The 119259-nt window shown below is 46.8% G+C and overlaps 2 protein-coding genes across 12 annotated transcripts; one reads left to right on the forward strand and one right to left on the reverse strand.

Moving 5' to 3' along the window:
* The first annotated feature begins 3638 nt into the window (after positions 1 to 3638).
* Positions 3639 to 63149, forward strand: LOC115078221 (von Willebrand factor A domain-containing protein 5A-like). 5 transcript variants are annotated; one of them, XM_029580991.1, is made up of 19 exons: positions 3639 to 4214; positions 36354 to 36409; positions 36675 to 36877; positions 37700 to 37922; positions 38353 to 38525; positions 38748 to 38862; positions 40771 to 40955; positions 41168 to 41256; positions 54648 to 54792; positions 55379 to 55458; positions 55583 to 55697; positions 55953 to 56111; positions 57023 to 57126; positions 57320 to 57528; positions 58800 to 58940; positions 59025 to 59195; positions 59481 to 59629; positions 60719 to 60845; positions 60980 to 63149. In XM_029580991.1, the coding sequence occupies exons 1-19, from the start codon at positions 4030 to 4032 to the stop codon at positions 61057 to 61059; spliced, it is 2709 nt and encodes a 902-aa protein (XP_029436851.1). In that variant the 5' UTR covers positions 3639 to 4029; the 3' UTR covers positions 61060 to 63149. The 5 variants fall into 5 exon arrangements, with proteins under 5 accessions (XP_029436851.1, XP_029436854.1, XP_029436853.1 ...); XM_029580990.1 differs by lacking the exon at positions 3639 to 4214 and adding an exon at positions 34171 to 34396; XM_029580994.1 differs by lacking the exons at positions 36354 to 36409; positions 36675 to 36877; positions 37700 to 37922; ... (13 more) ...; positions 60719 to 60845; positions 60980 to 63149 and adding exons at positions 5899 to 5954; positions 6219 to 6421; positions 7383 to 7605; ... (12 more) ...; positions 21565 to 21691; positions 21816 to 23042 and having other exon boundaries at positions 3927 to 4214.
* A 4218-nt stretch (positions 63150 to 67367) lies between these two features.
* Positions 67368 to 102479, reverse strand: NDRG2 (NDRG family member 2). Of its 7 annotated transcripts, XM_029581729.1 has the most exons (18): positions 102261 to 102479; positions 100522 to 100598; positions 82631 to 82712; positions 82000 to 82041; positions 78769 to 78874; positions 78358 to 78478; positions 78020 to 78082; positions 77586 to 77646; positions 77321 to 77407; positions 76872 to 76928; positions 76476 to 76579; positions 75506 to 75550; positions 74665 to 74716; positions 74342 to 74389; positions 73732 to 73767; positions 73481 to 73532; positions 72587 to 72625; positions 67368 to 71235 (listed from the first exon to the last, which is right to left on the reverse strand). In XM_029581729.1, the coding sequence occupies exons 3-18, from the start codon at positions 82691 to 82693 to the stop codon at positions 71072 to 71074; spliced, it is 1140 nt and encodes a 379-aa protein (XP_029437589.1). In that variant the 5' UTR covers positions 82694 to 82712; positions 100522 to 100598; positions 102261 to 102479; the 3' UTR covers positions 67368 to 71071. The 7 variants fall into 7 exon arrangements, with proteins under 7 accessions (XP_029437589.1, XP_029437586.1, XP_029437588.1 ...); XM_029581726.1 differs by lacking the exon at positions 100522 to 100598; XM_029581728.1 differs by lacking the exons at positions 100522 to 100598; positions 102261 to 102479 and adding an exon at positions 101876 to 101996.
* Between the last annotated feature and the right edge of the window lie 16780 nt (positions 102480 to 119259).

The following is a 119259-nucleotide window of genomic DNA, read 5'->3' on the forward strand; positions in this document are numbered from 1 at the left end:
CGGCTCCCCAACCGGAGGGCCCGATGGAATAAGCCATGCGTTAAAAGTGTGCGCCGAGATTTAGCACGCGGTTTCTTGGCCCGCTCGCTGCAATTGTTTTTAACTCCCAACGCAGTAAGCTAAACGGTGAAGCATCGAGAGTTAAAAAGGTGCACTGATAAGGGGTGGGATTTCTATTTCACAAAACACTAAATGTCTCCCTATTGGATACACAAAAGTGTCCGGAGGGGAGATTTTTATTTCTTAACGCTAAAATAGATGGTTCCATGGTAACCTTAGCTACGATCTATGCCCCGAACCAAGCGCAGGGTAAATTCTTTGATAGCGTCTCTGAGTCCTTGGTGGGATTTGCTAAAGGACCTATTATTTTGGGAGGAGATTTCAGTCCACAGTGGGATACTTCTAAATCTTCCTTGAGTTTACGGAGAGCCCACAGAAAGAGTTTGGTGCAGATGTTAGAGACAGCGGGGCTTGGTAGGCTGTTGGAGAACTCTGAATGCGGGGGTAAAAGATTTCACTTTCTGTTCCAACCCTATTGATACTCTTGAATAGACATGACATATTGTGGTCTTCCGGTTTAGTGGGACACTTGAAAGGCGCAGGTATTGATCCCCGAATTTGGACAGATCATGCTTCCATATGGGGGGAATTATTGAGTTTTTCATCGTTTCAGTCTAAGTGCTTATGGAGGTCAAATGATTCTCTTTTACGAGATGAGAATATCTGTGCTAAGACTGAGCAAGAGATTCAAGATTACTTATCCATGAATGATAATGGCGCAGTCAGGGAGGCCATTCTTTGGGATGGGCTTAAATCTGTCCGGAGGGGTAAACTTATCATGAGTGTCGACAATTCCTGGCCTGATTGCAACAGATGCACACAAAGTTAAAAATCTTTAAATTTGGATGAGGTCGTTCATCAGATGAACTTTGAGTATGGAAATAAAGCTTCCTGGTTACTGGCAATGACGTTAAAGAGGAAAGTGGCAGGGTCTCGAGTTCTGGGGATAAAAGCAAAGGAAGGGCAAATGATTAGCGGCCCTTGCAAGAGAGTTAGAGCATTACTGGAAGGAAGCTGGTTTGAAAGTAAATAGGACCAAATCTGAAATTTTGGACTTCAACCTTGACACCTGCCTTGGCAGATAGATTTAAGAGATGGTTTTCCCTTCAAATGGACTACTCGGTACATTAACTATCTAGGGGTGAAAATAAGAAGAGGTGTTTCCAAACTTGCAAGGCCGAACCATTCAACAGCAGTAGATAATTTTTAATATCGGACATGCGAAGGTGGGGCAGGACAAGTCCATCCTGGTTAGCTCGGATCGCAGGTTTTGAAACTATTTGTTTACTATCGCATTAGTCACTAGGGAGTTAAAGAGGATTCAGGGGAAATCCTGTGATTTTGGTGTGGCAGCAGGAGCATCCTCGCCTTTCTAGGTTAATACTGTACATAAAAGGGATGGGAGTCCCAAAATGTGGATAGGTACCACAAAGTGGCACAACGCAGGGCAAGTCCAGAGTGGTTTAAAAGGGAGAAACTGGGGGAGAACTGTTGGAGGAGAGGCACGCTTTTTTTGAAATCGGCGTGTTGGGAGCCGCACGGCCAAGAAAGGACCGAGAGAAGGAGGACTGGTGACTCGATCCCGCACACCTCTGACGTCATCGAGGCGCCGGCTGCACCTATTTAAACCTAAGTGCAGCGGTGTGATTTTGTTACAGCAAAGGTCTCACTACAGGAGAGTGACATTTAATGGGAAAAAAGAGAAATACAAGAATGGTGGTTTCTACACCAATCAGGAAAGAAGTTACCAGACCAATGGACCAACACCTCATCAGGAGAGTGAGTCAAACCTCCAGGGAGGTAATCCCGGATATTTCATTCTCTTCAGGAGCCTCAGTTAGTCCTGCCACAAACCAGTCTCCCAATATTTCCTCTGGAAACAACGGGGCCAGTAGAGTAACTGTCCCTGAAGTAGAGGTTTTAACATCACCTGATTCCAGAGGAAATCTGCCAGTGGTTCAGGATGGGATTTGTCTCTTAAACGTGATGGGAAATATGATGTCTGATTGTTTATTGGAAGTGAATGTTGAGACAACTAATCCTGAAAATATTACACTGGTAGACGTATGGAGGGCAGTTACTAAGATGGAAAAGATGTTATCTTTGGCCATGGCCCAATCTACCCCTTTGGCTGCGGAAACAAGGATAAATCTGGAAAATCACAGTACACGAATTACGCAATTAGAGACAATGAGCGAGACAACTACTTCTCAGAATACAACACTGCAATCCACTGGTGCTGCCTTTATAAAAGACTCATTAATTGTGTATAAAAAATTGGAGGGTCTTGAAAATACAATGAGGAGAAAGAATTTAAGATTTTTGAACTTCCCGAATACAAGATTACAATCGGCCCAAGAATTGTTTAATAAATATATTAAGGAAGTCTTTCTTGGGTATTACAAAGGAGTTAACTATCTCTAAATTGTACTATATACCAACTAAGAGGAAAGATGTCCTGGCCCCTGAAGGGGAAATAGATGTTTTATCTACCGATAGCCCTAATTTAACAGCTTTCTTAGAGGCCTCAGTGGATGATATCCAAACTAGAGCCACCTTATTAGTGGTATTCAGTTTGGAACAAGAGAAAAACCTGTTCTTCTAAAGTATTTTAGAAATAAAGAGTTCAGTTTCTGTGGCCAGAGAATTCAAGTTTTCCCAGATGTCTCTAAAGACACACAATCAAGGTGGAAACAGTTCTTACTATTGAGACAGAGAGTTTTGGCCCTAGGGGCCACCTTCTATCTCAAATTTCCCTGTAAATGTTTGGTTACCTTCCAAAAAAACAAATTTTGTTTTCTTAGAACCTTCCCAGCTTGAAGTTTTTCTCCTTGATAAGGGTGGATAAGGCATAGTAACAACCCTCCAATATGGGAATAAAAAACTTCTAGTTAAATGAAGGCTTTTCTCCTGGTAAGTTCATGCTGGTATGAATCATTTTTCTTTTATGTTTTTTTCCTTGGATGGTTCCCCTATAAAGTGGGCTGAAGTGTTTGAATTTACATTATATTAAGTTGTGAAAGTATTACCTCTGTTAGAAATATTGATGATGGAAATCAACATATTCTTATTTCTTTTTTGCATTGTATAAATGTTTAAGAAATTTAATAAAGTATAAATTTAAAAAAATAAATAAAAAAAATAAAAGGGAGAAACTGAAACAATGGTGTTCACATGAGGAAACGTAGACAAAACCCATTCACAAGAAGAACGTTGGAGGTGCGGAATTAAAAAAAAAAAAATTAGGTGCAGAAATAAATGTCCACTGGTGATGTGGGCCTCCCAGTTGCTTTAAGAATGGTTAACCCGCCAAGATGGCCACCAATGAAGGTGCTTGCAGCGACGCCAGAGTCTTTCGGAGTGTCTATGGCACTAACCTATAATATAAACTGTTGCTCTGTGGATCTTTATTTGCTGGTAGGGTTAACAGGTTGATCCAGTCCTGGGTTTTCTCCCCTGCACGCAGGTACTTATAGTCTTGATTTTTCTTAGGGAATGCAATAAGTTAAGTCCCAGCATGCAATGGGATAAAACCAGAACTGGATCAACCTGTCCTGAAAATCTGAAGCTAGTAGTCAACCATATTTGCCAGGGTTGGTAGTTTTCAGATTCTCCCTGCTGCAGGGCTATAATTGGGGAGTGTTGCTCTGTGGCTCTCTATTTCCTGGGGTTGGTAATTTTCAGACGATCCCTGCTGCAGGATTGCGGTTGGGTAGTGTTGCTTTGTGGCTATTTGCTCGAGTTGGTAATTTGCAGATGCTCCCTGCTGCAGGACTGGGGTTGGGGAGTGTTGCTCTGTAGCTTTCTATTTGCTGGAGTTGGTAATTTTCAGACGATCCCTGCTGCAGGATTGGGGTTGGGAAGTGTTGCTCTGTAGCTTTCTATTTGCTGGGGTTGGTAATTTGCAGATGCTCCCTGCGGCAGGACTGGGTTTGGGGAGCGTTGTTATGTATCTCTCTTCTTGGTGGAATGGTAGTTAGCAGACGGTCCCTGCCTGGCTGGGGATTATTTGCAGGAAGTAGTTGGCTCCGCCCCCGATTGGGTACAGACTGCAGAGAGCAGACACTGAAACAGGGAGGGTGTGACCTGGTACCAGCAGAACCCAGCTCTGTCCAGCATCGAGCCCAGCCGAACCGGGTCCTCCGTGACACCAGGTACCTTTCTGAAACTGCACTTTGTAAACCTTGGTTCTCCCAAACACTTTTATTTGTCTTGGCTCAGTCCTCTCCTAGGTGAATCTGTATAGTGCTGCCTGCCGCTTGTAGCGCTACATGAATTACTTGGTGACGGATTTAGGACTTTTCTGCACTTGGGAGGTGCTGTCTCTCCCCAGTGTAATGTCCGACCACCGAGTGTGGAAGGTCTAAGGCACAGAGCCACAGTTTCCTAAATGTTTGGAAACCTCTGACTACACAAACAAACATTTCCATCTTTTATTTTATATTAGAAAAATTAAGTAGTTTTGTGGTTTTTTTTTTAACCTTGGGTCTGTGTAACCTGTTTTCTTTTTACTGGGGTGAGGAAAGGGGATCTCAAGTATGGGGGATGGAGGGTGGGGTGACCAGGAATGGTGAGAAGAGCAGAACTGGGGCGGATTCCCCCCTTTTGATTGTCTGCCCCAGGTTTACTGTATCCTATCTGGGAAGGACGGGGGAGGGGAACCTGAGAGCTGGCCTCTGCTGCCTCCAGATGTTTTTAGGGCTCTGGGCACAGGGTCCTGGCCACCGACTCTGGAATGGAGGGAAATGGGCTGCAGGCTGACAAATCGGTGGGGTTTGTGCAGCATCTTCTGTTTGTCCTGGGTCTCATGGAGACCTCCAGGTTTTAAGGCTTCAGCCTCCCCTTCTGGGGCGCGTCTCCTGGAAGGCTGATCATGTCCGGTTGCAGGTGGGCAAAGCAGGGGATTGGAAGTGAGGCCCAGGCAGAGAATGGGACTCGCGCTAGACTCGCTGACAGTCAGAGGTTCCTGTTCCAGGACCCGCCGAGCAGGTAAAGTGATCGGGGAACCTGTGCTGCTGTATCTGTCCAAGAATTTATTTAGATTCTTTTTTTATATTCCGCTTTTCGGCCCTTCACAGTGTACATCAAAGCGGATTACAGTCAGGTACGATATAGGTGTTTCCCTGACCCTACAGGGCTTATAAATCTAATGCTGTAGTGGTTAGGGCAGCAGGTCCATCAAGCCCAAAACTTGTCCAAACCTTTCTTAAATGCAACTGCACCAGTAGCTTTCAAAATTTAGCCATAGAGCAGGGGAGAAAATGTCAAATCTCCAGAGCTTCTCCAGTTAACTCCAATAGTTTACTGGACAAGCCCTTTGCATCCGGACCTCTCAGTGACCGAGGCCAGGGATTAGAACCCAGAGTCTGAGGTCTGTAAAAGCCGGAAAGGTGTCATAGGCGAGGGCTGCGCCGGGCTTAGTTCTCGGTCCCTCGGGCGCCCCGAATGCATGGTCCGTATCGAGGGCTGCACTACCCTGAGGGGGGGTAGTGGGTGGTGGTGGTGTGGAGCGCTGCTCCCATTCGGGCGTCACCAGCGTCGTTTCGGGGTCCTGGCGCGGAGTCCTGCAGTGCCGCAGAGGACACAGCTTGCAGGATATCGGGCTAGGTTTGTCGTGAGCCGGGTGTGGGGAGAGGTGACTCTGAGAAGAGGGAGGAGCGGGGCTGCTGACGTAAGGGAGGAGGACGTGATGTAGAATTTATCCCTTTCTCTCTTTGAAACCTTGGAGGGCACTCGGCGGGTGTTCTCTGTCTGCGAGTCACCCTAATCTCCTCGCCGCCTGTCCACGTAAGACGTTTTAATACAATTGTTTATCTGCTCTCTTTCTCAAACTTTCAGACTCTTTTCAGCCATGAATCCCTCCTGTGGACTCCTCACTCGTTCCAAGCATCCAGGTGAGACTTTTTCCCCTCTGTCTTTTGCATGTAAGGAGGGCGCTTTCCTGCTCCCTGACCACACCATTTCTGGGTCTGTGATGCCATAATTGGACTCTCACTGGAGACGTCATTCCCTGTGGAAGAGAGATCTCTTCAGGCTCCCAGCTCCAGAACTGCTCGATATTACCTGGCACGTTACCTTTTCTGACTGTCTCGGTTGATGTACAGGTGACAGGCTGCATTACTGATCTGTGCTGGGATTGGGTGCTTGTCTCCCTGCAGTTCCTCTCAAAGGTATCTCGGTGGATGTGCAAGTGAGAGGCTTTGTTGCCGATGTCTCGGCCACTCTTAAATACAAGAATGAGGAGCAGAACCCCCTGGAAGCCGTTTTCGTCTTCCCTATGGACAGTGACTCGGCCGTCTACAGCTTCGAGGCCCTGGTGGACGGGAAGAGGATCGTAGCTGAGATTCAGGAGAAGAAGAAGGTGAGCAGGCACGGTTTCTCGGTGTCCACTCTGCTCCCCCCCTCTCTCTTTGGTGCCTCACATCTATGTCAAAGGACAAAGTGAGGTATAGGCAAGATGGCCGCCAACCTTGTTGTCCAACCATTGCTTTGATCTTGGTCTTCCCATTGCTGGGAAGATGTTTCTTCCAGGGAGTTACAGTGGGCAAGCAGTGTAGAGTCCTGGTAGTCATGCAAGAAGAAATGAATTCCTTTAGCTCTGATACCTGTTACTAGATCTAAATAAGAAATAGCCAGAGATGATATTGAGTGTTTCTGAGACCTTGTTGCTCCATTCTTTAGATGAGACTATCACTCTCTCTTCATCCCTCTCTTCAAACATCTACTAAAGGGATTTTGCAGTCTCAGAAGCTCATGGGAACCCTGTTTTTGAAAGATTGTTTGAGTGAAGATCAGGCATTTTAGGGGACCTGGGCCTCAGAATAAATGTCTGGTGGGAAGCGTCCGTGTCATGAGGTGCATGGCATCTGGGCTTCCGTATCCCAGTGCAGACGTCGGTGAGATTCTAGGATGAGGAGGTTGAGTTGGGTGTTCGCACAGCTCCAGGTCCTCAGGGACGGGCTGACACAATCCTGGTTTTTGCCCACACTGAATCAGTGGACTTGTTCCTGTTTTTTTCTTACACCGGACCTACGACCACGACCATTGCTGGGCTGAACCCCGAGTGGTAAGGGGTCCCCTCTGATATCGTAGCTGATGATAGTCACACAGGAGCAGCCACTGGGGCTTAATTCCACGTCTGTCTGCCAAAAGCCAAGACGACAACTCCCAGCCTGTGATGGGTCGCAGCCCAGATCCTTAGATCGGCCTCAGCCGGTCCCCACTTTGAACATTTTTATAGAAATGTAATTCTGTGGGGGAGGGGATTAGGAGAGGAGAGCTCCCATCGGGTGACACTCTTGTGTTTTCTTCCCACCCCCTAGGCCCATCAGACCTACGAGGACGCCCTCGCCCAGGGGCAGGAGGCCTTCCTGCTGGAGGAGGACCAGAGCTCCGGCGACATCTTCAGCTGCAGCGTGGGGAACCTGCCCCCGGGCCAGGAGGCCGCGGTCACGCTGGCCTTCGTGCGGGAGCTGCCCGTGGAGGCTGACGGGGCGGTGCGCTTCGTGCTGCCGGCGGTGCTGAACCCCAGGTACACCCCCCAAGGTAAGAGAGAGGATTGCACGTGCACAGCTGCCCCCGCGCGGTCACACTCTCTGTGCCTTCCTTACGCCTGCCCCGCACGCTGTGACTCGGGAGCCGTGGGCTGACCGTGGTCAGCTGGTTCAGGAAGACATTTCCTGTGCTGTGAGTCACGGATAGGAGAGGGTGCGTGCGTGTGTGTGTGCGTGTGTGTGCACTCGGGAGCATACGCAGGCTTGTCACGAGTTACCCTGGCTCTCATATATTTTTCGATGCTAAAGCTGATAATAAAGTTCAAGGTCCCCTCTGTCGCTGCTCATCTCCTGAGCGTTTAACCCCTAGGCTGCTGGGCGATTTCTCTTGACCATGACTGGAGGTGTGCCGGGGCTCAGCACGGCTGGGATATCCCTTTCCTGTATTTCTTTTTTTGTTTTGCAGACGTGGGAACAGCAAACGTGACCGCAGGCATCCCTCGGGCCCCTAAGGAGACCCTCCCGTACACGCTGCAGCTGTCGGCGAGCCTCCAGTCTCCGTATGGCGTCTCCCGGGTGCAGTGTAACTGCAGCCTCACCCCCCTGCAGTACACGAAGGATGACAAGACCACAGCCCAGGTGAAGGGGGGCCAAAGGTGTCCCTCTCCCACCCACCCCCAACTCAGCCTCCATAGATTCTGCCTCCCCTCCTTCCTCCTCATACATCTGTGTTGTAACTGCCTCCATAAGCTCTCCCCTCCCACCCCTTCCCGGGGAAGTCCTATTCCTCTGTCATTCGTCACCAGTAGTTTTCTTCAGTCTCTCTGCCCCCTTTTCACCTCCCTCCCCTCCGTCTCTCTCAGGTCTCCCTGGACCCCGGGCACCAGTTTGATCGCGACGTGGAGCTGCTGATTTACTACGAGGAGGCGAACAAACCCAGCGTCTGTGTGGAGGCGGGGCTTCCCAGCGCCGAGGCAGGTCAGCCAATCCGCAGCCGGCTCTCTGCGTGTCTCCCGCCCCCAGAGCCCAGACTAGGGCTCCGCCTCCATCCTGCATCACCAGCCCCCCCCCCTCTCCCGCAGAGGCAGCTGTGTGGCCTCTGGGGAGGGGGTTTCTGTGCTTTCTTACCTCGTCTCCCTTTTTTTTAAATCAATAACTGATCCCCGTGCCATATGGAAATCAAGGTGATGCTATCCCAGTAAAGCGAGGGGAGACCCTCCTGCCCCCCGACTCTGCCATGATAATTCCTGAAACCAGCAGGGGCTGAAACAGAAAATACATAATTATGGTGGTTAAAATTGCCCCTTCCCAAGCTGTGCAGGTGCAGGCTACAGGCTTGGGTGCTGCATTTAAACCAGATTTCTGTACAGGGCATCCTCAAGTCCTTCGACACCGGAAGCCGAAAATCAGAATCCAAGTGAATCGAAATTATTGTTAGTGATGACGTTGAATCTATAAAAAAAAAACCCCAAACCTCAAGTTGGAAACTTGCGAGCTTGGTGTTTCCCTTCTCTTGCAAATCTGGAGGCGGCCCCTGTTCACCCGGTGCATCTTTCAGGGAGGGAAGGGTGGGGTGCGCTCCATGGACAGATTTGAATGAAATTGGGTAGGAAAACCGGAACCTCCATGAGCCTCTCTCCCATGCAGTTCATGAGGAGCGCGCCCTGTGCCGCTGGGCAGTCAGACGAGTGAAATCGGAGGGACTGGGGATACAGAGCCACAGGCATAATAACCTTTAAACACATTGAGCCTGCACATTGTCTCCTCCGGTGCTGTCCACACTGCTGGATCTGTCTGAACAGAATCACGGCGGCTGAGGACACCCATACGGCCCCCCCCCTCACTGCCTCCCCAGCCACAGAACTGCTGAGCTCTGCACGCCCCAGCTGCAGTTATACATTTCTACTCTCTCTCTCTGCTTCCATGACACTCTCTGTCTCTGTGCCTCTCGCTGCTCCTTCCGGAAGGTTCCCTGATGTCGGAGACGGCCGCCATGCTGAGTTTCTACCCAGGTTTCCCCGAGGCCGAGGAGCAGTCTCAGTGCGGGGAGTTCATCTTCCTCATGGATCGTTCCGGAAGCATGGAGAGCCGGATGGACAGAGGCGACTGGGACGGCCAAAAATCCTCACCCATGCGCATCGACAGCGCCAAGGTAGCCACGCGGTCTCGCCCCGCTCTCCTGGGGGTCACTGTGACGTCTCCGTTCTACTTCTCTGTCTCTGGGCTGCAGGTCTGTCGTCTTTCCAGCAGACTGTCTCCCTCCCGTCTCTGCTGGAAAGAGCTTATCTTTACGCACTGTCTCCTGGAGGCTTTCTCTCCACGCCCAGGCTGTCTCACGTCTGCCTCTCTTTCAGGAGACGCTCCTGCTGCTGCTGAAGAGTTTACCTCTCGGGTGTTACTTCAACATTTTTGGTTTCGGATCTCGCTTTGACTCCTTCTTCCCGTGAGTGTCCTGGGGGGGGGGGGGGATGGGGCAGAGAGAGGGAGGTGGACGGGGTGGGAGTCGGAGAGACGGAGGACTGCCGGGTGGTGTGGGTCCTGGGCCTCTGGGAGTCATTCGTTACCTTCCTGTCAGTTTGCCCCCGTGCCCAAGCCAGAGATGGCAGATAAGACGCTGCTGTACCGGGGGGGGGGGGGATTCGTTCTCCCCACACCCCCCACCTTAGGAGGCAGCATTCCCTACACAAAGAAACATTTTCCCGGAGGTTAGAGCAAGATAAATTTCTCTCTAAATACGCTCAGAACAGAACACATAGGAGCAGATGCACCAAGCGTTTATCCCATAGACACAAACTGGGGAAACCCTATATTTATTTTATTTATTTAACATTTTTAAACACAGACGTTTGTTAGGAACATCCCATCGGTTTCCATAGAACGAGAAATGCAGCGTAACAGAGCTTTGCAATGAACAAGTTTGAAACAGGGGGGGTGGGGAGAGGTATTTAAAACTATGACCTGGGAATTATAACAGACGAACAACAAGTTATTGAAACTATAAGGGAGGGGACAATGGAAGGCAGAAGCAAATTGGGAATGATATAAAAGGCGATTCGGGATAGTCACATCAATCAATCACAGGGAGATAATGGGATAAGCAAGTCGTAATAATTATAAAGATCATAAAGGTTGCATCCAGCCCATAATAACTTAGAATCGCAGAATAAGGCGCTTCCAGTCTCCCCCAGTTTCATTCCTGGTGCAGTGCCATAGACACCGGTTGAGCTCTGGTTTTGTCTTCACGTCCCCACTGCTAAGGATCTTCTGTGCTTCTCCCAAGCTTTCTTGAAGGCTGTTGCTGCTCTTTATATAAAAACCGAGAATCGGACAGCAGGTCAGGACCCTAAGGCCCATTCACTCTCTGCCCACTCTCATTCTTGGTACAACGCTGAATGTAATGTAATAGACTTTTAGCTGGATTACGACATTTATTGTACGAATCTGACTTTTTGTTGGTCGTACGGGCCATCATTTTTCCACACATTGATTACTGCAATAGTCTTTATATTGGTTTACCTAAAAATTCAATTCGTTCTCTTCAACTTCTGATGAATTCAGCAGCTAGGTTAGTGTCATCTTCCAAGCGTTTTGATCGAATTACTCCAATTCTATGTAGACTTCATTGGCTCCCCATGTCGGAACGTATAATATTCAAGATAGGAATGACAGTTTTTAAATTACGCGCGTCTTCTTCTGATTTTTGGTTTAATGCTTTACTTCGGATCCATAAGCCAGCCAGAGCACTTAGGTCTTCACAACTAAATTTACTTGAGGTTCCTTCAGTGAGATTAGCCCATTTATATTGTACAAGAGAAACATCCTTCTCCATAGCGGCACCTAATTGCTGGAACATGATTCCATTTGATCTTCGATCCATTGAAGATGTCAAAAAATTTAAAACTGCTTTCAAGGAATATTTGCTGAATCGTGTGTATAATTGTTAAAGGTAATACCCGAACAAGTTAATGCATATGGTAATGAATATCAGATATTTTATCAGTTAGTTTCTATGAAACTATTTTGTTCGTATATGTATTCGTTTGTGTTGCTTTTAATATGTGTGTGTATTGTGTATATCGCCTAGGCCTAACAGTGTTAGGCGATTAATAAATTTTATAAATGAAATGAAATGAAAAATAATGTGAGAGGAACAAGAAGGTACTTCTGCATTTTAGAGGCGGTTCAGTCTAGTCTAGGTGTCACGGCTGTGTGATTTGGTAGGTGTGCTGCTTGGGCGTGTGTGTGTGTGTGTGTGTGGGGGGGGGGGGAAGAGACCCCCTTATGACAGAGAGAGAGAGTTAGTGAGCGGGAGTGAACTGTTGAAAGTTGGGTGCACTTGAGCGAAGAGCAGCCATTTTGTTCAGCTTTCAGCTCTGCAAAGGACAATGGAGAATCCTCCATTGACTTCCTTGACAGCGCACCATGACTCCACGGAGTGAATCGCACTGGAGGAATACGGTGCTCGTTCACAGCTCATTCACAGTTATGTGCGTCGCCTTTTCTGATGTCTTTACTGGTGGCTCTGGCGGAAGCCATCTTGATTTCTGGGCTGACCGAAAGGGTCTTTGAATAAACGAACTGGATGATGAGGAATTAATGGAACACAGTTCAGATTATCTACTTCAGCTTCTGCGGCTTCCTTTCTGTGTATCACTTTTAAATAAAAGCAGGAGTAGTTGGAATTAACTAACAGCATGGAAGTTCCTTCTGTGTATGAAGAGAACAAGTGCGTTGATTTTCATCCCAGAGATTCGATAAGTAAAAGAAATTCTATCGATGCACTGGCTTCTAGGAAGGTTAATGTGCGCAGAGGAATGGTCAGTGTCACCATGAACTCTGCTACAATTGCATGGGGCTGCAAGAAAGCTGGGATCCACTGCATGGCGGGACCGTGGAAGTTGGATATTTTTGGACAATGGCTTTGCGGATTGTTAGAAAGCTCTGTGCCCGCATATGGATGAGAATCTGGATTTTGTTATGGTCTTGTAAGAAAAAGCGAGATGACCAGGCTTAAACTGGCCTACCAGCAGAGGTGGCAGGGGCTAGTACTTTAACAGATTCTTGGGACCAAGATGGAGGACAGTGGTAGGAATTGGTTTGAAGGATCAGAATAAAGGCATGGGACGGTAGGAAGCTGGTATTGGGTTGCATATGGGTATTGTATACTCATTTGCCCAGAGTGGAACTGGGCAGACTACATGGTCCAATTTAATCATTTTCTACCATCGTTTACGAAGCACATTCCCACTCACGTCCTGTCGCTTCCTGGTTCCCCCACCTCTTTCCGTGAAAAAATATTTTCTAATCTTGCTCCTGAGTCTGTCCTTTTGGAGCTTCGTACTGTGGCCTCTTGTTCTAGAGCCTTCTTTGCTCTGGAGATGGTTTTGGTTGTTGTGCATTACCTATGCCACCACCTCTGGGAAGGCCGTTCCATAAATCCATCGTCCTTTTCGTTAAGAAATATTTCCTAATGTTTTTCCTGTGTCTACCTCCTTGGAGCCTCCCAGGAAACAAATGCTTTTTTTTTTTTTTTAATTTTAATGGAAAGGAAGTTCTAGAGCAAAAGGTCATGGTATGAGGCTCAAAGAAAGCAGGCGCAGGAGAATCATCAGGAGACAGTTCATCATGGAGAGAGAGAGTTGGATGGGTGAAACGGCCTCCCAGCGGAGGTAGGGAAGGTGAAAGTAGCGTGCGAATTCCAGAGAGCCTGGGATAAGCACGGACGATGTCGCAGAGATGTGAAGGGAGAGCCAGAGATCCGCTGGGAACTCTGGCACTGTAGCAGGAAGTAAACTGGGCAGATGAGGTGAGCCTTAAGGTCCCTTTCTGCCGTCATATTGCGTTTTGTTTTGTTTTTTTATTAGGAGGGAGAAAACAAACATTGTTTGTTTTAAAATCTAATAGACCACAAATTACAAATAAAATTGAACTAAGCGGTGTATATAAAACATTAAATAGAGCATAAAAACTGATGACATCATTAACCCAACAGTTTTTCCTCGATTTCTGTGCCTATGTCAACAAATGGGAATAAGCCTCTGTAAATAAATGCGCCTTCAGTTGCTTTAGAAAAGTTTTTATATTTGTTATTGTCCTCGTTTGACGAGGTAATTCCATTCCACAGTTGTGGTCCCGCTATAGAGAACGCCCTTTAATGAGTCTCCACGTAATGAGTTGGTATGGATGTCACATATTAACTCTTCCTCTTGTGAACACAATGAGCGATTTGCTCTGCATAAATTCAAGCCTTGCTTTAAATAATGGGGACTCCCTTCATTAATATCTCTAGAAATTAGGGTTAAAACTTTTGAACATGACTCTTTGTCCCGCTGGGAGCCAGTGAAGCTTCGCCAGAATAGGCCCGTCATGATCTCTTGAGGTTTCCCGTAGGCGCTGCTGCGTTTTTGCAGCATTTGCAGTGCCTTTGGCCAAGATTTTGGTAAAACCTATAAAACGAGGGTTGCAGTAATCGGTTGTTGACAGCAAGAAAGCTAAAATCTGGAGCGTCTAGGATAAAACAGAGATGCCTTAGAGATCTTAATTTAAAAAACTCCTGTTTTTAATATCTTATTCAAATGAGTGGGATGATGTAAGGTTGGATTCATAAAAAAACACAACCCCCCTCCCCAAAAAAAAAGAAACAACCAACAGATTAAAAGTTGTGGTCCCGAAGGATATTACAGTGCCTTCAAACATTATAACTTCTGGTGCATCTAAAATTTCCTTTTGTGCCTGCAGCATTGCTTCTGATTTTCTATTTATTTATTTTTTGTTTACATTAAGCACAAGTTGATTTTTTTTTTTTTTTTTGCCATCCAATTCTTAATATCATTTTAAAGAAGATGCCCCCAGACGGCATGGCTAATGCTGCCTCAGGGTTTTGATTCTCCTCCTGTTCAATGTGTCGCTTCTGGCCCTCTCTGCTGCCGTTTCTGACCGGTGGTTGTTGATCCGGCAGGGAGAGCGTGGAGTACACCCAAGAAACCATGGACTCTGCCCTGGAGAAAGTGAAGACCATGTCGGCCGACCTGGGAGGCACCGAAATCTTACAACCTCTGAAACACATTTACAAGAAAGCTGGTAAACCCGGGCACCCCCGACAGGTAAGAGTTTGAGGGGAGACGGGACAGCAGTGTTGTCATCACTGGACCCAGTGGAGATTTGTGTGTAAGCCAAAGGCGTAGAGTTTGGAGGTCCCTGATTCTGATCATGACAAGGACACTTTTCATCATGTTGATGCTGGAAGGGAGTAAACCCGTGGCCTTCTCATGCAGTGGGAGGATGTTCTTATGGGCAGAGAGATGGACCCTCCTTGGGGGTGACTTTCTGGGCAGAATTTCTACTCTTGAGGCCCGCACGTGTAGCGATGTCACTTCAGACAAAATATTTCAAGAAATTTTATCCAGCAGTCTTTTTATTCTTAAATTGCTGCTGCCCACAGGATGAAATAGTACACGGTCCCCCGACACGTAACCGCGTTTCGCTATAGTGCTGCATCGAGGAGGACTTGCATTTACATTAACGTGCCGAGCAGGATTAAGAATAACAGACTTGGATAAAATTCCTTGAAATATTTTGTCTGGATTCTGTTTGTTTGGAGTATCGCGTATTGCTGTATCTCCGCGCTCCCTGCATTTCTTCGCTGCGCTGGTGATGTCACTTCCCATCTTTCCCTTTCAGCTCTTCGTTTTCACTGATGGAGAAGTCGGAAACACCAAGCAAGTGATTTCGGAGGTCAGCCGGAACGCAGACAACCATCGGTAAATGCAGCCCGCACTCTGCGCCACCCTCCGAGCTCCTGTCTGCCTGTCCTCTTGGCTTCCTTGCCTCTCCGTTCCCTTCCTCTTGTTCCTCCCTGATCCCCCCATTTCCTCTTCCCCTGCAGCTGCTTCGCCTTCGGCATCGGGGAGGGAGCCTCCACCGCTCTCATCAAGGGCATCTCTCAGGCGGCCGGCGGCACTGCAGAGTTCATCACGGGGAAGGAGCGAATGCAGCCCAAGGTGGGAGCCTTGCACGTCTGCTCTCTGCCTGTCCCACCCCTCTGACAGTGCACACCATGCATTACCGTCCATCACAGTCTCCATCATCCCATAAGCTCACTGACTGGCCTCCTCTATCTGATATCACCTAGTGGAACTGGTTATACATTTTTCTGGTGGTAACTAGAAACGTTTCCTGATTGATGCTGATAGCTGGGCCTGGTAATGCTGGTTAAGGACATTAGCTAATGTTGGGGGTCACGGCGTGACCCTTCTTGTCTCGTTCTCTTCCTCCACAGGCCCTGCGGTCTCTGAAGGCCGCGCTGCAGCCGGTGGTAAAAGACGTCTCCCTGCAGTGGTCACTCCCTCCCGGCTTGGAGGCTGCCCTGGTCTCTCGACTTCCCAATGCCATCTTCAGGGGTCAGAGGTCAATTGTCTATGTCCAGTTAAAGGGAAAGGTGCGTGGGTTGTGTGCATCTCGTTCTCCACCTATCTGTACTCGTCTGTCTCGTATGCAGATAAACTTTCTTGGCTTGTCCAGTCTGTCCTTGTGCTGCCAAAGCGACGCTTGAAGTAATAAAATGAAAGAATTACAAAGAACGGACGAGGAATACCACAGAGAATTGCAGTAATTGAGAGGAGTAGCAGAGGGAGCTGGGCATCTAAATGGCAGATGCTGTGGACAGGTGCAAAGTGATGCACACTGTGCAGAATAATCGCAGCTATGGACGAGCAGTGCTTTCCCGTGTCGGGAGTCGCCGCCCAGGAAGATCCCTTTGTAGTCGTTGTAGACGATGCCTTGAAATCCTCTGCTCAGTGCGCGGCGGTCAAAAAAAAGCAAATAGATTAGGAATGGAGAATAAAACGGAAAATATCACCGTGCCTCTGTATCTTTGCGCCTTGAGTACTGTGTGCAGATCTGGTCGCCCCCAATGCTCGGGCCACCCGGACAGCTCTGTCACACACAATGTTTTTGGACTTCTTTTTTTTTTTTTATTAATTGAAATTAAAAAAAAAAGAAAGTGGTTGAAAATGTATTTGTGATCTAAGCCCAGCAGCGGCGTTTGCCCGGGTACTCTCCGAGCGACTTGGATTGGCGACTGTCGGGGACGGCTTGCTGGGCTCCATCGACTCTTGGTCCGATCGGCACAATGTTCTTCATTCCCAGGTTCTGGTGCTGGTCCGTGTCGTCTCTGCTCAGATTAAGTCTCTGGCCCGGGGAGGGGATCCCACAGACTTTGCTGCTCTCGCTGCCGTTTCTTCCAGGTTTCCTCCTGGCTCCTCCTTTTGTGGGGAGTCTGATAATCTTCCTCAGCTTAACGCAGGAGGAAACGCATTCCTGTTCTTTCATTGCTGCTCGCTCAGTGTGCTGCGGTCTCATGCTTTGTCCCTTCTCCTCTGTTTCTCCCTCTATTTTAGACGGATGAGACCACACAGGGGTTGGTTTCTCTGCAATACACGTTCAAGGACGAAACCTTCAAAAACGAGCTGCAGTTCCCTCTCCAGTCAGAGAGAAGCTCCAGGTCTGTCTGTCTGTCTGCCTGGGGCTGTGTTAGTATGAGTGAGTGTGCTGGTGTCAGGGTGTCCCTCTGTCTGTCTCTTTATCTGCATATATCCATCCATGGGAGAAGCCTCCCCACCCCTATCTCTCCCCGTTCCCCTTCCCTGCTGACCGCTCACCTCCCTGACCTCTTGCCCAGGGCCACCATCCACCGCCTCGCTGCAAAGTCCCTGATTGCGGACCTGGAGTGCGGCCATGACACTGACTCTGAGGAGGTGAAGAAGAGGATCCTGGAGACCAGCCTTCAGTCTGGGGTCATTTCCTCCCTCACCGCCTTCGTGGCCGTGAACAAGGACTTAAACCAACCCATCCAGGGGCCGCTGACCCGCAGGGATATCCCATTACCAGGTGAGTCGTGTGCTGAACGGTGCCACTCCCAGCCCTGGTGCACTGGGGGTTGTATGTTTCACCTTACTCAGGGGGAGGGATTGTCCCTTCATGGTAATACTGGGGATACCACTCCCAGCCCTGGTTTGCTGGGTTTGCTGGTCCTGTTGCTTGCCTTCCGTTGAGTGTCAGCAATTTGCAGATTTTATTGTGTAATATTCTAATAACTGTAAATTTTATCTCCAGAATACATTGTGGCTAGGTGATTTCCGCTTCCTCCTGAAGTAATGATTAATGGATAGTGTCTGTAACTGTTTATTGATGAATTTTTAAGGTAACAGCGACCTCTTTCATGAATATGATCATTTTGTTAACAGAATCAGTTGATAGTTATTGAGCAAATTGCTTCACATGTGCCAAAGATTGAGCAAAACTTCACTAAACTTAATATAATTTACTAGTTTTTGCCCTAGAAAATAAAAGGGAAGTATAACATTGAAAATGAACTGAAACCACAGTTCTGTTATTCTTGGAGCATTGTCGCCACCATGTGGCCATTGGTAGGAATCACGCTGACATTTCTTTTTCTGCGCTGCATTTTATTCTATTGAGGAGGTGCATGGAATTGCAATTTTATTTTCAGAGGAATAACAATTTTTTAAAATCTTTCTACCATCTGATTTTTGCTATCCCTAGCGGTCTCTGTCTTCCCATTTCTTCCCAGGCGGGTTGCAGAAGGCGGTGCAGGCGACCCTCGCTGACCCACCCCAGGACGGACCCAAAAAGCACAAAGGAAGGCGATCTATAATAGCCGTCAGGATGAAAGAAAAGAAATAGATGCCTGTAGTCTTAAAACAATCCTTTATTGCAGTGGAGCCCGACTCTGGCCGAGTTTCGCCGTTGCAAAACGGCTGCCTCAGGGGCTTACAATAATCTTCTTGAATTCATTAGTTATATATCAACTAAGAATATAATGTGATCATATAAAGAGCTGTATGATCTCTTATGTTGCGTCTTGAAGCATTCGCGATAGCAGAACTCCACTAGCAAAGGCTAGCTCTTTATATGATCACATTATATTCTTAGTTGATATATAACTAATGAATTCAAGAAGATTATTGTAAGCCCCTGAGGCAGCCGTTTTGCAACGGCGAAACTCGGCCAGAGTCGGGCTCCACTGCAATAAAGGATTGTTTTAAGACTACAGGCATCTATTTCTTTTCTTCCACCCCAGGACGGGACAGGCGAACCCTCGGTTCTGCTGATTTTGGCCAGCAGGAGCCACCACCGTCATAGGAGCTGTCTTCCCCCCCCCCCCCCCCGTCTCGGGCTGTGCACGCCATCCTCGCCGCGTAACCCAGACTTAGCCGGTTCCCATCGGACTAGATATTCACGGAAATAACCTTTGCCCTGGAAGATTATCTTAAAAACTTTTTTTTTTTAAATTTTAAAGTGTCTGAATATATGGTGTAAAGAGAGAAAAACAAATCCCCTAAACTAAAGGCGGCCTGCGGATTTCAAATCTCAGCTCCACTCTTTAACATATACGTGTTGCCATTATGCCACCTGCTGGCTGGTCTGGGCATCACACACTATATATACGCTGACAATATTCAATTATTACTACCCATCGACGACACAACTGAAAAAACATTAAACATAGCTAACATGTATCTCGATATCATCAAACAGCTACTAAACCAAATGGAATTAGTTATTAATATAGAGAAAACAGAATTCCTACATTTAGAACGTAAAAGTATAGAGGTCATTCAAAGCCCAATCACACTCAAAAACAACCAAAAAATTACGGAACCTCGCAGTGATAATCGATAGAGAACTAAGCTTGAAACAGCACTTATCTTTAAAAGTAAAGGAAGGATACGCCAAACTCACGATTCTCAGAAGACCTAAACCACTACTAATTACTACTGGCTTTCGATCAGTGTTACAAGCTTTAATTTTTGCAAGCACTGATTATTGTAACGCCCTACGACTAGGTTTACCATACACCACGCTAAGACCACTCCAAATACTACAAAACACTGCTGCAAGAATTCTGACCGGTAAAAGAGACCCCATCACCGAAACCCTAGCTGAATTACACTGGTTGCCCATCGAGCAAAGAATACAGTACAGAACCCTATGCACCATACACAAATTAATACATAACGAAAAAGCAGAATGGCTGAACACAGCCCTCCGCGTGCATGTCCCTCGCAGAAACCTGAGATCAGCCAACAAAGCCCTCCTAACCATTCCTTCAGCCAAAACAGCAAGACTAACCCAAGTGAGACAGAGGGCGCTATCCTTAGCAGGGCCCATACTCTGGAACGCCAGGGCTCTAGAGATCAGATTACAGAGACAGCAAAGCCTTCAGAAGTCTAAAAACCTGGCTCTTTGAACAGGCTTATCACAAAGAGACTGGAGGAAAGTGTAGGGAGCAGACAGTGCGACATCCACACACATCACCGTATTCAGTATGTGCGTATTCTATTTTTATTTTTCATTCACCACTAAAAGGGTAAGTTACAATTATAAAGCTGTTCTTGTATGTAAAACTGATACAGATAGAATTGGACAGGATTTATCACATTTACCAAATAATATTTACTATAAAACTGTGTTACCGAACCATTATGGCACCTGTTTAATTGATATAATGTAAGACATTTAGCAACATTTTGTGCCTCACTGTAAAGCGCTGTGACGGTATCGATCTTAACGCCGGCACAAATAAATAAATGAATGAATGAATGACGGAGGCCAGGGAACGCGTGGCAAAGGTCTTCTCCACTCCCCCCCCCCCACCCACGTCCTCTAGGTCTCCGTCTTCCCGGGGCCAGTTTTCCAAACCACAAAAGGTGCAGCGTCAGGACCGACCTCTCGCCTCTCAACCCTCTCTTTTTTTAATTTTTTCCCTGTCCCTCCCCTTCCCCTCGCAGCGCACAAAGGAATGGCCTGCAGAAGATTGTGCCGGGTGTCGCTACCCGCACCCCCAGGAGCCGGGGCGCTGAAGCAATGCTTGCTGGTGCAGGGACCCCCTGGCCCGTTTGCAGGGGCTGCACGGGGCTCCCTCACGCCAGGGGGCGCAGGTAATTTCTCCGCTTCTCTTTTTTTAGTTTGTAAATTTTGTGGTTTTTTTTACCCCCCCCCCCCCCCCCCCCCGCCTCTTTCCCGTTTCCAGGTTTTCGTAAAAAGTGCAAAATGGCGTCTCATGCGAGCGCGAGGACGGCCCCGTCCGGGAGCTGCTTTCCCGGAGGGCGATTTGTGGCCAGGCCGTGCGCCTTTATGGTCACTGAATCTGCATCGGTGGACCGGCCGGCGATGGATGCCGGTGCGTTTATCCCCTGCATGCGTGACGCGGGAAACGTTTGAATGGGCTGTTTAAAAGGAGGAGGGTGTAGCTCCCCCCCCCCCCCCCCCCCGAATTTCTGTAGGCCCTCCCTTGTTCTCATTATAAAAAATAAATAAAGGCATTGAACCTGCGCTGGCAGCAGAGAGCTCGCTCGCCAAGCTTCCCCCCTCTAACGCGTCTCCCTGCTCTGCCGCCTCTCTTGCTGCCTCTCATGCCCTCCCTCTCTCTCTCTCTCTCTCTGTTTTTATTTCTTGCTGTAGCACAAGAAGCCTCCCCTGGGAGCCCGGACCCTCCCCTGCTCAGGCTCATCTCCCTGCAGAACGCAGACGGCTCCTGGACCCCCAGCCCCTCCCTGGCTTCCGTTTTTGGCATTTCGGAGGCCGAGCTCAAAGCCAAGATCCCCGAGCCGGTATGAGACCCGACTGCGGAGGCGGGGGGTGAGGGGAGGGATAGTGAATGCAGGGATAACAGGTGACCTCAGTCTCCAAACCTGGAGCACCAAAAAAAAAAAAAAAATGCTCCGACCTCATCGCCATTAGTTTGTAACAATCCATGTGTGCGAGAAGGGATTCGCCTCCCTGCAAGGGTCCAACTTCTCATCCAGGTGCTCTGAGCCTCGCTGCTTGCCGCGGTCGGGGACAGGACACTGGGGAAGAGGGACCCTGGGGTGTGATCCCTCTTCCGGTCGCAGGGTGTGGGCCCTGCACTCTCTGCACTGCCCCCTGCTGCTGGATTCTGTAATGCGGCTGTAATGGTCTCTTCCTCTCTCTCTCTCTCTGAGTGCAGGGTCTGGATCCCACGCTGTGGGCCACGGTTCTGGCTGTGATCTGGCTGCACGCCGCCGGCGCGGGGCAGCGGGAGGAGTGGGAGCTGCTGGAGGCGAAGGCTGTGGCCTGGGTGAAGAAGAGAGCAGGTGAGGCGTGGGGGAGGGGAGGGGAGCCTCGCGCCAGGTGAGCGCAGAGAAGCAAAGCCTCCATCGAGAACCTCTGGCCAGGGGCTGTTAACAATGGGTGACGCTCTCCTTTTCTTCTCGTCAGGGCCCGCACTGGGCGACCTCGTCGGGGCCGGCAATGCTCTTCTTAAGGCCTCTGTGGATGCCGCCGTGTTCGGCCCGTGAGGAGGATGGAGGCAGCGCTCGGCTGACAGCGGGTCGTGTCCGGGCCTTCCCTCTATACCGAGGCCGTGGCTGCTCTCTCATCCTTTCCCTGCGACCTGCTGCTCCAATCCTGTCGGCCGTACCGCGCTGAAGTGGGGGCTGAACCCCTGGACTGCTTCCCGTCCCCTCTGTGTACAGCCCTGCAATCAGCTGCTGCCAACCTCATGCGGCCCCGCCGAGGGGGAGGTGGTGCTCAGCACTGGCCCCCTGTGGCCCCCTGTGGGATACAGATTCCTCTTCTCTCTCACATTTTATATATTTATATATCCCACTCTTTCAATCCCGAAGGCTTCCCCAGAATGCCTTAGAGCAGCTGCAGACACGAGGCACAGGGAGTTCATATTATGTACGACTGCCCGTCCCCTGATGGGGCTGCCCCCTGTCCCGTCCCCCCCCCCCCCCGCACTCCATCCACCTGCTCTCTCCATTCCTGGGGGTGGGGGAGGGGGGTGCAGGGCCACCAGCAGCTTGCATGGCTCCTCGGGGCGAGGAGCAGGGAGAGGGTCCTCCCGCCTGTGGCAGTGACGGGTGATCCTCTGACCTTCTGAGTGTTTTTATGCTGGGGGGGGGGGGGTGCAGGCAGGGATGGCAGGGGCTGTGATGCTCTTGGCTAGGTTGGGGGGGGGGGGGGCCACTGTCGAAAGCCCAGCGTAGGACAAAGTCTAGCCCTCGGGGTTGGGCGGGGTCAGTGCTTGCTGAAAATAACACCTCCCCTCCCCCCCCACCCCCCACCCCGCGAACGGGGTTTGGGGTTTTGTGAGAACTGTTGGGATCATCCTCCCCCTGGGACTGGCTCTGCTTCACCTGCCACTTTGAGGATGGGGGACTGGGGTCTTAGGCTGTTTCCCCCCCCCCCCCCCCCTCTGCATTTTGAATGTAAATACAATGAAAAGTGGATTCTGTGTCCGCGGGCGACCTTCCCTCTCAGGTTGTGGTTAAGCGCCGTCTCGCTTTCCTGCGCCCGCACAATTGTCACCGAGTTTATGAGGTGGGACCGACCCCTCTCCCTGCCCTGCACATAACCTGCTTTGTCTGTTTATATAATGCAGATGTGACATGGGCGTTGCCCCATTACTAATTTAGCAATAAACTTTCGTGCATTTATTGACGCTTCTGTGCTGCTTCTACAATATCTGAAAGTGATTTCCATTATCAGTAGAAAGCAGAATCCAGTCCTGGCCGAATGTAAGAAACAAAGTGCAATGAAATGCAACAAAAATCCCCTTCCATCCATCCATCCACTCCTCCGTTTTACTTAAATACCAGATCTGCAGGCTCTGGCATCGGCGTTCCTCGTCGCGTGTTACGCGGCTTTTACTTCCGTTACAATTATATTTAATCTCGATTGCCCGCTTTCACGAGCAAACCTTACGGGAATCCAGGATAATCTGTTTGCGCCCCGGAGCGTCTGAGGCAAAGAGGTCCAGCGCCGTTCCTAGTCTGCTGAAAATGAGCGCGCCCCCCCCCCCCCCCACTTCACAGCTGAAACAGAGACTCGACCCGGGGGGGCGCCAGTGTCTGCGCGGAACACGAGAACGCAAAACCCGCAGGGAAAGGTTCCGGCCGTGGCCCCGAGCAGCCTTAAAATGTTATCAGAGTTTGTAATTTTACGGCGACCGGCGCAGCCTTTTCCCGATTTATTGGAGAGGCAGGGGTCTCACTCGCTGAAGGGCCGTGTGCGCCCCCCGTCCCACCGTCCTGCCCACGAGGATTCTGATTGCGCCGACGTTCAGGCTTCTGATGGAAAAGCCGCAGCTCGGTTTTGTATCTGGTGCGTTCCTCTTTCAGCGGTGGCCGCAGGACCCGATAACCCTGCTGCAGAGATCTTACCACCTGACGAGGTAGTTTGCGGAGCAGTCGCGCGTGTAAACGTAACACGCTATCCTGGCAATTTTGAAAAGCCATTTAGGGGCGTAAAGCGCGCTTACGCATGGATACCCTATGGGCAATGCAATGGCTTATGTTGTGGCAATTTTCAAAAGCCCGCTTAACGTGCATAAAGTGCGTTTTTACAGGCGTAAAACCCCAATTTTAAGTGTGCAAACGCTTTTTAAAATCAGGCCCGATTATGTGCACCTGATGCAACGGAGGGTGACGTTCACTCGCCAAAGGCCGCAAGGAGTGCGAGTGCATTTTGAACCCCCAGGCTGCCCTCGAGGGAGGGTGTGGGGAGGGAATGACCTGACCTGCTGTCCGGGGCGTGAGGTGCAATCTCCCCTCTTGACGGTTAATCTCTCTGTATGACCCCCCAGGTGAATGGATTTATCTCCCCCCAGCTCTGTCACCGACTCCCTTCCTGTGACCCTGGGCCTCAGTTCTAATCCCCGCCTCTGCCATTGGGTAACAGTAACAACACTCTCTTCTCTTCTGGAAGTGTCTCATAGCTCAGGCCCGCGACATAATAAATGGATTAAAAGCCGGTTTGGATTTGGTTTGACTGCGGACCGTTGTACAAATCCTGTGCCTCGTGCAGGCCCCTCTCGACTCCTGAAGACCTTCCCTCCCCTGCTTTTCACAGTTAAGCCCTTCACCTCCCTGGCGTGCACGCGGAACGATGTTTGGAGCTGCCGCCTCTGGAGGTGGAAAACCCGTTCTCTGCGGGCGGGGAGGTGCCTGGCGCTGGTGGAGCTGCGTCCTCGTGTGGCCCCTGCACTTCTTTTCTTTCCAAGGAGAGAGGGGGATATTTTTCAGCCCTAATGTGGAGAGGCTTAAAATGCCACCCGTGCACCACCAACCCATTCATAAAATCTCGATTATTATTATAAGCTGAAATGTTTACTAGGAGCACACAAGGAAAACAAGGCGGCCACAGGTTACAATTCTCGTATTCTGAATTAATGAAAAGTTAATTTCAGTGCAGGGTACAATAAATGCTATCACCAGTGGGGGTTACTAGTGCCCCCCCCCCCCTTTATAAGATCCGGGCGGGGGAGGGAGGTGGCTGCCCAGATTTTGAGTGTGGCACTTGCTATTTGAGGTTTTGGCCTCCTGACTGTCCCCGTTTTTAGGGACCTGGTATCCAAATATGTCCGTCCTGGAGGCTGTAATTTCACTGGAGGAGGGGAACAAGACAGCGACGGCCTGATTGACTGCTAGGTCACGGCAGCTGATGCAGCGGGAGCTGAGAAGTTTGCTGGCTCGTACGAGGAACGCAGAGATCCAAGTTAAAATGTGCCCTCGTCCTTTTGCGTAGGCTGCAGGCCCATCAACTCCGGACTCCCTACAACGCGCACAGGTTTAAAATAAAAACAGCACAAGTCGTGTTTTTCTGCACATAAAAATCTTTGGCGCATTAAAAACATGGTTTGTGCTTGTTTAGTGCACACAAAATATTATTTAAACAAGCACAAATGCTTTCGACCTAGAAAACAATTTTATTTTTTTTTGCACGTCTTTCATATTTTTATGCACAGAAACCTCCACCACAGGCCCCGGAAGTCTGACCAGTTGAATCAGCCAAAAGACTCTCATCAATCCCTTTCCCCTTCACCCAAGACCCTTCAAGCAGTCTTCCCTCAAGCACCACAACCTCCCTTAGAGACCACAAGAAGCCCTTTCCCCTCGAACCAAAATCCCATCAAAAGCTGTGTCCCCTCCTTCCTGGCTCTAAGACCCCACAAACCCTCTTCTCTCCCTAACCCTCCCAGGCACCTGGTTGGCACCACCCCTTCGCTCCCAGGCTGCCTCCTGCCGATGTTCAGCAGACACTGCTTCAGGATAGAGAAAAGGAACAGCTACAAAAGTAAAAAATGTGCAAGAGGCGTGGTCATTGTTAAAAAATACCATTCTAGAAGCACAGTCCAGATGTATTCCACACATTAAGAAAGGTGGAAAGAAGACAAAATTATTACCAGCATGGTTAAAAGGGGAGGTGAAAGAAGATATTTTAGCCAAAAGATCTTCATTCAAAAATTGGACGAAGGATCCAACAGAAGAAAATAGGATAATGCATAAACGTTGGCAAGTTAAATGTAAGACATTGATAAGACAGGCTAAGAGAGAATTTGAAAAGAAGTTGGTTGTAGAGGCAAAAACTCACAATAAAAACTTTTGTAAATATATCCGAAGCAGAAAGCCTGTGAGGGAGTCAGTTGGACCGTTAGATGATTGAGGGGTTAAAGGGTCACTTAGAGAAGATAAGGCCATCGCGGAAAGATTAAATGATTTCTTTGGTGTTTACTGAAGAGGTTGTTGGGGAAGTACCCGTACTGGAGAAGGTTTTCATGGGTAATGATTCAGATGGACTGAATCAAATCACGGTGAACCTAGAAGATGTGGTACACCTGATTGACAAACTGAAGAGTAGTAAATCACCTGGACCGGATGGTATACACCCCAGAGTTCTGAAGGAACTAAAAAATGAAATTTCAGACCTATTAGTAAAAATTTGTAACCTATCATTAAAATCATCCATTGAACCTGAAGACTGGAGGATAGCAAATGTAACCCCAATATTTAAAAAGGGCTCCAGGGGCGATCCGGGAAACTACAGACTGGTTAGCCTGACTTCAGTGCCAGGAAAAATAGTGGAAAGTGTTCTAAACATCAAAATCACAGAACATATGGAAAGACATGGTTTAATGGAACAAAGTCAGCATGGCTTTACCCAGGGCAAGTCTTGCCTCACAAATCTGCTTCACTTTTTTGAAGGAGTTAATAAACATGTGGATAAAGGTGAACCGGTAGATATAGTATACTTGGATTTTCAGAAGGTGTTTCATAAAGTTCCTCATGAGAGGCTACTAGGAAAAGTAAAAAGTGGGATAGGTGGAGATGTCCTTTCGTGGATTGCAAACTGGCTAAGAGACAGGAAAGAGAAAATAGGATTAAAAGGACAATTTTCTCAGTGGAAGGGAGTGGACAGTGGAGTGCCTCAGGGATCTGTATTGGGACCCTTACTGTTCAATATATTTATAAATGATCTGGAAAGAAATACGACGAGTGAGATAATCAAATTTGCAGATGATACAAAATTGTTCAGAGTAGTTAAATCACAAGCAGATTGTGATAAATTGCAGGAAGACCTTGTGAGACTGGAAAATTGGGCATCCAAATGGCAGATGAAATTTAATGTGGATAAGTGCAAGGTGATGCATATAGGGAAAAATAATCCATGCTATAATTACACAATGTTGGGTTCCATATTAGGTGCTACAACCCAAGAAAGAGATCTAGGCGTCATAGTGGATAACACATTGAAATCGTCGGTGCAGTGTGCTGCGGCAGTCAAAAAAGCAAACAGAATGTTGGGAATTATTAGAAAGGGAATGGTGAATAAAAAGTAAAATGTCATAATGCCTCTGTATCGCTCCATGGTGAGACCACACCTTGAATACTGTGTACAATTCTGGTCGCCGCATCTCAAAAAAGATATAATTGTGATGGAGAAGGTACAGAGAAGGGCAACCAAAATGATAAAGGGGAATGGAACAGCTCCCCTATGAGGAAAGACTAAAGAGGTTAGGACTTTTCAGCGGAAACAGTTCTTACTATTGAGACAGAGAGTTTTGGCCTCAGGGGCCACCTTCTATCTCAAATTTCCCTGTAAATGTTTGGTTACCTTCCAAAAAAACAAATTTGTTTTCTTAGAACTTTCCCACTTGAAGTTTTTCTTGTTGATAAGGGTGGATAAGGCATAGTAACAACCCTCCAATATGGGAATAAAAAACCTTCTAGTTAAATGAAGGCTTTTCTCCTGGTAAGTTCATGCTGGTATGAATCATTTTTCTTTTATGTTTTTTCCTTGGATGGTTTCCCCTATAAAGTGGGCTGAAGTATTTGAATTTACATTATATTAAGTTGTGAAAGTATTACCTCTGTTAGAAATATTGATGATGGAAATCAAAATTTTCTTATTTCTTTTTTTGTATTGTATAAATGTTTAAGAAATTTAATAAAGTATAAATTAAAAAAATAAAAGGGAGAAACTGAAACAATGGGTTCGTATGGAGCAGGCGCCTGCTTTGGACCAAACAGGGTGTTCACATGAGGAAACGTAGTCGAAACCCATTCATAAGAAGAACGTTGGAGGTGTGGAATTAAAAAAAATAAAGTGCAGACTTGCTCGATGTACGCACAGACCCAAGTTAAACTGTGCACTCATCCTTTTGCATAGGCTGTGTACGCACATTCATCTGGGAGTCTCTACAATGCGCACAAGTTTTAACTTAAAACAGCACAAATCGAGTTGTTTGTGCATAAAAATGATTTGTGCTTTTTTTTTTTGTGCGCATAAAATGATTTTTGCACACAAATATGCTTTTTAGCACAGAAACCATTTCCCTTCACACAAAATCATATTTTCCCTGCATAAATCCCAACTACAGGTCCCGGTGCCGGAACTCCTGCCTCAGGACATAGACTTCCCAATGGTTAGCACGGGGCGCTGAGCGGTGCGAACGCTTTCATGCATGCATTGTGTGTGTGTTTATGTGTGTGTGTTTGTGTTTATGTGTGTGTGTTTATGTGTGTGTGTGTTTATGTGTGTGTGTTTGTGTTTATGTGTGTGTGTTTGTGTATGTGTGTGTGTGTATGTGTGTTTATGTGTTTATGTATGTGTGTATGTATGTATGTATGTGTTTGTGTATGTGAGTGTATGTGTGTGTTTGTGTATGTGTGTGTGTATGTGTGTGTGCCCAGAACTCCTCGCTGCCTCAGGAGTAACGTTTCCGCACAGCCGTGGGTTTAACTGTGCTCTCCGCGGAGCGCGCCTTTACTACAGTCGGGCCCGGCATGTGGTAGCCGGGGCCGGTAATTGCCTGACCTCTCCTGGATGGAGCGCTGCATCTTCCTGTCACACCCCCCTTTCTTTTCCTCATCGAGGTTCAGGTGTATTAAATGTTAGGTTTTCTTTTTTACCCTTTTTTCCACACCTGCTTCTCCGATGATAAGACGATTTGGTGCTCAAATCAATTTGTTAAACAGGATAGGGGGAGCTTAAGCCGTTGCCTCCCCTCATGCATGGGGACCATTTTTCTGAAAGTAAAGAGAGCTGTTCACGTGTTTGGCAATAAAACTGGATTCCGGGTCTGTGCGAGATTTCTTTCACTTCCCCATGCCTGCAGAGTTAGGTGCGACTATTCTTTCGTTGCTGTCACTTTCTCACTGCCCTGGGCTCTTTATTCTTTTATTTTTTTTTTTAGTCTAGGTATGTAACAGGTGTCTTATCAATTCCATAATAAATATTTATTCGGAGAGCTCTCTCAGATTAGCACAGGGAATTGACTTATTGTCAGATCTAATCCCCGAATTTGTCACTGACTTTCTTGCGACCCTTTATCGCCTTGTGCCTTGGCTCTGCCACTGACTGCCCCTCTTGCCATCAGGGACCGTGATGAACTAAAAGCACGGTCCAGAATCCCGCCAGAAGCTTAATGCCAGTATCAAAGGTTTCCCCCGCGCTCTTCGGAGCTGCCCGTTTTTACACTTTGTGGCTCCTCCCCTCCTGTTGTACTTGCGGTGCGTCCCCGAGGCCGAGGAGCCTCCACCGCTTTCAGTGCTGGTGCGGGGTCACCGACGTGTGGGGCAGTGGCGAGCCGCCGAGGCCGGAGAGCCTCCGTAACCGATTCTTCGGTTTCTGACGCCGGTGCAGGATGCTGCCGGCTCCGCCCCCAGCTGCTGGGGGAGCGAGAAAGAGAGGAGCTGGTCGAGAGGAGGAAGGGATCCCGGCTCCTGCCTTGGATATTTTACCTGAATATTTTCTTCGAGTCCTGCTAGCGTGGTTATTTCCATTCCCTCCCGCTGTCGCGCCGCTGATGTCATCGAGGGGTGGGACCGGTAAGGCTAAACCGGCCCCCCCTGCGGCGCGCAGACGGGGAGCGAGACAGAGAGGAGCTGGTCGAGAGGGGGAAGGTATCCCGGCTCCTGCCTTGGACATTTTACCTGAATATTTTCTTCGAGGCCTGCTAGCGTGGTTATTTCCTTTCCCTCCCGCTGTTGCGCCGCTGACGTCATCGAGGGGTGGGACTGGTAAGGCTAAAACCGGCCTCCCCCCTGCGGTGCGCAGACGACGTGCGCGCCAAAGGGGCGCGCGGCTTAGTTTCTTTTAAGCACACGGATAAATTTTTGCCTGAAATGAATGTATTCATGGAAGTCTACAAACGTGAGTACATTTAGACTAAGCTCTCTCTCTTGGCCCCCATCAGTAAACTGTTGGACTTAAGGAAACAATTGAGATAATAAACAGGAGAAGTGGGTTGTTTCTGGATGTACAATTGGAATGCTGCATACCAAAAGGAAGGCCCGTATAAGTGCAGTCGAAGATCATAACCTAGTCTTATAATTAGTAACTGTTTATTTAACCTACATTAGGCACTGTATCTTTACTTATGCCTATATTAGGCGATGTATCTTTTACTGGTTAACCCCATATATACTTATCCAAGTGATATCAACCTGTTCTTTGTAAGACATTTACTTGTCAAGGTTATTGTTCTGTTAAAATGTAAACCGAATTGATCAGTAATTCTGTTATTGGAAAGTCGGTATATAAAAATGCTAAACAAATAAATAAATAAATAAGGGAGGTATTAACATCCTCTCCAGTACCGGGCCAAGTTCAATCTCATATTCCATCCTTCTTCCTGTCTACAACAACTGACAATCCTGTGGACAGGGCCGCATCAGAGGCGGACTTGGAGCCAGAGTCTGCTTCTTTGGCCCAAGCCATCTCGTTAAGCCCCGGGGCTCCCAATATCCCTACCCCTCCAGTAGTCCTACAAGAATCTGGTGTTGTTGAATCTTCTAAAATGAAACCACTTGATGAAGGACTGGGGTTTGGGGAAACAATGATGCAGGGGGAGGAGAGAGGGGAAAACCTGAGGAGAGTACAAGTTTAATTCCACAACCTTCAGTGATAACAATGGATGTGATCTGGGCTGCAATTAAGTCACTAGAGGTGGCAACATTAAAGTTGACCAACACCCATGTAGAAGTTCAGAAAAAAAGTAGTAGAAGTAGAAAGAATAGCCTTAGTACATCAGGGTAAATTGGAATTGCAAGAACAACGATTGAATAAGATAGAAACTGTTCAATATAGTTTGGTGAAAAGTGAGACTTTAAATGTGGGGAAATTGGAATTAATGGAAAATAATGTAAGATATTCAAATATAAGAATATTGAATTTCCCATATTTGAGAATGGCATCACCCAAGGATATGCTTAAAGAATACCTTCTACATATATTAAAAATACCAGAGCAGGCTATTCCTGCTCTGGTAAAGATTTATTACATTTAAAAAAAAAAAAATCCACTGTAAGAACAGAGCAGCCGGGGCAATCCATTGATTTATCTGATGTTTTGGAAACAACTTTGGATACAGTGATAACATCGAGAGAAACTCTGTTTGTCTCCTTTATGTTTCCTCAAGAAAGAGACACAATCTTGCGTTTTATTTTTACGCAATAGATTGTTAAATTACCATGGCCAACAGATCTGGATTTATCCCGATCTGTCCAGGGCCACACAAACAAGGAGACAGGAGTTTCTCAAATTGAAATCTGGCACCATTGCTAGGGGAGCCAGATTTCTTTTGAGACACCCATGCAAATGTGAAGTGTGGTACAAAGATCAGAAGTATGTCTTTTTTTAGAAGTTGCGGCACTTCAGGTATTCCTTCATTCACACCCCCAAAGTGCAGAAAATGTTTGACAGCAGAGAAATAGAGTCGGCTGTTATTTTCAGTTATCTCTAGTTGCCTTGTTTAAAGGATTTCTATCATATTTACCTTTTTCTCTCGCTCATATTGATTTATACCCAACAGTTTACTATTTTCTTTAAGATATTATTACTGTACTTTGATTATAAGGGTAAAAATGTAAGATTTAACTTGATAATAATTGATGCTTTGTATTAAGAAGTATTTTGTTTGTTATAATTAATGGAGAAAATTAAAATAAAGAATTAAAAAAAAAAGAGAGAGCTGTTCACGTGTTTGGCAATAAAACTGGATTCCGGGTCTGTGCGAGATTTCTTTCACTTCCCCATGCCTGCAGAGTTAGGTGCGACTGTTCTTTCCTTGCTGTCACTTTCTCACTGCCCTGGGCTCTTCCTCTATTTTTGTTTTTTTTCTTTAGTCTAGGTAACAGGTGTCTTATCAATTCCATAATAAATATTTGTTCGGACAGCTCTCTCAGATTAGCGCAGGGAATTGACTTATTGTCAGATCTAATCCCCGAATTTGTCACTGACTCTGTGTGTGACCCTTTATCGCCTTGAGCCTCGGCTCTGCCACTTAGAAACATAGAAACATAGAAATGACGGCAGAAGAAGACCAAATGGCCCATCCAGTCTGCCCAGCAAGCTTCACACATTTTTTTTTTCTCATACTTATCTGTTTCTCTTAGCTCTTTGGTTCTATTTCCCTTCCACCCCCACCACTTATTGCCCCTCTTGCCATCAGGGACCGTGATGAACTAAAAGCACGGTCCAGAATCCCGCCAGAAGCTTAATGCCAGTGCCAAAGGTTTCCGCCGCGCTCTTCGGAGCTCCACCGCTTTTGGTGCTGGTGAGGGGGTCGCCGATGTGTGGGGCAGTGGCGAGCCGCCGAGTCCGATTCTTCGGTTTCTGACGCCGGTGCAGGGCGCTGCCGGCTCCGCCCCCAGCTGCTTTGCTGCTCTGGACGCGCGCCTCCGGTTACGAATTAAAGGGCTCGCGGCAGGAAGCAGCGGCTGGCTCCCTGCTGACGTCAGAGCTCTTGCTTTTCACCCTCTAACAAACTTTCCTCTTCGTAGTGCTGCAGTTTGTTCCTGTTACTTTTGCACTTGTTCCTGTTTTCTTGTTCTTTTCCAGGCCGTTCCTGTCTTCCTCCCTGGCTCCTGCTCTTGATTCTGCCTTTCTCCTTCGGTGATTCTTCTGGCTTCGGACTTTGGACCGGCTATTGGCGATTCTTGGGCTTCTGATCTTGGACTGAGTTTGGATGTTTCCGCTGACACTTTTTCTCTCTTCATCGGGGCCCCACCTAAGACCAGCCGGCCCCTGAACCCAAGGGCTCAACCTGCAGGGAACGGGGTTGGTATTGGTGAAGTTCCAGTCGGCCCTCTACACCGGCCCAGCCTCGCCTTCCGACGGTAGGGGCCTGCGGGGGTTTGCTCTTTCAGGTTGTGTCAATCTCACCTCGGGCAAGGGGTCCACACTCTCGCCTGGTGTCGCTACAAGCCTAAAACCTCCACATGCGTCTGTGAGGCATAATGACATCACGGCGCGTCATCACGAATACGAATTGTGGGTGGTGATTTCATTAAGGCTTGGGCAGCAATGGAGGGGGAAATAAATGTCCACTGGTGATGTGGGCCTCCCGGTTGCTTTAAGAATGGTTAACCCGCCAAGATGGCCGCCAATGAAGGTGCTCGCAGCGACGCCAGAGTCTTTCGGAGTGTCTAATGGCAATAACTTAAGAACATAAGAACATAAGAAAATGCCATACTGGGTCAGACCAAGGGTCCATCAAGCCCAGCATCCTGTTTCCAACAGTGGCCAATCCAGGCCATAAGAACCTGGCAAGTACCCAAAAACTAAGTCTATTCCATGTAACCATTGCTAATGGCAGTGGCTATTCTCTAAGTGAACTTAATAGCAGGTAATGGACTTCTCCTCCAAGAACTTATCCAATCCTTTTTTAAACACAGCTATACTAACTGCACTAACCACATCCTCTGGCAACAAATTCCAGAGTTTAATTGTGCGTTGAGTAAAAAAGAACTTTCTCCGATTAGTTTTAAATGTGCCCCATGCTAACTTCATGGAGTGTCCCCTAGTCCTTCTACTATCCGAAAGAGTAAATAACCGATTCACATCTACCCGTTCTAGACCTCTCATGATAATATAAACTGTTGCTCTGTGGATCTTTATTTGCTGGTAGGGTTACCAACTGTCTCCAGATGTTCAGAACAGGTTGATCCAGTCCTGGGTTTACTCCCCTGCACGCAGGTACTTATAGTCTTGATTTTTCTTAGGGAATGCAATAAGTTAAGTCCCAACATGCAATGGGATAAAACCAGAACTGGATCAACCTATCCTGAAAATCTGAAGCTAGTAGTCAACCATATTTGCCAGGGGTGTTAGTTTTCAGATTCTCCCTGCTGCAGAGCTATAATTGGGGAGTGTTGCTCTGTGGCTCTCTATTTCCTGGGGTTGGTAATTTTCAGACGATCCCTGCTGCAGGATTGGGGTTGGGTAGTGTTGCTTTGTGGCTATTTGCTGGGGTTGGTAATTTGCAGATGCTCCCTGCTGCAGGACTGGGTTTGGGGAGCGTTGTTATGTATCTCTCTTCTTGGTGGAATGGTAGTTAGCAGACGGTCCCTGCCTGGCTGGGGATTATTTGCAGGAAGTAGTTGGCTCCGCCCCCGATTGGGTACAGACTGCAGAGAGCAGACACTGAAACAGGGAGGGTGTGACCTGGTACCAGCAGAACCCAACTCTGTCCAGCATCGAGCCCAGCCGAACCGGGTCCTCCGTGACACCAGGTACCTTTCTGAAACTGCACTTTGTAAACCTTGGTTCTCCCAAACACTTTTATTTGTCTTGGCTCAGTCCTCTCCTAGGTGAATCTGTATAGTGCTGCCTGCCGCTTGTAGCGCTACATGAATTACCTGGTGACGGATTTAGGACTTTTCTGCACTTGGGAGGTGCTGTCTCTCCCCAGTGTAATGTCCGACCACCGAGTGTGGAAGGTCTAAGGCACAGAGCCACAGTTTCCTAAATGTTTGGAAACCTCTGACTACACAAACAAACATTTCCATCTTTTATTTTATATTAGAAAAATTAAGTAGTTTTGTGGGTTTTTTTTAACCTTGGGTCTGTATAACCTGTTTTCTTTTTACTGGGGTGAGGAAAGGGGATCTCAAGTATGGGGGTGGGGAGACCAGGAATGGTGAGAAGAGCAGATGAGAGAACTGGGGCGGATTCCCCCCTTTTGGTTGTCTGCCCCAGGTTTCCTGTATCCTATCTGGGAAGGACGGGGGAGGGGCTGGGTCGGGAATCTGAGAGCTGGGCTCTGCCGCCTCCAGATGTTTTTAGGGCTCTGGGCACAGACGGTCTTGGCTGCAGCCCATTTCCCCCATTCCACAAACTGTGGAATGGGGGAAATGGGCTGCAGGCTGACAAATCGGTGGGGTTTGTACAGCATCTTCTGTTTGTCCTGGGTCTCAAGGAGACTTCCAGGTTTTAAGGCTTCAGCCTCCCCTTCTGGGGCGCATCTCCTGGAAGGCTGATGATGTCCGGTTGCAGGTGGGTAAACCAGGGGATTGGAAGTGAGGCACAGGCAGAGAATGGGACTCACTGACAGTCAGAGGTTCCTGTTCTAAGACCGGCTGATCTGGGAACCTGTGCTGCTGTATCTGTCCAAGAATTTATTTATTTAGATTCTTTTTTTATATTCCGCTTTTCGGCCCTTCACAGTGTACATCAAAGCGGATTACAGTCAGGTACTATATAGGTGTTTCCCTGTCCCCACAGGCCTTATAAATCTAATGCTGTAGTAGTTAGAGCGGCGGGGGCTACGACCCAGGGAAACCGGGGTTCAGTTCCCACTGTCGCTCCTTGTGACCTTGGGCAAGTCACTTTACCCTCCGTTGCCTCAGGTACAAACTTAGATTTGCCATACTGGGTCAGACCAAGGGTCCTTCAAGCCCGGTATCCTGTTTCCAACAGTGGCCAATCCAGGTCACAAGTACCCGGCAGGATCCCAAGGGGTAGAGAGATTCCAAGCTGCTGATCCCAAGAATAAGCAGTGGATTTCTGCAAATCCACCTTCGAAAATGATTTTATGGACTTTTCTTCCAGGAACTCATTCAAACCTTTCTTAAATGCAGCTACACCAATAGCTTTCAAAATTTTGCAATGGAACAGGGGAAAAATGTCAAATCTCCAGTTAACTCCAATAGTTTACTGGACACGCCCTTTGCATCCGGACCTCTCAGTGACAGAGGCCAGGGATTAGAACCCAGAGTCTGAGGTCTGTAAAAGCCGGAAAGGTGTCATAGGCGAGGGCTGCGCCGGGCTTAGTTCTGGGTCCCTCGGGTGCCCTGAATGCATGGTCCGTATCGAGGGCTGCACTACCCTGAGGGGGGGTAGTGGGTGGTGGTGGTGTGGGGCGCTGCTCCCATTCGAGCATCACAAGCGTCGTTTCGGGGTCCTGGCGCGGAGTCCTGCAGTGCCGCAGAGGACACAGCTTGCAGGATATTGGGCTAGGTTTGTCGTGAGCCGGGTGTGGGGAGAGGTGACTCTGAGAAGAGGGAGGAGCGGGGCTGGTGACCTAAGGGAGGAGGACAGGATGTAGGGTTTATCCCTTTCTCTCTTTGAAACCTTGGAGGGCACTCGGCGGGTGTTCTCTGTCTGCGAGTCACCCTAATCTCCTCCCCGCCTCTCCACGTAAGACGTTTTAATACAATTGTTTATCTGCTCTCTTTCTCAAACTTGCAGACTCTTTCCAGTCATGAATCCCTCCTGTGGACTCCTCACTCGTTCCAAGCATCCAGGTGAGACTTTTTTCCCCTCTGTCTTTTGCATGTAAGGAAGATGCTTTCCTGCTCCCTGACCACACCATTTCTGGGTCTGTGATGCCATAATTGGACTCTCGCTGGAGACGTCATTCCCTGTGGAAGAGAGATCTCTTCAGGCTCCCAGCTCCAGAACTGCTCGATATTACCTGGCACGTTACCTTTCCTGACTGTCTCGGTTGATGTACAGGTGACAGGCTGCATTACTGATCTGTGCTGGGATTGGGTACTTGTCTCCCTGCAGTTCCTCTCAAAGGTATCTCGGTGGATGTGCAAGTGAGAGGCTTTGTTGCCGATGTCTCGGCCACTCTTAAATACAAGAATGAGGAGCAGAACCCCTTGGAAGCCTTTTTCGTCTTCCCTATGGACAGTGACTCGGCCGTCTACAGCTTCGAGGCCCTGGTGGACGGGAAGAGGATCGTAGCTGAGATTCAGGAGAAGAAGAAGGTGAGCAGGCATAGTTTCTCAGTGCCCACTCTGCTCCCCCTCTCTCTCTCTTTGGCGCCTCACGTCTGTGTCAAAGGGACAAAGTGAGGTATAGGCAAGATGGCCGCCAACCTTGTTGTCCAACCGTTGCTTTGATCTTGGTCTTCCCATTGCTGGGAAGATGTTTCTTCAAGGGAGTTACAGTGGGCAAGCAGTGTAGAGTCCTAGTAGTCATGCAAGAAGAAACTAATTCCTTTAGCTCTGACACCTGTTACTAGATCTAAATAAGAAATAGCCAAAGATGATATTGAGTGTTTCTGAGACCTTGTTGCTCCATTCTTTAGGTAATGTCTGGTGGGAAGCGTCCGTGTCATGAGGTGCATGGCATCTGGGCTTCCGTGTCCCAGTGCAGACGTCGTTGAGATTCTAGGATGAGGAGGTTGAGTTGGGTGTTCGCACAGCTCCAGGTCCTCAGGGACGGGCTGACACAATCCTGGTTTTTGCCCACACTGAATTAGTGGACTTGTTCCTGTTTTTTCTTGCTCCGGACTTATGACCATGACCATTGCTGGGCTGAACCCCGAGTGGTAGAGGGTCCCCTCTGATATCGTAGCTGATGATAGTCACACAGGAGCAGCCACTGGGGCTTAATTCCACGTCTGTCTGCCAAAAGCCAAGACGACAACTCCCAGCCTGTGATGGATCGCAGCCCAGATCCTTAGATCGGCCTCAGCCGGTCCCCACTTTGAACATTTTTATAGAAATGTAATTCTGTGGGGGAGGGGATTAGGAGAGGTGAGCTCCCATCGGGTGACACTCTTGTGTTTTCTTCCCACCCCCTAGGCCCATCAGACCTACGAGGACGCCCTCGCCCAGGGGCAGGAGGCCTTCCTGCTGGAGGAGGACGAGAGCTCCGGCGACATCTTCAGCTGCAGCGTGGGGAACCTGCCCCCGGGCCAGGAGGCCGCAGTCACGCTGGCTTTCGTCCGGGAGCTGCCCGTGGAGGCTGACGGGGCAGTGCGCTTCGTGCTGCCGGCGGTGCTGAACCCCAGGTACACCCCCCAAGGTAAGAGGGAACATTGCACGTGCACAGATGCCCCCACGCGGTCACACTCTCTGTGCCTTCCTTACGCCTGCCCCGCACGCTGTGACTCGGGAGCCGTGGGCTGACCGTGGTCAGCTGGTTCAGGAAGACATTTCCTGTGCTGTGAGTCACGGATAGGAGAGGGTGCGTGTGCGTGTGCGTGTGTGTGTGCATGCACTCGGGAGCATACGCAGGCTTGTCACGAGTTATCCTGGCTCTCGTATTTTGTTTGATGCTAAAGCTGATAATAAAGTTCAAGGTCCCCTCTGTGAGCGGAGGAGTGTCGCTGCTCATCTCCTGAGCGTTTAACCCCTAGGCTGCTGGGCGATTTCTCTTTACCATGACTGGAGGTGTGCCGGGGCTCAGCACGGCTGGGATATCCCTTTCCTGTATTTCTTTTTTTGTTTTGCAGATGTGGGAACAGCAAACGTGACCGCAGGCATCCCTCGGGCCCCTAAGGAGACCCTCCCGTACACGCTGCAGCTGTCGGCGAGCCTCCAGTCTCCGTATCGCATCTCCCGGGTGCAGTGTAACTGCAGCCTCACCCCCCTGCAGTACACGAAGGATGACAAGAGCACAGCCCAGGTACGGGGGCCAAAGGTGTCCCTCTCCCACCCACCCCCAACTCAGCCTCCATAGATTCTGCCTCCCCTCCTTCCTCCTCATTCATCTGTGTTGTAACCGCCTCCCTACGCTGTCCCCTCCCACCCCTTCCCGGGGAAGTCCTATTCCTGTGCCATTCGTCACCAATAGTTTTCTTCAGTCTCTCTGCCCCCTTTTCACCTCCCTCCCCTCCGTCTCTCTCAGGTCTCCCTGGGCTCTGGGCACCAGTTTGATCGCGACGTGGAGCTGCTGATTTACTACGAGGAGGCGAACAAACCCAGCGTCTGTGTGGAGGCGGGGCTACCCAGCGCCGAGGCAGGTCAGCCAATCCGCAGCCGGCTCTCTGCGTGTCCCCCAGACTAGGGCTCCGCCTCCATCCTGCATCACCAGCCCCCCCCCTCTCCCGCAGAGGCAGCTGTGTGGTCTCTGGGGAAGGGGTTTCTGTGCTTTCTTACCTCAGCTCCCTTTTTTTTAAATCAGTAACTGATCCCCATGCCATATGGAAATCAAGGTGATACTATCCCAGTAAAGCGAGGGGAGACCCTCCTGCCCCCCGACTCTGCCATGATAATTCCTGAAACCAGCAGGGGCTGAAACAGAAAATGCATAATTATGGTGGTTAAAATCACCCCTTCCCAAGCTGTGCAGGTGCAGACTACAGGCTTGGGTGCTGCATTTAAACCAGATTTCTGTACAGGGCATCCTCAAGTCCTTTGACACCCGAAGCCGAAAATCAGAATCCAAGTGAATCGAAATTATTGTTAGTGATGAAGTTGAATCTATAAAAAAAAAATGATGGAGAGTTGGAATGATGGAGGTCATCGGAGGTGCATGATTTCCTGTAAGTGAATTGTTGTTGAGGGGCTTGATTGCTGTTTCTTTGTGTCAGCGAGATGGTGGTCGAGATTAGGGCGTGGTCTGACCAGGGTACTGGTTCGCAGACCGGTTGTGTAGAGTTAGAGATGCCTGAGTTAATGAAGATGAGGTCTAAGGTATGACCTGCTCTGTGGGTGGGTTTCTTGATAATCTGCTTGAAGCCTAAGGCTGACATGGCGGTAAGGAGTGTTTCGCCGTTGGTAGAAAGAGAGGGGTCATCTACATGTAAGTTGAAGTCTCCAAGTATTATTGCTGGGGAATCCAAATTTAGGTAAGAGGCTGATAGTTCTAGAAAGGGTGATGCATCCGAGTCAAGAAGGCGTGGGGGGCATAGACAAGAAGGATTTGAAGATCGTCTGATTTGAAGAGGCCTGTTTCAAGTTTGGTAGGTGAGTTGACTGGGTATTGAGTGAGATTCAGATCTTTTTTGGCAGCAAGAAGTATACCCCCTCCTCTTCTTTTCTGTCGGGGAATAGAAAAGAAATTGTAGGTATGCGTTGGTAATTGATTAATTAGTGCAGTGTCTGTAGGTTTGAGCCAAGTTTCAGTTATGGCGCAGAGGTCTGGGTTTGCATCAAGAAGAAGGTCGTTGAGTATAAGGGTTTTCTTGGTGAGGGATTGGGCGTTAAATAGAAGTAGAGAGACTAGAGTTAGGCCTAGCAATTGAGTAGTGGGGGAGACCATGATGGGAATGAGGGCTTTGTTAGGGGTGTGGTCGGGTAGTCATGAGAGGTTTACCAGTAAAAATGGTCCTCCTATGATGGAGAGTTGGAATAGGGAGACCTATTCCAACTCTCCATCATTCCAACTCTCCATCATTCCAACTCACGAATGCCGGTATAGAAAAAACTAAAATAAATAAAAATAAAATAAGTTGGAAACTTGCGAGCTTGGTGTTTCCTCTCTCTTGGAAATCTGGAGGCAGCCCCTGTTCACCCGGTGCATCTTTCATTGAGGGAAGGGTGGGGTGCGTTCCATGGATAGATCTGAATGAAATTGGGTAGGAAAACTGAAATCTCCATGAGCCTCTCTCCCATGCAGTTCATGAGGAGCGCGCCCTGTGCCGCTGGGCAGACAGACGAGTGAAATCGGAGGGACTGGGGATACAGAGCCACAGGCATAATAACCTTTAAACACATTGAGCCTGCACATTGTCTCCTCCGGTGCTGTCCACACTGCTGGATCTGTCTGAACAGAAACATGGCGGCAGAGGACACCCATACGGCCCCTCCTGCCTTCCCAGCCACAGAACTGCTGAGCTCTGCACATCCCAGCTGCAATTATACATTTTTACTCTCTCTGCTTCCATGACACTCTCTGTCTCTGTGCCTCTCGCTGCTCCTTCCGGAAGGTTCCCTGATGTCGGAGACGACCGCGATGCTGAGTTTCTACCCAAGTTTCCCCGAGGCCGAGGAGCAGTCTCAGTGCAGGGAGTTCATCTTCCTCATGGATCGTTCCGGAAGCATGGAGAGCCGGATGGACAGAGGCGACTGGGACGGCCAAAAATCCTCACCCATGCGCATCGACAGCGCCAAGGTAGCCACGCGGTCTCGCCCCGCTCTCCTGGGGGTCACTGTGACGTCTCCGTTGTACTTCTCTGTCTCTGGGCTGCAGGTCTGTCGTCTTTCCAGCAGACTGTCTCCCTCCCGTCTCTGTCACCTCGTGCTGGAAAGTGCTTATCTTTACCGACTGTCTCCTGGAGACTTTCTCTCCACACCCAGGCTGTCTCACGTCTGCCTCTCTTTCAGGAGACGCTCCTGCTGCTGCTGAAGAGTTTACCCCTCGGGTGTTACTTCAACATCTTTGGTTTCGGATCTCGCTTTGACTCCTTCTTCCCGTGAGTGTCCTGGTGGGGGTGGGGTGGGGGGGGGGATGGGGCAGAGGGAGGGAGGTGGACGGGGTGGGAGTCGGAGAGACGGAGGACTGCCCGGGTGATGTGGGTCCTGGGCCTCTGGGAGTCATTTGTTACCTTCCTGTGAGTTTGCCCCCGTGACGAAGCCAGAGATGGCAGATAAGACGCTGCTGTACCGGGGGGGTGGGGGGGGTTTCGTTCTCCCCACACCCCCCACCTTAGGAGGCAGCATTCCCTACACAAAGAAACATTTTCCCGGAGGTTAGAGCAAGATAAATTTCTCTCTAAATACGCTCAGAACAGAACACATAGGAGCAGATGCACCAAGCGTTTATCCCATAGACACAAACTGGGGAAACCCTTTATTTATTTATATATTTATTTTATTTGACATTTTTAGATACCGGCATTCGTTAGGAACATCCCATCGGTTTCCATAGAACTAGTAAGACTTAAAAACTGACAACGCCCGACTCAGGCCGAGTTTCGCCCTATATCAAGAGGGCTGCATCAGGGGCTACAATACATAAATAAATACATAAATAATAATAAATAAACAAATTAAATTAAATTAAAAACATTACAAATGACATATAAAATGGTAACATGGAAAATGAGAACATAGACTATATGAGCATACCTTTGTAATATCAAATCATATTTATATTGGTACAGATGGAGTGTGATGAATTGCATCAAAATGGTCTGGAAGATGTGAAAAAATATATCAAATATTATTAAACAGGTCAAGTTGTGGAAACAATTAAAGAATTAGTGAATCTTGAAGAGAAAGGTAAAACTAATGAAAGGAAAAAGTATATTTTATATTACCTTCGTGTAGAATTGTATTTTGAACAATGTGTTGGAATTACTGTTGTTCTTTATAATCACATAAAGCTGCATACTATATTAAAACTGTCAAAAAAAAAAAAAAAAATCAATCAATCAATCAAATAAAATAAAATGAAACAAATTGTAACGTGTTGTGATGAAGATATCTATAAATAACTACACTAAACAAATGACACCAGTACCAAAATGCTGACATAGCCTATTCAAATGAAATATATACCATCTTGATTTACACTGGCTTGAATGTGAACTCCGAGATTTGTATACATACTCAGTACTTTATCTGGAGTGACTCATAATTAAGATGTGATCTTAAAACAGCACCGCTTGTATAAAATCAAAATGCATTAATAGGCCATTGCTGTGCGGTAGACATCGCATCGATAAGACTATATTATGGGATGTAATAAACTAGTGAACACAAGCTACTAACTCAAGTATAAACAAACCACCGCTACTTAAGAGTATCAATAAACGAATCTTAAAAAGCTCACTTATAACTTTTATGAAAAATCGTAATAAAATGTATCTCGGCCAAAAGTTACAAATATATCCAGATATTGTTAAAGACACGCAGATCCGGAGGAAAGCCTTCGTAGAATTAAGTCAGGAAGCCAGAAAGTTAGGTGCACAGGTAAATGTCAGGTACCCATGTAAGTGTTTAATGTTATATAAAGGGAAGAGGTTTGTCTATTTTGAACCTGAGTTAATGAAGAATTTTTTGGAGAGCCTAAAGAAAGAACTAGTAACTCATGACCAATCTGGTGATTAAACATTATGGCTGTACTGTTTCTCCTGATTATGTATAATGATTGATTAATATGTTATGTTCCATTATTCAATTCAGATTCTTCGTATTCCTTATAACTGTTTGGTGTAAGATTATACGGGCCAATCCTGTATCGTGCGGTAGGAAGAGCTGCGTTAGTGCCTACGGCACCCGCAGTTACCGCCCGCACAGAGCAGCTCACCTACCGCGCGATCCTGAAGCCTAATTATATGTAAATGTAAGCCGCGTCCGAAAAGCCTTAGTCCCGCGCAAACCAGGATACTGGATAGAGCGCCTATACAGGATCCTGGGTGCGCGGGCCTAAGGCTTCACGCCACGCTGGTATCTGTCATTTCAAATGTCATTTGAAATGACAGATACCAGGAAGCAACGGCGGCGACAGCGCAGAAGCAACGGCGAAAGGACTTTTCAGTGTCCCCCCTCCTCTCGGAGCAGGGCGCGAAAAGCTGCCTTGCTCCGGGAGGAAGGGGGACACTGACAGCGACGAAGCTTTCCCCCAGCCCGGACACCGGCGAAGCCAGAAGACAGCGGCGGAGAAACGGCGAAACGACTGTCAGTGTCCCCCCTCCTCTCGGAGCAGGGCGCGAAAAGCCGCCTTGCTCCGGGAGGAGGGGGGACACTGACAGCGGCAAAACTTTCCCCCAGCCCGGACACCGGCAAAACTTACAATTTTGCAGCCATGAGCCACGAGCAGGAAGGCGAAGATCTGGCTCCGATAGCTCCTCCCGACAAGATGGCCGCCTGCACGGGGAAAGAGTACAATTGGCCGCTCAAGACGTGATGTCGTGACGTCACGTCTTCAGCGGCCAATTGCACGCTTTCCCCGTGCAGGCGGCCATCTTGTCGGGAGGAGCTAAGGCAGGCCAGATCGTGTTCGTGCTCGTGGCTGCAAAAAAGTAAGTTTTTTGCCGGTGTCCAGGCTGGGGGAAAGTTTTGCCGCTGTCAGTGTCCCCCCTCCTCCCGGAGCAAGGCGGCTTTTCCGCCCTGCTCCGAGAGGAGGGGGGACACTGACAGTCGTTTCGCCGTTTCTCCATCGCTGCTTGTGCGCTGTCAGTGTCCCCCCTCCTCCCGGAGCAAGGTGGCTTTTCGCGCCCTGCTCCGAGAGGAGGGGGGACACTGACAGTCGTTTCGCCGTTTCTCCGCCGCTATCTTCTGGCTTCGCCGGTGTCCGGGCTGGGGGAAAGCTTCGCCGCTGTCAGTGTCCCCCCTCCTCCCGGAGCAAGGCGGCTTTTCGCGCCCTGCTCCGGGAGGGGGGAGAAGAGACAAGCGGCGAAACAACTTACTTGCACGGGGGAAAGCGGTCTCCGTGGCAGCCCCAGTCCTCTCCCCTCCTCCCGAAGCCAAAAAAAAAAAAAAAAGCTTTTTTTTTTGGCTTCGGGAGCAGGGGAGAGGACTGGGGCTGCCACGGAGACCGGCACCCATGATCGCGGCCGGGGCAGGTGAGCGGGGGCTGGGGGAAAGCTTGCCACCTACCCTGACCCCTGCCTCTACCGCCTGGGTCAGGGTAGGCGGTAAGTTTGCAGGTTAAACGCGCGACAAAGCGGCAGGGAAAGGTAGCGTTAGTCGGGGCGCGGGTTACGGGATGCTAGGGGAATAGCTAATTCGCTCGTTGCATGCAATATCGCGCTAATTCGCTCGTTTGCATGCAATATACATGCCGCGGGCGGAAGGGGTTACCCGGGGAATTTAGGACGCGGTAGGAGTAGGTTAAAGGGGATTCGGGATCGCAGGAAGGGCTAACGCGGCCGGAACGTGAGTTAAAAGCGGCTTAGGAGCAGGGTAAACGCAGCCGCACTTTACAGGATTGGCCCGATAGTTTGCAACTATGGATGTAAACTTTATTTTGCATTATAAATTTGGAAAATTGATAAATAAAAAATTAAAAAAAAAAAAAAAGCTCACTTATACCTCTCTCAACCTGCATATATAATGTGAAAGAGAAAACTCACCCATTCATTTATTAGACAAAAAGTACGCGTCTCTTCACAGTGTAATCGCGGAACAACTCAGAAAGAAGAAATTGACTCAGTGCAGGGATTTAAACGCCGAAAAAACGCGCGAAAAACCGCGTCAATCAACTGAGGGGGGCGTGGCCTCAAATGCCCCGTATGTGACAACTAAAAAAAAGATAGGCACGTAAATCTCATAAAAGGGGCGTGAACTAAAATACCCCGTATGTGACAGCTGGCAAAATAGCTAAAAAACCTTAGCCAGTTAGATGTTTAAGGTTACTTACTCATAAGACCTAAAACGCATTTTAAAAAAATAAATATGCACAAACTAAAATCGTCACTGTCCATAAAATAAATAAAGAAACATGAATTAAAAAAAATATTATTATTTTTTTTAATTTAAAAATTTTTTTTTTTTTTAAATTTTATAAAGAAACATGAATTTAAACTGTCACAAACTAATAAGAAGTTTTATAAACAACTTAAGGGAGTAGCCATGGGGTCTCCTATGGCTCCGTCGATAGCTAATTTATATGTAGCAAAATTTGAAGAATTATTTTTAATCAATCACGTTTTTAAAGATAATATACTTTTTTGGAAACGGTATATTGATGATGGTTTTTTTTTAATTTGGAAGGGCAGTAGTGATCTTTTACATGGTTTTCATTCATGGTTGAATACCTGTGATTCTAATTTGAAATTTACCTTAGCTTTTAATTCTAGCTGTATTTCATTTTTAGATGTTTTAGTATATTTTAAGGATGGTTATTTTTCAACAGACCTTTTTAGAAAACCAACAGACACAAACAAATTACTACACTATGAAAGTTATCATAATAAATCCTTACAACGCAATTTGCCTTACTCTCAATTTTTAAGATTGAAGCGCCTGTGTGGTGACGAGCAAACATTTTATGAAAGATCAATAGAGATGACAGATAGATTTTTGGAAAAATCTTACCCAAAGAAATATATTTTGGAGGGGTTTAACAAAGCTGCCAAACAGGATAGAAAGGATCTATTACAAACCAAAGTTAAAAAGAGTAAAGTTACCAATAAGGGCCCTGACCTTGGCGGTCAGAGTAACAGATAAGTATGAGAAAAATAAGTGTGAAAGCTTGCTGGGCAGACTGGATGGGCCGTTTGGTCTTCTTCTGCCGTCACTTCTATGTTTCTATGTTTCATTGTCTGCCCGATCACTTTTACTCACATGTCTTTTCAAATTACTAAAATATTTAAAAAGTATTGGTCGATTTTACAAATTTTACCACATTTTAAAGACAAGAATTTGATGATAGCAAACAAAAGAGAAAAGAATATTAAGGAACACATTTCATCATCAGCTTTACCAGAAAACAGTTTGAAAGATATAAGACCTCCGGGCCATCGGCCATGTGGCCATTGCTCTGTATGTAATGTCAATATGAAAACAACTGTTTTAGATATTCCAGGTAGAAATAAAGTGTTTAAACTCAATAAATTCACCAACTGCAAAAGTAAAGGAGTTATTTATATAGTATTTTGTCCTTGTGGAAAGATGTATATTGGCAAAACTATAAGACAATTCAACAAGAGAATAATAGAACATAAGAGCAGTATTAATAGGAAAATAGAAACAAAACCTTTGGTAGCATACACGTTAGAGAAAAACCACAAATTTGAAAAATATAAATTCTGTGTCTTGCAACAGCCTATGCTTAATTGGAGAGGTGGAGATTTAGACAGTTTATTGTTACAATTAGAACAAAAATACATTTTTGAATTCAACACTGTAGAACCGCATGGTTTAAATTTTGATGTTGATTATTCAGTTTTTTTATGAATATGCACATTTTGATCTGGAAGTTTTTTTTTATGTATTTTTTGTTTTATTTTTCTCAGGTCATAGTGTTTTATTTCCTTTGCTTATTTATCTTTTTATTATTTGTACGTAGGTTTTCAATATTATTTATTTGTACATCTTATTTAATCAATTATTTATTATTTTTTATTTTTTATTTGGTATAGTGATTTAACATTTTTATTTCACTAATTTATGTGTTTTATTATTCTTAATTGTTATTAACCACATGATCCAGTAGCTGTTTACACTTATATTTAACAACACATATAGTCGAAGTTATTTGTGCATTTCACTCAGTAATAATGTGGCTCGTTTTCCATTCATTCATTTTATCCATTCATTCCTATCATGCTTTTAATATAGTGCATTGTCACTTCACACATTTCCTCTGTTATTTGTTTGACACAGTGGTCGGCATGATCTACACACAAAATTTTTTTTTTTAATTCATGTTTCTTTATTTTATGGACAGTGACGATTTTAGTTTGTGCATATTTATTTTTTAAAAATGCGTTTTAGGTCTTATGAGTAGTAACCTTAAACATCTAACTGGCTAAGGTTTTTTAGCTATTTTGCCAGCTGTCACATACGGGGTATTTTAGTTCACGCCCCTTTTATGAGATTTACGTGCCTATCTTTTTTTTAGTTGTCACATACGGGGCATTCGAGGCCACGCCCCCCTCAGTTGATTGATTGCGGTTTTTCGCGTGTTTTTTCGGCGTTTAAATCCCTGCACTGAGTCAATTTCTTCTTTCTGAGTTGTTCCGCGATTACACTGTGAAGAGACGCGTACTTTTTGTCTAATAAATGAATGGGTGAGTTTTCTCTTTCACATTATATATGCAGGTTGAGAGAGGTATAAGTGAGCTTTTTAAGATTCGTTTATTGATACTCTTAAGTAGCGGTGGTTTGTTTATACTTGAGTTAGTAGCTTGTGTTCACTAGTTTATTACATCCCATAATATAGTCTTATCGATGCGATGTCTACTGCACAGCAATGGCCTATTAATGCATTTTGATTTTATACAAGCGGTGCTGTTTTAAGATCGCATCTTAATTATGAGTCACTCCAGATAAAGTACCGAGTATGTATACAAATCTCGGAGTTCACATTCAAGCCAATGTAAATCAAGATGGTATATATTTCATTTGAATAGGCTATGTCAGCATTTTGGTACTGGTGTCATTTGTTTAGTGTAGTTATTTATAGATATCTTCATCACAACACGTTACAATTTGTTTCATTTTATTTTATTTGATTTATTTGATTTATTTATTTGATTTATTTATTTATTTTTTGACAGTTTTAATATAGTATGCAGCTTTATGTGATTATAAAGAACAACAGTAATTCCAACACATTGTTCAAAATACATTTCTACACGAAGGTAATATAAAATATACTTTTTCCTTTCATTAGTTTTACTTTTCTCTTCAAGATTCACTAATTCTTTAATTGTTTCCACACCTTGACCTGTTTAATAATATTTGATATATTTTTTCACATCTTCCAGACCATTTTGATGCAATTCATCACACTCCATCTGTACCAATATAAATATGATTTGATATTACAAAGGTATGCTCATATAGTCTATGTTCTCATTTTCCATGTTACCATTTTATATGTCATTTGTAATGTTTTTAATGTTTTTTAATTTTCTAATTTAATTTGTTTATTTATTATTATTTATGTATTTATTTGTATTGTAGCCCCTGATGCAGCCCTCTTGATATAGGGCGAAACTCGGCCTGAGTCAGGGGTTGTCAGTTTTTAAGTCTTCAATAAAGGATCATATTTTGGACATATTGGCTTCTAATCCACATTTTGTTGCCTCCTCGGCTTTGTTAGATAGCCTTCCTTGTTGCTTTCTCAACACATAGATCTAGTAATGCAGCGTAACAGAGCTTTACAATGAACAAGTTTGAAACGGGGGGGGGGGGGGGAGAGGTATTTAAAACTATGACATGGAGATTATAACAGATGAACAACAAGTTATTGAAACTATAAGGGAGGGGAAAATGGAAGGCAGAAGCAAATTGGGAATGATATAAAAGGCGATTCGGGATAGTCACATCAATCAATCACAGGGAGTTAATGGGATAAGCAAGTCGTAATAATTATAAAGATCATAAAGGTTGCATCCAGCCCATAATAACTTAGAATCGCAGAATAAGGCCCTTCCAGTCTCCCCCAGTTTCATTCCTGGTGCAGTGCCATAGACACCGGTTGAGCTCTGGTTTTGTCTTCACGTCCCCACTGCTAAGGATCTTCTGTGCTTCTCCCAAGCTTTCTTGAAGGCTGTTGCTGCTCTTTATATAAAAACCGAGAATCTGACAGCAGGTCAGGACGCTAAGGCCCATTCACTCTCTGCCCACTCTCATTCTTGGTACAACGCTGCATGTAACGTGGGAGGAACAAGGAGGCACTTCTGCATTTTAGAGGCGGTTCAGTCTAGTCCATGTGTCACGGCTGTGTGATTTGGTAGGTGTGCTGCTTGGGCGTGTGTGTGTGTCGGGGGTGGAAGAGAGCCCCTTATGACAGAGGGAGAGTTAGTGAGAGGGCGAGAACTGTTGAAAGTTGGGTGCACTCGAGCGAAGAGCAGCCATTTTGTTCAGCTCTCAGCTCTGCAAAGGAAAATGGAGAATCCTCCTTTGTCTTCCTTGACACTGCACCATGACGCCAAGGAGTGAATTGCACTGGAGGAATACGGTGCTCGTTCACAGCTCATTCACAGTTATGTGCGTCGCCTTTTCTGACGTCTCTACTGGTGGCTCCGGGGGAAGCCATCTTGATTTCCGGGCTGACCAAAAGGGTCTTTGAATAAACGAACTGGAAGATGAGGAATTAATGGAACACAGTTCAGATTATCTACTTCAGCTTCTGCGGCTTCCTTTCTGTGTACCACTTTTAAATAAAAGCAGGAGTAGTCGGAATTAACTAAAGCATGGAAGTTCCTTCTGAGTATGAAGAGAACAAGTGCGTTGATTTCCATCCCAGAGATTTGATAAGTAAAAGAAATTCTATTGATGCACTGGCTTCTAGGAAGGGTAATGTGCGCAGAGGAATGGTCAATGACACCATGAACTCTGCTACAATTGCATGGGGCTGCAAGAAAGCTGGGATCCACTGCATGGCGGGACCGTGGAAGTTGGATATTTTTGGACAATGGCTTTGCGGATTGTTAGAAAACTGGGTGCCTGCATATGGATGAGAATCTGGATTTTGTTATGGTCTTGTAAGAAAAAGCGAGATGACCAGGCTTAAACTGGCCTACCAGCAGAGGTGGCAGGGGCTAGTGCTTTAACAGATTCTTGGGACCAAGATGGCGGACAGTGGTAGGAATTGGTTTGAAGGATCAGAATAAAGGCATGGGACGGTAGGAAGCTGGTATTGGGTTGCATATGGGTCATTTGCCCAGAGTGGAACTGGGCAGACTGCATGGTCCAATTTAAGCATTTTCTACCATCATTTACGAAGCACGTTCCCACTCACGTCCTGTCGCTTCCTGGTTCCCCCACCCTCTTTCCATGAAAAAATATTTTCTAATCTTGCTCCTAAGTCTGCCCTTTTGGAGCTTCATACTGTGGCCTCTTGTTCTAGAGCCTTCTTTGCTCTGGAGATGGTTTTGCTTGTTGTGTATTACCTATGCCACCACCTCTGGGAAGGCCATTCCATAAATCCACCGCCTTTTCGTTAAGAAATATTTTCTAATGTTTTTCCTACCTCCTTGGAACCTCCCAGGAAACAAATGCTTTTTTTTATTTTAATGGAAAGGAAGTTCTAGAGCAAAAGATCATGTTATGAGGCTCAAAGAAAGCAGGCGCAGGAGAATCATCAGGAGACAGTTCATCATGGAGAGAGAGAGAGATGGATGGGTGGAACAGCCTCTCAGCAGAGGTAGGGAAGGCGAAAGTAGCATGCGAATTCCAGAGAGCCTGGGATAAGCACGGACGATGTCGCAGAGACGTGAAGGGAGAGCCAGAGATCCGCTGGGAACTCTGGCACTGTAGCAGGAAGTAAACTGGGCAGATAAGGTGAGCCTTAGGGTCCCTATCTGCCGTCATATTGCGTTTTTTGTTTTTTTTTTTTTATTAGGGGGAGAAAACAAATATTTATTTTAAAATCTAATAGACCACAAATTACAAATAAAATTGAACTAAGCGGTGTATATAAAACATTAAATAGAGCATAAAAACTGATGACATTAACACAACAGTTTTTCCTCAATTTCTGTGCCTGTCAACAAATCGGAATAAGCCTCTGTAAATAAATGTGCCTTCAGTTGCTTTAGAAAAGTTTTTATATCTGTTATTGTCCTCGTTTGACGAGGTAATTCCATTCCACAATTGTGGTCCCGCTAAAGAGAACGCCCTTTAATGAGTCTCGATGTAATGAATTGTTATGGATGTCACATATTAACTCTTCCTCTTGTGAACACAATGAGCGATTTGGTTTGCATAAATTCAAGCCTTGCTTTAAATAATCGGGACTCCCTTCATTAATATCTCTAAAAATTAGGGTTAAAACTTTTGAACTTGACTCTTTGGATGTGAATGAAGAGAAGAAGCATGGGGATGGCTTGCGGGAATGACGGTTACCACCTGGTGATTAATACCCTTATTCAATAAACATACACACGGTTAATGCGACTCCAACATTGCTCTATGCTTCAACGGCAAGATGAAATGTGGGACAAAGGATTTGCATTCACAAATAAGCATGGGATTAACTTGCTTGTTGCAGCGGTTACTACCCCAAACCAATTAAGCCTGATACTTCACTTTGAATACATATACAGCACAGCTCACTGCTTCAACGGCAGGGGGAATGAAGAAAAGAGGATTTACATTAAGAGAACAACCAACTAGCATTGAATTGCATAGTCTGGGTAAACAAATACGCATGGGAGTAGCTTGCTTGTTGAGACGGTTATTACCCCGAACCAAATAAGCCTGATACTTCACTTTGAATACATATACAGCGCAGCTCACTGCTTCAGCAGCAGGGGGAATGAAGTAAAGAGGATTTATATTAAGACAACCAACAAGGACTAAATTGCACAGGCTGGGAAACAAATAAGCGTGGGAGTAGCCTGCTTATTGCGGCAGTTACTACCCCTAAGCAATTAATCATGATACTTCACTTTTATGCACTTCCAGCACTGCTCTCTACATTAATTTCGGGGGTGAAAGAAAATTAGAACCAAAAAGTTACCAATAAGGGCCCTGACCTTGGCGGTCAGAGTAACAGATAAGTATGAGAAAAATAAGTGTGAAAGCTTGCTGGGCAGACTGGATGGGCCGTTTGGTCTTCTGCCATCATTTCTATGTTTCTATGTTTGTCCCACTGGGAGCCAGTGAAGCTTCACCAGAATGGGCCCGTCATGATCTCTTGAGGTTTCCCCGCATTTCCCATAGGCGTTGCTGCGTTTTTGCAGCATTTGCAGTGCCTTTGGCCAAGATTATGGTAAAACCTATAAAACGAGCGTTGCAGTAATCGGTTGCTGACAGCAAGAAAGCTTGCACAGTTGTGCTAAAATCTGGAGCGTCTAGGATAAAACGGAGATGCCTTAGAGATCTTAATTTAAAAAAACCCTTTTTTAATATCTTATTCAAATGAGTGGGATGATGTAAAGTTGGATTAAAAAAAAAACATACTCCCCCCCCCCCCCCCCCTCCCCCCCCAAACAGAAACAACAGATTACAAGTTGTGGTCCTGAAGGATATTATGGTGCCTTCAAACATTATACCTTCTGGTGCATCTAAAATTTCCTTTTGTGCCTGCAGCATTGCTTCTGATTTTCTATTTATTTATTTATTTTTTGTTTACATTAAGCACAAGTTGGTTTGTTTTTTTTGCCATCCAATTCTTAATATCATTTTAGAAATGGTAGCAGGCGTATGACCTTCAGAAGGGCAATAAAACTGCACATTGTCCGCATACAATTTTAAAAAATGGAACACTTTGCGTAACAATTTTACGTATGGGGACTCTATATCTATAGCTATATCTATCTTAAATAATGTCGCTGATACACTACCTACCTTTACTCTCACCAGCTGGATCTATCTTGTCTGTTTTTCACTTGATGTACTCTTCCAGTGAGATAGGATCTCTCAATCACCTTTGCTAATGTAGGAAAGTTGGAGATAGATCTGTAACTTGAACATTGCTTAACGACAGGACATACTCTACCCTTTTTCAGAGCATCAGGCAGTATCTCCTGCAGGAATTGATTAACAATAGTAGTCAATATATCAAAAGACAAGTCTTTACCTGTATAAAATAAACTCGCAGAGCATGGGTCAAGATGGCACTAAGAACGCCTTACTCTGCCTAAAATGTTTATAATCTCTGAGGTTGCAACGTAATCAAACGTATCCCAGCGTACTGTGGGTTGAACAGCATTTTTTATAAACACATCTGTACATAATGCCAGTGTTATTCAGTAACTAAGTTGAAATTTTTGTCACAGAATAATCTGTTGAACTTTGACAGGAAGGCAGATCACCTTCAATGCTAAATCCTCGGTTTAGAACTCAATTTGTGAACCATTTGAAATAGCTCCGCAGGCCTATTAATAGACTGGTTTAAGTTTTTTGTAAAATTTTTTTTTTCAAATTAAAAGCAGCTCTATATACTTTCTGCAAGGATTTAAAAATAGTTTCATTTTCTAACTTCTTTTTTTTTCCCTCCATTTTTCGTTCCACTCGTCGGAAGGCCCCGCTTTTCGCCTTCTGGATCTTTGTCCTACTGTGGTGCTCTCCCATTGGGTCAGCGGTGCTGCTTCTTCTATTGTATCGATTTAATGTTGCGTGGAACGTGTCTACCATCCTCTGTATAGAATCGTATTTAATCTCATTATTTACCGGTACCCACTGGTTACAGAAATTATCGCAATCATTGAGTATTTTGACGCTGTTTCCATAAATCTTCTTGCTGAATCTTTTCTTTCTGCCACTGGCAAGCTACATGTGAAACTTTGATCAGAGTATGATCTGACCAAAGCGTTGTGTCATTACTTAGATTCGAGATTAGAGTTGTATTAGCATAACTTTCTGCCACAATTAGGTGATCAAGTATATGACCATCCCGATGTGTTGGGCTAGATATTATTTGTTTCAGTTGCACCACATTCAATACAGATTGAAATTCGGTAATCATGCTGGGGACATATCTTTTATGAATATTTAAATCACCCAATATAAGGTATAGGTTCCAGCGGCCAAGGTCATATAAGCACTATATTAGCCTCAACTGAAGTTCACAGCTCGAAGCTCAAAGCTCAAGATAAAACCCGAAGGTTAGAAAATGCATATAAAAATAGATGAAAAGTCCCTCCTGTTGCACGTGAAGGAGCTCGCCCATTGCTGGCATCCTTCGCCGGCCGCCCACCAGCATGGCAGGCCCTTTTTAGTAGGTCCTCCTGGCCTCCCAGCGCCGTTGTGGTGGGTGAAGTTAGAGGCGGGACACCCCAGGCTTCTCTCCAGCTGAAGCCAATGCCATTGCCACATTCATCGGCGGCACTCACCGGATAAAGTGCTTGGTGCGCTCACTGAGGTAGGCAACAGAGAGAGGAGGAACGTCAAATTAGCTGGCTTAGCTGCTCTTCCCCGAGCACACGCTTCATTCCCAGCCTAACTCATTATGCCATTGCAAGGAGAGGGATGCTGTTAGTCTGCCAGAAAATTGGACCATGAATCTGGGGGTTCTTTGGGTTTCATCCCAGTTCTGCCGAGCTGACCCATAATGTCCTGTCGCAGGTCCTGTGATACTTTCTCAGAATTTTGGTTTTTTATCGTTCTATCTATTAAAGACGATGCCCCCAGACGGCATGGCTAAGGCTGCCTCAGGGTTTTGATTCTCCTCCTGTTCAATGTGTCGCTTCTGGCCCTCTCTGCTGCCGTTTCTGACCGGTGGTTGTTGATCTGGCAGGAAGAGCGTGGAGTACACCCAAAAAACAATGGACTCTGCCCTGGAGAAAGTGAAGACCATGTCTGCCGACCTGGGAGGCACCGAAATCTTACAACCTCTGAAACACATTTACAAGAAAGCTGGTAAACCGGGGCACCCCCGACAGGTAAGAGTTTGAGGGGAGACGGGACAGCAGTGTTGCTATCACTGGACCCAGTGGAGATTTGTGTGTAAGCCAAAGGCGTAGAGTTTGGAGGTCCCTGATTCTGATCATGACAAGGACACTTTTCATCATGTTGATGCTGGAAGGGAGTAAACCCGTGGCCTTCTCATGCAGTGGGAGGATGTTCTTATGGGCAGAGAGATGGACCCTCCTTGGAGGTGACTTTCTGTGCAGAATATCTACTCTTGAGGCCCGCACGTGTAGCGATGTCACTTCAGACAAAATATTTCAAGAAATTTTATCCAGCAGTCTTTTTATTCTTAAATTGCTGCTGCCCACAGGATGAAATAGTACACGGTCCCCCGACACGTAACCGCGTTTCGCTGTAGTGCTGCATCGAGGAGGACTTACATTAACATGCCGAGCAGGATTAAGTCCCCCCAAGTCTTTTAAGAATAGAAGACTTGGATAAAATTCCTTGAAATATTTTGTCTGGATTCTGTTTGGACTATCGCGTATTGCTGTATCTCCGCGCTCCCTGCATTTCTTCGCTGCGCTGGTGATGCCACTTCCCATCTTTCCCTTTCAGCTCTTCGTTTTCACTGATGGAGAAGTCGGAAACACCAAGCAAGTGATTTCGGAGGTCAGCCGGAACGCAGACCACCATCGGTAAATGCAGCCCGCATTCTGCGCCACCCTCCGAGCTCCTGTCTGCCTGTCCTCTTGGCTTCCTTGCCTCTCCGTTCCCTTCCTCTTGTTCCTCCCTGAACCCCCATTTCCTCTTCCCCTGCAGCTGCTTCGCCTTCGGCATCGGGGAGGGAGCCTCCACCGCTCTCATCAAGGGCATCTCTCAGGCGGCCGGCGGCACTGCGGAGTTCATCACTGGGAAGGAGCGAATGCAGCCCAAGGTGGGCGCCTTGCACGTCTGCTCTGTGCCTGTCCCACCCCTCTGACAGTGCACTCCATGCATTACCCTCCATCACAGTCTCCATCATCCCATAAGCTCACTGACTGGTCTCCTCTATCTGATATCATCTAGTGGAACTGGTTATACATTTTTCTGGTGGTAACTAGAAACGTGGCCTGGTAATGCTGGTTAAGGACAATAGCTAATGTTGGGGGTCACGGCCTGACCCTTCTTGTCTCGTTCTCTTCCTCCACAGGCCCTGCGGTCTCTGAAGGCCGCGCTGCAGCCGGTGGTAAAGGACGTCTCCCTGCAGTGGTCACTCCCTCCCGGCTTGGAGGCTGCCCTGGTCTCTCGACTTCCCAACGCCATCTTCAGGGGTCAGAGGTCAATTGTCTATGTCCGGTTAAAGGGAAAGGTGCGTGGGTTGTGTGCATCTCGGCCTCCACCTATCTGTACTCGTCTGTCTCGTATGCAGATAAACTTTCTTGGCTTGTCCAGTCTGTCCTTGTGCTGCCAAAGCGACGCTTGAAGTAATAAAATGAAAGAATTACAAAGAACGGAGGAGGAATACCACAGAGAATTGCAGTAACTGAGAGGAGTAGCAGAGGGAGCTGGGCATCTAAATGGCAGATGCTGTGGACAGGTGCAGAATGATCCCGGCTATGGACGTGCAGTGCTTTCCCGTGTCAGGAGTCGCCGCCCAGGAAGATCCCCTTGGAGTCATTGTAGACGATGCCCTGAAATCCTCTGCTCAGTGCGCGGCGGTAAAAAAAAAAAAGCAAACAGAAGATTAGGAATGGAGAATAAAACGGAAAATATCACCGTGCCTCTGTATCTTTGCGCCTTGAGTACTGTGTGCAGATCCGGTCGCCCCCAATGCTCGGGCCACCCGGACAGCTCTGTCACACACAATGTTTTTGGACTTCCTTTTTTTTTTTTTTTTAATTGAAATTAAAAAAAAAAAAGAAAGTGGTTGAAAATGTATTTGTGATCCAAGCCCAGCAGCGGCCGTTTGCCCGGGTACTCTCCGAGCGACTTGGATTGGCGACTGTCGGGGACGGCTTGCTGGGCTCCATCGACTCTTGGTCCCAGGTTCTGGTGCTGGTCCGTGTCGTCTCTGGCCCGGGGAGGGGATCCCACAGACGTTGCTGCTCTCGCTGCCGTTTCTTCCAGGTTTCCCCCTGGCTCCTCCTTTTGTGGGGAGTCTGATTTTCTTTCTCAGCTTAACGCAGGAGGAAACGCATTCCTGTTCTTTCATTGCTGCTCGCTCAGTGTGCTGCGGTCTCATGCTTTGTCCCTTCTCCTCTGTTTCTCCCTCTGTTTTAGACGGATGAGACCACACAGGGGTTGGTTTCTCTGCAATACACGTTCAAGGATGAAACCTTCAAAAACGAGCTGCAGTTCCCTCTCCAGTCAGAGAGAAGCTCCAGGTCTGTCTGTCTGTCTGCCTGGGGCTATGTTAGTATGAGCGAGTGTGCTGGTGTCAGGGTGTCCCTCTGTCTGTCTCTTTACCTGCATATAACAGTCAGATGAAGTGTCCATCCGTAGGAGAAGCCTCCCCACCCCTATTGCTCCCTGTTCCCCTTCCCTGCTGACCGCTCACCTTCCTGACCTCTTGCCCAGGGCCACCATCCACCGCTTGGCTGCGAAGTCCCTGATTGCGGACCTGGAGTGCGGCTGTGACACTGACTCTGAGGAGGTGAAGAAGAGGATCCTGGAGACCAGCCTTCAGTCTGGGGTCATTTCCTCTCTCACGGCCTTCGTGGCTGTGAACAAGGACTTAAACCAACCCATCCAGGGGCCGCTGACCCGCAGGGATATCCCATTACCAGGTGAGCCGTGTGCTGAAGGGGTCCCACTCCCAGCCCTGGTGCACTGGGGTTTGTACATTTCACTTACTCAGGGGGAGGGATTGTCCCTTCATGGTAATACTGGGAATACCACTCCCAGCCCTGGTTTGCTGGGTTTGCTGGTCCTGTTGCTTGCCTTCCGTTGAGTGTCAGCAATTTGCAGATTTTATTGTGTAATATTTTAATAACTGTAATTTTATCTCCAGAATACATTGTTGCTAGGTGATTTCCGCTTCCTCCTGAAGTAATGATTAATGGATAGTGTCTGTAACTGTAACTGTTTATTGATGAATTCTTAAGGTAACAGCGACCTCTTTCAGTTAACAAAATTATCATGTTCAGAAATCAGTTGATATTGAGCAAATTGCTTCTCACGTGCCAAAGATTGAGCAAAACTTCACTAAACTTAATATCATTTACTAGTTTTTGCCCTAGAAAATAAAAGGGAAGTATAAAATTGAAAATGAACTGAAACCACAGTTCTGTTATTCTTGGAGCATTGTCGCCACCGTGTGGCCATTGGTGGGAATCACGCTGACATTTCTTTTTCTGCGCCGCATTTTATTCTATGCAGGAGGTGCATGGAATTGCAATTTTTTTTTTTCACAGGAATAACAATTTTTAAAAATCTTTTTAGCATCTGATTTTTGCTATCCCTAGCGGTTTCTGCCTTCCCAGGCGGGTTGCAGAAGGCGCTGCAGGCGACCCTCGCTGATACCCCCCAGGACGGGACAGGCGAACCCTCGGTTCTGCTGATTTGGCCAGCAGGAGCCACCACAGTCATAGGAGCTGTCTTCCTTCCCTCCCCTCCCCCCCCCCCCCCCCACCGCCTCGCACTGTGCACGCCATCCTCACCGCGTAGCCCAGACTTAACCGGTTCCCATCGGACAAGATATCCACGGAAATAATTATCTTAGAACCTTTTTTTTTTTTTTTTTAATTTTTTTTATTTTAAAGGGTCTGAATATGTATGGTGTAAAGAGAGAGAACAAAATCCCCTAAACTGAAGGCGGCCTGCGGATTTCAAATTTATAAAAGACGGAGGGTAGGGAACTCGTGGCAAAGGACTTCTCCGCAGCCCACGCCCGTCCTCTGTCTTCCTCTTCCCGGGGCCAATTTTCCAAACCACAAAAGCTGCTCCTCCCACTCCCCCCCCCCCCCCCCCAAAGTGCAGCTTCAGGACCGACCTCTCGCCTCTCAACCCCCTCTTTTTTTTTTTTTTTTCCCCCCTGTTCCTCCCCTTCCCCTCGCAGTGTACGGTTGTGCCAGACCGAGGGAGGCCTCCCTAAAGATGTACTCATTGTACGCACCACCCGAGGCGCAGAGCAGATTCTATCTGATACAGCGGGACCCTGAGCCCAGCCAGGACCAGGGACCCCCTGGCCCATCTGGAGGTAATTTCTCCGCCTCTCTTTAAGTTTGTAAGTTTTTGGGTTTTTTCACACACACACCCCCCCCCCCTTTTTCCCGTTTTCCAGGTTTTCGTAAAAACTGCAAGAGCAAAATGGGATCTCATTCGAGCGCGAGGAGGGCCCTGTCCCTGATGGGGAGCTGCTTTCGTAGAAGGGGATTTGTGGCCAAGCCGAGCGCCTTTAGGGACACTGAAGATGCATCGATGGAACGGCCGGGCCCAGCGGCGATGGATGCCGGTGCGTTTATCCCTGACTGCGTGGCGCGGGAAATGTTTGAATGGGCTGTTTAAAAGGAGGAGGGTATAACTCCCCCCCCCCCCCCCCCCCCCGAATTTCTGTAAGCCTTCCTTGTTTTCATTATAAAAAATAAATAAATAAAGGCATTGAACCTGCTCTGGCAGCAGAGAGCTCGCTCGCAAAGCTTCCCCCCTCTAACGCTTCTCCCTGCTCTGCCTCCTCTCTTGCTGCCTCTCATGCCCTCCCTCTCTCTCTCTCTCTCTCTGTTTTTATTTCTTGCTGTAGCACAAGAAGCCTCCCCTGGGAGCCCGGACCCTCCCCTGCTCAGGCTCATCTCCCTGCAGAACGCAGACGGCTCCTGGACTCCCAGCCCCTCCCTGGCTTCCGTTTTTGGCGTTTCGGAGGCCGAGCTCAAAGCCAAGATCCCCGAGCCGGTATGAAACCCGGGGGGGTGAGGGGAGGGATAGTGAATGCGGGGATAACAGGTGACCTCAGTCTCCAAACCTAGAGCCCCCAAAAAAAAAAAGCTCCGACCTCATCGCCATTAGTTTGTAACAATCCATGTGTGTGAGAAGGGATTCGCCTCCCTGCAAGGGTCCAACTTCTCATCCAGGTGCTCTGAGCCTCGCTGCTTGCCGCGGTCGGGGACAGGACACTGGGGAAGAGGGACCCTGGGGTGGGCAATTCCGGTCCTCGAGGGCTGCAAACCAGTCGGGTTTTCAGGATACCCCTAATGAATATGCATGAGAGAGACCTGCATACACACTGCCTCAGTCGTATGCAGGGGAATGGAAGGGGAATGGAACAGCTCCCCTATGAGGAAAGACTAAAGAGGTTAGGACTTTTCAGCTTGGAGAAGAGACGACTGAGGGGGGATATGATAGAGGTGTTTAAAATCATGAGAGGTCTAGAACGGGTAGATGTGAATCGGTTATTTACTCTTTCGGATAATAGAAAGACTAGGGGGCACTCCATGAAGTTAGCATGGGGCACATTTAAAACTAATCGGAGAAAGTTCTTTTTCACTCAACGCACAATTAAACTCTGGAATTTCTTGCCAGAGGATGTGGTTAGTGCAGTTAGTGTAGCTGTGTTTAAAAAAAGGATTGGATAAGTTCTTGGAGGAGAAGTCCATTACCTGCTATTAAGTTTACTTAGAGAATAGCCACTGCCATTAGCAATGGTTACATGGAATAGACTTAGTTTTTGGGTACTTGCCAGGTTCTTATGGCCTGGATCGGCCACTGTTGGAAACAGGATGCTGGGCTTGATGGACCCTTGCTCTGACCCAGTATGGCAGGTTCTTATGTTCTTAATCTATTTCATGCATATTCATTAGGGGAATCCTGAAAACCCGACTGGTTTGCAGCCCTCGAGGACCGGACTTGCCCACCCCTGCGGGTGTAGTGTGATCCCTCTTCCGGTCGCAGGGTGTGGGCCCTGCACTCTCTGCACTGCCCCCTGCTGCTGGATTCTGTAATGCGGCTGTAATGGTCTCTTCCTCTCTCTCTCTCTGAGTGCAGGGTCTGGATCCCACGCTGTGGGCCACGGTTTTGGCTGTGATCTGGCTGCACGCCGCCGGCGCGGGGCAGCGGGAGGAGTGGGAGCTGCTGGAGGCGAAGGCTGTGGCCTGGGTGAAGAAGAGAGCAGGTGAGGCGTGGGGGAGGGGAGGGGAGCCTCGCGCCAGGTGAGCGCAGAGAAGCAAAACCTTCATCAAGAGCCTCTGCCCAGGGGCTGTTAACAATGGGTGACGCGCTCTTCTTTTTTCTTTTTATTCTTGTCAGGGCCCGCACTGGGCGACCTCGTCGGGGCCGGCAATGCTCTTCTTAAGGCCTCTGTGGATGCCGCCGTGTTCGGCCCGTGAGGAGGATGGAGGCAGCGCCCCGGAGCGTCTGAGGCAAAGAGCTCCAGCGCCGTTCCTAGTCTGCTGAAAATGAGCGCCCCCCCCCCCCCACTTCACAGCTGAAACAGAGACTCGACCCGGGGGGGGCGCCAGTGTCTGCGCGGAACACGAGAACGCGAAACCCGCAGGCAAAGGTTCCGGCCGTGGCCCCGAGCAGCCTTAAATATTATCAGAGTTTTTAATTTTACGGCGACCGGCGCAGCCTTTTCCCGATTTATTGGTTGAGGCAGGGGTCTCGCTCGCTGAAGGGCCGTGTGCGCACCCCGTCCTGCCCACGAGGATTCTGATTTCGCCGACGTTCAGGCTTCTGATGGAAAAGCCGCAGCTCGGTTTTGTATCTGGTGCGTTCCTCTTTCATCGATGCCTGCAGGGCCCGATTTGTAAATCGCCTCCGGCTGTTTTCCTGCTGCAGAGATCTCACAACCCGAAGAGGTAGTTTCTGGAGCAGTCGCGCGTGTAAACGTAACACGCTACGTTGGCAATTTTTAAAAAACCATTTAGGCGCGTAAAGCGCGCTTACGCCTGGATACCCTATGGGTAATTCAATAGCTTATGTTGTGGCAATTTTCAAAAGCTCGCTTAACGTGCATAAAGTGCGTTTTTACACGCGTAAAACCCCAATTTTAAGTGTGCAAACGCATTTTAAAATCAGGCCCGATTATGTGCACCTGATGCAACGGAGGGTGACGTTCACGCGCCAAAGGCCGCAAGGAGTGTGAGTGCAGTTTGAACCCTGGCTTCCTGGTTCCCTGCTCTAATCACAAAGGCCTCTCCTCCACTCTAACCCCCCCTCCTCTGTAATTTTGGCTAGATCAGCTGGAGAGAATTAACTATCGGGTTAGAGAAGGAGGTAGAGTCTCAAAGAAATTGGCTAAATGATTCTGAAGTTCTATTTTTTTAATTGTGTTTCAAATATACAATCAAGGAGCCCACCTTGATGAAGAAAAACACAGTAAATCCATTCTGTAATTACATCATAAACAAAACAAGGAAAAAAATACACTGGATCTTCATCTAGAGGCCACGTATGGGGAAGACTCCATAAAGTCAATGACAACGAAAAAAATCAAACCAAATCCTTAAAATAAATCCCACTAAAGGAACTGCATTTTTATGCTGTAACCGATCTATTAACAAGAAAATGTTAAAGTTGAATTGGATCATAAAACAAATATTTAACCCCTTGAAATTTAATTACACATTTACTAAGAAACCTTAATTGAAAGATGTATCCCAAAGCCAAAACTCTCTCTCTCTGTGACAAGAACAATTTCCTACAATGTGGAGTCTCCTTGACCGCCTCAGGGAACAAAGATATTTTATGTCCCAGCAATTTAGTGTCCTTAAATTGAAAGAATAACCTAGGTGTCCCCTGCTTGTCAAATTCTCAGGAATATTCCACTGATTAGGGCAAATTGAGGAACTAAAGGAAAGCAAATCACCTGGACCAGATGGTATACTTCCCAGAGTGCTGAAAGAACTGAGAAATGAGATTGCAGACCTGCTATTGGAAATTTGTAAACTATCATTAACATCCTCTATGGTACCTGAAGACTGGAGAATTGGCAATGTGACACCAATTTTAAAAAAGGGACCAAGGGGTGATCCAGGAGACTACAGACCTGTGAATCTGTCGTCCATACCAGGCAAAATGGTAGAAACTATCATAAAGAACAAAACTGCTGAACATATAGATAAGAATAGTTTAATGGGACAAAGCCAACATGGATTTAGCCAAGGGAAGTCTTGCCTCACATATTTCTACATTTTTTTTGAGGGCTTAAATAAAAATGTGGATAAAGGTAAGCCAGTTGGTTTAATGCATTTGGATCTCCAGAAAGCATTTGTCAAATTCCCTCATGAGAGACTTCTTAGAAAATTAAAATGTCATGGGATAAGGGCGCAGTGTTCTGTTGTGGCCTGCCAACTGAAACATAGAAATGACAGTAGAAGAAGACCAAACGGCCCATCCAGTCTGCCCAGCAAGCTTCACACTTCTTTTTTCTCATACTTATCTGTTTCTCTTGGCTCTTAGAAACCTTTGGTTCTATTTCCCTTCCACCCCCACCATTAATGTAGAGAGCAGTGATGGAGCTACATCCAAGTGAAATATCAAGCTTGATTAGTTAGGGGTAGTAACCGCCGCAATAAGCAAGCTACACCCATGCTTATTTGTTTTACCCAGACTATGTTATTCAGCCCTTATTGGTTGTTTTTCTTCTCCCCTGCCGTTGAAGCAGAGAGCTATGCTGGATATGCGTGAAGTATCAGTTTTTCTTCTCCCCTGGTTAAAAGACAGAAAACAGAGAATACGGTTAAATGGTAAATTTTCCCAATGAAGAGAAAGAACCAGCACCCTGTGCACAAGCACACTGTGAAACAGTATTGTTTTCAAAAGCAAAGTAAGAGAAATGTTTTATTAGCTATGAAAAAAGAAAAGAGAAACCATGCACTCGGGCATACAGGGGCAGGTAGCCATCATGGAATGTGTGAGGAACCTTGGGAAAAAGAAATGCATCCTGGGTAGTTACCATGGAAACCATCCCCCTTGCTTTTCATCCTCAAGAGGCCAGAAGCAGTATTGCACCCCCAACCTCGCCCCCCTCCATTTTATTTTTTGTTTAAACATGAACATAAACGAACTTGTGAAAGTAAAGGGGGTATGTGATGTCACCTGAAATCCAAAACATGCCTAGACATGTCTTTTGCAAGAAGTGTAGAAAGCAGGAGGAAAAAAATGCAGTTTTTGTTGGGTAATAATTAGAAGAACTTAAGTTCTTCTAATTATCATTAACAGGATATTTTAAGGGAAAAAAACCTATATTCTGAGCAAAATAAGATGTATTTTTTGTCCACTATTTAAAAGCATTTAGCATTTATGCCTTATGTCATAAAGAATGATATAAATACATGTATAATAAAAAAAAAGTGTGTTCTGTGATGAATTTGGCGTTTGACCCATGAGATCAGTGGGCAGTGCTGTAATGTACAGTGTACACGAGTCACAGCTAAACGACGGACTCATCATTATCACGAGGTGAGTCTGGTTTTAAACTTTTTAGAAAAAATTGCACTAGAGCATTAGCCAGCAGCTGCATCTATTTTAATATTGATCAGAGGTTGCATATTTTTGTAAAATACAGGATCTGAATGCAGGGGAAATAGAAACAAAGGGCGATGGCATGGTTCACAATGGTACAATTCAAACACGCTTTGTTTTGGTTTTAGTGCGCCTGCGCGGTCGTGACATAATTTCCGGTCCCCACCACAATGGCTGCCATCTTGGTTGTGCATCACTTCCTGTCTCCAGGCGCCCTCTGCCATCTTGAAAAATGGCTTCCAGTTCTGCTCTGAGCCCACCACAAGGGCCAGGCAGGGGCACGGCCAGAAGTAATAGTCTTTTATTTGGGTGTTCCTTTAAAATCGTTGCATCCTTTGCAACATTTGTTAAACTCTACCGCACGGCTGATTACTGGGATCAAACTGTATGAACATATCACTCCAGCCCCCAGTAGCTTGCACTGGTTACCACTGCAGCAGCAACGAATTGTGTATAAAATTGGGATGATAACATTTAAGTTAATTAACTTTTTGAGTTCTTGTCCATGAGCTAAATGCTCTCTTAAAAGTACATGACCCATCTTGACAGTTAAGATCCTCTCAACAGGGGGCTGCTTGATGTGCCCTCAACCAGAGCTGCTCGCCTCCCAGTTACAAGAGAATCCACCTTTTCGGTAGCAGTGCCTATTCCTTTGGAACACCTTGCCAGTGGAACTCAGAATGTCTGACTGTACTAAGAATCATAAAGAATTCAAAAAAATCATTAAAACCACACTTATTTAAAGAAGCATTTGCAGGACAAGAACAAATAAAAATTAACTTCACACATTCGATTGATTCACTGCTGCTATACTGTTTTAATGTTCAATGAAAATTCTGTTTATGTGGCATTCTTGTTTTAATCTTAATTTTTAAGTTATTTTCCGTTTCTTTTGCTTTTTGCTAGTTTCAGCATCATTAATCTAAATAATTTGAGGAGATATATTTAGAATTAGGGTTTAAATTATAAATTGTATTTTTCTCGAACTTTTTATTATTATGTTTTATTTCTATAAGATTTTTATTTTATTTTAATTCTCATTTTAATTATTTTTAGTCATTATCTCCTATTTTTTCTTTGGTAATTTGTAAACCGTTTTGGTCAATTCCTGTTGTGAAAGACGGTATAGAAATGTTTTTAAATAAATAAAAATAAATAAATAAGTTTCGACTCCTTCTGAAAAGCTTTCATGTTAAAACAAGCTTTTGCTTAAGATTACTGATATTGGTCTTCTCGTGAAATGCATCTATGCAGTGAATTATGTTTTTGTTTATGTTGTAAACATGTTTTAATAAGTTTTGTATTATTTACATGTTATTTGCTGTGAATGTTTTATTTCGCACATCACGTAGGCCATCAATGTTAGGTGAGAAAATAAATTTTAATAAATGAAATGAAAGTGATGTCATCAAAAGGTGCAGGGCAATGAAAAATGTCAAAAGGGCAGAAAAGGGGCAGAGGTTAACCTGGAAGCACACACTGATTGACTGAGAGGGGTCAGTGGGCAGGGGCTTAACCCAGAAGTGGGCCTGGTCACAAGGTATCATGCAGCATTTCACAGCCACTCACATGGAATAATTTTGGAGTTTTCACCTTAAAAAGGTAAACCCATTCACTATGGAGGTATATGCTTGACACTAGAGGAGCAATGTCCCTTTCATCTGTACCGACAGCAGATTGCAGCCTTGACATGGAAGAAAGTTAGTGCAATGGTCTGTGAATCAGGGTTCAAATCCCACTTCCTCCCACTGACATGTTTTGACTTGAGCAGCTACTTCACCCTCCATTGCTTGAGGAACCATCTTAGATTGTAAGCCCTCTGGGAAAGGGACCTATCTACTGTACTTGAACTTGTAATTTGCCTGAAGCACGTGTGGAAGGGTGATTAATTAAATCCAAAAGCCAAACTGCAGCCCTACATTCCCCATAGACCAAGATATATTCTTAAGGCACATAATCTGAAAAGATTTTGAAACACAAAACATTTTTAGGTGCCTCCTGAAACCTATCCTAACAGCAAGGCACAACTAAAATGATATTAAGGGTAAACACTAATTTAAAATATTGTTAGGATTGTTTTGGGAGGTGGTGGGCAATAATGAAAATTGTTTCAAAATTGTCATCTGTGATCTTCTGCCACCACCTTCTGGACATTTTCACGTACTGCAGCTCAAGCATTTTCTTAAGGAAAGGTTTTTATAATCCAGTCTTTGGAGGTCCTCCCTACTCTTACCACCAAAGCTGGTCTGTTTTTTCTTGCTTTCCATAATTAATATGCATGAAATTTATTTTGCATGTAGTGGGTCTAAGAATTGGACCAATGTATTTATGCAAATATTTCTCATGCCAAATCATTATGGATATGCTAAAAAGCAGACCAGCTGACAGGACATGGAGAGAGGAGGGTAGAAGTAACTCAAGAGTTGGTTGAGAATTACTAGAGTAAAATGTGATCTCTTCTTCAGTTTCCAATTTTACCTGATGAAGCTATCCAAAGTGACTTAGGCTCTTAAGTGTTTTTGCCTTACTTTATAAACACACATATCTGTTTATAAAAATAAAAAACAGGCACAGACAGATTTTGTAAATTTTCTCTGTTTTTATTGTTAAAGGTTTTACTCTTTATTTTGTTTTTCTTTGTTTTTTTAATTTATTTTTTAAATTTTTTTTGGTTAAGTTCTTTGCTTTCCCTCCAGCAATCCACGGAGGGGGAGGGGGAAGCATTTTACAGAGGAAACAAGCAAAACAATTGTTAAAAATTTTAACAAAAACACATTTTAACAATTAAATTTTTCCTTAGTTCATTTCCAGCGGAAATTGATGTTTCTATACTAGGATACTCTGTTTCCCCTCTATAGTCCCCTTATATTCCTTAAAACTAATATTGCAACTTCCTACCATGAGAAATCAGGTTAAAGGATTTTTTATTTTTAAGGTGTGTTTTTATATATATATACTGTATATATATATTTTATTTTTAATTAATATTTAAAAATTCAGTTATTTTTTGTAAGTTGCAAGCATCACTAAACCATCACTCCCCTCTTGATTTTGGCGGTGGAAGAGCATGAAACACGCAGTGCAAAAACCACAAGAGCACATAAAGGTCTGGAAGGGAGCGAGCTGCAGATGAAAATCAGAGGTCATTCCCATCTATGTCATCTACATCAGTGGTCACTGCATCTCTCTGGTGGTGGTGGGGGGGGGGGGGCAATACCCTAAAATGTTTCCTTTTTCCTGATTGTTTCTCCAAGAATGTGTTTAAAGCTTATTTAAAATCGATGTTGAAAGAGTTGAATAGGGACTGTATCATTTTACTTCTATATAAAAAAATCATGATGCAACAGATTGTAGTATACAAAGGGACAACATGATAGTGCCAGACTGAATTTTTTTGACCTGGCTGTTTCCTCCTGCTCCATTTTTACTTCCTCAATTGGAACCAGGGTGGGATATGGTACCATGAGCCTCTTCATAACTTCCTGGGGATTCTTACATCATATATCCCATCTCAACTTACTTTAGTCCAGTTACAGCAAGAATTCTCAGCTGGGGGCCTTGAAGCAGGGCTCCTTATTGAATCCTGTATTTATGAGGCCTAAATCCAGCCACTTGATGGTGCTATATGATGACTATAGCTCTCTCCACACCGCCCAAGGGGCTGTGAACAGCTGCCTCTCCAATAGCCCCAGCTCAGGAAGCAGAAGACATAATCTGGGAATTAAATGCATGACCTGCCTCCAGCCAGGTGGTGTCACGTCCATCATGTGATGCTGCCATCTTGTATGACTGTCTTTGGAACTCTGCGTCCTTTTACATGACAGTAAATCCAAAGTCATTTTCCACAACTCTTGCCCTCAAACTCTTCCTTCTGCTGAGCAAAGTCCCAACCCTTTTACAGAATTGGTAACCCCACCTTTCCTGCCTGTTATTGCAGGAATTTTAAAGCAATGTCTGTCTCTCATAGGCTTGGTGATTCACATTTTATAATTAAGTTTATAGTACTGGCAGTAGCATGCATAGCTGCCTCTTTCCACTCTTAAGAGAGAAAACAAGAAAATATAAACCAATGCTAGACTCATGCTTTTCACTTCCTACATTTAGGGTCTCCCTGGACTATGTATGTCCAGATCTGTAGGCAAAAAAGCCCCAGATTAAAGATAAGGACAGGTATCTGAAAACTCAGAATGTAAAAAAATATTTAAACAGTCTCAGCAGGAGGATATTTTCTAGGAGTCTTGATGACTGTTATATAAAAAATAAAGTGGGAAGAAACCACCGGGCACATACTACAGATGGGCTCAGATCTGTAACATGCCTGACCAAGTGAGGACAACAACCAACTGAAGACGGGGGGAAAGTAACCAAAAATGGTCATGCATACAGGGGAATTTCTTACGACCCTAAATCTAACATTCCTCGGAGGAGGGGGGAAAGAAATGAAAAGTGAGTTGAAAATTACTTAAAAGAAGATTTTGGTATTGGGCTTTTTCCTGATTGTAAAGGAGAGGTTTCATCCATCCCACCTTTTTTGGAGTAACTATTTTAAAAAAGGGACAAACCCTTACCTCCCCCAACTCCAAGAAAAAGAAATCATTATAACTTTCATGTTATAAAGTTTGATCTCTCTCCATCCCATAGAAGACCAGCAGAAGGCAGAAGGCAGAGGGAGAGAGCTCTGTGCATGTCAAAAGGATAGAACTATAAGGAGAAGAAATATCCCCTGCTCACAACTTCTCCCCATCCCCTCCTTCTCAGGCCCCTCACTGTTTTGGTTCCTCTATTCCTAACTCTTGGTCCCTCCCTGGGATCAGGAGCAGGGACTAAATCCCCTATCAGAAAGGAGCTGTTTTTTCACCTGCGTTCAGCTGTCTCTGATGTCTCCTTCGATTTTGACACATTAGAAGTACATTTTTGCCTCTCTCTTTTTTTTTAAACTCAACCCCAACCACGCACACATTCTCCCCTTCTCTAATATTCCCAAACTCTATTTAATGTGACATTCAAAAACGTATTAACCTCTCAGTCTCTCTTTCCATTCCCCTCTGTATCACATAATCTTTCTTACCCCCTACTTCCTTTCTCCAAACAGCCATTTAAATCCCTTTCTTTGTGCTACTGTCTCACAAATTAGTCTGGTCTAGAGGAGTGATTGGGTTTTAAGTGTTTCTGGGAAGTGGTTGGTAGAGAAAAGCAGGATGGAGTGGAGGGATAAGACTCACATTTAAATAAAAAACTGGGCCAAATTATTTAATCCTATCATGCAAATTATACAAAATTCATCTTATTCAATGCATTTTACTTGGGGACATGTTCCCTGTCCTCTTCTCCCCCTCCCCCCCTATGGGTCCTCTCAAACATGGTTGGCTGGCAATGGGTTCAGAGAAGATCTAGAGAGCCCTAGTGTCTCATCTCATCCTATCCCAGCCTTGTTGGTTCCCTTCTAATAAAGCAGATGGGAGCCTAAACTTGAAGGAAGGAGGAGATATGTATTATGTGTGGGTGAGAGAGGAACAGGGAGGGTTACACTTCTTCTTGTGATGAAAGTATAAAGACAGCTGCATTGGCACAAGTTTCAACTCTCCGCAGGCTGCGACACCTTTTACTTAACTAACGTAAGAATTTCTCAAATAATGATGATGCATCAGAGCCTTCTCCATGTGTCATAATACAGATAGGCAGGAAGGAGACCCATGTGTGTGCACTTAGATGCTCGTGCACAGCATCATCTCTCGACAAATCCTTGCATCAGTTCATTAAAATGCATCAAAGCCTGGAAAGTAACCAGGGCTGTCCTGGATTGAGATTTTGGACCCCAAAACTCTATTCAATTTATATAAAAGAAAAGAAAAAAAAAAAAAAGGCAGCAGGCAACCAGGAGGTGGCCCTTACTTTTCTCTCCCTATCCCAGCAATGGCGTTAATTCTTTTCTTCACAGTCCCAGCAACAACTCCTACTTTCCTCAGTGAAAATGACAGGTACAGAAGACTAACATATAAAAACCAGGCAAAAAACACACTGGCATCCAGAAAAAAGGGAAGCCCTGTTCATACCCCACCCCCCCCAAAAAATCTTTTAAATGATGCATAATCATGCATTTATACATATGTCTCCTTGAATCCTTATTCTTTTTAATCATTTGAGTAGGAGGGTATATATTACATATATTTTGTAAAGGATTATCTTCTATCGAGCAACCACTAGATGGTGGTATTGCTCTACTGGAGATTTAATTTTCACTTAAGACAGGGGGGGGGGGGGGGGGGGGGGGAGAAACCTACACTTCAGTAAGGAGACAATAGCATTTGTCTGTTTCTTCTCTTATGCAAGATGCTTGCCCATCCCCCTCAAAGAAAGATAATGAATATTTTTAGGGATAGGTGGGGGGCATAATTGTCTCCTCTTCCCTCCCACTGCTGAGATGAGACAGAGAGGATGGGGAGCGGACGTCTCAGCCATCAGAAATACTAAAAAAAAAGAAAAAAAGATTATGGTGCTCAAACCCCTCCCTCTCCCCCAATACTTCAAAACAGAATTAGCTAAAGGACCCCAACTAACCACAAAAATTATTTAAAAAAAAGAATTCTTGTAGCTTTACCATTTAGAACATGTTAAATGTTTTTTCTCTTTTTTTTTTCCATAGATATGTTTTTAGTAAGCATAAAGTTAGAAGCCTGTTCCCCTCCCCTCCGGACTGTTCAGCATGATGTTGTGTGGTGGGACAAAAGAGCTCCCTTCCCCCCAGTCCCAGTGAGTGGAGATGGTACAGTACAGTCTTCTTGTAGGGAGGAGGGTAGGTCCTAGTTTTGAGGAGGAAGCGGTGTCCAAGGGTGGGGCTTCTCCTGCCTGCAGTGGTGGGGGGCTGGGCCCTCCTCAGCAGGAGACCTCCATGGTCTGGGACTGGCCTGGGGGAAACTGTCCAGACTCACTGCTCTGGGACATGGTCCGGGAGCGGGAACGGTTCCCCTCCCCCGAGGCTGCGCTGGAGAGAGAGGCGGTGCGAGAGCGAGAGAGACGAGTCATGCAGGAGGATGCCACTGTAAGGAAAAAAGAGACAAAGAAAAAGGGAGGAAAAGAGAAAAAAAAAATTCATTCAATCCACTAAGCATGATATTCAACATTTTTTGTTAAATAAACTAGCTGTGGGGAGGGATGGGGGTCCCACTGCATATCACTCAATTCTTTAGATGATGTTGTCTTTGCCATTTGATTACCCTGCACAGAAAATACATATGGCAGACAGAAGAAAGAGGGTTACATCCCCCCCCCCCTCAATAGAATGGGGGATGTCCTCACCAGGACTATTGTTTGCCAGAGATGAAACCACTCAAACATTTCAATACAGAAATAGCATTTTCAACAACACAGCTGGATTTATTTTTGGGGCAGAGGAAGGGTGGGGAATTCAGCCTGAGGTGAACTAGTTCAAGGGTCATGCTGTGCAGTGGGAAGTGAAAGGTGAACAGCAGCTTGCTTCGGTGTAAGGGTAAGGAACTCGCCCTGACCCTCAGCATCTGAACCTGGCACTAGTTTTCAATTGAAGAGGGGAAAGTCAACAGGCGTGACCTTTAAAACACACAATTCTGGGGTAGAATTACATAGAATTTTATAAACAATCCAACTAAAGAAGCAATTATCCCCAAATGATTAATATTCCAAGAGAAAAAAAAAAAGAGGAGGGAACCAAGCTATTAAAAACTTGGAGCTTGTAAAAAAAAAAAAAAAAAAAGTGGTACCACTTCAAATGGGAGGTAAATAATTTACAAAACATGCTTTTATACTGAAAAAGCAGGAGTGGGGAAGAATATCATAACGGAGCCAGCTGTCACACATTTACAATGTTGTGTATTTGTAGTCATCTAACGCCCCACACCCCCTATATTTTTATTGTTCTTTCTTAACATTAATAAAGTTCACAACAGTGGGGGGAGAGGTGGGGACCCCCATCAACCAACTCAACAATGCTGTTTCAGTACTCCTGCTGCTTCCTGCCTCAGGGGTGAAAATTCCTTTACTATTTCTGCTACAAGCTCAATATTATCTACACACCTGTGCAAAATTTATTATACTCAATGAAACCAGTACTACTGCATTTCAGGCTGGGCTGCCGCTTCTCTCTTTTCCTATAAAAGCATTTAGTTTGTTCCCATTTGAAGTGCTGCTTTTTTTTTTTACAAGTTCCAGGTTTTTGTAGCTTGATTCCAGTTTCCCCAGTTCTTTGCACACACAGATTTTTTTTTATTTTGATTTCACAGACAGCAGAGAGGACTGTGGGTAGCGAATGGAGAGGAGGAGGAAGAGGAGGAGGAGGAGGAGGAGGAAGGGGTTACACGTGCATGGAGTGGTCTTGAAGCGTGTGAGGAGCTGACAGAAGACTTGAAAAGCTACCTGACCCCATACTACGCTTCTTGTCCAGCACATGAGGAACTAAATTAGGAAAAAAATATAAGAGAGAATAAAAGAGAGAAGAGAGGGATTTAAACTGAGATCTGAAAAGTCCACAGGTCAGACAGGGTTGAAAGAAAGTCTGGGGTTGTCTAGAAATTCCTGAATGTGGTCCCCTCCCCTAGCCCCACCCTTGCTTAGTGGGAACATCTCTATTAATGACATCACTGTGCAGTCAAATGGATGCTGAGTGATGAGGTCATCTCGAGGGGGCGAGGATACTGCCAGAGGAGTCTTCGCTAATACTCTTTAATGATGTAGCAATAACTAACATTGAGGGAGATTCTAAACGCAGGACTCAAGAGCTCCCAAACAAGTCTGGTTTACAGGATATCACAAGGAATATCCATGAGCTGACTTTGCAAAGTTTTCCTAGAAATTGGTTACCCTGAAAAACGGCTTGTTCGGGAGCCTCAAGAACTGAATTTCAGAACCTAGGGGAAAGTGAAAAGATAACAAGACAGTGCATATATGCATGTGTGTATATATTATATACACAAACACACACTCGATCACTCGCCACATATCCCAGGGTCTCACTGCATGGCCCAGTGACATCACCAGAAGTGAGAGCACCTTTCCCAGAGGTGGCTACTGCCAGCTCGAGCGGAATTAGCAAGATGGGGAAAGGCAGAAGCTACAGACAGCTTAGGTGGCCAACTCCGCTCTTGTCTGAGAGAAAGAGGGAAGAACGGAGGGCCTTTCCTGCAGAGGAAAGGCGGGGGCGACTGGTACACCTGCTGAAGCAGCAGTGCCAACAGGTGAGAGTCGAAGGGGGAGGAAGCTATTAAACCTGTGAGAGCGGGAGGGGAAAAAGCAGGCTTGGCTCATACTTACTGTATCCCATCCCTTGGACAAAATACTTGAAGGCTTCTGTCAGCTTGCTGGGCTGCAGAGACCAGAGAGAGAGAGAGCAGTTGGAAGGAGCCAGTCATATTGCAATCAGAGTCACACAGACTCCGATATTGATTAATCAGAAAGCAAGGGCACGCTCTATCTCCCAGCAATGATGTTAGGGGGCACCGTCCTTCATGACCAGGCCATGTGCTCCCATCTCCCAGCCACCCAAACTGAAAGCCGCCTCTCACCTGTGTAATCTGAGGTTGTCCACCTGAATCTGCCATCTGGAAAACAAAAAGGAAAACCAAACCACAAACACACACGCAGACAAAAAAACAAAGAAATCAATATGAAATAAAACACCAAGGTGTGAAATCCCAAAGAAGCTGATTATTATTTGTTTAGTCAGCCCATTTTCCCTTGTATTTATCCTTCACCTTGAAGACTAGGGATATAAAGATCAACATTTGGGCCAGAACAGTTGGCAGGATGGCGGTTACCTTACTTTAAAAATTGGATTTAGTGAGGGATGGGGGAATATCTTGAGGGCAGTAGAATATTTTAGAAAATCTTCAGGTGAGAAGAGCCACTCCCACCCCCACAATTCCTAGAGTGGCCAATAGACGGCAGTGCCGCTCCACCTAGGGGCAGGAATAAAGATTACAGATCCAAGATACGGGCAAAGTTGCCAGAAAACTCTGAAATCCTCAGGGCTCAGCATCAGGTGCCAGGGTCAGTCACTGATGTGCTGTGGGAGAGGACGGGAGGCTTGAGGTGCAAATTCCTACCCAATCCCAGCATCCTTGTGCAAGAACTGACAGGTACGATCTGCAGACTTGGTCAGCACATAGCACTCACCTTGAGGAAGGAGGTCTGGGTGGGGTCCAGTTTGGAATTACATTCCACCTAGGGAATAAGTCAGACAGACACAAGGTTAGAGCGAGAGAGAGAGTGTGGCAAAGAGTCAGAATGCACTTATGGAAGGAAAGGGAGAACAGGAAAACAATCTGTTGATGGGTTTTTTTTTTGAGACGGGATGGTGTCTGACATCCGTGTTTCGATTACTGATGAGGTGAGGAGGAGGTGCACTTGGGGAGGAACCCTCAGGGTAGTGGTCAGGGAAGGGATCAACGGAAAGGGCAGGGCATATGAGGCAGCAGAGAAAGATCCTTTCAACCTACCACAGCATCCTCATGGGGTGCTTGATCTCCCACCACCAGCATCACGGGACATCTGAAGAGGGAGACAAATCACCTTTACATATCTTTGGAATACGGTTTTCTGGTGACATAGGCCATAGCAGAGAACGCATTCTGAGTTTACTTTTCCGTGGCTACTCTGCAGTAACACAGATCACGGCAGAAAAGGACCATCTGGCCCATCCAGTCTGCCCTGTCCACACTGCTAAGGAAATATCCCAGCTACCAATCACAAAGGTTTCAGCACTTGTGGGATATTGCTCCTTAACCAAGTCAGTTTTTGTTCTCTCTCTCTTTGGTTCACAAACACGTGTAGATGAACATCCAAGTCCCCAGCACCCAGCCCTAACAAATCCATGTCTCAGCACCATCTTGCTGCCGAAGTCGCCATGGATTTCCTGGAGAGTACCCAATGACTGTCGACCCGTTAGCACGGACCTAAAGCGGTTCTAGCCTACCAGTTCCAACCTGGCTTGGGTCTGCAGTAACTCATTGCCTAGTGATATATGCTGAGCAGATGCCAAGGAGATGAGACACACACACACAGATATCACGTCAAGGGTTGGGGGCAGGAACTTTTATCCCCAGAAGATTTCAAGCACAGAACACATTCTGAGCTTCCTCTTCTATTGCCACTTTGCAGTAACTAAGTGAAAAAGCAGGGCAGGAGGTGAGAAGGTGCTCTGCATGGCGAGGGTGCTGATTACGTGAACAGAAAAGCAAGGAGTGGGTGGGTGAGGATTTCAGATTTTGTACGGCCTCTGTCTCTTATTGTGAAAACCCCCCCCCCTCAAAATAACATGGCATTGAGGGAGAGACTCACTTCAGGGTGACTTCTCCTCCACGCTCGATGTTCAGGTCACGACGGCTAAGGAAAAAGAGGAGAAAGAGAAGGGCAGCTTAGGACATGGTGAGAGGCAGCATGGATACCCTTACCGTCTAATTCCCCCCCACCCTTCACCAATGCAGAAAACTCAACATTCAATGCGGTCTGTGTCCTCAGACTTAAAATGCTAGGGAGAGAACACAAGCTCTTTCCCTGGGATTGAAACATCCTAGAATAGCCTTACAGTAATGTTTCTACCTAAGGAATTATTTTAGTAATTCACTACTAACCCTGTGGTGACATTTTCTCCATTAAAATATGCTCTAGTAACCTCCCCAATAAAGCATATTGTAGTAACCACCCAGTAATGTTTCTCCCCATCAATACATTCATTAGTAACTTTGTAGTAATGTTTCTCCAAGATAAACCATATTAGAACCTTTGTAGTAAAATTTCTGTCCGGCAAGTATCATTTCCATTAAATAATATACAGCAATTGAAATAAGAACACTGTAACCCTACAGTAAAGACTATTCCAAAAGATACATGCTACAATAATTCATAGTAAAGATTTTCCCCATTTAAAGAATGCTATAAAAATCCATACTAAAGCTTAACTCCAATGACACATAGTATATTAACCTTCTAGTAAAGCTTCTTTCCAAAGTTATAGTAACCCCATAGTAAATCTTTTCTCTGTTAAAGCACACTGTAAAACCCTTTGATTACAGATAGATGCTATAATAACCCTCTAGTAAAGTTTTTCTCCGAAGGTACACATTATAGTAATCCCATAGTAAATGTTCTCAGTGTTAAAGCACACTGTAAAACCTTGCAATAAAGACATGCCCAATAAAACAAACTGTAGTATCTACAGGGCTACTACAACTAATGTCTACATCTGTATCCTCCCTAGAGCGTTTCTACTGTAATAGAACCCTGATAGTAAAGTTCCCCTATTCCCTACTTGTTGTAGCTGTTGAAGTAAAGTTGATGGTTGCTGACAATGTTTGAGTTGGTCAGCGTCTCCTTGTACTGTCTCACTGCCTCAGTGTTGTTGGAAATCTCTTCCTGTGGGAGAGGAACAGGAATTAGTTTACAGGGAAACACAGATATATACAAAAAAACACACATTCCTGAAGATACAGACAGAAAGGCAGACACGGAGAGAGAAACATAGACATTCAGACATGCACACCAGCTTCCATCTCCCCACGATATGAAGCCATCAGCTCTTTCCCTTTCTTACTGGACCCAGTGGTTAAACCTTATGATTATTCACACATTTCCCTCACCACCAAGACTCAACTCCCACAGTCACCCCCAACCATTCACGTGCTCCCCTCCTTCCAGCAACACTCACTGAGCTGAAGAGGTGACCCAAAATCATCTCCGAGATAGAGGAGGTGAGACCTGTGAGCTGAAAGAGAGAGGCAGGGGTTCAGCTTTAACCTGGTGACAGACACATTCTGTTTCCAACACCCCTTTATATTTTGGCATCCTGTTGGGAGGGTGATAAGAGGCAAGCAGCAATACTTCTTTGGGTAGGCACTTTGGGGAGAGATGACTTCCTATTCATTATAAGCACAGAAGACGTTGCCATACTGGGTCAGACCGAGGGGCCATCAAGCCCAGCATCCTGTTTCCAACAGTGGCCAATCCAGGCCATAAGAACCTGGCAAGTACCCAAAATTAAGTAGATCCCATGCTACTGATGTCAGTAATAGGAGAGGCCATTCCCTATGCTGGAGTTCATTCTTGCAGAAAGCAAGTGATTCCTCTCCCCTCCTCACCCCAAACCTTGCCCCTTACCTTGTGAGCCGCCCAGTCCATCCATCCTTTGGCATTGGGGTCAATGTTGATCAGCACCAGACCCTCCACCGTGTCTGGGTGATTGAGCTGGAGTAGGTCAAAGCAGAGAGAAAAATGACTCAAATAACCTTGGGTGGTGGGGTGGGGAGAAGACAAGAGGCAAGAAAGAAAAGGGAGAGGTAGAGAGAAAAGGGAAAAAGAGAAAGAGAGAGGAGTGCAGGACAATGAGGAAAATGAAATGTTTTTACAGGCGGTCTGGACTCACCGTGTAGCGGGCGAGAACGTAAGCCCCAGCTCCAACGCCGATTCCGATGATACTACCCAAACTGAGGAGAGAAAAAGACAGGTTCAGAGCTGTGAAGCACCCTCCCTTACCCATGTAAAAAGGCAGTCTCGTGCGTGCTGATGGAGGGGGTTAACGTGTTTTTCATGACCAGTAACTGTGAGACGGCACTGTCCCTGTGCACAAGAGAGATTGCAGGGTACACAGAGCTTACAGTCAAAGCTTGGACTCAGGGAGGTGGCGTAACCTGTTGAAGATGATGGTGTCAGCAGTGGGATTGGAAGCTGCCTCCGACTTTGATGAACTGGTGTGAGAAGTGGGTTTAGAACTGGCATCTGCAGGTATCATGACCTTGCTCTGTACACTATATTACAAAAAAATATAAAATTATGAAACAATGCAAGTTATTGACTTACTTTAAGAACTGGAGGACACAAGTAATCATCTCAGCAAGCTGATCCAAGGATGGATATTGGTATCTGTCAGCGAGAGAGAGAGCAATGGTAAATATCACTTTCAATCAGAACATGACAGAATCATCTTAAAGAGAGAGCAGAGGGGCTGAGAGATTCAGGAAGGGAAATCTCTAGGGAACAGGACAGCAGAAGGCAGGATGGGACCCCTGGGGGAAAATGTCCAGGATACAGGCTGGGACAGCACAGGTTAGACCGCCTGTAACATCCTCACAAAGAGGGGCTAAGGGACAAAGGAATATCCAGGGAAGCTCAAAACAGGGTCTGAGCACCTCACTTACCCTACTGGGAATGCAGCAGCCCCCTCCTCCTGTCCAGGGGCATCAATGTGACAAACCATAAAGTTCTTCACAATTTCATGCATATCCTCATACTTGAACAGAGTTTCAAAGCAGGACTTGTCTGTAAAACCAAAGGAGACAACTTTAATAATATCCAGGAGTGGAGGGGAGAAGTGCTGATGGCAGCAGTAGGAAATGGGGGGGGAGGAGTGCTGAGGTTAGAGATGGGGATAAGCAAATAAGTACTGGGAATAGGGATGGTTGTTGGACCCTAGGGTTTGGGACAGGTGAAGCAGGGTTAGGGTTAAAGGTTCAGGATAGGTATAAGAGCACCAGGGTTAGGAATAAACAAACAAACGAGCTTCGTGGATACGGGGAGACTTAGGGGCTGGCAAAGGCACTGCCACTCACGGTTCAGCCCCACATCATGGAAAGTTATGATAGCTGGACGTTTGGGTTTTGGAGTTCCGTGGATTGTGACCTGGGCGACTCCATAGGGCGTCTCTATAGAGTGTTTCTGTCAGAATAAGAGAGAAAGAACTGCTGTAATGTGGTAAAGAGTGAAAGCGACAATACTTGCAGGGGTTGAGAGAAAGAATCACACTTTTCCCAGCTGAATTCTCCTAGGACTGAGTCTACTGTATAACACGGTAAGAAAACTGAACACGATCCCTTTCTCTCTGCTCCATTACCCAACATTCTCTTTCTCTCATGGTAAGGCAACATCACCCCTCTCCCTCCTCCTTTATAGTCCTGACCCTCTTTCATTATACTCCAATAAACAAGGAAGAATAGAGAATATGCAAAATAATTGTGCTTCAATCAACACTGCTAACCCTACCCCTTCAACTGTAATGCCTAACCCTACAATACCTTCTCAAAGAGCCTAATACTACCTCACAACTGTGATGCTTAAGCTTACTCCCCAAAACATCTAACTCTGCCCCTCAACCATAATGCCTAAACCCATTCTTCAAGAATAATTCCTAACCCTGCTCAACTATACCTAAGCCTATGACTCTTCAAATGCCTAACCTTACCCTCAACCATAATGCCGCCTACATTTCAATCATAACTCATAACCCTGTTCCTCTACCATTATGACTAACTCTGCACCTCCTCAAAATGCCTAACCCTAAGCCTTAACCATAACACCTAATCCTATGCCTGAACCGTAATGCATTACCCTGCCCCTCAACCATAATGCCAAATCCTGTACCTACTCAAAATGTCCAACCTTGCACTTCTTCAAAATACCTAACCCTAGGCCTCAACTGTACCATCTAAGCCTACCTTTCAATTGCAATGTCTTACCCTGTCCCTCAACCATAACACCTTACTCTGTCTCCTCAAAAAGTCTAACCGTACCTTTGTAATGCCTAAGCCTACCCTGCAATCAAATGCATAACCCTATCCCTCAACTAACATCTACCCATAATGCTTAACCTTACCCCTGAACTGCAAAGTCTAACCCTAAGAACTTGGCCAGCCCAAATCTTAAACCCTAATCCTACATATAATTACTAACCCTAAAGCCTACCCTATACTTGAAACCCCCAAACTCTTAATTCTAGCCCTAATTTGAACCCTAACATCAGCCTCTAATCCTAATCTTCTTCCTACTTCAGAGACCACGGCACTTTTATGCAAAATATGAAAGAGAAGCAACATATTCCTAACTCCAAAGCTAATCCCTAAATTTAACCCTAACCTTCAATTTATTCAAAATTTGACAGCTCATCAATTCGTAATCATATAACTCCTGTATGTCAATCATTGCATTGGTTACCAATTGCATTTCATATTAAGTATAAATTGGCAATCACTATTCATAACCTCCTCTATATTATAACCTTCCTTCTGCATGGACCACAGCTGTCTTAAAAATACATACTCCGGCGAGAATGCGGAGATCGAGTCAGGGCCTACTAGGTGTCCCCGCTCCCAGGGAGCGAGCCTTCTCCATAGCTGGGCCTTTATTCTGAAACTGCCTTCCAAGCGAAAGCAGACTGATAAAAGAGCCCAAATTCTTTAAAGAAAGACATTAAAAACATCCTTATGCCAGAAAGCTTATTCTTCTTGATTCTGTGATATCTGTCATCAGGAAGATTAATATTTTGTCTTGTTTTAACTGGTTTATTGTAATGTTAAGTCGTTAACTGCTTTCATTTTTATTCGTTATGTTTTTTTAAAATGTTGTATGTTCCTTGTATCCCGCCCTGAATACAGAAAGGGTGGGTAACAAATGTTTTAAAATAAATGAATACAAATAAAAATAACTTAACCTTCTACCTCTATTAAGGCTTTGAACCTCTGAATTTTTATTCAAGATAAAAGGAGAATAGCAGGGAAATAGAAGGCAACCAAATCCTTCAGATAACTTAGACCCTACCCCTAACCCCAAACACTAAACTGCATCCTAACTTGGATCCTTTCCCGAATACTGACCTGTATTCTACCCTAACCTTAACCCTCACCTGAGCCCTGACCATAACCTCTAAACCTAACTCTGGTCATAACCTCCAAGCCCTGATCCACATCCTAACCGTAACCTTGACGATGTAACCTTCACGCTGATCACAGCACTAATCTCTACTTCTTAATACTGACCATGACTAAAAATGTAACCTTATCCCTAACCCTAAACCCATCCCCTCTTATACTCAATACAGAAAACGAGGAAAAAAAAAAGAGTAGAAGTGGAATTATCCCAACCCCTGAACCCAATTCCTTCTGATCCGCACTTCAGCTGTTCGTGTGGTTTCCATGCTTTCTGTGTGAGGCCTGCAGGAGGCGTGGGGGTGGGTGGGAGTGTTCCTCCTGATGGTCAGTTCAGCAGCCTGCCTGCCCTCCCTGCCCCGCAGATTTACCTTAAGCTTGGAATGAAAGAAGCAGGCAAGCAGCAGGGGGATCATCAGAACAGGAAGCAGAAGGGCCAGGAAGTTGATGGTTATGTATTATCTGTCAAATTATCTGGGAAAGGATTTTCTGTCATTTTGGTTAGAAAAGAAAACCCTCTCTTATCCCCAGGAGAAAGAGCAGATAAGGCCTCCAGGCAGGACCCACGTTAACCCCTCCCAAAACCTTGCGCTGCAACAAAGATCCGCAGTGTTTTACAGAAAGGGATGGAAGGGAAACAACACAACAGTGTAATCGAATCTAAAAATGAGGGGGGATCATTAAATAAGTGCAGAAAATCTGTAGATAATCTCCCAGTAAAGTACAGGATTAATGATTAAAATAAACCAGGGCAGGCCAAAATCAAAAGTGCCAGCAGTTAATCCAATCGCACAGAGGAGGGATTAATAAAGGAAAAAAAAAAATCAAATCCAATTGAATGGCAAGTGGAGGCTAGAACAGCCTAAAAGCACTAAAACGATGCAGGAGGAGCAGAGTCCCGTGTCACCTGTGCTGTTGTTGTAGGGCCGAGTCCTGCCCTGCATTACCTGCAGTGCACCCCAAGGCGTAGCCTTGTCCTGCATTACCTGCGCTGTAGCCCAAAGCCAAGTCCCGCCCCCGAGCTGTACTGCAGGACCCAGACACAGGATGTAACTCAGGATCCGATACTTATAATAATTTGCCATACTGAGTCAGACCAAAGGTCCGTCAAGCCCCGTTTCCAGCTGTTGACTGTATAATTACCTGTTCTTGGTCCAGAAGTATTCTTGCAGCTAGCTCGGCTGCCTAGGGAGGAAAATAAACAAAATTGTGATAAATTTAGCTCAGAGAATCATCGCCCCTCTCTCTATGATCATGGTCTTGCTCCCAGGTCTCCTTTCCTTTTCATCTATGGCCAATTCGATTTTAGTTTTATAACAGGGTCCTATTGGTTATTTTTGGAATGAACTGTGAATGACATTAAATACAGGTTTATATATATGTCTTTCTTTAAGAAATGTATGGTTTACCATTTTGTATTAGATTACTCAATTTATTGTAATCTGTTTTACTGCTGTTGTAAACTTGCCCTGAGCATTTATATGTAAGTGCAGTGGCAGTTTTAAATGAAAGGTTATGAAGATGATAATGAAATATCTGCTCAGAGAATGTAAAAAAAAAAAAAAAATCCCTATCAGAATGAAATTAAAAAAGAGGAGCATATTAATGACATCTCCAGGGATAGTCCTCTTCTTTTGTCATCCAGTTTCAGCCTCTCTCTTCCAGGAGGTAGCGGGAAACAGGGGGGGAGGGGGGGGAGGAGACACCCCCCCCACCAAGCAAGGCTGTAGGCTATAGTCGGCCCTTTCTGTGTTTTCTCACTGTGACTCCTCACCTTCAGGGGGTCGTCCAGCAGAGGCTTGTCCTCCGTGATCTGCACCTCTTGCAGCTCAGCCATGGCAGGCCCAGGTTCACTACTGCAAAGACAGGAAGGGGCAGAGAGAGAACCATTTATTTAACTGGGCAGTCCCAAGGAGGGAAAGAGAGACCCCGTCCAAGAAGGGGAGAAAAAAAATCGCTGGCGACAGACAATAAAGGCAGAGACAAGGTAAGAAGCGGACAGTGGCAGAGAGTGCAGGACCAAAATGGGGAGCTAGACGGACAGACAGCAGTTACCAATGCTCGGTGCTATATGGTCCCCCTGTGCCAATCAGCAAGGGGATGAAAGGCTGAGAGGAGAGGAAGAGGGAAGCTTCCTTGCTTTTTTGTCTCTTGGCCACCCATCTATTGACGTTTTGTGAACCTTAACACACTGAGAGCTCTTCCCCTCTTTTAGCAGGAAAGAATTCTTCCTAAACCTGATACCATGCAAGAGAAGAGCCAGGGTGTGTGTGTGTGTGTGTGTAAGAGGGGCCTCTACCCTGAGGGAGGTAACCTCGAGGTCTGAGTGTTGGGTTCCCCTCCTTGGTCTGTTTTTAGCTTCCCCTGGGTAGAGGAGAGAATTGGAGGGGAGGGGGGCTACCTGCTCTGAACTCCCTCTTCCACCAGGAGGCAGCAAAAACAGTCTTCTAATTCTGGCTCCTACTACCAGCCTGGTTTCAATCTCGGCCTAGTCAAAAAGAAGCAAGTTAACGGGACAAGCAGCACAGAGGCTCCTGGCTTTCAAGGGTCGAATGGAGGGTCATTTTGCAGGAATGCATGAAGAGGGTAGTAAGAAACAGGTCACAGAGGCCTCAAAGCATTTCCTCCTAAAATATTCAATGACAATCTTACCCTGCGTCTCTGCCTCTTATTGTCTTGTCCCCTGCTGGAGCAAGGACAGCACAGGGGAGACAACAATCAGAACTAACGCAGGGCACGCTGCATCAATAATACCGAAAAGGGGCCGATTTACCATAGGCCTGCCCGCTTTGGCGATAACACCGAAAAGGGGTCGATTTAAAAAAGCAGCACAGACTTCTCCCAGCCATGGTCAGTCCTCTTTCCATTCTAAACAACAGGGATTCGTTCCTCCTAGCAGAGGTTTGCTTGCAAGCCTGTGCCGTGCTCCTGGTCATGTGTGCAAACATAAACATGTAATTATAGACGTGTTTGAGTGTTCCCAAGTAACTCGCATGTCGTTTGGGGTGTTTATGTTGCCGTTATTTAAAGCATTTGGGACTACGGTTGCCAAGCAGCCAGAATTTAGCAGGCCTGACCAGGTTTTTGTTTTTTTTTGTGGGGAGACTGGTGGGTGGCAGGCCAGAAAACCAGCCAACGTTAAGAGCCAGTTTTCTGCTGAGCACTGGCCTTCAGACCGGCAGGCCGAAGCAATATTGGGCGATTAAATCAGTGCACCGCTGAATGCGCGGTTGGACGCACTAGACTTAAGTCCAATGCAATACTGGGATCAGCGCGTCCAAACCAGTGCCTAGCTAATAGCGCTCATCACATATAAATTCCCTTAAATTCCACATAGATGGGGCTATTAGCTGTTACCACCCGATTTAAAACATTTCCACGCGGCCAATGCGCCCACTGTATCATGACAAATTTAGCGCCAGCCCGGGAGCTGGCGTTGAGACATTCAAAACAACAAAAAAAATACTGTTTTCTATGGCTCCTCCTATTACTGTCGTCGTGATACAAAATGGGAGGAAGAAAAATTTCTCGCCGCCCAACGTACACGCGCGATATACACGGTTCAGGCCTTGCACACTGTGCATGTTTTCTGTGCCAGCAGCTGGAGAAAATGGATGCTCACATTGTGCGTCCATTTTCCTAACCCACAACGGCAGGAATGTGTCTCCTGGGCGCCCAAAGCAGAGGAGGAGCCAGGGACACACAATTTCCCCCTAGCGTCTCCTTTTTCACGCGGCAGTTCATTACCCGATTGCATCGTACACCTGGGTGAGCGCTCAGTCACGTGCGCCCATTTTTCACACACCAATATTGCATCGGCCCCCTCCCCCTCCCCCAGGACTTTACCATTTCACAAGGTGCCGGTCTCAGACCTAACCCTGGCAATGGCAGCTTTAGTAGGCCTGGCATGGGGGGTGGCAGGAGGGTGGTTGCCCCCAGGAGGGTGGTCTCATGGTGGCCCCGACCCCACCTGGCATTCGTACAGTCCCCTGTGCATTCACGATGAGCTACTGCTATCGCCGCCGGGGTCAAGCCTCAGACTGACCCCTGCTGAAAAAAAGAAAAGATTCAATGGCAGGGGAAGGAGAAATATGGCTTCTTTTTTTTTTTTTTTTTAAGTTGGCTAAATGGAAACTTTATTTGAGACCAGTTCATGCTCAACTCTGCCAATTCGTTTTTGATCTTCTTTCTCTGTACCCTTTCCTTTGTGCGTTTTATTTCTAAAAAAAAAACAAAGGCAAGCATGTTTTAATGAGGCCACAACTCTAATTTCAAAATTCTCCATCTTCCAGTGTCAGTTCCTGCTCTTCAGTTGTCCGTGCTGTATTCATGCTCTGTACAGATCAGTGTGATGCCTGCATAGGGCTCTGATGAAGAACTGCTCTTCAGTTGTCCGTGCTGTATTCATGCTCTGTACAGATCAGTGTGATGCCTGCATAGGGCTCTGATGAAGAACTGCTCTTCAGTTGTCCGTGCTGTATTCATGCTTTGTACAGATCAGTGTGAGGCCTGCATAGGGCTCTGATGAAGAACTGCTCTTCAGTTGTCCGTGCTGTATTCATGCTTTGTACAGATCAGTGTGAGGCCTGCATAGGGCTCTGATGAAGAACTGCTCTTCAGTTGTCCGTGCTGTATTCATGCTTTGTACAGATCAGTGTGATGCCTGCATGGGGCTCTGATGAAGAACTGCTCTTCAGCTGTCTGTGCTGTGTTCTTGCTTTATATGCATCAATGTGATGCCAGCATTGAGCAATGGCTGTAGCATCATTCACTGGGCACCCACAGTTGTTAATGGTGAAAGGAGCTTTTGAAGATCTTGATAAACACTAAAATATTAGCTCTGTTGAGCTCTGTCACATTTCGAGATGGTGCTGGCCGTAAGAAGCCAAGGGTCTGTGCGTGGGGGGAGGTTCGATTTTATCTGCCGAGTGCACACACATTCTCTTGACCCCAAGACTCCCACAGGGTCACGGGGCAGAGGGGGTTTGGCACTGCCCCTGTGCAGGAATCCATGAGAACGGTTTCATTTCTGGCAGCGATGTGTGAAAACAAGGCAATCAATCTCGCCTTGTTCTGAACAGAGCGCTCTCCTGCCAGCCCCCGGGGGTGCGGGCGCAGTGCCAGCATCACCCCCTGGCACTTGGCTGAGGTTGAGCCTGAGCTGGTACATTCACTCTCTCTCTCTCTGCTCTCTTAAGGCTCCTGCTTCAAACAGTACTGTCAAACTCTATTCCCCCCCTCCCCACCATCACCAGGGGAGCGGTTTCATATTTAACCTCTGCAGACATCTTAAAAGGAACTGCAATCCTTAAAGGATAAATCACTTTATCTCTCTGTGTCAGATCTAATTTCCAGGCTCCCTCACCGACTCTCTGTGTGTGATCCTACTGTCACTATCTCCCTCATCTCCAGCTTTTCACTGTTTCTGTGGGCGTAACTCCAGGGGAGTCACTTTATCTCCCTGTGCCTCAGCTCTAATCCCCGGCTCTGTCACAGGCTCTGTGTGTGACCCTACATTCACTAGCTCCATGTGCCTCAGTTCTATCCCAGGCTGTCACTGACTCCTTGTGTGACCCTGGAGGGAGTCACGTTATCTCCCTGTGCCTCATTTCTAATCCCCAGCTCTGTCACTGTGTGTGACCCTGAGAAAATCACTTTATCTCCTTGTGCCACAGTTCTAATCCCTGGCTCTGTCACTGACTCCTTGTGTGACTCTAAAAGGGATTCACTTTATCTTCCTGTCCTTCAGTTCTAATCCTGGCCTCACCACTGACCTTGTGGGTGACCTTGGGTAAGTTTCTAGTACCTTTCCTCCAGTCCTAAAATCAAAGCCAAACAACAAAAAAAAAAAAAGGATTTGACAGTTTAAAAAAAAGAAAACCAACCCCACACCCATCCCTCTGAGCAAACACAACAAAGCAAGAAAAGAGGGCCACTTGTTTTCTATATGAATTATTCAGGTGTAAGATTATAGTTTATGGTTTACTGACTATCTTACAGAGATTGGGAGAAAGACTCACAGAGACACAAAGAGAGAGGGAAATGAACAGCATCAGATACAGAGACTCGGAGAGAGACAGACTGTGACGCATGGGGGAAAGAGGGAAAAACAGACAGAACGTACAAATGATTTTACATGAAAAACTGAAATCATTAAAAGAAAACCAGAAAGGACTAGAATTCTTTTTGCGCACGGGGGGAAAATACTTGCGACCATAAATTATCTCTGTTGAAAAGGACCATGCACCCCCCCCCCCTGAAACCAATAGTGGCGGCTCTTGCCGTGAGAACGCCGAAACTCAAGCCCCTTCCCGCTGGGAAAGTCTCCTGTCAAAAATGGGTAGGGGGGGGGGGAATGATCCACACCGTAACGTTCCTTTCCATGGCAGCTCCAAGCACAAGGGCTACTGGACCTAGCAAAAGAGTTCAGCTGACCATCAGGATCCTCTCCTTGGCTGGGGAATTACCTGTGCGCCTGCGTTATTTATTTTTGAGAAGCTGGAAGTTTGAGCTGAGGATGGGCTCAGCCTGCCTCTGGCGACCTCTCATAGCTCCCAGGTTGGTCAGGATCAGGCTCAGCTGGTTCTTGTTTGCATCTATGGGTCTCTAGCTTAAACTTCTTTACAAAAGCCTGTCTCTGACCAGATGGGGGTAGTTTATCACCCTTCCCCCATTGGGCCCCTCCCTCCGCCTGAGAGGTTGACTAAGTAGAGAGATATGGAATGAGCTGGTCCTGAACTTGCTCCTGTTTCCATGGACGGGACATCACTGGGGAGGACCCAAGGGCAATGGGGCATCCAGGATACAAGTACCTAGGCAGTTCTCATCAGCCCTAGGGTAGGGGGCAGTCACTTGCCAAGATTTTCAGGGGCAGGTTTCAATCCAACCTGGTTATTAACATGTACCCTAAAATATGCTGGAGCTTGTAGTCTCCAGGGCAATGGAGACAAAAGATCCCAGAATTCAGGACAGCAGACATTAGGAAAAGGGCCAGCAAGGTCTGATCTAAGGCAGCTACCTCACACCAAACAAGCTGATATTACTCCCCCTCCCATTGCAGGCATGGGCTTGTAGGTCTCACTTAAACATGCATACCCTAGAGGAAAGGCGAGATAGGACAGAGACATTCAAAGCTCTTCAAGGTTTCCATGCACAGGAGGCTCTAAAACGAGGGGTCAGGAGATGAGGCTGAAAGGGGGCAGACTCGGGAAAAATCTCCGGAAATATTTCTTTACAGAGAGGATAGTAGATGCACGGACCGGCCCCGCAGTGGCAGTGGTGGAGGCAAAAAAAGTAACTGAAGTCCAGAAAGCCTGGGATAGATACAGGGGAACTCTAAGGAAGTGATGAGAATATAAAGCTAAATTAATTGGGTGGCCTGGAGGGGCCATACTGTCTTTTTCTGCTGTCATGACTCTCCCTAAGAAAAACAGGAACTATATTTCTTTGCATGCAATGATGTCAAAAGCATGCCTGGGTCAGCCAGCTAAGGTGACCTGAGATGAGATGGCAACCCTTGCTTATAATTTATTTCAAAGATTTATTGCCCACTCTAAACTAGAGTCGGGTCCAATCATCCCCACCCACTGAGGGGCCATTTCTCCGCCCCACAACCCTGCTGGGGGAAGAAGGAGGGGTCTCCTACAGCCTCTCCAACGGGAAGGGATGTGTCGGGGTATGTATGAATGTGGGCATGTCTCCACACTCACATACGTGGGGTACTCTCTCACTTCAGGATGAAAGACCTGTCCAGGCAAGAAGAGTTAAAGAGATCAGCTCTCTCCCACAGGGGAAACCCAGGCTGGGAGAGCAGGTTAAACCAGCTTCTCTCCATCCTGCTCATTAAAGAGCTGCCAAACCACATGAGCTCCAGCAGGCGGCAAGGCGGAGGAGGGACCTCAGCCCTGCCACTGGCAGTTTCAACATGTCCTTGAAGAGCTGCCGTCAAGGTCGTTTCACCTGCTTCCAGCCCCTCTGACAACCCAAGAGGGCACCTGTGCACCTTATCCCTCAGGAAGGTGACCCCAGATTCAAAATACACAGGAATGGAGCTTGATCCCTGCCGGCTGATGCTTCTACTGCAGCGGCTCCTTGCCCCTCACTCTCTCCAAAATAATAACCAAAGGGATAAACTCTATCCGGGGCTCCCAAGGTGACCATTAATCCAAATGAAGAAGATAAACTCTTTCTGTCTTGCAGGTGACTTTAAAGCCGGTAGCTCAGTTGCAATATGAGTTTATTTTGTTACATTCATGGGGTTTTTTTTTGGGGGGGGGGGTTGTATTTTGGGGGCTTCTGACCTACTGTTTTACAAATGTGTTGGTATTCCCACTACAGCTAGTGTCAGACCCACACCTGTTCAACCAGGGCACAAACTACATCTGTTCTGTGGAGCCCCCTACCCCCACCCAAGATCAAGAACTAGCAACCAAAAACAAAAAAAATCTAAACAAACCAACCAAACCTGAAACAAAATAAATTCACAGTAAGCCTTAAGACTGACAAGGACAGAATTCCATCGCAAGTTAATGGCAACTTTTAAGTGTAACTGCACCTGCAACACCATTAAAAGATAAAATGCCTAGTAACTATTATATTCTGTAACAGATAATACTGGCAGTGCAGATTAGCAATTCTACTTTGTATCTTAATCAGGGATTCTTTTCACTGGAGGGGGAGACTTTAATACCAGCAAAGAACACATGCTGAGTGTCCTTCTCCACTGCCACTCTGCAGTACCCGAGTGAAAAAAATGTGACCTGTAACCTGTAAAACTGCACAAACCTGAAATGAGAATAACAGAATAGACTCACATGCAGCCACCAAAAGGGATCATTATTACACATAGAGGGGAAAGACTAAATAAAGGCAGATAACTCTCTCTGTTTCTATTTGAACAAGGGACTTGTCCCAGAGACACAGGCTGAGTGGAGATCAGAGCTCTGTTTATTTATAAACAGGGAGGCCACCAGGGTGCCAGTGTCATTGAGGCCATATGGGATGTGGTAATCCGCTGTAGTCTCAAAGGTTGTCACTGGATGGATGGCAGCTGGAATGTCCCCAGAGGTGAAAATGCTTTTAACGAATATTAGCTGGCAGAGACTTATGATGTTACTGATGTGTAGAAATTCACTCCGTCCACCTGCTACTCCAATACCGAGTCCCTCCCCACCCCCACACATGCAATATACCTATCTTACAGCACCCCCCCCCCACCTCCAGAAGCTCTGCCAATGTACTTCACTCCTGCCCCACAGCATCCATTCTATTACAATATGGAGACTCCACACACAGATCTATCGTTGCACCTCAGTCATGCCTTGCAGCACTGCCTGCTAATCAAAAACTGAAACAAGAACTTTCTCTCCCTTTCACTGGCACATATAGAGAGCTCTGCCAATTCACCTCAGTCCTGCCCTGCTGTACCCACTGCTATTCTAGAACAGAGACTCACACTTACAGCTCTGCCAGAGCACCTCAGTCCTGCCCTGCTCACACTCTTTGGCTAATCACTGCCATCATAAAACCCAAGATATGGCTAGCAAGATGTGTCCTAGTTCTGAGAAAAATTCACAACCCAATCATGGAGGTGGCGGCCACAATAACCAGTATGATCTGGGAAATCAGGGATAATGAAAAAGAATATTATGCCCCTTAAGTTTGGAGAGCTTTCTGGGCAAACCTGGCTGTAACATCCCGCTGTTAAATACATTAACTATGTGATGTAAACGTCCATTTGTGATGTTAAAAAACACTGTAAATATTATAAATATTTTGTTTACAAATACAGTAGAATTACCCTTTATTCTAATACTGAAGACCACCTCCCAACACACACACACAGCTCTGCCGATGAAACTGACTACCGTATTTTTCGCACCATAAGATGCACTTTTTTCCCCCCAAAAGTGGGGGAAAAAATGTCTGTGCGTCTTATGGAGCGAATGTAACGTCTCTCCCTCTCGCCCGTCGTCCCCTTCCTCCTCCTCCCAACTCAGCCCAATCAATATGGCGCAGGTCAAACATCAGCTGTTTGAACCGCGTGCGCTAGGGAGGCCCCTCCAGTCCAAACATCTCCCTGCTGGTCTGCTGTTCCCGGGGTGCATCTTACTGCGAAGGTCAGTGGCACCCCAGGAACAGCAGACAGGCAGGGAGCTGAAGCTCTGCTGGCAGAAGACGATACATGGCATCAAAGTTAGTACAGGCCATTTCCTCCTCATTTGTTTAGACATATTAGAAAATCATGAGGGTAATACATTATATATATATTATGATAAAATGTTTCATGCATTTGACCTGCGCCACCATAACTGATTGGGCTGAGTTGGGAGGAGGAGGAGGGGGATGGCGCGCGAGAGGGAGAGACGCTACATTCGCTCCAGGGGGGAACTCTGTACAGAGCCCGTCATGGGGACAGAATTTTTTTTCTCTTATTTTCCTCATAAGAACATAAGAAAATGCCATACTGGGTCAGACCAAGGGTCCATCAAGCCCAGCATCCTGTTTCCAACAGTGGCCAATCCTCTCTAAATCCTAGGTGCTTCTTATGGTCAGGGGCGTCTTATGGTATTTCAATGGATTTCAAACTTAGGCCTTAAGATATATCCTATGTTAGGCACATAATGCAAATAAATGTTAGGCTGAAGTTTTGCCACCCCACTAGAAAATTCTAAACAATGTCTTATGAACGCATCTTCCAAAACAACACTGGCTTTTGTTTTCTGTCTTCACATACAAATTTTGCACACAATAGTCAGGAAATTTAGCTCAGGATGTGAGCTCCCCCCCCCTCCCCCCAAGAGGCCCTCAAACCTGAAATGTAAGTGAAGTTCTCAGCGCACCCTCCCCCACCAGGGATGGAGAAAGGCAGAAAAAGACCCCACGGCCCATCCAGTCTAATTTATCTAGCTCCCATCACTCCCTCAGAAATCCCCCTGGCATTTATCCCGTGCTTTCTGGAATTCGGACAAGGTCCTGAAGGAAAAGTCCCTCAACGGCCACTGGCCAAGTCAGACTCGGGAGCGCCGGCCCTTATCCCTGGCAGTGAGGTACAAGAAATAGATCAACTGCTGGGGCATCCAATTTGTGACCCGGATTGACCTCTACTGGGAGGCAGGACCCTGGGCTCGATGGACCTTGGTCTGACCAGGCCCGGCCCTTCTTATGTTTAAAACAACAACAACAACAACAAAAAAAGAGCACAGCAGTAGCCGGGCCTACCGTCACCATGGCAACCTGTCCTTTCCCAGAGAAATCTCCAGCCAGTTTCTTTATTTTGCCTCTTCCCACCCCTTCCCTTTTCGTGTAATTTCTTCGTGCACAGGAAATGGTGGATTTAACACCAAAGCCCTCTCCATGTTATTTTTTTTCAAAGGTTCTCCCCACCTCACGGCTATAATTTCCCATGATCCCTCGGGGTGGGAGGCAGCCATGTTGGTTGAAGACAAGACACCCCCTCCTCCCTCTGCCTCTGCTACCCGGATCCGACCGGTTTGTGCCCGACTGTGAGGTCGAGGGCGTCACGCACGGCACGAACCAATCACAAGCTCCTGCCTCCCGTCCTACGCGCGCGCGCGCGTCGGCGCCTCCCCCCCCCCCCCCCCGCCCTTCTCCTTGATAGCGGCTCGCGGCCCTGTTTACCAACATGGCCGCTGTCTCGTCGCCCGGGGTCTGGCAGGAGAAAGGGAAGGGAATGGGCGGGGCAGCTTCCAAAGAAACCGCACAGCCATGTTTTTTCTTTCTTTCTGTCACCTGGGAACGAGAGCCTGGGGCAACCACACGTCCGTTGCCCCGCTCCTCGAGGCAGCATTTTTTGAACCAGGGGATACAAACTTCCCCTGCAAAATAAACAAGAGCAAGAAAACCTGGCACCTATTCAGAAGCGGTTGCACCTCGGGACTTACTGGCCCCAAGGGCAGAGCAGCCTCCAAAGGAGACATTTTTTTCCCCCTGAATGAAAGGCCAGCATTGTGTGGAAAAGCCGCAATGTAAATGCTAAGTTATAGCAACAAATGCACTTGTTATATAAAGTGTGGCTTGTGTAAACAACACCAGAACGTCCTGCGGCACAGGGAGATCCCTCACACACACACACACACACATTAACTGTCCTGAGACACAGGGAGATCCCTCACACACACACACACACACTTTAACTGTCCTGAGACACAGGGAGATCCCTCACACACACACACACACACACACACTTTAACTGTCCTGAGACACAGGGAGATCCCTCACACACACACACACACAAATACTGTCCTGAGGCACAGGGAGATCCCTCACACACACACACACACACTTTAACTGTCCTGAGACACAGGGAGAGCCCTCACACACACACACAAATACTGTCCTGAGGCACAGGGAGATCCCTCACACACACACACACACACACACATATACTGTCCTGAGGCACAGGGAGATCCCTCACACACACACATTAACTGTCCTGAGACACAGGGAGATCCCTCACACACACACACACAAATACTGTCCTGAGGCACAGGGAGATCCCTCACACACACACACACACACACACACACACATATACTGTCCTGAGGCACAGGGAGATCCCTCACACACACACACACACACACACATATACTGTCCTGAGACACAGGGAGATCCCTCACACACACACACATATACTGTCCTGAGGCACAGGGAGATCACACACACACTAACTGTCCTGAGACACAGGGAGATCCCTCACACACACACACACACAAATACTGTCCTGAGACACAGGGAGATCCCTCACACACACACACACACACTTTAACTGTCCTGAGACACAGGGAGAGCCCTCACACACACACACAAATACTGTCCTGAGGCACAGGGAGATCCCTCACACACACACACACACACACATATACTGTCCTGAGGCACAGGGAGATCCCTCACACACACACATTAACTGTCCTGAGACACAGGGAGATCCCTCACACACACACACACAAATACTGTCCTGAGGCACAGGGAGATCCCTCACACACACACACACACACACACATATACTGTCCTGAGGCACAGGGAGATCCCTCACACACACACACACACACACACATATACTGTCCTGAGACACAGGGAGATCCCTCACACACACACACATATACTGTCCTGAGGCACAGGGAGATCACACACACACTAACTGTCCTGAGACACAGGGAGATCCCTCACACACACACACACACATATATACTGTCCTGAGACACAGGGAGATCCCTCACACACACACACATATACTGTCCTGAGGCACAGGGAGATCACACACACACACACACACACACTAACTGTCCTGAGACACAGGGAGATCACACACACACACACACACACACTAACTGTCCTGAGGCACAGGGAGATCACACACACACACACACACACACACTAACTGTCCTGAGGCACAGGGAGATCACACACACACACACACACTAACTGTCCTGAGACACAGGGAGAGCCCTCACACACACACACACACACACAAATACTGTCCTGAGGCAGGGAGATCCCTCACACACACACACACACACATGAGGCACAGGGAGATCCCTCACACACACACACATATACTGTCCTGAGGCACAGGGAGATCACACACACACACACACACACACTAACTGTCCTGAGACACAGGGAGATCACACACACACACACACACACACACACACTAACTGTCCTGAGACACAGGGAGATCCCTCACACACACACACACACATATACTGTCCTGAGACACAGGGAGATCCCTCACACACACACATATACTGTCCTGAGGCACAGGGAGATCACACACACACACTAACTGTCCTGAGGCACAGGGAGATCACACACACACACACACACACACTAACTGTCCTGAGGCACAGGGAGATCACACACACACACACACACACACACTAACTGTCCTGAGACACAGGGAGATCACTCACACACACACACACATATACTGTCACAAGCCGGAGCGATAAGGTGCATCCAGCCTAGAGCATGGGGTTTCCTCGTGGTTGAGCGCACATTTTTTGGCGTGCAATAACAGTCCAACGCAGCAAGGAAATTAGCACGTCTAAACCAAGCGTCCTAACAAATGCGTACCGGAAAGCGCCCATTTCTTTTAAATTCCATGTAAAGGAAGACGTTAGTAATTACCGCTCGATGCGGGAAAGTACGCCCAAAGTCTTGGGTGCCTGATGCACACTTTTTTTACGCCAGAAAATTAACTCCAGCTCTGGAGATGTTTACTTGTCGTCAAGGGCACACGAGAAACAAACAATTTGGTCCTCTGTATTGCGATACATATGTCCTTTGTAGAGTAGGGTTGTTTAGAGAGATTAGTATAAGATTTCGCTATTTAGGGTTAGAACAAAAAATTAAAATATATATTGATTTGCATCCAATGCAAGAAGATTGGTATATAAAACCCAAAAATAAAATAAATAAATATATATATATTGGGCTTATTGGCACGAAGCATGATGATTAGCTAAAAGACACCTTAAAAATTAGTGGGTGATCCCTTTTAGTAAACCACTGGCATTGCAGATGTCTGTAACTTCATGTAGGCAATGCACTTTTGTTAGGAACAAACGATTTAGATGTCTGAACAGAAGAAATTGCCATACTGGGTCAGACCAAGGGACCATCAAGCCCAGCATCCTGTTTTCCAACAGTGGCCAATCCAGGCTACAAAGAACCTGGCAAGTACCCAAACACTAAGCAGATCCCATGCTACTGATGCCAGTAACAGCAGAGGCTATTCTCTAAGTCAACTTGATTGATAGCAATTAATGGACTTCTCCAAGAACTTCTCCAAACCTTTTTTAAACCCAGCTACACTAACTGCACTAACCACATCCTCTGGCAACAAATTCCACAGCTTAATTGTGCGTGGAGTGAAAAATATTTTTCTCCAATTAGTTTTAAATGTGCTACTTGCTAACTTCTGTTGGTAGACCTCTCATGATTTTAAAGTCATCTGTCACATCCCCCCTCAGCAGTCTCTTCTCCAAGCAGAACAGCCCTAACTTCTTTAGCCTTTCCTCATAGGGGAGCTGTTCCATCCCCTTTATCATTTTGATCGGCCTTCTCTGTCGTAACTATATCTGTGTACTTTATGCAATATACTTTTGAGCGCCAGAAACACATATTTCTCCCTAGCGTGCCCTTTTTGAATGCAGCTTCGATTTCTCTTTGGTCACACAGAGGATGTGGATGCGCATGCTTTAGGAAAATGCGTGTCTTGTTGCATTTTCCTTTCAGCGGAAGAGCAGGGATTAGAAAGAAGGCACCTGATACCCTCCCCCCTCTCTTCCCCTGGTGGTACCATACGCTGCCATGTGGGAGGATTTGTGTTCACATTCCCGAGCCTGTGCATGGGGAGAAGGGAAGAGGAGAAGCACCAGTCATCACCCACTGACCAGACCAGGGATGCAGAAAGAGATTTAAGAAAGCTTGGAGAGTGGCTGAAGATTTGGCAGCTGGGATTAAAAGCCAAGAAGTGCACAGTCATGCATCCAAAAGAGCTGTATGCGATGGGGGGTGAAATACTAATGTGCACGGACCGGGAGAGGGATCGTGGGGTAATAGCGTCTGGAGATCTGAAGGCAACAAAGCAATATAACAAGATGATGGCTAAAGCCAAAGGGAACTTGGGCCTCCTAGAGAGCAGAAAAACCAGCAGGAAAAAGGTGCACCGAGCAAACGTTATCACCCTTAACAGAAGGTACAGGGTAACCTGCATGGAGTGGTAGCTATTACCCTTAGCAGAAGGCATGGGGTGTGGTGGTGGGGGGGGGAGGGTAACTGCACAGAGAGGCAGTTATTACCATAAGCAACTTGCTGGGCAGGCTTGTTGGAGCGTTGGTTTTTATCTGCCATCAATTACTATGTTACTGTGTAAACTGGGTTCCGGAGTTGGGGATTACAGCTGAGGCATAGGGAGTTAAGATGATTTCTTACGACTGTGTTCCCACTGGATGAGGTCTACAGTAGTGGCCCATCTGTTGATGATGATTGGCACTGCAGTATTGCACCTTTTCACTCGGGGGGGAAAAAAAAAAAAAAAAAAAAAGGAAAACCTAGGTGCTTTATAAAAAAGATAAATTTCAAACACCATGTTCAGGATGCTGGCCCTTTCCAAACCTGTTTCTGAAGATTTAATTGTATGATGCAATGATTTGTTTATTGTGAACAGCAGCTTACCGCACACGTGCATGTGTGGGTGTGTCATCTTTCACGTGTGCGCAAACATGAAGTGCCTTACATAAACCAAACAGTATTAGGAAAAGAAAAGTAAAAAAAAATCACTAGTGATTCTGTGAATCTTCGTTTTAAGAAAATGGCGACCATGTTTCCTTAGCCGTTTGGTACACATCAACGATGGCTGTGCATGTTAATTCCATTCATTTCTTTAAAAAAATGACGATCATGACTTGATTGCTATCTTCACTAGTATCCCTATCATGAATTGATCGATATATTCAATCCATTCATTAAATGAGAAAAAAAAATACAGTATTTTTCTGGCAAAGGTTGAGTTTCCAGTAATTGAGTGTCTTTGTTCCATGTTGTCTTTCTCTGTCTTAGACCTCAACACTTCAAATAGCGGCCAGCTTCTAAGATTAGTAAGGCACATATAGAAAAGCTGCCCCAAAGCTGGTACCGAGTTAGAAAATATTGCTAGACTGGAATCTCTCTCGTTGGGGATTGCAGAGAAGGGTTTCTTCAGAATCACTAGGAGCAGCATCCCAGAGGTTGGTTCTAATTCCTGGAGACTCCGGGGCCATCCCTGCAGAGGTGGTGACATTTTTATTATTTTTTTTTTTTTTAAAAGGCCATAGACATTTTATTCGATCTTTAACGTTGGGTCTTGGGGGCAAAAGTTCTTCAGCGCAGCTTGTGGCAAGGCTTTGCTTGAATGATTTTTTTTTTCCAGCCTTCCAGAAGTTGGGGGTAAATTAAATCCTTGGATCAAAGGATGTGTTTACTCCAAATTTGTGCAAGCAAATGACTTTTTGCATTTGCTTGCCCCTAGTAAAATTAGTAAGACAGTAGATGTTGGCAGGTAAGGACCAGTTAGCCTATTCAGTTTGTCCCGAAGGATATCTCCCAGGTATCAGTTGCACAGGCTTGTCCACCTGCAGGAGATCATTCCTTCTGCCCACGCCTCTACCTCCTTGGCACAGTCTGTCATATCTGAGAAGGCAGTAAAGCTCTTCTGCCACCATGTCAGGTGGTGGTCCACCTTGCCTCCTTTTCCTGGGAGCCTGATGCAGCCACACCATCGCTCCGTGGCAGTCTTCTCCCCTTTTTTTCGGCCTTCTGTTCCATGCGGTTGAACATACCGGTTTCCATAATTACTGCAACATCTAGAATTCCCCTCCTGCCCCCTTCTCTTACAGATACCGCTGCTCTTCAGGCTTGGTCCAAGCTTGCTTAGGTTTTGTCTCGGTGATTCAGTTTGTTCCGAGGGCTTGGCTAGGATGGCGGTGTAACTGGATTTATAGCTAGGTTCCAGATCACTGGGTGGTTATAAATCCTTCCCTCGGAATGTGTAAAACTAAACACACAAGTGCGATGCAGCTCTGGAAACCAGAAGAAAACCCTGCATTATTCAAATCATTTGCTGAGAGCTTTGGAGCTGGGTGTTGGATCCTAGCCTGGCTTTGTTGGTGGAGGGCAGCACAGAACCCTCGCTGACTGCCCCGCTGCTCATCCCAGGGCAGGTGGGGTCGAGACGTTTAATACCAACCTTCAAACCACTGAGAAAACGAAGCCACGGCAATGTTACATTTCTCCTTCCCAGGGGGTGCATCCATGGGACAGGAGTCGGCAGTTTGCACACGTGAAGGATTTTGACCAAGAGTCAGTTTTGGTGTAAGGCACAGGATGTGCAGCTGAAAGATTTGGAGGGAGGCCTTAAGTTGTGGTGGGAGGGAAGAGGCCTGAGGCTTAGGCCTTTCGGCACCTGTTGGGAAGGGTCCTGAAGTCCTTAAATGCTCAACAAGGAGCGAGTCCTTATGAAAATGTCAGGAATCCAAGATGGCACTTGAGAGAGGAAGCCCCTATGGAGTTTATATTTTATCTTCTTTTTAAACAACAGAATAGTAAAAAAAAAACAAAAGGGGGCAGTGTGAAATCTCATCCCTGCGAATTTCTGTCGGTCGGGTCGTTGGGCCAATAGATCAATGCGTGGTCCGTCAGCCACGTGTTCTCAGGAGCAGCAGGGAGGACAACGAGTGCGGTGCCACTTTACCCAGATGCCGATGTTATCACCTGAGTTCAGGAGATTTATTACCCCCCATCCTCACCCCCAACTGAATAACTTGGGATGTCCTAATCTTCGCCTTGTTGCCTTTGAGCCTCCCGCTCTTCTCTCGGAAACGGGGGGGGGAGGGGGGGGGGCGGCTTCAGACCGCGCCACGTCGCAGCGAAGCGTACGAGCGCCGGAGACAGTGAGGAGAGGCACCGACGACTCGGGGACGGCAGAGCTCTGCACCGGCCGGAGGAGCTGTTCTCCTGGCTGATCTCTCCCCCCACTCGCATTCTTGGAAGAGCACATGTAAGTGATCCTTCTGCAGCTGCCTCTTCGCCGGTCGTACAGCCCCGAGTGCAGGATAGAACGCCGCACGCACCGTGAAGTCACTGAACTGAGCCTGAGGTCCTGCGTGAGGATATGATCTCGAAGGGCAGTGTCAGGAACAGGATAATAAAGCCGAGGGGGGTGGGGAGCAGTAACCCTCGGACACGGGTTACGCGGTACCTTTTGGAGATTTGGAAAGGATGTCGGGGGGAAACTGTGCTCCCCTTGCTTCAAAAACCGTACGAGCTTCTATCTGCTAAATGTAGGGTTGGAAGCCTTGATGTGACCACAGGTGGTCGGTTGTCCCTGGACAGCTTGGATTTAAGACACTGGAAGTGTCCCAGGAAGAATCGAGTTTTAGAGCCTGCCAAAGACTGTACTCTGTCAGCAGGGTGACTCGTGTTAAGTGGAGAACATTTTTTTTTGGGGGGGGGGGGGGGGGGGTGGAAATGGGGGCTGTGTCATAAATAGGGCCCACTGGTACCCAACTTTGTCTTAAATTTCCCTGCAAGCTTTTGCTTCCCCCAATGAAGGGGAAAAAAAAAAAAAAAAAGGGAATGACAAAGCAGGTCACAGAACACCACACGTAAAATACTCAGCAGAGTGACAACGTTACCCCTGCCTGCCGCCCAGCCAATCCGATGATAAACCCGTAAATGTGCCACCCAAGCCATTCCCCAGAGCTCCCCCCCCCCCAGATAATATCATGATCACAAACCAAGCTGCTCCCATCCCACCGCCCAAATACCCAACCCCTCTTGTTGCAGGCTACTTTCTCCAATTTGTAGCATTTGTCCAAACGACCACGGCCTACGATCTCCTAAAAACTTGTAATTTTCACCGGGAGCGGGTTCCGCCGCGCAGAGGCGCGGAGCCTGTGAGTGAACGCCTGCTTTTCCAGGCGAACCTCGGATCTCTTTGGTGGGGGGGAATAAATCGGTGGCGCTGCTGAGCTGTCTGCGCTCCCCCTCCCTCCCTCCCCAACCCCCATCCGCCGACGCTACCGAGCGAGCCGGTTCCCACATGGGGGGGGAGAGATTTTTTTTTGGGGGGGGGGGGTCGCTCCCAGGCTTTGAACTCACTTTTCAGGCTTGCTGCGGGGAGGGGGGGGGGGGTGTCTCGCAGTGCCTGCTTCCTCCACTGGAAGATCAGCAACTTCCTGGTGCCAGAATGCATCAGGAGCAGGTGGGGAGGAGAGAGGGAGGGGGAAGAAAAAAAAATACAGGATCAGTCTCATCCGTTTCCTTCTATTTATACCACTAAGGGATAAAAAAAAAAAAAACGTTAGCCATAGAGGCGCTCTCATCGCATGACAGGGTGAATAACTACATTTATCTCTGCACATTCTGGTGCCACGGACCACTTATTACGCCTTGATATCACCTGCTTACACCGGCAGCGCTGCCTGGTGGCCTAACCATGCTACTGCAAGGGAGAGTGTCTCAAACAAAACACATAAACAGCACTTAATTACATCCCCCCCCCACACATACACACACCTAACGGATCCGCACATTTTTCACGCTGTCTGCACTGTAGAATAGATCAGAGAGTTATTTTATCACAGGCACTGATTAGCACATCATGCGGCCTCTATGTTGGAAAATTGAATAGTGGCTTATTCTATTGCAGGCACCCATTGGTGCGTTTCCCACGGCGTCTGCGCTGTTGAATGGAATAGCGGATTAGTCTATCACAGGTGTTGATCGCTGCATTCCTCACAGCGTCTGCGCTGTAGAATGGAATAGTGGATTATTCTGACACAGGCGCTGCTTGGCATGCTTCCCATGGGATCAGATTAGAGGTCACAGAAGCTTATGTCAGCATATTTAACATACATCACTTTTCTTTACATACCTATACAACGCGACTATCCACCCATGGGTCTTCAGTCTTTATCTGGCCCTTTTACACTCCCTGCCTCTCCCTGTTTATTTCTCTCTTCCCTGCCCCTTTTCTCTCATCTCCTGCCTTGTCGCCCCCATCTCTTTCTCTGTAGCACACCCTGTGGCTGGCTTTCTTCTCCCTTCCTCCGTGCATATTATAGGGTTTATATGCATGCACACACTGTACAGAATCCACAGCCTGTGCCTAGACTGTGCTAGAGAGAAGGCAGTGCAACACATGGTAAAAAAAAAAAAAGCATATGTCAATTAGTGAAAACAGATAAAAAGATTTGAAGGGAAAAAACAAAAAAAACACCGAAGAACACAGCAGCAGCAACCAACAGCTGCTGTCCCACTATATAAAAACACAACCAGACACCCAGAAACAGGAACATGTACGTAAATCTATCCTTGCACACCCAGAACAAGCAGCTATGCTGGACGTACACTTTATAAATACACAGCGTCTCTGGGCGCTGGTGCTCACAAAATACAGACTGCACACGTATAGCTATGGTCCATGCCGGAGAAATAGCAGATTTATGCTCACCTACAGATTTCTATAGCAGGCGCACGTAAGCAGCCGAGTGCATATAAGCTCTGTTTACATTCGCATATATTTTGTGGATGAACACTACACACCCACTCAGATATTTGGATTCCCTCCTCGGTCGGAGTCCCAACTCCACCCCTCTTCCCTGGCTTCCCCTCTTGCTCTGATCCTCAGCTCTCCCCCTTACCCACCCACCCATCTACCCACCGGGCTTGTCACACAAAGAGCCTAGCCAAAGCATGGGGAGGGGTCGGGGGTAGGTTGGGGAGGGGGTGGGGTGGCTGACCTAACCCTCTTTGCTTTTGCCTCCCCCCCACCACAGTAGGACGGAGAGAACAGGGGGAAGGAAGGAAGGGTGGGAGCTGGTTTGCATTATATTTACCTGCTTTTCTTTTGCTCAGCAGTGGGTTGGGTGGGAAAGTAAGGGGGGGGGGAGGGCTTTGAGTTTCTAGGGCGCGAGGGTTGAGACTGGCAAAGCCGGCTTTCTCTTCTGGATGCTGGGGGGGGTGCTCCAGTGGGTTTTCTGTTGCCTTTTAGGATATATTTATTCCCCCCGTCTGTATTTCTGTCTGGCTTTTTCTCTATTCCTCCTCTACTTGCCTTTGGGTAGGAGGAGCCAAAAAAAAAAAAGCCAAGCGGAGCTCCAGCCCTCTCTGAGTCAGAAAGAGACAGGGCCACGCCCACTTCTCCCCTCCCTCGCGGCAGACAGGCGGTGGCTGGGACTGCAAGCTTTTCGTGTGCCCCCCCCCCCCCTCCCCGGAGTCTGCTAAGCCAACCCACCTTCCCAAGCCTGGCTGTCAATCCAGGGACTGCAGCCCTAGCACTGGAAGAGGCAGGGGGAGAGGGAGGAGAGCAGCGCGGCGAGGTGTGGCAGACTGCAGGAAGAGGGAGGGCACATCCCCGGGGGGGGGCTGTTGTTTTTATTTTGAAGGTTACCAGCGCCTTATAGTGCCCTCCCTTACCAGAAGCCTAGAACAGGGCAAAAGAAACAGAAGGAGAAGCAAAGAAAGGTAGAAAGAAAGAGAGAGACGGTTATTTTGTGTGCATGGGAGAGTTAAATAAGCAGACAAAAGCCGTTCACCCCACACGGCAAACAGGCTACTGGAGTCTCCTCTGGTATTTTCAGCCCCTGCGCGCTCTCCATTTTTTGCTGGCATCTGCCCTGGTATTTTCAGCCCTCGCACTCTGCATTTCGCCGGACTCTCCCGGTGTTTTCATCCCCTCCGTTTTTGCTGGAGTCTCCAGTATTTTCAGCCTCTGTGCTCTGTCCATTTTGCCTGGAGTTTCCCTTGGTATTTTTAGCCACCCCCTCCCCCCCCCCCCCTTGCATCTTTTTTTTTTGGAGTCTCTTTCAGCATTTTCAGCCCTTGTATTCTCTACGTTCTGCCGGAGCCCAGAATTTTCAACCCCTGCCTTCTCGGCTCTCTTGTTAAAAAAAAAATTCACTTCATTTCCAATGTCAAATTCGCTGCAGTTTTTTTCCCCCAACGTAATTGCTGAAAAAATCGCTCCAGCCGGGCTGTCCAGGTGTTGGAATGATGCACGAGACATGTACTATCTCCTGTCTCTAAAAACTCACAATCTTAAGTTGGTGCACTCGGAAATAGAAAGGGGAAGGAAAACAGCGAGAAAGATGAAAAGGACTCTCATGCAGCTGCAGGGCGAGGGGCTTGCTTTACTCTTTGATGTGCGCGAGCGCCATGCACTTGGCTTCCCTTGCTCGGTTGGGTGCGCGCCGTAACCCTCCCTCTCCCTTTCTCCCTCCCGGCTCACAGGTTTGAACTGGTTCTTGGGATCCTGCTCCTTCCAGCATGGGGAAGGATATGGGAGGAGGGTGCCTGTGCCATGATAAATCCAGCACCAGAGGAGAAAGGGGATTCAGGAAGTCCAGGAGGAGAGAGAGAGAAGAGGAGGGGGCCAGGGATGAATAGCGATGAAGGAGGGAAGGCAGGGTAGATAGAAAGTGGGGAAGAAAGGGAGGGAGAAATGGAGAATCAGAGAGGGAAGAAACACTGGGAGAAGGAGAGGGGGAAGGATAAAAAGAGAGAAAGAAAGATGGGGAGGGAGAAAGAAGAAGGAAGAAACGGGGGGAGTGAGAGGGAGGGGAATGGGAGACTGAGGCAGGGGTGGAATAGCAACAGTAAAAGAGAAGCTGGAAGGAGCTGAGCCGAGGACAAAGAGACACACAGGGACTGTCACCCCCCACACCTCCCCCCCTTCACTCTTGCCCCAACTACTCCAACACTTCAAGTTGCAAAACATGTTTTTCTCTCCCCACCTCCCCCCGTTTCCTCCCCGCTGTTCACTGAGAGCCAAGCAGAGGCTTTGAGAAAAGCGAGAGCTTTAACATTTGGGAACACACAAGAAGAGAGAGAGAACAAAGGCTGCATTGTGTCTGACCCCTTCCTTCTTGGTCCAGACCGGAGCTCCAGCCTCACAACAGCCTCTATAATTCTTCCCCCTTCCCAATCCCTCCTTCCACTCCACCCCCTCCACCATGTAACCCCTTCACCACCAGCTGTGGTTTAGGAGGCAGAAGGGACTGGTGTTTCTCTGGGAGAGGGGATGGGGATGCGAAATCTCCCTTCCCCCTTCAAAGCTGATCAGTGGCCCATGCTCTGGGAGGGCTGAGTGGATGTGCTTTAGACCCTGGGATCTACAGGGAGGAGATGAGGTACAGGGGAGTGAAGGGAAGACTTAGGCACTGGGCTCTAGAGAGGAAAAGATGAGATGCTGGTGGGTAGACTTTAGGCCTTGGATTTTGGAGGAGTGAGATGAGGCACTGAAAGGGGAGGCCGTAGGCCTTGCTTTCTAGAGAAGATGTGATACTGAAGGGAGAGACTAGGTCTTGCGTGCTAAAGGAGAATATGAGATACTGAAGGAAGAGACTTTAGGCCTTGCTTTCTAGAGAAGATGTGATACTGAAGGGAGAGACTAGGTCTTGCGTGCTAAAGGAGAAGATGAGATACTGAAGGAAGAGACTTTAGGCCTTGCTTTCTAGAGAAGATGTGATACTGAAGGGAGAGACTTTATGCCTTGCTTTCTAGAGAAGATGAGATACTGAAGGGAGAGGCTTTAGGCTTTAGGCCTTGCTTCCTAGAGAAGATGAGATACTGAAGGGAGAGACTTTAGGCCTTGCTTTCTAGAGAAGATGGGATACTGAAGGGAGAGACTTTAGGCCTTGCTTTCTAGAGAAGATGAGATACTGAAGGGAGAGACTTTAGGCCTTGCTTTCTAGAGAAGATGAGAACTGAAGGGAGAGACTTTAGGCCTTGCTTTCTAGAGAAGATGAGATACTGAAGGGAGAGACTTTGGCCTTGCTTTCTAGAGAAGATGAGAACTGAAGGGAGAGACTTTAGGCCTTGCATTCTAGTAGAGAAAATGAGATACGGAAGGGGCAAACATCAGATGCTGCTTTCCAGAGGAGATTGAAGGGAGAAATGTTAGACCTTGCATTTTAGAGGAGAAGATGAGATACTGAAGGGAGAGACTTTAGGCTTTGCTTTCTAGAGGAGAAGATGAGATACTGAAGGGAGAGACTTTAGGCCTTGCTTTCTAGAGAAGATGAGATACTGAAGGAAGAGACTTTAGGCCTTGCTTTCTAGAGAAGATTAGATACTGAAGGGAGAGACTTTAGGCCTTGCTTTCTAGAGAAGATGAGAACTGAAGGGAGAGGGTTTAGGCCTTGCTTTCTAGAGAAGATGAGAACTGAAGTGAGAGACTTTAGGCCTTGCTTTCTAGAGAAGATGAGATATTGAAGGAAGATACTTTAGGCCTTGCTTTCTAGAGAAGATGAGATACTGAAGGGAGAGGCTTTAGGCCTTGCTTTCTAGAGAAGATGAGAACTGAAGGGAGAGATTTTGGCCTTGCTTTCTAGAGAAGATGAGATACTGAAGGAAGAGACTTTAGGCCTTGCTTTCTAGAGAAGATGAGATACTGAAGGGAGAGGCTTTAGGCCTTGCTTTCTAGAGAAGATGAGAACTGAAGGGAGAGACTTTAGGCCTTGCTTTCTAGAGAAGATGAGAACTGAAGGGAGAGACTTTAGGCCTTGCTTTCTAGAGAAGATGAGAACTGAAGGGAGAGGGTTTAGGCCTTGCTTTCTAGAGAAGATGAGAACTGAAGGGAGAGGGTTTAGGCCTTGCTTTCTAGAGAAGATGAGATACTGAAGGAAGATACTTTAGGCCTTGCTTTCTAGAGAAGATGAGATACTGAAGGAAGAGACTTTAGGCCTTGCTTTCTAGAGAAGATGAGAACTGAAGGGAGAGACTTTAGGCCTTGCTTTCTAGAGAAGATGAGAACTGAAGGGAGAGACTTTAGGCCTTGCTTTCTAGAGAAGATGAGAACTGAAGGGAGAGGGTTTAGGCCTTGCTTTCTAGAGAAAATGAGATACGGAAGGGGCAAACGTTAGATGCTGCTTTCCAGAGGAGATTGAAGGGAGAAATGTTAACCTTGCATTTTAGAGGAGAAGATGAGATACTGAAGGGAGAGACTTTAGGCTTTGCTTTCTAGAGGAGAAGATGAGATATTGAAGGGAGAGAATTTAGGCCTTGCTTTCTAGAGAAGATGAGATACTGAAGGAAGAGACTTTAGGCCTTGCTTTCTAGAGAAGATTAGATACTAAAGGGAGAGACTTTAGGCCTTGCTTTCTAGAGAAGATGAGAACTGAAGTGAGAGACTTTAGGCCTTGCTTTCTAGAGAAGATGAGATACTGAAGGGAGAGACTTTAGGCCTTGCTTTCTAGAGAAGATGAGATACTGAAGGGAGAGACTTTAGGCCTTGCTTTCTAGAGAAGATGAGATACTGAAGGGAGAGACTTTAGGCCTTGCTTTCTAGAGAAGATGAGAACTGAAGGGAGAGACTTTAGGCCTTGCTTTCTAGAGAAGATGAGATACTGAAGGGAGAGACTTTAGGCCTTGCTTTCTAGAGAAGATGAGATACTGAAGGGAGAGACTTTAGGCCTTGCTTTCTAGAGAAGATGAGAACTGAAGGGAGAGACTTTAGGCCTTGCTTTCTAGAGAAGATGAGATACTGAAGGGAGAGACTTTAGGCCTTGCTTTCTAGAGAAGATGAGATACTGAAGGAAGAGACTTTAGGCCTTGCTTTCTAGAGAAGATTAGATACTGAAGGGAGAGACTTTAGGCCTTGCTTTCTAGAGAAGATGAGAACTGAAGGGAGAGGGTTTAGGCCTTGCTTTCTAGAGAAGATGAGAACTGAAGTGAGAGACTTTAGGCCTTGCTTTCTAGAGAAGATGAGATATTGAAGGAAGATACTTTAGGCCTTGCTTTCTAGAGAAGATGAGATACTGAAGGGAGAGGCTTTAGGCCTTGCTTTCTAGAGAAGATGAGAACTGAAGGGAGAGATTTTGGCCTTGCTTTCTAGAGAAGATGAGATACTGAAGGAAGAGACTTTAGGCCTTGCTTTCTAGAGAAGATGAGATACTGAAGGGAGAGGCTTTAGGCCTTGCTTTCTAGAGAAGATGAGAACTGAAGGGAGAGACTTTAGGCCTTGCTTTCTAGAGAAGATGAGAACTGAAGGGAGAGACTTTAGGCCTTGCTTTCTAGAGAAGATGAGAACTGAAGGGAGAGGGTTTAGGCCTTGCTTTCTAGAGAAGATGAGAACTGAAGGGAGAGGGTTTAGGCCTTGCTTTCTAGAGAAGATGAGATACTGAAGGAAGATACTTTAGGCCTTGCTTTCTAGAGAAGATGAGATACTGAAGGAAGAGACTTTAGGCCTTGCTTTCTAGAGAAGATGAGAACTGAAGGGAGAGACTTTAGGCCTTGCTTTCTAGAGAAGATGAGAACTGAAGGGAGAGACTTTAGGCCTTGCTTTCTAGAGAAGATGAGAACTGAAGGGAGAGGGTTTAGGCCTTGCTTTCTAGAGAAAATGAGATACGGAAGGGGCAAACGTTAGATGCTGCTTTCCAGAGGAGATTGAAGGGAGAAATGTTAACCTTGCATTTTAGAGGAGAAGATGAGATACTGAAGGGAGAGACTTTAGGCTTTGCTTTCTAGAGGAGAAGATGAGATATTGAAGGGAGAGAATTTAGGCCTTGCTTTCTAGAGAAGATGAGATACTGAAGGAAGAGACTTTAGGCCTTGCTTTCTAGAGAAGATTAGATACTAAAGGGAGAGACTTTAGGCCTTGCTTTCTAGAGAAGATGAGAACTGAAGTGAGAGACTTTAGGCCTTGCTTTCTAGAGAAGATGAGATACTGAAGGGAGAGACTTTAGGCCTTGCTTTCTAGAGAAGATGAGATACTGAAGGGAGAGACTTTAGGCCTTGCTTTCTAGAGAAGATGAGATACTGAAGGGAGAGACTTTAGGCCTTGCTTTCTAGAGAAGATGAGAACTGAAGGGAGAGACTTTAGGCCTTGCTTTCTAGAGAAGATGAGATACTGAAGGGAGAGACTTTAGGCCTTGCTTTCTAGAGAAGATGAGATACTGAAGGGAGAGACTTTAGGCCTTGCTTTCTAGAGAAGATGAGAACTGAAGGGAGAGACTTTAGGCCTTGCTTTCTAGAGAAGATGAGATACTGAAGGGAGAGACTTTAGGCCTTGCTTTCTAGAGAAGATGAGAACTGAAGGGAGAGACTTTAGGCCTTGCTTTCTAGAGGAGAAGATGAGATACTGAAGGGAGAGAGTTTAGACTCTGTTTTCCAGAACAGAAGATGAGATACTGAAGGGAGAGACTTTAGACTTTGCATTCTATAGGGGAAGAGATGAGATACTGGTGGGAGGACTTTAGGCTCTGTTCTACATGTTATAAAATCCAGGGTCGGCGCGCGCAGTGGGGTGCACAATTGTGCAACCTGTGCGTGCCGAGCCGAGCAGACCACCTCCATTCCCTCCGAGGCCGCTCCAAAATCGGAGCGGCCTCGGAGGGAACTTTTTCTCTGGCCCCTCCACCTTCCCCTCCCTTCCCCTACCTAACCCACCCCCAGCCCTAACTAAATCCCCCCCTACCTTTGTTAAGAAAGTTACTTGCACGCGCCGGCAGGCTGCCGGCGTGCCATTCCCCAGCCCGGGGGCTGGTTCGGAGGCCTCGGCCACGCGCCTAAGCTGGCACCACGGCCCAGCTCCCGGAATGCCCCTGAATGCCGCGCCGCCCTGACACGCCTCACGATATGCCCCCCAAGCAAAGCCCTGGGACTTATGCGCGCCCCGGGGCTTTGCATGCTGGCGCGCAGGGCTTTTAAAATCTGCCCCTTAGTGATAGCTGGGGTATGAAGTGGACCAAATGATCCTTATTTGCCAACTTCTACAATGTTTGTTACTATATTTCTGGTGAGAACACATTCAAACATCTATGCTCTTGGGAGATACATTTAGTGATAGCTGGAGAACCACGTGGACCAAATGGCCCTTATTTGCCAACATCTACAATGTTTGTTACTATATTTCTGGTGAGAACACATCCAAATGTCTATGCTCTTTGGAGATACATTTAGTGATAGCTGGGGTACCAAGTGGACCAAATGGTTCTTATTTGCTAACATCTACAATGTAGGTTACTATATTTCTAGTGAGAACACATTCAAACGTCTGTGCTCTTGGGAGATACATTTAGTGATAGCTGGGGTACCAAGTGGACCAAATGGTTCTTATTTGCTAACATCTACAATGTATGTTACTATATTTCTAGTGAGAACACATCCAAACGTCTGTGCTCTTGGGAGATACATTTAGTGATAGCTGGGGTACCAAGTGGACCAAATGGTTCTTATTTGCCAACAACTACAATGTATATTACTATATTTCTAGTGAGAACACATCCAAACATCTATGCTCTTGGGAGATACATTTAGTGATAGCTGGGATACCAAGTGGACTAAATGGTCCTTATTTGCCAACATCTACAATGTATGTTACTATATTTCTGGTGAGAACATATCCAAACGTCTATGCTCTTCTGGGAAACTTTCAGACTGAGAACCTGTACATTTCCTAAATTCTTCCTTTATTAGTACCACATCAATATCTGCAAATGAATACCAATAATGTCCCTAAATTTGTCTGGATGCAGTGTTGCAGAGTCTGCTTCTATCATGTAGAAAATCATCCCTGAGTGAAGTACATTTTTGTATGTCATGCCTGAGGAGCTTGTGATTTATATGGAGAAGGTACATCAGGAGTCCTGTCTTTAACCCACTAATGTCATAACCTAGTTTCTAGAAGACTGTGCCCAAAAAAACATAAATCTAAGCAATGCCACACCAAAAGAAAAACATTTTTAACTTAACTATTAGTATCAGCCTGGGGAGATCCACTTGAAGGAAAATCTGTTCTAGCTGAACGATATCACCTTTATTGACTACTACTGTTTGATCACACTGATGCAGTAAAATCTCTCCGAGTAACGCCATGATCCTTATACCCATTGTTCCTTGGTAGATTCCTTCCTCGCTTAGGGGTAACACTAGTATGTTAATAGTTTTACTCCTGTTGTTGTTTAAATATATATTCTTAGTATTGATATATTCCAAACCAGGCTAGGCATAACTGCGTTAGTGTGATATTACATTTTCATCATCTCAACCTCTGTTCCATAAGAAGTCTATCTTTAAGCAAACCTTCAAACAACACTGTTTAAGCAGCCAAACCTAGTACAAGCTTCAAAGGATTCCCTCCATGTCGAACAGGGCCACTGGTGTCCATAGATCCAACCCATGAAGTGGCCAACATTGTGGCTCTAGTGGAAGGGGCAACTCCACCCCATATGCTGAAAAGTGCTGACCTACGTGAGTACTGGGAGAAGAGTATGGGATTTTGCATCGCGAACAGCTAAGATGGCATACGTGCAAGGCTCCTGGCGAGAAACAAATTCAAAGCACTTGAAATTTAACTCTGAGGATTTCCTCAGCTTCAGGAGGGATCTAGTCAAGGCTGTGCTCAAGAAATTTGCTGAAGTCTTCATAGAAGAACTGGGCCCTTACTGCAGACCGAGAGCCTTCCTGCAGGTGGAACCATCAGCAAGGCACAGGCCAGAATGAAATCTTGTAACGTGCCAGTCGCATCGAGGCTGAAATGTGATGGGACGTAACACTTCTTAGGAGTGTTTTGGAACCTGTTAATGATCCAAAAGTGGACAACACCCATTCTTTCGGTTGGGAAAAAACAACACAAATAGAGTCTGCAGATCGTGGCTTCCCCACTGCCCCCTCCCTGAAATCCAGTAGACGTAGACGCTCGAGCCAGCCAGTCGCTTTGCTCTCGCACCATGACTGGGCTACCCTCCCTATCTCAGCCCCAGGGAATGGGGTGTGTGAGTGCTACTTCTGCAGCATACTCATCTGCTAGATTTCTTCAACCTGATTCCTCCCTTCCCCTAAATAGTGGTCTTGCTCATGATGTCCTTTGGTTCTCATTGGGGTATTGTAGGCTAGATTGGAGCCTAGAGGCCTTCACACTAACATGTAGGCCTGGCTTCTTTTCTTTAACCTGCTTTTGTTTTCTGCGATGCATGACAGCGCCCACAGATGCTTTTTTTTTTTTAAAGGGAGGATGTGTCTCCAGATGTTTTGAAAGAACAGCCTGCACCTGTCACATACAGAAGTTGTTGGTGGGGAGGAGGAAAGGCAGAAGGAGGAAACAGAAACATCCTGGAGGATTGGCAGGGAGTAGTGAGGCTATGAAGAGAATTATTGACTTTTTTTATTTGTGAAGAGATTTATTTTTAATCCGTTTAGAAAAGGCAGCAGCCGTGCCCACATCAGAAACGAAGAGGGAGAGAGGATTCAGAGTGCAGGGCAGAGAGGAGAGGACAGGCTTGCACACCATGGCAGACGTCAACGATGCGTCAAAGAAATGAGAGAAAATAATAATGCAAAAACTATTGAAACCCCCCCCCCCCTCCTATAATCCTATAAACAGAAATCCATTTGATTTATGGGCAGCCATTAATAAGCATTACCAGCATTCCGGTGCCTTCATTGCCTTATACTTAATCATAGGCTATGATACTTGCAGAAGTATCAAAAGACCTTTTTTTTGTATTTTTTTCAAGTGCAAACTAAAATAACTTATCTTGCAGCCATATTTTTTTTTTAAGTGGGGTGAGAAAGAGAGAGAGAGACAAGAAGAGGGACAGACACACATACAGAGGGAGAGATAGAACAATATAAGAGGCTTTTATAAAGAGGGACACTGAGAGGTAAAGCTGGTATTTTGAGACTGCCTGTTATTTGGCTCTCTGCCCTTCTGGGCTTTTCCAGCCCAGAAATCTCTCCGCGCCCACGAGCTGTGACGCTGGCACTCAAGAGCTGGATCCAGGAGAGAGAGAAAAAAACCCAAACATCCAAAGAGACTCAAGAGCAAAGGAGAGAGAGGATGAATGTCAGGACCAGGAGGCCCCTGCAGAACCCGGGCACCGGATAAGGTTGCAAGGGGTTTATTTAGAGATGAAACCACAAACAGCTCCTATCTTACAGCACCGCGGCCGCTACAAAGATTCTACTTCCTAACACAAGGATAAGGCTTGCCTCCCATCCGGACAAGACAGCCCAGGTCTTTACACAGCTGCTTCTTTCCAAACGTGGTATAGCACAAATGGAGACGGGACTTTCACATTTAAAGCTTTCTCACGGGTCTCCTCGGGGTTCTCCTCCTTCTCATTCTTAGCCATCGTGCCGTCTAAATGTGCTGGGGATGCCCGTCAGTTTCTGGGGGGGTGGCAGTACATGGTAAGTCTATGCAGGTGAAAGCAAGTCTGGTCAAACAGGCCGGAGAGCATGGAGCAAGGCTTGGACAAGCTGGATAGGCTGGAACAAGGTTTGGACACGAAGTGCAGGCAAGGCAAGGTAGTGGGCAGGATCTGGAACTAGACAAAGGCACTGACTAAGCCAAGGCAGACAGGACACAAGTACAGACAGGACTGGAATGGCACAAGACCAAACAAGGCAGACTAGGGTGGGTCTTGGACAAGGCAGTCAAAGTAACACAGAACAGAGAGCATGTTAGTCCGAGTGCAACAAGGTTAAAAGGCTCGTAGGCAACTAGGCTGTAGGCCTGAAGGCCCTTAGGTACAAAGAGAGGCCTGGAGGCCACAAGGTGAAGTAAGGCACAGTGTAGGCCACAGAGCAAGATATTAGGAATAGGAAAACCCATAGGCGGCAAGACAAGGAGCAAGAAGGCCAGTAGGCCACAGGGCAAGGAACAAGGAAACGAGCCAGGGCAGAGAGCCAAGGGAGACTCCATTAGAAGGCAAGGTTACACTGGCAAGGCTGGAGCTTGAGAATAGTGGAGCTTGTGTGTAGTGTGAGCAGTGAGGAGGAGCTTGGCAAGGCTGGAGGCTAAACTCGCTGAGGACTCCTAGTAGAGCAGAGGTTGCAAGAAAGGCTGAGTCAGGTTGTTCAATGAAGACCTGGCTCCAATGGCTGGAAGCAGAGCTCATTAGAGGCCTCTGCTGGTGGGGAGGTGTCATTGCAAGAGGCAACAGGATAGGATGGGGCTGTGTAGCAGGCGATATCCTAACACCTATCAGTCTCTTATACTTTATTTCTTTGTCTTTTTCTCTCTCTGTGTCTCTGTCTCTCAGCTCCTTTCTAATAGAACTTTGATCTTTGGCCCTTCCTTTTGGGCTCTCACATCATCATCGCAAACTCAAAACCACCGTAGTCCTCATCCATCCTGCAGAGCACAAAGGCAAGGACCATGATAATCTTCATCAGCATGACTTGGACTCCTCCTGTCTCCCCTAGGATAAATGAGGATCAGGGAATGACTCAGAGCCCGAAAGAAACAGTCCTTCCATATACAATTGATTCTAAGATGGATCTGGGTGCTGGTGGAGGTGGGAATGGTGGTGGGAAAGTGGAGGGAGATATTTACCATCGTGCCCTTTAATTATTGGTCTCCAGATCCATCAAGCCTGCAAAGACTGTGTTAGCCCTAGGGTTCTGTCAGGTTATTTGATTCCAATGTATTGCAGGACGGAAAATCAGTTAGAGCGATAGAGGGGACTCTGTTGAAAAGTCAACATTATGAACATTACAATGGGCTCTAGAACACTCTTACTCACCTCTTGGGAAAACAGAACAAGCTAGGCCGCTACGGATCCATATGCAGAACGTACACGCTACCCTCATCTTGGTCACACACTGAACATGGACAGACCCTCTCCAAACACAGGATAAAGGACCGCGCATTAGAAATAGAAACGTGCAGACAAAAACTAAACTGGAAACCCCAAGAAAAAGCAGACTCTGAGTGAAGATCAATATTGTAGAAAGAGAAACAGAAATACATTGCCTCCTTGTACTGTTGGAAATGCAAAGAGAGATGAAAGACACATTTCCCAAAGCTGAGAGAGAAATCGAAGACTTCCCATCCAAGAAGGAGCAGGAAAAACTCCGTCTAATCCCTGTGGGAAAGAGGAGAAACAGCAGCGATGGCAGCAAAATCTGTGGGTTCTTCTCATGGGGACCAGAAATGTGATCTGAGCAGATGCAAGATGGACCGGCACTAGAATATGGGAATTGTTTGTCTCATGTCTCTAGAACAAGGGTCATGATTTAAGACCTCCTCCGGGAAGGATATAGCACGTAGGGAAAAAGAAGAACGTGGAGAATAAGCCTATAAATGTCATTGGTGAGGTCTTATCAGGAGGGCGGTGACCAGTTCTGGATGCCAGGTGTCCGAAAGGATAGAGGTAGGATGGGCCAGCGGAGGAATACCAAAACAGTGTAGAGGTGAATCCTCTGAGGTGAGATGTAAGCACTTACATTAGGTATACGCTAGAGAAGAGGATGGAAGAGGTCAATAAGAGTGAAACACTATAAACCCTCCAAGGAATACAAAATACACGAGAGGCAAGGCCTTTGGGGTGGGAAGGAAGCTCTAGAGCTAGTGGTCATCATGATATGAGATTCAAGGGGGTGGGGGGGGGCATAGATGGAAGATCAGCTTGAGGAAACTTTTTTTTTTCCGAGAAAGAGCGGTGGGTACATGGAATGGTGGTGGCAGCAGGAACGGTATCGGAATTCGAGAAGGCCCGGTCATGGAGTGAGGGCAAATGTCAGGGGTCAGGAAGGGGGAGGTGGGTTCGACGGCACAGTAGTGGGAAGGGGAGGCCGGGGAAGGGTCTGGATGGGCCTTGGGGTGGTGGTGGTGTTGGTGGTGGTGGGGGGGGTCCTTTGCCCGTCTCCGCTGCTCCGGGGACAGCATGTATCGGCGCCCGGGAGCAGAAACCACACGCAGAGGATGGGGGAGGGGCTTCTCTGTTACACAACAAGTGGAAGAGATGGGCAGACGTCCAGGCCGGACGATCCTGTCCTATTTATAGAGATGGCATGCAGAGCACATTAAAAGCCTGGGCTCTGGTCCACGGCGCTGATTTATAGGCAGAAGGGTGAGCTGGGCTGGAGCTGCGAGCTTGTAACTGGAAGAGTCCCTGACCCCCTACCCCCCCCCCCCCCATGTGCCCAGGGGTGAGAGGGGGACAACATGTGGAGCCCTGATAAACTTGATCTGTTTAATTAGGAGGCGAGTGGGCCAGGCAGAGAGAGAAAAACATCACGTGATGCCCTCTCTCTCTCTCTTGCTGCCTGTACCAGTCTCTCCCTCTCTCTCAGTGCCTCGTCCTCACCCTGCTTTCTCTCCAGTCCTGTCTGCCTGTCGGTCTCTCTCTCTCTTTTCTTCCTTCCTGTGGTTAAGGAATCGGATAAAGCCGGTAGGGATAACAATAGCTGCTCTGAGACTCTGGACACTGACAAAGGAACTCTCCAGAACATTCACTTTGGCATCAGCAGCTCCCATTCTCTTTTGTTCTCCCTGGCAGTTTTCTCCTCTTCCCCTTCCTTGTTCCTTCTTTCTACTCTCCCCCCTCCCCTACGCCCTCCCAACCCCAACGTTTGTTATCCGTTGAGAGGTGGATGGGGGAAGAGCGAAGCTGCACGACGACTGCCTGATGAGAGCCGCGCAGCAGAGGGGAAACCCCCCCGTTCTCTCTGTTTACTCGGTTGGCGTCTGCCCCGCTCCTCCCCCCCCCCCGTCCTCTTTCCCACCGCATTATTTAATGCTGTTCTCACTCCCCCCCCCACTCCACCTCCCCACCCCATGTCTCTGACCAGCGACGGAGGGGGTGGGAAGGAGAGAGACTGCGCGTGAGGGCTCCCTGATGAGAGTCGGATGAGGGAGGGGCATCAGAACTCCCGTGCTGGGGGGGGGGTCACGCCGAAGGGTTTGTCCGCCTGGCACTGTGCTCCGCCACGGCGGCGAGCAGGCGGCGGGCGCTCGGTGCATCCCAGCGGCGCTCCCTGTCGCGTCCGGCCTGCGTCCCAGCAGACGTGGCTCGGGGGAGGGGGGGGGGGAGGAACGCGCCGACCTCCCGTCGCGTCACGCAGCCTGCCACCGACTCCTCTTCTGTAGATCTGTCCCAATCCCTCTCTGGCCCTGTTTCTCCCACTGTCCGTCCTGCTGCGGACGGGCGGCGAGTCCCTCGGGTCGGTTCTGCGTGGTGCCGGAGGTCACGTCTCCTGTCCTTTTTATTCACCCGCCGTCTGATGAGGGGGGTGGGGGGAGGTCTCATCGGGCAATCACCTGGTGCACGCGGATCATCGCTTCCTTTCTCATTGGCTTTATACAGCCCCCCACCCCCTGTCCTTTTTATTTATTTATTCATTCATTCATTCATTCATTCATTTATTATTTTTGTATATATTTAACAATTCTCACGCAAGGCTTCTAGCTCCCATGGGCTATCAAAGCGGCCGGCAATAGTTAATAATCAGTTTATCCCTCTGTCATTGTGGGTTATTTTATTTCGCCCGAGCGTGATTACTACTGAACTCCGAGCCATGCACAGGCAGAATATTCAGAGGCGTGGCAGAGGCCACGAGCCTACGGGGTGGGGGGGGGGGGGGATATCTGACAGATTGAAAAGGATCCAGGCGCTGTCCCTGCAGTCATGAGACCTCATATCCTAAAGCAGTGGGCACAGACTGAGGCAGGATGGCAGGAAAGAACCGGGAAGCCCCCAACATCAAAAGCAACGCTTAGGGTCCTTATTAATGTTTGCAGGGGGTGATAGTAAGAGAGGTCACCACCCTTACCCTACAGACATAAAGGAGTTTTTGAAGCGAGGTAGAGGTCACTGACCCGACCCCTGCAGCCATTTGCTAATACGGAGGGACGCAGAATAATACAAAGGTCAGGTAAACTCAGATAAGATCTGGGAGCTGTGCACACACACACAACTCCCCCAGGGGGCACCGAAAGCAGGACATCAAAGCAAAACCGGGGGTATAAAAAAAAAAAAGTGATGCTAAGTGTCCTAAATCAGATCTCTTTAAGCAATCAGCACCGCCAGATCTCAGGAGCCCTCCTGGCAAGGAGCGTGAGCGCTGCATAAGCGATCAACCATTTAGTTATTTATTTTATTTAAAAACTTTTCTATACCGTCGTTTAGTGATATACATCACAACGGTTTACACATAGGCACATGAATAAGTTCAAGATGGATTGAACTTTAACCAGGGGGTGCCGCAGTTGTTCGGATACACGATTCAATATTATCAGCTATATGTAAAGTGTATTGACGTTCCCTTTATGGGCTCACCGTAGGTGCGGTATTCTGTAATTCTTTAACTTAATACTTAAGTGTGGTAAAATAAAAAATAAAACTCACATATGTTCTCAGGTGACTTTTGCCTGTCGGGCGCATTTTAAAAGCCCTGCTCGCGTAAATCCGCCCGGATTTACGCGAGCAGGGCCTTGTGTGCCTATTTTCCATAGGCCACTGGCGCACGCAGAGCCCCCGGACGTGCGTAGGTCCCGGGGTTTTTCGAAGGGGGCGTGTCGGGGGCGGGACGGGGGGGCGTGGTTTCGGCCCGGGGCGTTTCGGGGGCGTGGCTGCGCCCTCCGGAACCGCCCCCGGGTCGAGTCTCGGCGCGCCAGCAGCCCGCTGGCGCGCGTGGATTTACGTCTCCCTCCGGGAGGCGTAAATCCGTGGATAAAGGTAGGGGGGGGGGGTGGGGAAGGGAGGGGAAGGTGAGGGGAGGGCGAAAGAAAGTTCCCTCCGAGGCCGCTCCGATTTCGGAGCGGCCTCGGAGGGAACGGAGACAGGCTGCGCGGCTCGGCGCGCGCCGGCTGCCCAAAATCAGCAGCCTTGCGCGCGCCGATCCAGGATTTTAAAATCTTCTAAAAATCTTCTAAAATCCAGGATTTAAAATCTTCTAAAATCCAGCGTACTTTTGTTTGCGCCTGGTGCGCAAACAAAAGTACGCGAACGCGCTTTTTAAAAAAAATCTACCCCTGTGTGTATAAGTCCTTTTCTTGTTTCTTAGTACCACCTATTTCCCATTCTCACTTTGAAAAGCCTTTTTGAAAAGCCATGTTTTTAAGCTTTTTTTGAAGAGTTTTTGATCCCTCGTTAGTCTTATTTCGGGTGGCATTGAGTTCCATAATGTAGGGCCGGCTAACGACAGCGCTCTCTCCCTTACTTGTGTCAGGTTAGCTGTCTTTACGGAGGGGATGGTTATAGTAAGGCTTTATTTGCTGATCTGAGATTCCTTTGGGGAACATGCAGTCTTAACGCAGTGTTTAACCAATCAGTATTTTCTTCATTAATTAACTTGTGGATTGTGCAAAGTGTTTTGAATTGTGCTCTTTGTTCGATTGGCAGGCAGCGTAATTCGGCAAGAGTTTGAGTGATGGGGTCCCTTCTGCTTTTTTCCAGTTCGGATTCTGGCTGCAGGGTTCTGTAAGATTTGGAGTGGTCTTAGCGTTGAATGTGGTCATCCAAGGAAGAGTGTGTTGCAATAGTCTGTGCTAGCGAAAATAAGAGCTTGGAGAACGGTTCGAAAGTGCGTTTGGGATAGTAGCGGTTTTAGCCTTCTGAGGACCATTAGTTCCGCGTACCCCTCTCTGACTTTCAATGATACGTGTTGTGTGACGTTGATTTCACTGTCAGTTATTACTACAATTTTCTAGCCCTTCCCTTGGCCTAATTATTCCTACAGGCCAATGATAAATCCATTATTATTTTTACCTGGCACCGAGCTGTGTTTTAAGTAAATGTGTCGCGAGAGTGCTACTGGGGCGAGCCCCCTCGTGTCACGGATATAAAGCGAGCGGTCGGTCCGGACCCAGAGCAGCCGCCTCATCGGATCCTGCGCCGTCCCATGGTCCGCCCCGCGTTTATTCGGGAAACAGCCACGGCCTTGATCTCCTTCGGGAAGGCCGAACAATCCACTGCTTGCAGGAGCTGGATTGGAAGTTTGATTCCAGAGCGAGGGAACTATTAGCAGAAGAAGGCTCTAGATCTTGTTACCCCCGAACAGTTTTGTAGAGGGGGCGGGGGGGGGGGGGGGGGGGATTTTAAGCGACGTCCCTTGGACCGGAACGTAAGCGTCGTCCCGGCTGATGCCACTGTGGGTTGCCCCTCTCCT

The sequence above is a fragment of the Rhinatrema bivittatum genome, chromosome 16, assembly GCF_901001135.1.
Source record: "Rhinatrema bivittatum chromosome 16, aRhiBiv1.1, whole genome shotgun sequence".
NCBI lineage: Eukaryota > Metazoa > Chordata > Amphibia > Gymnophiona > Rhinatrematidae > Rhinatrema > Rhinatrema bivittatum.

Coding starts and splice junctions, on each gene's coding strand:
- LOC115078221 (XM_029580991.1), top strand. CDS start 4,030: ATGGTAGTTAGCAGACGGTCCCTGCCTGGCTGGGGATTATTTGCAGGA. Junction 38,863..40,770: donor GCTACCCAGCGCCGAGGCAG/GTCAGCCAATCC, acceptor TCCTTCCGGAAG/GTTCCCTGATGTCGGAGACG. Junction 56,112..57,022: donor ATGTCCGGTTAAAGGGAAAG/GTGCGTGGGTTG, acceptor CCTCTGTTTTAG/ACGGATGAGACCACACAGGG.
- NDRG2 (XM_029581723.1), bottom strand. CDS start 92,288: ATGGCTGCCTCCCACCCCGAGGGATCATGGGAAATTATAGCCGTGAG. Junction 74,390..74,664: donor CACCCCATGAGGATGCTGTG/GTAGGTTGAAAG, acceptor CTTATTCCCTAG/GTGGAATGTAATTCCAAACT. Junction 73,768..74,341: donor CCCAGACCTCCTTCCTCAAG/GTGAGTGCTATG, acceptor TTTGTTTTCCAG/ATGGCAGATTCAGGTGGACA.